Source organism: Mauremys reevesii, linkage group 2 (genome assembly GCF_016161935.1).
Source record: "Mauremys reevesii isolate NIE-2019 linkage group 2, ASM1616193v1, whole genome shotgun sequence".
In the NCBI taxonomy this organism is placed as follows: domain Eukaryota; kingdom Metazoa; phylum Chordata; order Testudines; family Geoemydidae; genus Mauremys; species Mauremys reevesii.
Genome location: NC_052624.1, coordinates 179021821 through 179165999, shown reverse-complemented (window position 1 = coordinate 179165999; position 144179 = coordinate 179021821). Strand labels below are relative to the sequence as shown.

The following is a 144179-nucleotide window of genomic DNA, read 5'->3' as shown; positions in this document are numbered from 1 at the left end:
CATCATTTACATAAGAAACTTACTGGATAATTTATAGAAACAAAAATAGTCTGCAACATTGACATAAAATACTTCAATAGATGGCAACAAGAATGAATGAAATAAATTCTGTCATCACACAGACATTCTCTAGAATTTTACGAAGCTTGTGTGTACATTCAGAGCTAATAAAAACACGAATCCCACAAGATAAAAACAAACAATAAAAACACATCCCCTAGATTTTCCATATGTTCCTGGGAGGCTGCAAGATCAAGCAATGTCTTCATCCTGTGCAATCTAACATTTCCTAATTCAGGTCTAATAAAGAGGAGCCATTCATATACCAGAGTGTGTCTGCAGGTCAAACAATACTTAAAATAGCTTGCAGGATGTGTTTTGATGAAAGTTGTATTTTACCTCTGTTTTCGGCAAACATTTTTTTGAGGAATGATTTAATGCTGCTTTTTAGCGGCTGGGGCCACCAATCTCACAATTTTCCAGATACAGCAGCAAACATTGAAAAGTACTGTATTCTTTCCATCTCCCCTGAGGAGCAATCTTCCAAACTTGATCCAGCTTGCATGTATAGAAACAGAGACGGCTCAAAGGGAGTGTCAAGGCAGGCATATGGGAGGATCTTTTTCTATTAATGAGCTGTTCATTAACTGTTCTTCAAATCACATTGCTTTTAAGTCTTAGAAATATGTGATTGCTGAGTCATTTTCAATTAAGAGTTTAAACCAAACCAATGTGACCTTTCTGAGCAGTATGGACTAGCCATAATAGAACCACAAAACAGATGTTTAACAAATCCTCTGGAATAGGTAGGTCTGAATCAGTTTAAAACCAAGCCAGGCCCCAAATTCAGATACAAATTTTGACCACCTAAAGTCTGGGGTGTTCTCATCAAGCCCATTGTAAATACAGGGATCATGTGTAAAATTCAGATAATGATCCACATTTTGATTTTGGCCTAGTTCCAATAAGGACCCTGAGCATAATAATAGAAGTATATCAGCTCTGTCTAAGGGTAGGTCCATACTTACCGCACGGGTCGACGCGGTGAGTTCAACTTCTCGGAGTTCGAACTATCGCGTCTAATCAAGGCGCGATAGTTCGAACTCCCCACGCACTCCGGTCGACTCCGGAACTCCACCATCGCGAACGGCGGTGGCGGAGTCGACCTTGGAGCCACGGAGTTCGACCCCGCCGCGTCTGGACAGGTAAGTCAGTTGAACTAAGGTAGCTGAAGTTGCGTACCTTAGTTCGACCCCCCCCCCCCCCGTAGTGTAGACCAGACCTTAAAGACAGACACTCCAGACAGATATAGTCACTAACGTGAACTGTCCTCACTCCAGAAATACTCCTTCAAAATGCCTGCCCTTGGTGGGCTTGTTCATTTCCGGGCACAGCTAAAGTCTACCCATATTCATGCTGCTGAGCACTTAAGTAAATTTTCTCATTGACGTCCATGGAACTACTCACCCGAGTAAATGTGCAGCAACATGAGTTAAGATTTACACCAGGGGCCCTGAATGAGTCACTTTCAGGGCACTGTATTAATGCTAATATTTTAACGTTACTGGCTAACAGACCAAAATTTCTCTTGGAGGAGGAGTATAGCCAGGGCCTCATGCATTCCATGATTTTCCCACCAAAACTCCAACCTTAGCAGCAGAACTGTGCTCCAGCTTTTATTAAAAAGTTACAAGCTGTTACGCTTATAAAGTAAACCTTCCAAATATGAACCGAGTGTAAACCCGTGAAATGTCTGCCTAAGTCTTCAAGCAGCCTGAAACATGAGATGTGTAACCTATTCCGTTCATATCAATGGGTTTTCAGCTTTGGAACTTGGTGACAATAAATTAAATTTAAACACTGTAAACTACTTCACTACTGATTATTTAAGCAGAAAAATCCAGCTTGCATGTCATCCAAAGTCCCAAAGCACTTCTTCTAGGTACTGGACATCTCAGCTGTGGCCTGCCCAGCTGCCAAAATCTCCAGCTTCCCCCATGGTCCTGCTACAATGAAATTATCCATTTGCAATAAAAAAAAAAATCTGCAGCACATTGAAAATTAAAAATGTTAAGGCAGCATAAAATTAATATCAAATAAACCAACAAAGAAAATCTGCATTAATTGTATTATTCACTTTCATGTTAATTCAGTAAAACCCTTCTTTTAAGAGTACAAATAGAATTTACAGACTGTTCTGCTAGAAATGTAACAGAATCCAGGGGTCTTGTTGCAGAATGCAGGCTGCCACAGAGTATGCAGAGTCTTTTAGCCTAGAGAAATCGGGGTGAATTTTGGTCATGTCAATAGGGATTTACCTCCCAAATCAGTTTTTTCTCTAAGTGAAATTTCCCCCTCCCTCCTTCCTGGGTAACGGTTCCACCCTTATATTTTCATAACCCACAAGAAGCATACTTCAAATATTTATCATCTTATTAAATCAAACTACCTTTGCTCCTGCTGGACCAAGTTTTATAGAATGCCCATGAAACCATGGAACCTGCACTGTAGCTACAATTTGCAGCAGAAGGCAATGTAAACATGATGCATAATTTTTGTAAAGGGCAATTACAGATGTATCCGCTTAATAATTAAAAAAAATGGATAGAATGACTGAGTATTTGTATGTTCAAATTTTGCAGTCTTATACTTATCACCCAAGAATGGACCATCAGGCAGGTATAGGTAAACCAAGCCACAATGGATAAGCACATTATTTAGATGTTCTTAGTACAATGATAGGCAATGAAATGGTTAACAGTGTTGGCAAAGAAATGTTCATAGTTAGGTTTAAAAGTTAAAAGCCCGTTACCACAAACAGAGGAAGTTCACACTTCTCTTGGCGCTATTTCATGTCCGCCTATGGACTCAAAGGGGAAAAAGTGCTTTCTAAAAATCAAGTTAGCTAATTCAACTTAGCTAACACAACTTGAAAAACTCCATAGTTCCCAGCACAACAGATTACAATCACGTTAACTGGTCATAACCCAATTTTAAAAAGCACCCTTTTTCCAAGTCTTGATAAAGCCAGATAGACAACACTATCTTAGGTATACATCATATAAGGTATAATCCTAGAGAGAGACTTATTTTCAGTATCAAAGTTTATATTCTGGAGAATATAGACAAATCTGCAGGAAGTCTGTGAGAAGACCTTAAAGCCCCAGGATATTGGTCATACATATATGAAACCAAAGGAATTTCAGGAGCCTAATATAATAAGAAATTAGCTCAAGTTGCAACATTTGTATCCAGATTTTTTAACACTCTGAATTGTTTGGGGAAAGGAGTGGCTGGATCCAGAGTTTGGGTTCAGCCCACTGTAAACAGAGGAACCATTTGCGAAATTTAAATGTTCTTAAAAACTCCTGATTGGTATCCCTCCTGAAATTTGGGAGGCATAAGATCCAAGGTTTTAGTTCCAACTCATCTCTAGCATGAAAATGATTTGCAAAGGGCAGAAAAACTGTGTGACACTGCACCCCATATTCTTCACAGTGATATTATTATAGGATTATGACATAATTATGATGTATTTTATGCAAGTCATATGAGGTGTCATTGGAAAAGTTATGATTTGCTGAATATGATTATCCTGTTTGTGTGCATGCATCATTTTTGTATCTGAAGTTATGAATATTGACTATGTATCTGTATTTCAAATGTAGTTACACCTGGGTAACGCCCACCAGACAAGATGCTTTCAGTCGAGATAGTGGGTGGGGAAGGGCCTATTCAGGGCAATGGGCCATTAGGCCACCTGGTGATGACCCTTCCTGAGAATGCTCCAAACAGCCTGTGAGTAATGGCTGCTATGACTCTACAAGGACATGTGATCAGACCACATAATGCCGGACTCCATCTTGGGATGTCAGTATTTTTCCACAGACTGGAACCAAAGCTTTGGAACAAATAGTTCCTGCTATATGCAAAAGCTATACAAGGGAGGGAGTGACATCATCTGTGGTTCTTCACTCCTCTCACAAGACGACTCCTGGAAATGCCTGAGGAACAAAGACTGAACTGGGAGAAGTGCTAGACCCAGGTTAAAGGGATTTCTACCCCGTGAATGAAACACCTGGGGATTCCAAGCTGTAAAGCAACTGCAGCTTGCTCCCTTAAGAATTTGCAGCCTGCTTGTATCATCTCTTAGGGTAAAAATCTGCTAATTCATATCCACTCTATTTAGTATATTAAGCTTAGTTTGTGTTTTTTGTTTATTTGCTAGGTAATCTGCTTTGATCTGTTTGCTAGATTTTAAGTGATTAAAAGTGCTACCTTTTGCAGTTAATAAACTTGTTTTTGCTTTATCTAAACCAGTGAGTTGTAGTGAAGCATATGGGAATCGTAGCTCAGGGGCAAAAACTGTTGCATATTCCACTCCCCACTGAGGGAGGGAGTGAACTTTAGGAGCTTACGCTGCACAGTTCCCTCTGCAGCACCAGCTGGTATAAGCTGGGGTTTGTACTCCGGAGTGGGTGCCTGCATTGAGAGCTGGAGCTGCCTTGGCTGTAGCCTTCCTATGCAGGGGCTGATCAGAGAGCCTGAATGTAATTGCAGCTGGTGTGACCCTACCTGTATGAAAGCTGGCGAAAGTGCAGGTTGGGGGCTCTGCAGCTTGTCACAACAGTATAGTGTGAGAGGGAGCCCAGGCTGGTGGGTCAGGGGGCTCAGTGGTACCCCAGGAGAAACCCATCACAAATTGTGTTTGTAACTTTTGGGGTGGGGTTATGATCTGTGAAGAAGGTGGAGGGAAATTGGTTTGTTTTCTACATTAAAAAAATTCAGGTCAAATGTTTCCTGATTTCACTGGAGGTGCCTTTGGATAACCGGTGAATTGGGCTGGTTGACAATTGTGTGTCAAACCTACTCTTTGATGGAAAATTAGGGTTTCTATTAAACTCCTGTTTAATAGAACTCTAAATATTTTTATTTAGTAATGCTGCCACAGTGCTTCATGAGAGTTGTAGTTCAGTTACCCTGTGTAACTGGACTACATCTACCATGATGCTGCATGTCCAGGGACTCCCATGTACCATCTCTGCTCTTCAAAAGGGGAGAGTATAGAGCATCGTGAGAGATATGGCCTGAGGAGGGAGCCAGGAATATAGAGAACAAGTACATGAGGCACCATGCCAGCATTTCTGAATCAAAATGTTTTGGCTGAATTTTTTCTAGTTTTGAATTTCCACTGGAAAAAACAAATCCAAATTTTCCCCAGGAAAAAGAAAAAAACCAATTATTTGACCAGCTCCTAGGCTTCCCTTAGTGTTCTCCTGGAGCTGCTAGCATACATGAAAGCTACAATCTGCCTTGTCCACACTAGATTTCATATTGTGTTACATAGAAAGAGTCCCAAACCTGCCATGCTATCCCACAGTTGGGGCCATCTCATCCTGTGACCTGTGCTTCTGACATGAGCTACCTCTTCCTGCTACCTGTTCTGACCTAAAGCAACAGGAGGAAGGAAGGCAGGTCACCGTGCAAGCTCCGATTGTGGTTTGAGGATTCATTTGGAGATGAGAGTAGGCAAATGGATCAAAAGCCAAGGAAAGAAGGTTGGGAGTGGAAGAGAATTAACTTCATGGGATAGAAAGGGATGTCAGATTGCGCTCCTTTGTTGTGGGAAGGACCTTAGGCTCCTGTGTTGAAAGAAAAGGGGACACCAGTGGAGTGGAAGTCTGGAGGAGCATCTCTTGGGGAAAGAGAGCAGAGAGGAGTTTGCCTACAGTTCTTGAGTGTGGAAGCCAGAGGATATGTATACCTTTTGTAATAGTTAATACAGCTATCAAAAGACAAACATCAGGCTGTAAAAACTACAGTGAACAAAACATCAGAGTACACCCCGGTGCTGGCATGAACTGCCAAGAATGGGAGGAATAAATATATTTTAAAGCATTAAATGATTAGGGCTGATGATCTACAGCTTCCCCATTTTTCACACTCTTGGTGTTTGCATAACACTCTATTCCTGAGACGCAACTAGTGTACGTCTCTTAAACATAGGGAGATTTCCTCCAGCTCCTGGGGCTGAAGGCAATGGATGTAACCAGAGCAGGAAGTGAAATTAGAGCAAACACTAGGCAGTCTACTGTTACAACTGTCTGCATTCCTATTGATCTGAAGATTTAGTCTCATTCTGGCTTTATCAGCCAGTGGTATCATAACTGCCATCTATTCTCTCTCATCCTCTTAACCTGGAAAGCACTTCTAAAGATACCGAGAGACAGTTATCAAAGATCCAGTGCCTAAAAAAAGAACAACATGCCACAGACGAAACAGCTGCCTGGCACCTTTGAAGAAAGTTTCCTGACACTTTTTTTTAATTAAATAGAAAAACACCAAAACCTCCATATATACAGGATGTTTCCCCTTACAGAGCATTTCAGAACTGCTTCTGACAGTGGTAGATTATAATGAATCTCTTATCAAGATGTTGGCAGCTCAAGACAGAGTGTGTGTGCGCATGCATGTTTGCTGGTCTTCTTAACACAAGAGACTAAAAGGGACACTCTGTGGGAGGATTTATTGCGGGGAAGTATCGACATATACAAAACAGTCTGAGCCTTTGCATATCCTTTGAATATAGAGAATTCTTTGCATGACAACTATTTCCGATTGGTTTGTAAACCATTAACCCAATGAGGTTGATGAAAGAGAGAACATTAGCAAATCTCTCTAGCTTTTGCACCTTTTAAATTAATTATTCATTTTCTATAGTCATTGCACAGCAACACCACCACAAAAGGCACCATCAAAAGTACTACAGAATTAGAAACAAGTAATCATGCCAAACAGGACAAGGAAATGCTTTCACTTTATGAACTGTTATATTTTTAATTCAACACTGACCAATCCTCATGCAGGGGAAAGGTTTTTAAAATAATTATGTTATTTAAGTGCAAGATTGTAATTCACTCCATACACCTGCTGTCAGAGGACATTGCTGCACCACAGTGCTCCCTGTTGGCCAAGCATGGCATTACCGGTGCTCCCTGCCTCAATTCCCTCCTCCAAGGTGGGTGTTCCTGGCTCTCCATGCATCATGGTCTGTGCTGGAGATGTGACTTGGTCGGAGGGCTAAGTCACAAACATAACTCCTCCCAGGATAGCTAAAGTCCCAACAACCAAAAGATACTTGTGCCCTTCAAGGCTTCTCTTCAGCCAACCCTCTGGGGCCTGTTCCTAGCCCCTGGCTCAGGACCTTCTACAGAACCCTGCCCATTCTCTGTGATTCCTCTCCACTCTGGTATAGAGCACTAGGTCCCCAAGCTGAATTCCCCTAAAGCAGTGGTTCTCAAACCTTTTTTTTTTTTTTTTTTTTTTATAAAAACAGACCACTTGAAAATTGCTGAGGGTCTCAGTGGACCACTTAATGATCTTTCCAAATGTTGTTTGTACCATTAGCTAACTATTGTAAAGCGCTTTGGATAAACACTATTTAAAAAAAAAAAACCTTAATTTACCAGCATGGTTCCACTAATTAGGTGGGTGGCCCTTCATTCTCTTGTGTGCAGCCCCCCAGGTGCACACCTTAGAGGGAACTAGCCATGGACCACCTGAATGAAGCTTGGACCACAGTTTGAGAACCTCTGCCCTAGAGTACCTGGTCTCCTCAGATGCTTGCTCAAGACCTTCCATAGCAACCTGACTGATACCTGCTGTCCCAACACCACACTGATCTCTCACTCATCCCCTTTATAAGCCCTAGCTGTCCTCTAATCTATCACCTGATTCTCCTTATTCCCACCTCCTCAGGCTGAGAAGTAGCTAATTAATTATGGCTTGGTTTCATCTCCCCTTAAAGAAGCCTGGGAAATACTCTGTGAGAATTTAAACCATGCCTGTGCATGGGAGTAAAGGGTGAAAGGTGCCCCACCCCTGCCCTGCTGACCTGGTTAACTGTATTGCAGATAGCAGCATGAGGACAACAGCCTCTACAGGGTTGCTACTACCCCCTCTTATACAAGTGGGTGGGCAAGGAGTGCTGACACAGATTACTGGGGTAAGTGGGGAACCCAATGGGACCAGATTGTGACTCAGAGGTCTGCTCCTGAGGCAATGCAGCTGCTTGCTGCTCCTTAACTGGGGCTTGTAGCACAGCTATAGTTGAGCTCTAAATCACTAAATACAATTATTTATCTGCTTTTGAATATTAACACTTAAATTCCCGTGCCAATCCTGGAAGTCAATGGGAGGTTTGCCACTGGCATTCAATGAAAGAACAGGCCTATAATTACCAGATTTTATTTTTTATATTATGCTATATATTTATTAGAAAAGGGCAAAATCCTGAATATTTTATCTGAACTTCACACAGTGACTGAACTTTGTGGGTTCAGATAAAATGGAAAAAAAAAATAGATCAATGAGACTTGACCTAAACAAACCTAAATCCCTTAGCTCAAGTCTAATATTTTTTGCCAGTCCTAATCCTGCAAACAGAGGAACATGTGCAGGCCCATACCAACTTTGTGTAGGCATCAAGGACCACACAAGTGCATCTGTTTCCAGTACCAGAGGCAGGGAAAATGAGGATGTGCCAAAATCTTTTCTGCTGTTTCTCTGAATAAACAAATAGTGAGAGGCAAGGTGGGTGAGGTAGTATCTTTTATTGGGCCAACTTCTGTTGGTGAGAGAGACAAGCTTTCGAGCATACACAGAGCCCTGAAGAAGAGCTTTGTATAAGCTCAAAAGCTTGTCTCTCTGACCAACAGAAGTTGGTCCAATAAAAGAGATTACCTCATCCATCTTGTCTCTCTAATAGCCTGGGACCAACCTGGCTACCTCAACTCTGCATAAACAAATAGCGGTCATTAGTGTTGAATAGTGGCTATGAAATCAAATATATAGTCAAGCCAATGGGACAAAAACTTATAACATTTATTTTAGCACTGTTTTCATGGTAATTTCATGTCAACATGACGGGTGAAATCCTCTAGCCACTGCGAGTAGTAGGCACTTTGCCACTGACTTAAGGGGATGAAGATTTCACCCTATAATTCATAGCACATATCTATAGCAACTCATTACCCATATGTAAATCTATTTTAAAATTGAATAAATAACCATCAAAATAGAAAAAACACAAAAACTGAATTGAAAAAAACATAAATTTGTATTAGATATATGAAGTCTTTAAAAAAATGTATTACTCTAAACAAAATTTGAATTATTGCAGGAGACATAGAAAGGACTTGGAAATGCTATGGGGGTTTTCAAGCATTTATAAATACAGGCCCAAATCACACTCAGTTGAGTGGCTCCTATAAACTTGAATGGCATGACTTACTTGACTAAGTCAAGCTTGATTTGGTCCACAGTACATGAAAAATGCCTTTATTTGTGTATGAATATAGGAATATTTCACATTCCTAACATTCATCTAAGGTTCCTCTGTTGGGCTGTATGTAGCATCTGAGCAACATAGCATTTACACAGAGCTTTATATGTTCAAAATGCGTTACAAACATTATTGGATTCATCCTCACACCACCTCTGAAGTAGAGAAGTATCATCCCCATATTTACAGTACAGGAAACAGAGAGGTTGTTTCCCAAGGCCACAGAAGGAGCCAGAGCTGGGATTAGAACTCAGGAGTTACAGGTTTGGTCTAAGATACAAATGTGTAGCAGTATAACTACCTTGCCTGGAATCCACACCCTGAGCAACATAGTTACACCGACCTACCCCTGGTGTAGACAGCGCTATGTCAACAGGTGGGCTTCTCCCATAGACATAGTTACCACCTCTTGGGGAGATGGAGTATCTATGCCGACTGGAGTAGCTCTCCCATCAGCGTAGGTAACATCTTCACTAAGTGCTATAGCAGCGCAGCTAAACTGGTGCAGCTGCAGTGCCATAAGTGCAGCCCCCTGATTCTTATTCCTATGCCCATAAGAATTGCCCATCTCTCTCTTTAACAGAAATTTGGCCCATGCTGTATGTAGGTAACAGCATAATTCAAAATACATAATTCTCAGATTTATGAGACACACAAAATCCCTAGGTGCTTTTGACAATGGTTTAAAAACCCAACTAAACATAAAAAGAAACTCAGCAGCAATCACCACTATATACAACAGCAGATGTTGATGTTATGGGTTGCAGAATCTGTTTCCAAAGTTTTACTAAAGGTAATAGCCCTCACTTTGGAAACTGACTAGTGATTTTGGGTACGTCCAACCTGAGATGCTTAAAGGGGCCTGATTTGCAGAGGACAAATGCTCACCATTTTGATATTAATTCAGACCCATTAAGTTCTCCAGATGGGAACCTCAAACTTCTGGTCACTTTTGACAAAGTTTCTCCATTATTAAATAAATTTGCAAGTGATCATTAGAACTACCTGTTAGAATTCAGAGTAAACACATAAGTAATGAATAGGAAAGTGGAGACATTTATGGTAAAAGAACACTAATAATAATTTGCACTTCCCCAGGGCCTTCCAAAGTATTGCCAGCCCTCATGCTTTTGTCTTAAATGTCATGATATCTGGGGTGTTTTAGAAGGGTCCTTATGCATTACTTATTTCTGCTCTAAAACTCATGAAGTTTTGCCCTCATCCAAAATGGCTGCCATCTCCCATCGAGGTCAATGGGACTGGAACCACAGGCTTCCCTCAGGGAGATGGTCACCATGTCCCAGTAACTATTGTAATGAAAATGAGGTTGCCCCAAGTGTTAGGTTCTACGGAGGCCGTAGGCCCTCCCAAGGTGCTCTGCAAGAACGAGGCCCACACACACTGTGAGTTATTGGCTTTAATGAAGGTAAAGTGACACACCCCCAACGGGGACTCCAAGCGTTGCTGTCACAGAGGCGGGGAACCCAGCGCCTTGGAGCTCGGCCTGGTACGGAGTCCAAAAGCCAGCACAAATCATGCTCATATTTATATAAACAGCAGCAAAGCAGCTCATGCATAATGCAATACGGACTTTCCACCCTCTGGGGCCGCCCCCTTGGCCAACAGCCTAGGGGCTTTCCACGCAGCGGTTCCAACAGGTTATGGCAGGTTGGAACTAGCATGCCGTGCCCTACAATAACCGGGCGCTGAGAAAGCGGAACTGCCTAAGCTAGGCCGTAACAAAATCTTCCGTGATTCCCTGTCCTCCTACACCAAGTAAATCTGATATATTTGTATTACAATAATGCCTAGAGGTCCCAATTATTGATAAAGGCTCCATTGCTAGGTGCTGTATACACACACAACAAGATGATGGTCCCTGTTTGCAATCAATATATATGATGAGAAAAAAACAGGTGGATATAGGACAGACAGAGAGTGGGAATAAAAGATAACAATGAGACAATATTAGTCAATGAAATAGGCACCAGTCACTGCACACCAGCTGCCTAGCCATTGTCAAACTCTTATAGGCATCATGGGAGAAGAGAGTTTTAAGGAGGGATTTGAAGGAGGGCAATGAGGTGGTTTTGCAGAAGTTTATGGGCAGCTCTTCCTATGCATGAGCGGGCAGCATGGGAGACAGCACGAAAGTGCTTGTTTGAAAGTTAAAAAAGAGGTGATGAAGGCTGACATCATAAGCAGAGCTGCAATGGGAAAATGAGGGCAAGAAGAGGGGAAATGGAGCATACATGGCAAGTAGCAGTCAAGAGACTGTGGAGGAGTATGCTGGGAGGATGAGTGGGGCAGCTTCCTGTACTGTCTAGGTAAGGATGGGGATAGAGAGGGACAGAGCGGCAGCTCCCCATACCCAGATAACTCATAGACTTTAAGGTCAGAAGGGACCATCGTGATCATCTAGTCTGACCTCCTGCACGTTGCAGGCCACAGAACCTCACCCACCCACTCCTTTAATAGACCCCTAACCTGGCTGAGTTACTGAAGTCCTCAAATCATGATTTAAAGATTTCAAGTTACAGAGAATCCACCATTTACTCTAGTGTAAACCTGCAAGTGACCTATGCCCCATGCTGCAGAGGAAAGCAAAAAAAACCCAGGGTCTCTGCCAATCTGACCTGGGTGAAAATTCATTCCTGATGCCAAATATGGTGATCAGGTAGACCCTGAGGGCAAGACCATCCAGCCAGACCTGGGAAAGAATTCTCTGTAGTAACTTCAGAGCCCTCCCCATCTAGTGTCCTGCCTCCAGCCATTGGAGATATTTGCTGCTAGTAGTCGCAGATCAGCTATGTGCCATCATAGGCAGTTCCATCATACCATTCCCTCCATAAACACATCAAGCTCAGTCTCGAAGCCACTTAGGTTTTTTGCCTCCACTGCTCCCTTTGGACGACTGTTCTGATAGTTCTTCTGATGGTTAGAAACCTTCATCTAATTTTGAGCCTAAACCTGTGGATGGCCAGTTTATAGCTATTTGTTCTTGTGTCAACACTGTGCTTAATTTAAATAACTCCTCTCCCTCACTAGTATTTATCCCTCCGATGTATTTACAGAGAGCAATCATATCTCACCTCAGCTTTCTTTTGGTTAGGCTAAACAAACCAAGCTCTTTGAGTCTCCTGGCATAAGGTAGGTTTTCCATTCCTCCGATCATCCTAGTAGCCCTTCTCTTCATCTGTTCCAGTTTTAACGCATCTTTCTCAGAACTGCACACAGTATTCCAGATGAGGTCTCACCAGTGCCTTGTATAATGATACTAACACTTCCCTGTCTCTACTGGAAATATCTCACCTAATGCATCCTAGGACTGCAATAGCCTTTTTCATGGCCACATCACATTGGCAGCTCATAGTCATCCTTTGAGCAACCAATACACCTAGTTCTTTCTCCTGCTCTGTCACATCCAACTGATATGTCCCCAGCTTACAGAAAAAATATTCTTGTTGTTAGTCCCTAAATGCATGCCCTTGCGCTTTTAAATTTCGTCCCATTTCTATTACTCCAGTTTACAAGGTCATCCACATCTTCATGTATGATATTCTGGTCCTCCTCCATATTGGCAATACATCTCAACTTTGTGTCATCTGTAAATTTTATTAGCACACTTTTACTTTTTGTACCAAAGTCAGTAATAAAAATGTTAAATAAGATTGGTCCCAAGACTGATCCCTGAGGAACTCCACTAGTAACCTCCCTCCGGCCTGACAGTTCACTTTTCAGTATGACCTGTTGTTGTCTCCTTTTTAACCAGTTCATTATCCACCTTTCAATTCTCATATTAATCCCCATCTTCTCCAATTTAACTAATAATTTCACATGTGGAAATGTATGAAATGCCTTACTGAAATCCAGGTAGAGAATATTTACTGCAGTTCCTTAGTCTAAAAAATCAGATATCTTCTCAAAAAGATCAAGTTGGTCTGGCATTATCTATCTTTTGTAAAACCATATTGTATTTTATCCAAATTACCATTCACCTCTATGTCCTTAATTATTTTCTCTTTCAAAATTTGTTCCAAGACCTTGCATAAAATTGAGGTCAAACTAACAGGCCTGTAGTTTTCCAAATCACTCTTTCCCAGGGCCAGCTCCAGGCACCAGCGGAGGAAACATCTGCCTGGGGCGGCACATGCTAATGAGCGGCATTCCATCCATTCTTGGGGCGGCACAGTCTGAGGGGCTTTTTTTTGCTTGGGGCGGCAAAAATGGTAGAGCCGGCCCTGCTCTTTCCTCTTGGAAATTGGAAATATATTAGCAATCCTCCAGTCATAAGGTATAGCCCCCGAGTTTACAAATTAATTAAAAAATCTTTGCGACTGGGCTTATTTCATGTGCCAGATCCTTTAATATTCGTGGGTGAATATTATCTGTGCCCAATTTAGTCCCATTAAATTGTTTGAGTTTGACTTCCACCTCGGATATGCTAATTTCTACCTCCATATCCTCATTGCCATTAGCCTTCCTGCCACTACCCTCCAAGCTCTTTGTTAACCTTATTAAAAACTGAGGCAAAGTATTTGTTTAGATGTTGGGCCTGGCCTAGATTATCTTTAATCTCCACCCATTCTCAGTGGTTAATGGTCCCTCTTCTTTCCTTGTTTTATTTTTGTTTATATGGCTACAGAACCTTTTATTGTTGATATTCCCTGGTATATGGTCATGGGCCACCCTAGGTCCCTTTCTGTTTTCCTAGTCTAATTGTACACCTTATCTTGAACGCTTCTTAGGACAAGGACTTTTCTCTGTGCCTGAATGCCATGCATACCTATAATGCTGTAAAAATAACAACTAGATTATTACAGGGATGCATAACTCAGTAATCCAAGATGCACAGGTTTGTAGACTTGTAACAAAAAGGTTTCCTAGGCCCCTGCTCCACCTACATCCACTTACACAAAGTAGCAGTATAACTGTGAATATACACACACTGTAGCCTTCTTACTACAGGAACAACAACAAAACAGGATACAAACTGATTCAAATCTCTCCCTCTGCTGACCTCACTGCTACTTGCGGTGAAATGAAGACAACAAACCCTTGGAAATCACCCTGTGTGTTTCAATTTTTAATTGAAACTTTTTAGCGGAGCTGAAAGAGAAAAAAACAAAACCACACTTCTCTGTGCTTCTAGTGAAAAGAAACGACAGCCATTAGATTCACTTCATTTGCCTCACCTGACCTGAAATGAACTCCCTCCCTCAGGCCTGTAAGAAAATTCAATTAAAAGGTCCATCTGTGAGGCAGCAGCTGAAGGGGAATTACTGTGGGGAGGTCCACATTTTCATTAAAAAAGGGACCTCTTCCCCTTGCGCCCCTCTATATCCCTGATTAGGCCTTTTCCTTATCTCTAAATCATGAGTCTCCCCAATTAATCAAACCTGATCAAGTAGCTTTTATGTGCTCCATTCAAATGTAGAAACACTATAGATTTGGTACATCCCTTAAACATCACCGGGGTGGGCAGGGTAAAAGAAACAGAGGGTTGGAATCAGAGCAGCCTGGCCCAATTAAGCCAGCTGATGCAATGGGATTAATGGCTGCTAATATGCAAAGGGCTCTGCTGGCAGCAAAAATAATCACCATAAGGCAACAACAGTGTGTAGGGGCTTAAAAAAAGAGAGAGAATGGTGACAGGGAGAAAAGCAAGCAGCTGTAAGTGTGCTGTTGTGAAAGCTTTCCTGATGCACATGCTAAAAGCTATGTTGTGCTTTTATGATCCATTAGCTTATAGAGCTGCCTAGAGTCACGTATCTAGTTGGTGTATAGTATTTAATGCAGTACTGATATTAAAGGTATGCGAGAGAGTCTGCATGGAAATTGGGCAGCACATGTGAATCTTGGAGTCCTTGCTAACTGCTGATGACTGGCAGGCGAGCATGAGTGCATTTTTTGATTGCACAGGCTTATATTTATCTAAGGCTGGGTTCTCCACAACCTCACACCATCTCTAGTCACTTGTACTGCTGCCAAGTGAACGTAAAATGCCACCAGATAAGAATGACAGCATTCTGTGGCCATTTCAGACATGGGTAAATGACTAAATGTAGGGCAAGGCAGAAGAGAAACAGGAACCAGTGTTTCCCCCCCCCCCTCCATGATGGCTTTTTTTGGGTGTATTATGTTGATCTGTATAACAAATATATGGCTTTTCTTAATGCACAGGAACTCATGCTTTTTATTTTGCACTAGCTGAACTTAGTTATAACTGTGCATGCCCATGCTCCCTCCCTGTGCACTTGCTTTATTGATGTTTGTACAGTGAAATCAATCACTTAAAATAGCTAGCTTCCAGTCTTTACCTCCCTGGTCTGATGTGAGTGGCACTGAATTATAAGAGAATACATTCAAACAACAACACTTTTCACTTCTTTCATCTGAGGATCTCTAAGCATATTACAAACACTTCATTAAAATTGTCAGACTGTCTTTGTAAGGTATGTATGAATTATTTACTTATAAATAGAGACAGGCTAAAATGAAAATACCAGATTTGAATATCTACAAAAATTGGAGGGTGTTTGAAATCTGAACATAGACCGGGTTCAGTCTTTCATAGAAGTACCCTAGTTCTATAATGAGCTGTATCAAATGCTCAGATCCAGCCTCCTAATGGTTTGGTATGTTTGAAATCCTAGATACGAAAAATGAAGCTTAATTTCGTCCCTATTTATAAATATCTATTTTATAGATGAATAAATCAAGGCATGGAAAGGTTAATTAAGTGGGCAAAGTCATGCAGAAGACCAATGACAGAGCCCAAATAGGACCCAGTCCCTGGCTCTAAGACTATATAGGAGATACTGACCAATGCAACCTGAATCAATACTAGGGGTGTCTTGCACCAAAAAGGTGTTTCTAATAAAAACTGGTGTAGTTTAGGGGAAAATCTATAAACAATCCACAAAGCAAAATAGATATTAGATGTTCTACTCTGGTATGTGCACAACTGTTTTTAAGACCTAAAAAAAATGTGTTTTCTGTGCAGAAATTTGGCATGTAAGAATGTCAGAGTGTGTGTGTGAAACCATGTAGCAAATACGACCTTTGCTATCTTGACTGGTTTTTTTTTTGCTTTTTCATTTAAATATGTGAAATGAATTTGATTTTACTGTAATCTCAACTGAAACTATTTTAAAAATTATAGACAGTTCAGAGAATAGAAAGGGCCCTGTAAATCAAGCAGAGATTGGTTATCTGCTCACAGGGCTGTCCTGAGGCATATGCAGCTGCGTAGGGCACCATGAAATTTGGGGCAATTTGGCACCCCACATTTCATGGTGCCCTAGGCAGCCGTGTGCCGCATACGCGGTAGCACCAGCCTCGGCTACCAGCCCTATCCCTCGTCTGGCCCCCCCTGCAAGGGACAGGGCCGTCCCTAGGGGGATGTGGGGCCTCAGACAACTCCCTCCGCCCTGCCTCTTACCCTTCCCCCTGCCCCGCCCCCATTCCACCTCTTCCCCCAGCAACCTCACACTCACCAGCAGCGGTGGGAAGCAGAGCAACCCAGCCCCAGCCCGCTCTACCCCACTAGCTCCGCTTCCCGCCGCCGGTGAGTGCAGGAAAAGGATCACCCCCGCACTCACTGGCGGCGGGAAGCAGAGAGACATGGCCCCAGCCTGCTCCACTTCCCTTGCTCTGGCCCCAGCCATGTCGCTCGGGTTGGGGAAAGGACCTCCCCTGGCTCTCACCGGTGGTGGGAAGTGGGCTGGGGCCGGGCTGCACCGCTTCCAGTGGGGGGGATCCCTTCCCCCAAACCCTCCCTTGAGCAACACAGCTGGGGCCGGAGCAAAGGAAGTGGAGCAGGCTGCTCCTGCCCCCCCGCTAATCCCCTGGGCCACTCTGGGCCTGTGGAGCCCCCCAAAGTGGCCCCCCATAGCTCCTTCCTCCCAGATCTTAGGGGGAGGAGGGAGGCCTGGGGCCCCACACAGCCCCCCCATGGGGGGGGGCTGCATAGGGCACCCAAATGGCTAAGGACGGCCCTGTCTGCTCGAGCAAGATCATTAAGAGTGCACAGAGTAAGGAGATGGCTGAGGCATCTCACTGGGAAGAGGTTGGGAAAATGAATTTCTCAGGGAATCTGAGCCCTCCCAAGTTTCATTCCTTTTAGGGACACTCCCTTAACTTTATTATTCATTTTCTAAAGCAGTTTTTAAGGTCTCTGTTGCTGGTGATGAAAGATGTTGCCATGTGTGTTTCAATGACACATTTCAAATCTTAACTTATTCAAATTGTCACAGCTTGAGGGCCCTGGAATCTCAGGTGAAACTCCATCCTAGTGGAGGTACCTTGGGGAGTATGAAATAGTGTCACTGGCTGTCCCTGCACTGTACTCTTTGCATGAGAAATGTTTAATATTTTCCTCCAAAACATGGGTATAATTAATATTGTGCATAGCATTCTCTATGCAGCTGCTCTCTGTGTTTTTTTGCAAAGCTCTCCAGCTGCTTTCAAGCTGTTCCTTTGAATCTGCCACAATACTTACGCCCTCTCTCCCACAGCGCTAAAGGACAGTCAGCGATTTGTTTCTCAGCAACTCTTTCAAGCCCAGGTATCTCTTAGAATGAATTGAGAGCCAAAACTGAAGGGGTGGGGGAAGGGTGGAGGGACAGGGAGGAGAGAGAAGACATACAGTAGCCAGATTGGCCTTCACTGACCTGGATTCAAAATAGAGATCCCTAATGCAGGAGATATTGTTCAAATATTAATATTTTTTTCCACAGAAATCCCATGTAATCTTGAGCAAGTCACTTACATTTTCTCTCCCTCAGTTTCCCCAAGTCTAATGTAGAAAATATTACATCCACCTCAGAGAGGTGTTGTGATGCTAATTTCATTAACCTTTGTGATGGGTTTTGAGATCCTTGAATAGAAGCAATGTCGCCAACTTCACACGTTCAAAAATCATGAATCAGACACCAAAAATATCCTGAGATTTTAAATTAATAATTAAATCACACTGTCTTTGGCCTACCTTGTGATTTTTTCCCCCAACCTGAAGGGGAAGCCACCCACTTATGTGTGATTATCTCAGCATCAATATTCAACACACAGAAAAATGTAGCCTCCATGTTCGTTGATGAGAGGAAACCCATTTACCCTCTACCCTGAGTAGGGAAGGAAATAGACTTCTGGGATTGAGATTTGGCACAACTGATTAAAGGAGCTTTAAACTAGGAACCTCGGGGGAAATGTTTGGGAGATACTCATATAATCTCCACAGTCCACACCTGATTTTAGCATTGAGAGGGAGGAAAATCAAGTGAGAAAGGACACAGCAATGGAGAAAGGAACAGCAGTGGGTAGGAGAAAGGACATTAAGAGGAAAGGTTTCAGAGTCATAGCCATGTTAGTCTATCAGCAAAAACGACGAGGAGACCTTGTGGCACCTTAGAGACTAACAAATGTATTTGGACATAAGCTTTCGTGGGCTATGGTGAGAGATTGTGCCACACACTCTCAAAGAAACTGTGGAACAACCTGATCACCATCCTATACAGCAAACAGGGGAAGATCAAGAATGAACTCTTAAAACTAGAAACTCTCTTTAAAAAAACAACCTTCCACACAAACTCACTTTGCTTCTCTACACAGGAAAAAGGACACTAAACTACATGCCACAAGGGGCTGCAACAGTGCTTCCCTTAACTCACCCAACAATATTGTTAATCTAGCCAGCTATACTCTTAGCCCAGCAGAAGAGTCTGTCCTATCTCAGGGCCTCTCCTTCTTCCCCACCACCCCCACAAACATGATACAGTTCTGCGGTGACCTAGAATCCTACTTTCAACATCTCTAACTCAAGGAATATTTCCAACACACCACTGAACAGCACACTAACACACAGGAAGCTTCCTACCAACACTACAAAAAGAAGGATTCTGCGTGGACTCTTCCTGAAGGTCGAAACAAGAGACCGGACTTCTACATAGAGTGCTTCCGCCGATGTGCACGGGCTGAAATTGTGGAAAAGCAGCATCACTTGCCCCATAACCTCAGCCATGCAGAACACGCCACCCACAGCCTCAGAAACAACTCTGACATTATAATAAAAAAGGCTGACAAAGGCTGAATAGGTTGGAATATGAACGAGACGCTGCTAGACAACTTTCTGACACCACATTCTACAGGCCATTACCTTCTGACCTCACTGAGGATTACCAAAAGAAACTACACCATGTGCTCAAGAAACTCCCTAAAGAAGCAGAAGAACAAATCTACACTGACACACGCCTAGAGCGCCGACCAGGGGTATTCTATCTGCTACCCAAAATCCATAAACCTGGGAATCCTGGACGCCCCATCATCTCAGGCATTGGCACCCTGACATTAGGATTATCTGGCTATGTAGACTCTCTCCTCAGGCCCTACGCTATCAGCACTCCCAGCTATCTTCAAGACTCCATTGATGTCCTGAGGAAACTACAATCCTTTGGTGATCTTCCAGAAAACATCATCATAAGAACATAAGAATGGCCATACTGGGTCAGACCAAAGGTCCATCCAGCCCAGTATCCTGTCTACCAACAGTGACCGATGCCAGGTGTCCCAGAGGGAGTGAACCTAACAGGTAACGATCAAGTAATCTCTCTCCTGCCATCCATCTCCACCCTCTGACAAACAGGGGCTAGGGACACCATTCCTTACCCATCCTGGCTAATAGCCATTAATGGACTTAACCTCCATTAATTTATCTAGTTCTCTTTTAAACCCTGTTATAGTCCTAGCCTTCATCATAGCCACTATGGATGTAGAAGCTCTCTACATGAACATTCCACACAAAGATGGCCTACAAGCCGTCAGGAATAGCATCCCCGATACTATCACAGCAAACCTGGTGGCTGAACTTTGTGACTTTGTCCTCACACACAACTATTTCACATTTGGGAACAATTTATACCTTCAAGTCAGCGGGACTGTTATGGGTGCCCACATGGCCCCACAGTGTGCCAACATTTTTATGACTGACTTAGAACAACGCTTCCTCAGCTCTCGTCCCCGTATTTTCCACCCCGTGCATCTGATGAAGTGGGTTCTAGCCCACGAAAGCTTATGCCTAAATACATTTGTTAGTCTCTAAGATGCCACAAGGACTCCTCGTTGTTTTTATTAATAGGAAAGATAGTGTCAATACCATTGAAGCTAACAGTCAGGCGATACTGGCAGTAGAATGACTGTACCCAATCAGGTGAGGAATGTGGCTGAAACCAAGCAGCACTGTACTTGTGCTACATTGTACTTGTGCTACATTGATGACATCTTCATCATCTGGACCCATGGGAAGGAGGCCCTAGAGGAATTCCACCAGGATTTCAACAATTTCCACCCCACCATCAACCTCAGCCTGGACCAGTTCACACAAGAGGTCCACTAGACACTACAGTGCTAACAAACGATGGTCACATAAACACCACCCTATACCAGAAACTTACTGACCACTATACTTACCTACATCTCTCCAGCTTTCATCCAGACCACATCACACGATCCATTCTCTACAGCCAAGCTCTAAGATACAACCACATTTTCTCCGATCCCTCATACAGAGACGAACACCTACAGGATCTCTATCACTTGTTCTTAAAACTACAAAACCCACATGGTGAAGTGAAGAAACAGACTGACAGAGCCAGAAGGGTACCCAGAATTCACCTACTACAAGACAGGCCTAACAAAGACAGTAACAGAACGCCACTAACCATCACCTACAGCCCCCAACTAAAACCTCTCCAGCGCATCATCAAGGATCTACAACCAATCCTGAAGGACGATCCCTCACTCTCACAGACCTTGGGAGACAGGTCAGTCCTTGCTTACAGTCCCCCAACCTGAAGCAAATACTCACCAGCAATTACACACCACACAACAAAAACACCAACCTAAGAACCAAACCCTGCAACAAACCCCAGTGCCAATTCTGTCCACAAGGGAAACCATCATAGGACCTAACCACGTCAGCAACACCATCAGGGGCTCGTTCACCTGCACATCTACCATCACGTGCCAGCAATGCCCCTCTGCCATGTACATTGGCCAAACTGGACATTCTCTATGCAAAAGAATAAATGGACACAAATCTGACATCAGGAATTATAACATTCAAAAACCAGTAGGAGAACACTTGTCTCCCTGGTCACTCAATAACAGACCTAAAAGTGGCAATTCTTCAACAAAAAAACTTCAAAAACAGATCCCAGTGTGAAACTGCAGAACTGGAATTTATTTCCAAACTGGACACCATCAAATTAGGCCTGAATAAAGATTGGGAGTGGTTGGGTCATTACAAAACCTAAACCTAATTTCCCCCATACTAATTTCCCCCTTCTGTTACTCACACCTTTCTGTCAACTGTTTGAAATGGGCCACACTCATTACCACTACAAAAGTTATTTTTCCTCCCTTGGTATCCTACTGTTAATTGAATTATCTCGTTGGACTGACCTCACACTTGGTAAGGCAACTCCCATCTTTTCGTGTATTTATACCTGCTCCCGTATTTTCCACCCCGTGCATCTGATGAAGTGGGTTCTAGCCCAAGAAAGCTTATGCCTAAATACATTTGTTAGTCTCTAAGGTGCCACAAGGACTCCTCGTTGTTTTTATTAACAGGAAAGATAGTGTCAATACCATTGAAGCTAACAGTCAGGCGATACTGGCAGTAGAATGACTGTACCCAATCAGGTGAGGAATGTGGCTGAAACCAAGCAGCAACAATTAAGATGTTTGTTCACCAATGCAGGGAGCCTGGGTAACAAACTGGAGGGAACCTAGAACTACTGATCTAGGAAGAGAAACCAGATATTATAGGGATTACAGAAACATGGTGGAATAGTAGTCATGACTGGAGTACAGGTGTTGAAGGGTATGTGCAGTTCAGGAAAGAGAAAAAAAGGCAAAGGTGGTGGAGTAGCATTGTATATTAATGGTGAGGTGGACTGTAAATAAATTAGAAGTTAGGGCCAAAATCACTTTGGGGAAGAAAGCTACTAGAGGTTCCCCTGGGCTAGTGCTTAGGGGTTTGCTACAGACCCCCAGGATCCAATCTGGATATGGATAAAGACACTGTAGTCACCCGCTCCTGGCCTGAAAGGGGTTAAAAGCCAGCCTTTGGAGAGAGCTGGGGCTGGGAGCCTTAAGGTGGGCTGATTGGGAGGCATCCACAGCTGTGGCCACTCCCCAAACATACTCAGCTGGCCCTATAAAAGCCAGGGAAGCTAGGAACAGACAGACTCCCTCTAGCTTCTGAGAGGGAGGGACCTGAGCAGAGTACCTGAATGGAGCAGGGCTGGGGACAGGCTGAGGAGTTGGGGAGCTCCAGCCTGGAAAGCCCCAGACTGCGGCCTAGCATAAGGCAAATAGGTACTGGGGGTTGCAGAGGGCAGCCCAGGGGTAGGCAAAGGCAGCAGGTCCAAATCCAACCTTACCGGTGATGAGTAGGCTGATACTGCAGTCTGCCTAGGGTGCGGGGGCTAGACAATGACTGGCAGTAGCCTTATACTGAAGTGAGGTGGGGATAGTGGGTGGGGGTTCCCTGGGGAGGGGAGACCCTGAGAGAAAGGGGTTACTGCCAAAGGGCAGCACCCCAGATAATGGGGCACTGGGTCTGGGAGGGACATGGGGGCCAAGTGGCAGCAGGACACCGGCCTGCAGAGGGCGCTCCGAAGGCTGGACAAGCTAATTCCCAGAGTGAACCAGCAGGAGGCGCCACAGGGGTGAGTCCCTTTAATGTTTTTAATGAAATAAATACTATCGGGAACTGTATGATTATGGGAGATTTTAACTTCCCAGATATAGACTGGAGGACAGGTGCTACTAATAATAATAGGGCCCAGATTTTCCTGGGTGTGATAGCTGACAGATTTCTTCACCAAATAGTCACCAACCCAACAAGATGTGATGCCATTTTAGATTTGGTATTGGTGAGTAATGAAGACCTCATAGAAGAACAGGCTGTAGGGGACAACCTTGGTTCGAGTGGTCATGAGCTAATTCAGTTTAAACTAAATGAAATGATAAACAAGAATAGATCTGCAACTAGGGTCCTTGATTTCAAAAGGCAATCTTTAAAAATTTAATGCAATTAGTTAGGGAAGTGGACTGGACTGAAGAACTCAAGGATCTGAACGTGGAGGAAGCTTGGAATTAGTTTCTGCAACTTTGACAAAATATCTGAAGCCTGTATCCCAAGCGAGAGGAAAAAAATTCATAGGGAAGTTTTCAAGACCAAGCTGGATGAGCAAGTATCTCGAACAGGTAATTAAGAGAAAGCAGAAAGCCTAGAAGGGATGGAAAATGGGATAGATCAGCAGGGAAAGCTACCTCTCTTGGAAGCCAGAAAGTGTAGGGATAAAGTGAGAACTGCCAGTTCCAAAGGGAATTAAAACCTTATACCCTATCTAGACTAGAAACAAAGTCCGATTTAAAATGTGTCTGTTAGGCCCAGGTCTACACTATGAAAAGTTTGCTGGTATAGTTATGCCAGTATAGCTATACTGACAAACCGTCCGAATATAGACACAGCTTATAGTGTTACAGTAATAAATACTATTGGCAAAGAAGTGCTTTTGCCAACATAACTTTTATACCAGTTCCCTGAGCTGAACTAGCAACATCACTTCTATGCATCTACACTAGGGCTTTTGCCGGCATAAAAATGTCAAAAAATATCACATCAACCAAAGTTATACTATGCCAACAAAAGTTTCTAGTGTATACCTGGCCTTAAAAACATGTTAGTTAATATATTGTGTGACACAAGCTATTTTGTTATTTTAGTTTAAACGTGGCCTTGGTTAGATGTAACACAACATGGAGGAACAAATGAGAGAGAGATGAGGGCAACAACAGTAAGAGATTGTGAGTTAATCTTTAAAGGCTTGATCCTGTTGCCCCTGAAGTCAACAAGAGCTTTGCCATTCACTTCAATGGAAGCATGACGGTGTCATGACCTGTGGGTTTTGAACCCAGATCCTTAGGGGGTCATCATACTCCAATGATACACCCAGTGGCTTAGTGGCATCAGTTACAGACTCCTTGAAGCTCAGCTCAGATAGGAGGTTCCAGGTGTGGGCCCCACTTGGTGGAACACCAGAGCTCCTGATCAGCTGCCTCCCACTGTTTAAGCCAGAAGGAGGAACGTGAAGTTTTGTACAACTGGACTCTACCCTGGTTTGAACTATTCACCCAGCGCTACCTGCTTTTGTTTCCTGATCCCAAAATTTCAAGTTTCCTGACTCAGCCTGATTCCTAGTATCTGACTCTTGGCTCCTGATCTTCTGGTTCTGAACCTCATCTGAAATGGGGACACAGCCATCGCCATGCTAACCCAAGGGGGCATTGCCAATATAATAGCAATTACATTAAGTAACCAGCCTCCTAGACAAGTATTTTCTGAGACTGTGGTGTAGAACCCTAAGTTTTTAAGTAGTATAGCTCTGGAACTATTTATCCAAAGACAATACTTGACTGCTACTGCCCTTGGACATAATCAAGATTGCATCAAAATGCTGTAAAACCGAAGGAGACATTTACATGGCATCTCAATGACAACCCATGCGCCACTTTAATTTGGAGTTATCGGCACCAAAAAAATGCTTGGTTGCTTCTGATTCATTGTGTGGAGTTTGGTGCTGGAAATCGTACCAGGAGGGTGTTGGGTTGCCCTGACTAATGAGGTTGAATTTGGAGGTATAATATTCTCTTAAACAGTGTTTGCTACTTATAATTACAGTCTGAGGAACAGTACATTAAAGAGAGAAGGAAGCAGGATAGCATGACTGATAGGGAGATAACCCTTAGCCCTGATCACTGCATGTAAGAAGACAAAGGTTATTTGGTGTCAGTGTAGCTTATTATATTTTCCCCTCACTAGAGAGTCTGCGGTTTCACTGTAACAGTCAAACATAGGGAGTACAAAAGCCAGCAATAACACTATATAATCACTTAGTGAGGTGTCCCTTAGAACCTAAAGAAAGCAGAAGCAGAGCACAAATTTATCTGTGACTAGTCACTATCTGGATAGACTATCCAAACAGATATCGCAAAGCTTAAACCCGCCATCACGTTTGCCTTCACCAATGAAGAAATAATCTACAAGTGGCATAGCCGTGTGTAAGTGAGTAATCTTCTTCCCTGAGCGGTAGTCACATGAGACCTAGACCATCAAATTCTGTGTCAAATGAAGGGTGGAATGGGGGGTAAGACACCAGCCTATGAGTCCAAAGAGTTCAACTCCTGACCCTGCCACAGACTTCCTCTGTGGCCTTGGACAAAGTCACGCTGTGGCTGGGTCCCCCATCTGTAAAAGGGGGAGAGCACTTCCTTCCTCTTCCACTGCTTTTCCTATCTAGTCTATTACTTTTGTAAGCAATCTGGGGTAGGGGCTTCCTTTTTCTTTGTGCCTAGCGCAATGGGAGCCCCCAGTGCTACTACAATAACTAATCCCATTTTTTCCACCTGTAAAATGGGAATAATAATGCTGAGTCCTTTGTAGAGGCTGTAGGTTCTAGTGATTGAAAGGAGCTGTTATTAATAAATAATCATGTGCAAGAGTTCATCAGTGTGTACAGAACACACACGTCTGAAAGCCATTGGCAGAAGCACAGCATTTTGTGATGAACGCATTACAGGAGAACTTTGTAAAAAGGTTGCCCCAGGAAATGATTGACTAGGGTAGTAAAGAGATCAAGGAAATTGTTCAGGTTGCATCACAGAACCTCTAATCCTCTGACGTTCATGGGAGTCTAAATACCCCCAGGTTTCTATACTTTCAAAATAATTTGTCATATGTTATCTAAAAGATGCAATTAGAGCAAAGTTGTTGGGTACTGATCTCCTATGGGCAGTTGTGGGAAAGTAATGAAATACTCATTCACTCTGCGTGTTGATACTTGATTAGTCAATATAAACACAGTACTGTGCAGTAACAAACACTACTGGCTGTAATTTATTATACTGCCAGCAGCCTGAGCCTATCATGTTAAAAATTGCATTACCTTTTTTGTGCTACAATTGAATGGACTCAAATGAAAAATAAGACAAAACCAAATACAATCTGTCATGCTGAAGAGATCATGCCCGCAGCATGTTTTTGCGTCAAAAGTAAGACACCGTCTCTGCTATGATAAGGTAAAGCACCAGATACAATTATTGGTATTTCTACCACCCATTTGTGTTCAGAACAGAAACAGCGAGCCTCTGTCTATAACTGGCTGAGCAGTCCAACTAGGAATAACTAGCTGGGTGGCTTGGTAGATAAAGCATTTGACTTTTATCTTGGGATTAAGATTCAAGTCTGCTATCTTATCCCAAAGGTCCAAAGTGCAATGTGCTTTCAGTTCAGTGTCCAGTGATTTACATCACAAAACCAACACAGTCCCACTCCCAGAACTGAACTGGTGTGCTGTGCAGGATCAACTACCTGCCAGAGATAGAGACGGCGTCACCTCCAGCTGACTTGATAAATCCTTTGGTGGGTGGTTACGCAGCAGCTGTACCCGACACCTGTGGATCGAAGATAAAGGTCTTCGCTTCCATAATTGCCAGGAGATTCTTAATGAGATGTTACTCCACAGCATGTTAATAAGATAAATGCTCTTTTCAGAGTAGAACCACATTGTAAAATTGACTCTCTCTATTCTTAACTCATGACTTGTGGGAAGTAAAGAAGGGGCAACAACAAGAATTTGTTTGAATGTCCCAGCTTCTTTGTTTTATTTGTCCTCAAGCCGAACTATTTTAAATAGAATTTAGTGCTCGTAAGGGTGGTGGACTTGCAACCCTGGTCAGTCTGAAGTCATCTAGACACATTACACTTATGTGTGTCTACTATGTATGGTCCTGATTCTACCATTTCATATAAGCCACCAAATAGCCCTCAGATGATCAATTCCAGTTACTACTTACAGACTGGTAGCTGGATGATGGAACTTGGGGATGGGTGAGGGGTTTAAATGAGTTTGCTCAAATAGGTAGTAAACTGGAAGTTGTTACTATCAGATGCCCGTTTAGTGACTTTTGTGATGTGAATGCAGTGGTTTCATTATGTTTCTTGCTGGGGGCTACATCACAAAGCAGGCTACCACAGTTGGTACTCTTTGTGTGCTGAGAGTCTTCTCAGAGGGGCAGCCAGGCAGAGGACTGAGTGGGCATAAAAAATGAACTATCTACTCATGCATGGAGATGGTGCTTCCAGGAAAAGATTGAGGCATTGTCGTGGCACATTGTAGGGTACTTTTGTTCTGAGACTATCGATGCTGCAGCCACCGCACAGCGCAATAGAGGACTTCAGTCACCAAGGTGTCAGCCCAGAACCCTTCACAGTAATTAAACTCACGAATTAAACAATGCGACAAATCCTGCCATCGGCACTGGGGCAAAATTCACACTGAGAAGAACTGCCTGTCCTGGGCTGGATTTAAACTGGCATCTTAGAGAAAAGCTTCACTTCCTGTAATTGATGCCCTGGGCCAGGGCCGGCTCTGGCTTTTTTGCCACCCCAAGCAAAAAAAAGGGGGGGGGGCGGAGCGGCAAAGCACGGGGGGAGGGAACAAAAAACCGGCACAGCTGGAGCAGCAAAGCTAGGGAGGGAGACACGGCACTGCTGAAGTGGCAAAGCAGGCGGCGGGGACAAAACAAAAATGGCGCGGCCGGCAAAGCGGGGAAAAAAACAAAACAAAAAACCCTACAGGGCAGCCGGAGCCAGAGGGATTCCCTGTGCTGCAGAGTGCACGCCCGGTCTAGTGGAGGGGATGGGGAGGAGGAGGGAGCGGGTGGGAGAGAGAGAAGGGGGGCGGCCAGCGCTTCAGCGGGGCACTCACCCCGCAGCCCTGACCGCCATGCCACCTGTGGGAGGGCTCCATGCTGCTCCGGTCGGTGGGGAGGGAAGGACGTGGGCTGCCCTGCCGAGTTTGCTGCAGGGCGCTCCCCTCCTCCGCGCTGCCACCCCCTCCAGGGCAGCCGGAGCAACGAACAAAAAACAAACAAACAAAAAGCGGCCGTGCCACCCTAGGTTTGGGCGGAATGCCGCCCCGTAGAATCTGCCGCCTCAAGCACGAGCTTGCTCGGCTAGTGCCTGGAGGCGGCCCTCTGTTAAAACCTCAGTGCCAGTTTAAAAAGTTTTTAAACATTTAGCTAGGGGAAAAAAGTGAGAACACAGCTATAAAACACAAGAAACCAAACCAGCCCCTTTTCAAATCCTTCCAGGATCTCGGGCAGGGATTTTGACTCAAGTTCAGTACAACAAATGCTTAGTTAAGCCTTAATTGAACCCTACAGAACCATCCCCAGCTATCATATTAATCTCTCCTTTTGGAACCGAGATATAAACTGCTCTGAGCACTTGAAGAGAAGCAGCATACACTCATCCATACAAAACAGGCCCCTTCAAAACAGCCTGATCTGAACCCAACTGTCCTGACAACTACCTGACCTTTCCTGATCTCCTTTCATCCTTGCTAATGAATCCACAAACTCCTTCCCCATAACATCCTCTTACTTCTCCCTGACTCCAACCCCTCAAACCTCTCCCACCCCACTGCCAAATCTTCTATCCTGACTCTGAGAGGTTGGATCACAGAAACCCCCTTGGGGTTGCCAATTCATGTGCCAAGACTACTTCTACCCCTGCTTTCCCTGCCAGCTTGGGACTTCAGTGCCCTGCCTGGTTTGAGCCAGACACACTTGCCTGCTACAAACCCAGATCCAGGTATGAACCACGTCCCCCAACAGCTGCAGGCTTAACTGAAAATAACTTAAGAAGTGCTCCTGTCTCCAGCACTCGGATACCCAACTCCCAATGGAGTTCAAACCCCAAATAAATCAGTTTTACACTGTATAAAGCTTATACAGAATAAACTCATACATTGTTTGCCCTCTATAACACTGATAGAGAGAGATGCACAGCTGTTTCCCCCCCCCCCCAGCATTAATACATACTCTGGGTTAATAAATAAGTAAAAAGTGATTTTATTAAATACAGAGAGTAGGATTTAAGTGGGTCCAGGTGATAACAGACAGAACAAAGTGAATTACCAAGCAAAATAAAATAAAACACACAAGTCTAAACCTAATACAGTAAGAAGCTGAATACAGATAAAATTTCACCCTCGGAGATGTTCCAATAAGCCTCTTTTACAGACTAGCCTCCTTCTAGTCTGGGTCCAGCAATCGCTCATACCCCCATGGTTACTGTCCTTTGTTCCAGTTTCTTTTAAGTATATCCTTTGGGCAGGGCCAGTGCAAGGACGTTTCGTGCCCTAGGCGAAACTTCCACCTTGTGCCCTCCCCCCCCCCACAGCCCCGCCCTGAGGCGCCCCCCCCCACAGCAGCTCCCCCACTCTGCCCTGAGACACCCCCCTTGCGGCAGCTCCCCACCCCACCCCAGCTCACCCCTGCTCCGTGCACAAGCATGAGCACCCCATCGCTGCTTCACTTCTCTCGCCTCCCAGGCTTGCGGCGCCTAAGCTGATTGGCCCCACAAGCCTGGGAGGCGGGAGAAGTGAAGCAGCCATGGCGTGCTTGTGGAGGAGGTGGGGCAGGGTGAGCTGGGGCGGGGAGTTCCCCTGCGTGCTGCCCTCCCCTCCCCCTTACTTGCTGTAGGTGGCCCTCCCCGCGCTCCCATTCCCCAGCTCTCTCTGCCTAAGTGCCGGTGGTGACCGGGGCGGCTGAAGATCCGGCCGCCGCGGTCACTGCTGAAGAATATGGTGCCCCCCAAATCCTAGTGCCCTAGGCGACCGCCTAGGTTGCCTAAATGGTTGCACCAGCCCTGCCTTTGGGAATGGAGAGGCTCTCTCTTGAGCCAGCTGAAGACAAAATGGAGGGGTCTCCCAAGGGGTTTAAATAGACTTTCTCTTGTGGGTGAACACCCCTCCCTCCCCCTGTGTAGAATCCCAGCTACAAGATGGAGTTTTGGAGTGACATGGGCAAGTCCCATGTCCATGCATGACTCAGAACTTACAAGTAGCAGCCATTGTTCACATGCTACCTTGAACGTCCTCAGGTAGAGTTCTTATGTGGATTGGAGCCTTCCAAGATCCATTGTCCGTTAAGTGTTTCTTGATTGGGCACTTAACTTGCAAATTCCTTTCTAAAGAAGCTGTCCAAATGCCTTACTAAGGCTACTTAAAATCAAACAAGTACACAGCCAATATTCATAACTTTGAATACAAAAATGATACATACATGCAAATAGGATGAATATATTCAGTAGATTATAACTTTTGCAGAGATACGTTACATGACCTAGCTAGCATAAAACATATTCCAGTTATGTCATATTTACTTTCATAAGCATATTTCCATAAAGCATTATGGGGTGCAACGTCACACCGACCATAAGAAGTCCCAAGTCCTGAACCTTCTTGCTGCTGAAAACTCCACATCAAGCACCCTGATCCAGTGTCTCTCCTGTTATTCTGTTGACGCCCACTCACACACACCCAAACTGTAATACAGTCTCCCTCCCACACACCTTCGACCCCTCTCGATTGGTACCCCTCCCCACACAGCACACTGTGGTACACTGACTGCTCCCAACCCCAGTGATGAACATCTGCTGTCCCTTTCTCCCCCAGCACTCCTAGTGTCTGTGTGTGAAATCCACCTGGAAATTAGACGGCATTTTAAGGGATAAAAAATGGATATTTCCACCCAGAAGGCCATACTGGCTCCTTTGAAGCCATTAGTCTATTGTATAAATCCTTCCCCTAGTTCACAGACCAAATTCATTGTAATGACTCTGTAGGAACCTGGCCCATGGGGTCACCTTGACTGCTCTACCTTGTGCAATATGTCCAAGTGACAAAAATCCAAGCACATTAAATGCTTCTTGAAAATATGCTGTGTGCAGGTGAAATATCCAGATTTTCAATATCAGGATCTTTAGTGTTTGATGGTTTATTTCCAGAATACCCAAAAGCACTAAAATCACATTCTGTGTTAAAAATTGATCTGAGCTGAAGATCAGTTCACAAATTAGTAGCAGAAAAAAATGTTGGCAGTTTCTGATTTGGATAAGTATTCAGTTTAATCTGTGGGGCAAAATCTCACCTAGCTGTATCAATTCCATTAAAGACATACCTTCTGGATAGATAATTTCTGTAGATGAAACTCAGTTCAGAGAAAAGCATGTACTATCTTCTTTGCATATAACTCCAAGCATAGTAGTGATGTTGGCAGGGAATATATTGCTGGACTATGAGCTGGCAGGGTTCTTGTGATCAGACATCCTCTCTGGGGTTGTCAGAATAATAATGGCATGCACCTGAGGTAAGTTTTAATAAGTAGTTCTGTTTTGTTTGCGAAATGTTTAAGCTAGACATTTAAATTACAAAATCTAAATGTATCAAGTCATTAGCCTCCCAGTAAATAAATACACAAATAAAACACTATACCTGAGTTAATCCCAGCTGCTTAGGACTTGAAATTCTCCGTGAGCTCTGACTGGCTCTGGTTCATTTGTTTTTAAGCAGAACTGCAGGGACATATGAAGCTTATGGAGGCTAATTAATTTCATCCAAAACTCAGCATGTTCCATCTTACTTGTATCGCCTGTTGTATTAATGTAAATGGAATAAATGGGCTAATGGCATTAACATAACCCAGTCACTGTCCAACCCTGAATAAAGTTAAACAAGGTTCAGGGTTTGATATACAGAGACCTCAGCCTGCTTATTACCATGGCAGACACACCAGTAAAAATCCTTTTAAACCTTTTATTATAGATACAGAAATGAAGGAAAAACACTTGAAACATTTGAAATGTAAAGTATGAAGCAAGGCTCTAATTTTAACATTTCTTTCCCTGTAGCTGGAGAGAGTTTTAGAAGGAAAAATCCCTTTGTTTGACCATCTCTTAGACAGTATTAAAGATGGTAATAATGATCCTTTCAGAGAAAAGAAAAGAAGTTAGATCATCTGGCTCCACTACTCCACTGATGATAAAGGTCTGGGGGTCCCAAGACATGGTGGGGGTCATAGGCGTCAACTCCGTGGGTTCTCCAGGGCTGGACAACCCACGGGGGAAAAAATGGTGGGTGCTCAGCAGCTCCCTCCCTGCCCCACAGTGTTTGCCACCCACAGGCAGGCCACGCTAATCAACATTCCCCACTTCCCTGCGCCTCCCACCCACGGTAATCATCTCTTTCACGGTGTTCAGGAGGCTTTGGGAGGGAGGGGGAGGAGTGAGAGGGTGGCGCGCTGGGGGGAGGGGTGAAATGGGTTAGGAAGAGGCGGGGCAGGGTGGAGCAGGGGCGGTAAGAGGTGGAGTTGGGCGGGGCTTTGGAGGAAGGGGTGGAGTAGGGGCAGGGCCTGGGGCAGAGCCAGGGGTCGAGCACCCCCCATCACATTGGAAAGTCAGCGCCTATGGTGGGAGTGGCAGCCATGATGATGAAGCTTGCTCCAATAGCCTCCATCTGTTCTTTTCTCCCCCAAAACCGGAGTGATGAGTGGAATAGCCCATCCCCTCATTATTTTGTCCACCAATTAGGCCTAGTTGCCAACAAACCAATTTTGGTTCATTAATTCCTAGTTTCACATCTTGTTTTCACCAAGCATGATTTTCACATAGTCCTTGAATTATATCAGTGTGGCCTTCTTTTGTTTGGACTAACTTAGTCTCCCTGGTTTTCTTGCATCTGTTAATAACATTCATTATTGAAAGCAACTTGATCTATTTTCCATCAGCCTTTGTTATTATGGGTTATTGTTACATCTTATGAGCTTTCAAAAAATTTTTTTAACAATTGAGCTTAAAATTAGGATAAAGTTGTAGGCTGAGTTATCACAACATGCACTGCTAGATATCTTGGTGGAGATTTTTACACCAACACGTTTCTCTACCCTTTGTAGCCTTGAGAGAAAAAGGGAGAGAAAGACCAAAATAGATTGTAGATGACACAGTTTTATTTGAAATAAAAAAGTTACATACGTGGATGTTAACTAGTGATGGTTGAAATTATTTCTCACATTAAAAAAAACGCCAAATTTTGTAAGTGGAAATTCTTTCAAAAACTTGGATTTTTCCCAAGATTTTCCATTTTTCAAGAATTTTCTATGGCAACTTTTATTCGTTTTTTTTTTTCTGTAATGGTGATCACTTTTCACAGGGTTTCATTATCAACTGTGATTGCTTAGCTTAGTCACATGTTGGGATTTTCAAAATTGAGAACTTGTTTACAAACATTTTCAATTTCATAATTGAAACAGTTCATTTTGAAAAATTTGGATTTTCAAGGGAAAGTCTGTTTTTAAAAATCCTGCAGATAATTTGGAAAAATGAAAAGTTGGTCCATTTAAAAAACCAATAGAAAGAAACCATATTCAAAATTTCTGAAAAACTCTTATTAATATTTAGACCTGCTTTAGTGGTCACCCAAATAGTGGAAGGTGGTTATGTAGTCAAAATATGAAGGTTTATCTGAAATAGCATACTGCACCCCTCGAGCACCTCTAAATTAAAACCTGGACAATTTCAGCAGAAAACAATTTTTAAGCTAAATGTGAAAAAAATATTTTAAACCATTAAACTTCACTTTTCTCTGTATTCTGTGGTTCTTCTCTCCCTTCCATCTAACACACTTGTAAAATTAACACTGATGCTGTGTCATTTTAAAAGAACCCAATGGATATTTTTTCCAGATTCTCTGAAAAAAATTATTGCTTCCCAAGCTGAGACTTTGCCAAATTCAGCTTCAAGGGACTGTTTATTGCCAAGTGAATGTCTTGCTACAATAACACCATAACATAACTTTATTCCAGCAGGGAAAAGTAATTCACTGAGCCCTTTTTGAAACCACAAAACTTCCCTTCCTCCCTCCCACATTAGACGTTTTACTCCAGGCACTCTCTCGCCCGCTCGCTCTTAGACGTTGTACAGCAGGAAACCTGACCATCAAAGGAGTGAATGTTGTCTAGAGTCTGAAACATAGGACTGAGAGCTAGGACTTCTGGGTCTGTTTAAAGATCTGTTTTACCTTGGACAGTTCATGTAACCTAGCTGTGAAACTGAGATAACAAGATTGCTGACCTTATATGGGTGTCACAAGTGTTAAATAATGTTTCTGAAGTACTTTGAGGTCCTTGGAATGAAAGTCTCAATGAAAATACAAAGTAGTGTACAAGGCTGCTCCTTGCATAAAAGAGGGACAAGAAGATACTCTCAACTACAGTGAACTCAGCCCTTCCTGCCTCACGACTATGGAGTCAAGCAAAAAACAAGAATTCAGTCCTCCCACATAGCAATAATAGCAGCTACTTTCTTTTCAGTCTGGCTATAGATGTGTCCATTTTTCTCTCCTTTAGGCAATTCCATTTTTTTAAGGGGAGCTCCATTAATTTTTTTCCCCCTCCATCTTGTTGTACAATGGTTTTCCCTACAGTATGATAGCAGCAGCTGGCATGCTATTTCCTTCTCAGGTATAGTCAAATACTGGCCATTTGGAAGGGGACCCGTTTCGTCTCCTTTCGTCATATGTTCCTTTGGATTGAGGAGTTTAATACATCCATTTTCTCAGTAATAGTTCATGTGTTTTTTTCCCCTCTTCTGTGTCTGTTACAGGAACGAATGAATTAATGTCTGAGGAAACAGGAGATGGAAGTAGGGATGATACACCAAAGCCTTCTCCAGGCAGTGTTTCATTTTTTCTTTTTCTTTCCCCAAAAGGTTTGTGCCCTTGGCTCTCTTTGTGGCCCAGAGCAGGAAGCCACGTCCTGCACTAGATGAGGAAGTGGTCATCACAGTATTCCCCCTCAATGGTCCAGCAAGGGCACCCATTCTTAGGCTTTTGGTTTCCCCAGCTGTCACTTCTCTGGGGTGGAGATGTGCATCTCACTCCCTCTTGATCAGGGTATTTCCAGGCTGCACAGTTCCCTGCCCACAGTATGAATTCCCCAGCACATCAGACTGCCTAAGCAGGCCTTGCTTTTCTCCTCAGAGGCTACGGACAGCGTCTTTGTTAGCTGTTATAAGGTACCACACAGCTTTCCTAAGCAATCATATTTATGCCTCAGGTGAAAGCATGCCAGAGAAAACAAATTAAAACCACAGTGGAACCCAGACACATGCTAATAAGGTTACCCCAACCCCAGCAATTCCTCTGGTAGGAGTCAGTCCTTCAAACCCTAGCAAGGGTTATCATCTTTTTTGTTGTTGTTACAAATTCATAACTGCCTTGGCCCCAAACAACACACACACACCCCCCCATGAATCTGAGTCATTTGTTTGGGCCTCTGATCTTATCCTCATGTACCAGGTAATCAGCAGACAAAGGTCATCTCTCCCCAGGGCAAAGTTTCCAATGGCTGAGATCTTGCATAAGTGGAGGGGGTATATTTGCATACACCTCCCACTAAGGATTTCCTGGGAAGCCCACTTAACTTTAAGAGCTCATTTTTGTCTGGCACATTGTTTCAGATAGTCCTTTGAAGCTCACATTTCCCAGGCTTTAAATTAGTCATGTCTTCTTCCTAGAGAGATTACATACAATCCATAAGAATACATAAATATTTGCACAAATATTTTTAAAACAATGAACTACTAAGATACATAAACTTAATTCAGTAAGGTTTGCCCAGGATATTGCAGGAAATTGCCATATCTGTCGCAAAAGTCTCCTAGAATGACCTGCTGCTGTTATTCAGGTCTGGTAGTTCCTACAACATGTGAGGCACTTTCCAAACACAAAAGAATGCAGCTCCCTGGTCCTAAGATCTGAGACCTGCTCTACACATGGCTTTTACGCTGCAATAACCATTTCAGTTAGGTGTGAATTGGTACCAATAGGTACACTAGTAGTGTGGCCACAATTATGCCAATATAAAGCAATTTCCTATCAGTATAGATTATTCCCCTTCAGTAGCTATACCAGTATAAGGCACCTTTATGTTGATCTAATTGTGTCCACACTAGAGGGGTTGTGCTGCTTTATAACTGTACTGGTCTATTAAAATGATTCAATTTATGGTTAGGTGACAATAGTCCACATCAATATAACTAAATGATTTATTTTGTTTGGTGCGGGGTGGGATAGTTATATAGAATAACTTCAGTTTCCACAATCTAGTTATAAGAATTCTAGCTGAAGTGAGCCTTTGGGAAGAATTTGAATGTGGAAGGGGGTAGCGCGTTCGCAGGTCAGTTCAGGAAGGATGTTCTGCACGTAGTGGATGTGATGGAAGAAGAGGTGACATTTGGGGGATCACCCAGACAGGTCATCACCCGCCCTGTAAAACTTTGGGGTGCCATGCAGCTGTGCTCCAGACTCCCGACACCAGTAGCCAGCCCACAAGGATAAGCTCTCAACATGGCTCTCACCAGCCTCATTACTCCTTGCAGGGGGACACCAGTCTCCCCAAATCCTTCCTCCCCAAGTTCTTAATTGCCAGATATCTGGACTGTTCCCCCTCTTGTTACCCCCAGAGGTGTGAAACATGTCCCCCAGTTATCAGTTCACTTTGGTGCACACACTCCATACAGTTTGCTTCCCCTTACTGTTTCATTTTGAATCTGTGTTTTTTCTATTAAATAAACCTTTTGTTGATTTTTACCCCAAACATGTCTCTGTTGTGCAAACACATACAAGTTACACAGTCAATACAGAAATAGAACCTCGGCTGTACATTTCTGTATTAGATAAAATCCCTTTCTAATACAAGTTACCTCTTGCCTTTGCACAGTTTCCCAGCATGCTCCCTAGCTATAGGAGGGGACCAGCATTTCCTGGACAGCTTCCCGCTTAGAGGCTTTCCCTCAGTTTCTGGATGGATTTCACATCAAACCTCTTCCATTTTCAAAGGGAAAAGTTTTGTAACAGTTTAGTTTTTCCTTCAGTCACTATAGATATTCCAAGTGGTGAAATCCCCAGTTGTCTCAATGTCTTTCCATTAACTCTAATGGCCCATCCAGAGCCATCCCTTGGGTATGGTGAATCGGGGTGACTGCCCCCAGGCCCCACGCTTTGGGGGGCCCTGCGGGCAAGGAGGTGAGGCGGGTGGGTGAGTGGGGTTAGCAGGCCAACAGGGAGGTGAGCATCAGGTGGGCAGGGGAAGGGGCGAGGAGGAACACCCCCTACTAGACCCTCCCCCCCCCGGTGGGCCTCACAGATCAGAGTCTCCTCCTCCCTCTCAGCGCCTGTTTCACGGCATCAGGAGGCGCTGTAGGTAGGGTGACCAGATAGCAAATGTGAAAAATCGGGATGGGGTGGGGGATAATAGTTGCCTACATAAGACAAAGCCCCAAATATTGGGACTGTCCCTATAAAATCAGGACATCTGGTCACCCTAGCTGGGAGGGAGGGGAGAGGAGCGAGGGCGCAACGTGCTCAGGGGAGGGGGTGGAACTGAGCGGGAAGAGATGGGGAGGGGGCAGGAAGAGGTAAGGGTATTGTAAAAAATCATTTAAAGGCTGGCCAGAAATGCTGAAGCTGGCTATGTAGGGTCCTGCTACATGGCTGCGGGGCCCTAGGCTCTGCAGCAGTACAAATAATTATCAATAGCAATACGGTGGGAGTTGCAGGTGCTCAGCATCAGGCTCTAAGTGCCCTTCTCTTAAGAACTACACCGCTACCTCGATATAACACCACCCGATATAACACGAATTTGGATATAACGCAGTAAAGCAGTGCTCTGGGGAGGCGGGGCTGTGCACTTCGGGGATCAAAGCAAGTTCAATATAATGCGGTTTCACCTATAACACGGTACGATTTTTTGGCTCCCAAGGACAGTGTTATATCAAGGTAGAGGTGTATTATTATTTCTTTATATCATGGAAGCACCCAGAGCCCTTGCTCCGAGTCAGGAGTTCTGTTGTACAAACACAGAGGTAGACCCAGTTCCTGTCCTGAAGAGCTTACAGTCTAAGAATGACACACATGAAAATTTTACAAATATTTGGGGCAGTCTGGGATGTATTTCTTGTGTAACTCAAAACTGACTACGCTGCTCAACTTACTCTCTACCTAGCCTGTCCTGTGTAGAGTAAACAAAAGCCCTATCAGGCCACACAAGGATACAATATGGTTATCAGTAAAACATGTATTAGCTTACGGAGTGGGGGTGGGAGGGGAAAATAATTAAGAGATTTCTTTGCAAGATTTCCCTTCCTCCCACACACCCTTTTTATTGACTGTGCTATTATTGTACAGCTATCTGCCTTGCAAAAATCTACTTTATTTAGAGCAGGCTTTCATTGTAAAATCCCACTTCCACCAGCTAACAGCGGCTCCCATCACACTCCACCAAAGTAAGGCAGGAAATGAATGTTCAGAATAGGTCATAACAATACCTAGGATGAATTTACCTTCATTGGTTGGGGTTGCCTCACCACTCTTAACTGCCAGATCCAAGGGAAGACAAGAGGATAGGGAATATGGCCACCCACACCAAATGCAAATAAATTCCATTTCCTCTGCATTGTTATTGCATATTTGCCTTATATGGCTCTTAATTTGTATTCACATGGTCCTGGCTCCCACCAGCTGCCCTTTTTAGGTCCTCAATCTTAAGGCTCTTCAGCCACATCTTTCTTTGCCTCCTTCCAGCTCCTCCAGCCCACTGCTGCCTCTTCTGAACCTGGTTCTCTCTGCATCCTGTGCCTCTGTCTCTGCCTCCTCTGGCCCTAACTCTCTTCCCTGGTCCCCAATCTCTCTCCCCCCTCGCCCCAGCAGTGGCTCTTTCTACACAGTGCCATGGAGCAAGTTTGTTTAAAAGCTGAATAATGACATATGTGCATTGAGAACAGGTTGCCATTCTCTCTGTGTGTCTATTGGCTGCCTGCCTATCTCCAGAGATCCTGTATGGCCGAAGGAGTTTTATACCGTATGTAGTTCCTTTTGCCCCAGTGCATTCACAGCAAGTGGCACCTCAATCTCTAACACAGCTGCCACAGCCAACGCGTCAGTTCCATGATTTTCACATTTTTTGACTCGTGCACGTTTTCAAATCCAAGCAAAATCCCTTATCTCCTCAGCTCCCTGCCCAAGGCCTCTAGGCTGGAACGAAGTAGCCACCAAAATGTCAAACATGATGAAAACAGTGTGGGGGGGGGGGTGGGGAGGGGAATCGCCATAGAGACAACTGACCACATTCACTGCTCTGGGTTCCATGGCAGGTTTCCTGGCTTAACACCAAACATGACAAACCCTGTGCTGCTCTTAATATTCCTCCCCACCACCGCCACCTTTTAAAAGATTTTACCAGTCAGGGACCTTCCCTAAGCCCCAAAGAGGAGATGCCAGAAAGAGAGGGATGGTTCTACTAAGTGGTACCGTCAGGGGCAGCTCCAGGCCCCAGCACACCAAGCACATACTTGGGGCGGCAAGCCACTGGGGGCGTTCTGCCGGTCGCCGCGAGGGCGGCAGGCAGGCTGCCTTCAGCAGCTTGCCTGAGGAGGGTCTGCTGGTCCCGCGGCTTCGGCGGACCTCCCGCAGGCAAGCTGCCGAAGGCAGCCTGCCTGCCGTGCTTGGGGCAGCAAAATGCCTAGAGCCACCCCTGGGTACCGTAGATGTGTTTAAGTGGTTCACTGTAAACGGGCCTACTTCTATCACTGTTTGTGGGAGGTTCCCCCATGGCTCCATCCAGGGCTTTTGCTCCTTTAATTTTACACACTGTTTCTGGGCAATCTCACCTGCTCACAGATTCAGGTAGCATGTGTATGCTATTGACTTACAAATCCAGCTGTTTACCACCAACCTGTCTCCTTCCACCCAGCCCCTCATTCTCAGCATCATTCTGATGTCCCCTCTTGGATGTCTTGTCTCCAACTTAAACTGAAGGCCAAAAGGAAAGACCTGATCTTTCCTTCCTAGTTTTCTTCACTTCCTCCATTCTGTATCACTGTCCCCACCACTGCCATCATCTTCAAAGCTCATTATAACTCTGCCCCTCCGACTTATCCTCCCTTGTCAAGTGTCATGGTCTCCTATCCTCACCGCCCCACCAGTATTGCTGTCCTTGACACCCATTTGACAACTTCTTGCACATGCGCTTCCATGCCTCCTCCTGCACAGCCCAGAATGTATGGTACAACCTCCCTGAGCTCCTCCAGAGGTCCCCTACCCTGTCCACATTTAAGTCTCTCTTAATGGCTCGCTTCTGTCCTGCTGCCCACAGCTGATCTAGTTGATTTGTATAATATATATCTATTTTCATTCCTTTCCCTTAACTTCTATTTGTGGGTCTGCCCATAGATAGCTTCTCGAGGCAAGGACTGTCCTTTCTTTAATGTCAAGAAAGTATCTAGCACATAATGGTTGCTACTACAAATAAATTAATACCTCCCTATTGGCCCACATTAGCTGGCAGATTGCCCATCAAAGGAAAACCAATAGAAAGCAAGTGCTAGCTTTTCAAATTGCTGTACATGTATGCTCAAATTAACCTATTTATTTAAGTGAATCCCTAGAGCAGTGAATATTTTCGGGGTTCATGACATAGCCGATGGAGTTCACATATATGCCTGAAGAATGCCATGGCTCAGTGCTAGCTGTCAACCTGAGAAAAACAATCATACTACTGAATACTGTCCATAGTGTCAGTGGCAAGCCTCATTCTTTCTCCTCCACTGAGCAAACTGCTAGAAGGCATAGAGGAGCTGTTGTAGTGATAACAAGAGTAAAAGTATTTGCAGTATGTCCTACACTTAATGGTGGCAACTGTTCCTGGAGACATTTCAGGGGCAGGCTGAGAATCCACAGAATCAAGCCACAAATTGCTCAATTTCTGTATGTTCAATTATTTCTCCATGTTTTCAGAGTAAAATGAAAAAGCAGAAGGATCCCACATCTCCCTACTCATGTGAGTAGTCATTAGAACTAGTTATGTAAATACGAGTTTACAGGATCAGGCTACATGGTGACTAAAATAAACACCCTCTACAGAAATGTAGTGGAGAAGAATAAGAGAATTAAGAGAAATTGAATGACTGTAACAAATTAACTGACGTATTGGAGAAAAATGGGTTGAGCTAATAACATTAATATAACTTTTAGAGCAGTAAATATACTTACTGCAAACTATGCATACTGCATCCTTTCTGTGGTCTTCCCTTATCTTTTGTATGTGACACCCTCACATCTACTGCTTACATGAGAAACTAACTTGTAGTGTCAACAATTCTGTTGATCTTTAATAAAATCGGGAGCTAAAATGCCTCATGAAATTGTCACTGAAAACACATTTCATCAACACTCTAACTCAGTCATTGATATTCTTTTTTTGCAAAACAATAAATGTCCACGTCATTGGACTAATCACTTCCAAAATGTGGCTTTAAAAACTAAAGCATTTCTTATCTAGTGGAAGGCAAAATAAATCATCATTTCTGATTTTGTGTGTGTGTGTGACTCAAAAATCAGGGGTCTTCAAATTTTATTTAAGAAAATATCTTGCTGTAAGTGGAGGTGGGATTTTTGTTTGTCAGCTTGTTTTGTTTTTTATGGCTAAGTTTCAACCTACCACAAATTTTTATAGTCAATTTCAAAGCCTTTGAAAACAAGGTTTTATTAAAGGAAGTGGTGAGGGATGTCTTATTACTGATAGTGTTCACACCACTTTTTAGGGGTGGCATTGCACCACCATTGGAGGCAGACAGTTCACTAAGAAGGACGTTTTCATATGTGAATAGCTGCTGACTACGTTCTCCTTGTCCTTTCTTCCTCCCCAGCAGCTCAGTTAAGAAATATGTTTTTCTTCTCCTGTCTCTCCTATTTGTATCTCCTCTACTCTTCTTTGCAACAGAGGGGAACATTCTCTTTCCTTAAGAGGGCAAGCAATTCTGGTGCAATAGGATTGACCCCAATTCTCCACCTGGTCAGTTTTGGTGGTAAATTCCTCTATTTACTCAACTCCATGCCTGGTTTTTTCAGGTACCTAACAGACAGCATTATCCTATTACCCACTGGCATTTTGATGGTAACCATGAGTGCATGAACAAGTTGGTTATTTCAATACCCACCCAACCTCTGATAAGGAGGGCAATTAGATTAGTTTACTGGAGGCAAAATCAATACCAAACATCTGTGGTGAAGATTAGCCATTGCTAATTAGAGCTTTTAGACATTAATCAAATAAAATGTCTGAAGCTAATCAACCAATGTGGAAAAAAAATCCATAATGTCCTAAATCTATCCTTGGTTTTCCAACCTGGTTCACCTTGAGATTGGAAATGGAATTATAAGATCCCAAAGTAGAAGCAAAATTTACTAGACTGGGGAATGTAGGTTATTCACAGATAGCTTGCCATTCCTTTATCAGCTCAAAGGCTTTTCAGTATTAGCCAGTATTATTTTTATTATGATTAGAGCTGAGCAATACTAGCTCCTAGATATGGAACCTGGTCTTGAAAGTACTTAAGAATTTACTTGAATAAGGATGACAGAATCAGGCCCATATATCAAATATATTTACAGACATGCTATTTTTAAATGGATTTTTTTCTCCCCTCTCAATCTCTGCTCCTTTTCTTTAAATCCTCTCCAAAGTAGAATCCAAACCAATAATATTTAAGTTTTAAGTCAGGCTTTTAAACCCACAATGTTTAAGTGGGTTTCAGGTTAGGCAAAATGAGCTCACCTATGACTAGTTTGAATAAGGGGACTGTATTTGATCTGACACCAGTGTAAATCAGAAGTAATACTACTGGAATACAAAGGTTTTACACAGGTGTAAGTGAGGTCAGATATATAAATCTTAGAAGTAATGCATTTCAATGACAAGGAAATACCTGTAGTAATATGATTTCTTTATAGTCCATTTTTATTTCATGTTGCCTATACTGTATGCTTTTTGGCCTTGTAAATAGTGTAATAATTGCTATAATTATAGCATATTCTTTTGCAGCATCATATTTAAGGGTGGTCTCTCACAGACACATTGCCAAGAGAGAACTACTCCTTTACAGACAAAGCTGAAGATGGATAGAGAAGAGAATGTTTGAAAACCAGACTTCAGAGAATAATAAAAATATTGCCTCATTTCAAGGCAAAACAGGTAGACTGCAGTACGGTGATTTTACCTTAGGTGTCCCTCAGGTTGCCTCATATGGGCAATCCATAAAATGATATGGGAACTAGGTGTCTGGTGGGAAATTTGTGACATTCATTCGAATAGTTCATTATTTTTGGCAGCTAGTAAGGGCTTGGGATTGCAGGGAATCTGAGAATCAGCCAGGAATCAATAGCCCTAAAAAAAACTGTTGAACAAGACAGAACCTTTAAATATGTCAACATCATTATAGTTAATACTGAAATATTAGAAAAATTGTCTTAGCTTTTGGTTTATTTGCTATTTACATTTGTGGGTAAATTTCTGGCTTCAAAACCAGAAGGATTGATAGTTCTCCCCTATTTCTAGACATACGCTGGATAGCTGGTGTACAAGTTCCCTCACACTATGCCAGGGCACCTTCTGTTTCTGATTCTCAACATCTCTAAAGCAGACACTGTGTTTACATAAACTTGAAATTCCAGGTGGAACTTGGGAGTCATGAACTGTGGTGAACTGAATCTTCTTGCTTTGGATCACTGAAACTTTGAGACCCACTGAATTTGGTTCGCACACAACATTAAAAAGCATGTCGACAGATAAACAGACTTGTCCTCTAACTACTGGCAATACAGTGAGATGTCACTAAAAAGTAACTCCATAAAAATATCACCTTCTTATTCAACAGTTCATATGTACTCAGAGACAACTTATTTGCCAGTGATAAGAAAACACATGATTACATAGTAGCTACAATTTACAAGTTTTGCCATCCTCTGAGACTGAGACTTTGAAAAAATTTCTTACTCAATTCAGGACCAAAAAAAAATATCTAAATCTTGAATATTTCTGTGAACCAAAATCTGAGAATTAATTTGGATCAGGTCAACCAAAATGCATCAATCTCATTTCAAAATGTTCCACTTTGATTTTGTCCTTTTTTTTATTTACATTTTTATTATAAATTAACATTCAAAACAAAAAGCAATTTTGAACAAAAGCAAGTTTTCATTTAAAAAATGTCAAAATAGGACATTTTGACAATTCAGAAAAAATTTGGAAAAAAATTCTAAATGGGAAATTTGTTGAAACCAACCTTTATCTGTGAACTGTTTTGTTTTGATGAATCTTCCTTTTCTGAGGCAAAAATGTTTCCTTAAACAATTCCTAGACAGTTCTACTCACTGGCTCTCTAGACAACCATTAGCCATAGAGCTGGCTGAAATGTTTCAGTTGAAATTTTTTTCAGAGAGGAAATGCAGATTAAGCAACATCAAAACATTCTGTGCACTTGTGTCAGTTTTATTTATTAGTGGTCAAACACCATCCCCATTCAAAAAAAGTTGAAATGTTTCATTCTGACATTTTCAGAATGAATTTCTTTGATTTTCACAGTTGAGTGACTTTAAAAAAATTTGAATAAAATTTCAAAACAAAGCACTTGACATCAAAATAAAACATTTAATTTTGTGTCAAACGAAGCATTTTGTTTGACCCAGAACTAGTTTTTTCAACATTTAAATTTGCCAAAAAAAATTTTAAAAATGGTTCTGGTTCAACCCAAAACAATTTATTTTTAATGTATGGAATTGCCAGCACATCAAAAATTCTGTTTTTCACACAGCTTTTGTAAGCAGTCATCTGTAGGTATTACAGTAAGAGTGGGAACACTGAACATTAAACGTAGATATTTCTGGGCCCACCTGGCCCAGTTAACTCCCTTCATTTTTCAGACAAACATCCAAGGAAAATTTTGGAAACACTAAACTCTAAGCATTCATTTAACTGGCAGTATGGAAAACTGCCATCATGGAAAGGGTTAATGCTCCGGTAAAACTGCCAGATTTCTAGGTGAAAAATATCTTTCAGTCCTTGTTTCTTTCATTCATTGATCAAGGTGGTGATGAGTCTCTACTGTAATTTAACTATTATTATTAACTAATTACAAATGGAGCAACCACAGACCACCCGACCATTGTTAAGTAAGGCTAAAATATAGTGCTTCCTGGGGTGACTTGGATCATGTAGTTCAGTCAGTTCCCATCATCCTTTTGTCCCTCATATGTCTGACATGTGGATGAAACCCTCTCCATTGTGCCTTTCCTTTCTCTGAGAACAAAGAGAAATTGACAATGAAGTGGCTGCCAGCCCATTGCCACAGTCCATATATTCGCACAGCTGTCATTACGTAATCAAAGCAGCCTTATCCACAGAAAAGAATAAATGGCCTATCTGAGAGATAAATGATTTGACTGGAAAAGTTATATATGTGCTGTATGTGTTTAAAAATCTCTATAGCTGCACTTTGTTATCAAAGAGTCCAGGTTTGAAGGGATTCCCTTATGTTTCTTTTCCAAGAACAGTATTTAACAGCTACTTAACCTCTCACCTGAAGAAAAAAAAATATGCAGCTCTTCCCCGTGTAGATTTATTGATTTATTAAATTAGAAAATACTAGTCCTGCTGAGGGCCATCAAATCGCTGCAGTGGAATTTTTGTTCGCAGAAGTGGCAGGTTGTTAGAGACATTGAACATTCCAATTTAATGTAAAGTAAAGGCAAATACTGTGATACAATGAAATCACAGAACATAATTCAGTAGCTGGAAATATGCAGTGAAGCAGTCACCCCCCTGCTGTGGTAATGCTGCACATGGCTAAGTGACAACCTGAGCTCAAGATCAACAATCTCCACTAAGGTCCCCTCTTAACCCACCCTTTCCCCCCATCAAGGCCAGTAAAGAGTGCCCAAGTTGTGGATTCATTGTTTCTGGTCTCCTGGGAGGAGACGAGAGATGGAACACACATGACAGTCATGTATGCTTTACATCAAGAAACATTAACAGTACACGGAGAAACCCCAGACTATGAGCACGACGAAATTGGTCACATGACCTTTCAGGGAGGTTATAGCAACTCAGCCAAAGATGTAGGTTGCATGTTAAATTCTATCATGGGACAGGAAGAGGTATTGTGGTATAAGCACTGGATATGGACTCTGGAGATCTGGGTTGAATTTCTGATTCTACATATACTGCTTGTGCGACCTTGGGCAAGTCACTTAATCTCTGTGTCTCACTTTCTCATCTTTAAAATGGGGATAATATTCCTTTGTCTGTCTTGTCTCTTCTAAGCTTTTTGAAGCAGGCACTGGCTCTTAGAATACGTATGTACAGTCCCTACCCTCTTGGGTTCCCAATCTCTGTTGGACCCCTACGTGCTATTGAAATACAAACAAGCAACAATGATAAAAATAAGCAACTGGGTTATTTTATGGCCATTAATGACATTGTAGCTAGGTAAGCTCAGAAAATGATAAAGGTAATAAAGCCTTTACAGCATAAAATCAATTCACACAATGCTCAGGAAGGAATTTCTCCATGCAGAGGCCTATGCAAGTGGTTAGGCAGATTATGAGCAAGGGTAGGGGAGATGTTTTCTTTTGAAGCATCTGGTATTTAGTGTTGACCACTGCCAGAAGCATGGTAACAGATTATATTGTTAGAGTGTAAGGGCAGAAAAGACCATTAGATCATGTAGTCTGACCTTCTTTTATATCACAGGCCATTAAATTTCACCTTGTTATCTCTGTATTGAGCCCCATAACTTTTGTTTTGCATTTGGGGGTTTCCTCTTAGATAGGCTAGTTATTTCATAGAATATCAGGGTTGGAAGGGACCTCAGGAGGTCATCTAGTCCAACCCCCTGCTCAAAGCAGGGCCAATCCCCAGACAGATTTTTAACCCAGTTCCCTAAATGGCCCCCTCAAGGATTGAGCTCACAGGCCAATGCTCAAACCACTGAGCTGTCTCTCCCCCTTTAGATAATGTCCCAATATGAGGGATAAAAACACACTTACAATTACAATCTGAAGCAGCCATCTGGGTTAAAATAAATTAGGCTAGAATAAGAACCACCCTTACCTTTATCCCACAACTTGAATTTGCAGCTAAGTATGAACTTTGATTAAACATTTTCTTTTGTTTTTATTTCTGTGTAGCTCTGTGCTTCCTGATTTCAGCTAGGACAGGAAAGACTAAACTACCACAAATAGGGGTTTAGATATACCCTGATACAGGTATTTCCAGCCTGATCCAAATGAAGGTGTACTGTTCCTTGCCAGATGAGGATTTGCTCAGGAAAGACTTCTAGCAAACAAACACAAACCAGCCAAACAAAAATGGGAGTAATCTCTGCATGTTAGGATGCCTATTCTAACTTCACTGAACCTCCACACCTTCTGAGGTACACCCACCACTACATTTAGGGGGATAAGGATGAGGAAGGTAGCATCCACTTTACTTAATTTAACATGACTCTTCTAAATGTAAGCATCTAGTTAAAGAGGCTGAGAGGCCAGCATTACATGCTGAGGCTCAGTTCTTTGACTGGCAAGCCACTTCCATAACTATGTGCCCATCTCTGCTCCTTCCTACCAAATCACTCACTTTCTCTCTCTCTACCAGTGGCATAACCTTTGCCCCAAGACCCCTCTGTGGTGTCTCACAAGGAACAGGTCTGGGCCCTTCCTTCTTCCTTTTTTGGCACCTTGGCAATCAATTTATACCAGCTGAGGATCTGTCCCTTTATCCCTATTTTTGCCATGATACACTAATAATTCAATAGCATATGCCTTTTGACACCATGAATGTCACTTCCCAGTCCATCCTCTTGGCCTCAAATACCCCCTCTAAGTGTCATGATCACATCAGCAACTCTGCTAGCTCTACATTTCAGGATTCAGTCAAAAACCGACACATGCAACCCACTTTTTCCCTTTTAAAAAGGAACACTCCATGGATCACTCCTCCTGCATTCCTAGGCCTCATCTCTCCCTGATCCCTTCTGCATTTCCACCACTGTCCCTGCACAAAATCTTTCCATTGCTGTTGAAGAATTTTCTCCATTGTATCTCCTACCATTCAGCCTTCCTGTATTTATACCTCAACTCCTCTCCATCCAGTTTTCAGGCTTATCTGAAAACATCTCTTTCATTTTACCTATTATGTCTCTTCATTGCTCTCTTGCTCTGTTACAGTATATTTTCTTAATCTCTTTAGTGGCCTAATTTACATTGGCTCCCAAAAGATTTTAGACTTAATCTACATGCAATATGCTATACAACAGCCAGGGCCGGCTGCAGGCACCAGCTGAGCAAGCTGGTGCTTGGGGCAGCATATTCTATGGGGCGGCATTCCGCCCAAACCCAGGGCAGCACGGACAGTTCTTTTTTTTTTTTTGGTTTGCCGCTCCGGCCGCCCTGTAGGGGGCAGCAGTGTGGAGGAGGGGAGCGCCCTGCAGCAAACTGGGCAGGGCAGACCCTGTTCTTCCCTCTCCACCGACTGGAGCGGAGCAGAGCCCTCCCGGCAGGCGGCGCAGTGGTCGGGACCGCGGGACAAGCTCCCTGCTGAAGCCCTGGCCGCCCCCCTGCTCTCTCTCTCCCCCACTCCCTCCCCGCTAGACTGGGTGCGCATTCCACTGCACGTCTGCAGCACAGGGAGTCCCTCTGCACCCTGGCTCCGGCTGCCCAGCAGGGTTTTTGTTGTTGTTTTTTCTCCCCTGCTTTGCCACTCCGGCCGCACCGGCTTTTTTTTCCCCCCTGCTTTGCCGCTCCGGCCATGCCCCAGGTTTTTTGTTTTGTTTTGTTTTCTTTCCCTGCTTTGGCGCTCCGGCCGCGCTGCAGGTCCCTCTCCACCACCACCAGCACCCGCCACGCTGCTCCGGCCGTGCCACAGGTTTTTTTGTTTTGGTTTGGTTTTTTCCCCTCCTGCTTTGCCGCTCCACCCCCTCCCCCCTCCCCGTTTTTTTTTTTTTTGCTTGGGGTGGCAAAAAAGCCAGAGCCGGCCCTGACAACAGCGTATTGTCTTGTAACAAGCAAGCTACCTCTTATACATCGGAAGGGGCCTTTTTGTTGGAAAGTCACTTGGTTCCAGATTTTCAAAGGAGGTAAATGTCACCCCCAAATGTGAAACTCAGCTTTGTTCTGAAGGGACTAGCATCCCAGATTAGGTTCAAGTCAATGTATCAGTTTAAGTCCATCTTTGGCTCTGAGCCTCTTTTTCAAACTAAGATATGCAATTGGTCTTTGATGTCCTCGTTCAAAGAACTTTGCACACAGCTCCCACCAGCACTAAGTGAGGGGAAGAGGAGGGGAGAGGTGCAAAGAAATGCCTTGTGACACCCATGTATTTCCCAAGATACTACCAAAAAGGTACAACAGCTAGCAAATCACAGTTCAAATGTGAAACTGTGAGAACAGGTGCAGCAGACCACAATCAAGTTTGAGGCAGGCTCTTCAGAGCTGGAATTTCTTGAAACTCCCCAACAATTTTCCAAGAGGAATGATAATGGGATATGTCTTTGCTACAGAGTTAACTCAGGTGATCAGCACCCAGGGTTAGCCTAGCCCAGATGTGAGCAGTCACACTGCAAAGCCCTACCCATATTTACTATATCTTCTGTGGTGCTAGACTCATCCATACATGTCACTAGGGCAACTCCTAGGGTTCTTTGTGCTGCAGCAAGTTTTATGATTCTTTCCCAGTGAATTGTGGGAGAACTTGTCTGTCCTTCTGGGCACATGGGGGAATTGTAGGAAGACAGTAGAGGACTATCAGCACTCAAGTGTCACTAAAGCCTGTGTCCTCAACTGCAAAGGGGATGGGTTACCAGGCTGAGTGAAGGTAACACCCAGGCTTAGCCACACCCTCAGCCAAACCAACAAGCCTAGATTTCAAGCACCACTAAACTCAAGTGAAAGGATTTTGTGTATGGATCGGAAGGGGTTAGAAACAATACCAAAGCAACAGCTTGGATTAACTCTGCAGTGAAGACATGTCCTTGGAGGATGAACATGAAAAATAAGTACATGATGGCATGATTCCAACGAGGTTCAGGTTGGGTAACGGTTTGAATATCATCTCTGACTTTGTGAAAAAGAGTCAGCACCACTATGAAGGGGATTACAGTGCTGCCAATGAAAACAAACAGATCCTGGGTAAATTTTTCAAAAGTGCCTACATGTCCTATTTTCAAAAGTTACTTAGAAATTTAAGCAGCCTAATCACATAGGCACTTTTGAAAATTTTACCCCATATCATACACACCAGAAACATCTGGAAAATGCAGTGCAAAATACCAAAAGATCTCTGAGTTGGAATGTATACCACTGTAGGATGGGAACATCCAAAGGTGTTCAAGCTTGTTTTTGCTCAGAGAGCTTGTCTATATCGGGAAATTTTATTATGTCTAAACACAGTTTTTAACAATCGAGCTAGCTGCCATGGTTCATAGATTTTAAGGGACCATTTTGATCACTTAGTTAGATCTCGAGTTTTGTTATTCCTGTTTTACACAGGGGGAACTGAAGCACAGAGATTAAATGACTTGATGAAGGTCACACAGAAAGCAGATCTAAGACCTGAACCCAAATCTCGAATCCTGTCCAATGCCTTTAGCAGAAAACCATCCTTCTTATATGATGGTGACCATGAATTCATGGAATCATAGACTTTAAGGTCAGAAGGGACCATTATGATCATCTAGTCTGACCTCCTGCACAATAAAGGCCACAGAATCTCACCCACTCACTCTTATATCTGAGCCATTGAAGTCCTCAAATCATGGTTTAAAGACTTCAAGATGCAGAGAATCTTCCAGCAAATGACCCATGCCCCACGCTGCAGAGGAAGGCGAAAAACCCCCAGGGCCTCTGCCAATCTGCCCTGGAGGAAAAATCCTTCCTGACCCCAAATATGGCGATCAGCTAAACCCTGAGCATGTGGGCAATACACACCAGCCAGACTAACAGGCCTGTAGTTACCCGGATCATCTTTTTTCCCTTTCTTAAAGATAGGAACTATGTTAGCAATTCTCCAGTCATACAGTACAACCCCAGAGTTTACAGATCCATTAGCAAGAATTTTTAATGACTTTGCAATTTCATGTGCGAGTTCCTTTAATATTCTTGGATGAAGATTATCTGGGCCCCCCAATTTAGTCCCATTAAGTTGTTTGAGTTTGGCTTCTACCTCAGATGTGGTAATATCTACCTCCATATCCTCATTCCCATTTGTCATCCTACCATTATCCCTAAACTCCTCATTAGCCTCATTAAAGATTGAGGCAAAGTATTTGTTTAGATATTGGGCCATGCCTAGATTATCTTTAGCCTCCACTCCATCTTCCGTGTTTAGCGGTCCCACTTCTTCTTTCTTGGTTTTCTTCTTATTTATATGGCTATAGAACCTTTTACGATTGGTTTTAATTCCCTTTGCAAGGTCCAACTCTACATGGCTTTTGGCCTGTCTCACTTTATCTCTACATGTTCTGACCTCAATAAGGTAGCTTTCCTTGGTGATCATTCCCATCTTCCATTCCTTGTAGGCTTTCTGCTTTTTCTTATTCCCCTCTCTGAGATGCTTGCTCATCCAGCTTGGTCTACAACTCCTGCCTATGAATTTTTTCCCCTTTCTTGGGATGCAGGCTGCTGATAGTTTCTGCAACTTTGACTTGAAGTAATTCCAGGCCTCCTCCGCCTTTAGATCCACAAGTTCTTCAGTCCAATCCACTTCCCTAACTAATTTCCTTAATTTTTTTAAGTTAGCCCTTTTGAAATAAAAAACCCTAGTCCCAGATCTATTTTTGTTTATCGTTCCATTTAGTTTAAACTGAATAAGCTCATGATCGCTCGAACCAAGGTTGTCCCCTACAACGATTTCTTCTATGAGGTCCTCACTACTCACCAATACCAAATCTAAAATGGTATCCTCTCTTGTTGGTTTAGCAACTACTTGGTGAAGGAATCCATCAGCTATCCTATCTAGGAAAATCTGAGCCCTATTACTATTACCAGCACTTGTCCTCCAGTCTATATCTGGGAAGTTAAAGTCTCCCATGATCACACAATTCCCATTAGTACTTACTTCATTAAAAAGGTCTCTATCCATATCCAAATCAGATCCCAGCAGTCTATAGCACACCCCAAGCACTATCTCAGGGGAGGCTCTAGTAGCTTTCTTCCTCAATGTGATTTTTGCCCAGACGACTCTGTCTTATCCATTCCATCCCTTCTTATTTCTTTACAGTCTATCTCATTATTGATATACAATGCTACTCCACCACCTTTGCCTTTATTTCTGTCTTTCCTAAACAACACATACCCTTCACTACCTGTACTCCAGTCATGACTATTATTCCACCATGTTTCTGTTATCCCTATAATATCCAGTTTCACTTCCTGCACCAGTAACTCTATTTCCTTCATTTTGTTCCCTAGGCTCCTTGCATTGGTGTACAAACATCTTAATTCTTGCTGTTTGGCTTCGCTTACATTCTTTACCCGATTAGGCCCAGACATTCTACCACCAGTATCACCTATTAGAATGGTATCTACACTACCCTTCCTCCGTATGTCCATTCTCCTACCCACGGCTGTATCCTTTCTTACTTTGTTTTCTTCCCTCTCAATGTTAAAATCCAGCATGGAGATTACCTGGACATCTCCCTCCAATTCCTAGTTTAAAGCTCTCTTAATCAGTTGTGCCAGCCTCCATCCTAGAAGTCTATTTCCATCCCTAGTCAGGTGAAGTCCATCCCAAGAGAACAGTCCTCTGTCCATGAATGCCTCCCAGTGGCCATACATCCCAAAGCCCTCCTTATAGCACCACTGCCTGAGCCATCTGTTGATCGTCGCACCTTTGTTGCCCTTCTCTAGGAACAGGCAGAATCCCACTGAAGATCACCTGAGCCTCGATTTTTTTAAGTGTCTTCCCCAGCCTGACATAGTCTCTCTTGATACGTTCCAGCAAGAATCTAGCCATATCATTTGTTCCCACATGCAGGACAGTCAGTGGATTCTTTCCCACTCTCGTTAGGATCCTCTTCAGCCTCAGGTCCACATCTCGTATCTTAGCACCCAACAGACAGCACACCCTTCTGTTCTCCAGATCAGCTGTGGTTACAGGCTTGTCTATTCTTCTCAGTAAGGAGTCCCAATCACGTAGACCTGCCTTTTCCTGGTGACGGTGTGATTCTCCAGTCTATCCCCTGTTCCCTCTGGCTGCAAGTCCTCTCGATTCCTATTCACCCTTGCTATCCTCCTGGGGATCATATCTGGTGTTATTATCTCCATTGACTCTTCCCCTCTTCTTATAGGACTAGCCGCTCTTCTCTTCTTCCTTGCCCTCTCACCTTCAGCAACCACCTGCTGTGCCCCTTCTTCATTTTCCAACTCTGTACACCTGCTCCTGAGCTCTATTTCTCCTTCACTAGCCCGTCTTTTCCTCTGCCTGGTTCTCTTAGTCACATGCTTCCACCGTCCACTTTCCTCATCCAGCAGTCTACCCTCAGAGTTCTTTGGTCCTGCTTCCATCTGCAAGTCTGAGCTTTTCTCCTCAGCCTCCTCATGTCTTTGCTCCATCATCTGCTCGAACCCCTTTCTAAACTCAGCCAGAGTTTCCACCTGCATCTCCAGTCCTCGGATCTTTTCTTCCAACAGCTCTATCAGGCGGCACTTCATGCAGATGAAATTTTTATCAGGTACCCCCTCCAGGTTCATGTATATGTCGCAGCTTCCACATCCAGTCATCTTCATTGTGTCTTCCACTGCTTGGGTCACTACAACTGCTGCCTCTGTGTCTGTCATAGGCTTCCCACCTAAATCCTGTAAATCTGGGAAACACAAATCAAACCAAAACACAACCAACCACAGCAAAACAAACTCCCAACAAGCACCAAGACACTGCTAGAACACCGCACACTCCCTTCAGTAGTCTGTCTGTTCCTCTGTCTGCCTCTTAGTCTTCTCTCAAACTCTCACTCAAACTCCCCTGTTTACAGCTCTGTTTGCTGGCTCCTGTGCCACTGCAGCTGTCTATGCCGCTGCCTGACTGGCTGGCTACCTTTATAGGACCCCAGTCAGAGAAGCCCCACCCCCAATCAGGGCTCAGCTTCTCTCCCAGCACACTGCCCCCTACCAGCCTCCACACATACAAATACAAATAGCTACAAATACCTTCTCCTTCAACAGAAGTCCCACTCAAACTCCCCTGTTTACAGCTGTTTACTGGCTCCTGTGCCACTGCAGCTGACCCAAGACCTGAACCCAAATCTCTTGAGTCCTGTCCAATGCCTTTAGCAGAAAACCATCCTTCTCATATGATGGTGACCGTGAATCCATGGTCAGGGTAGAGAAGGACAAGTCATGTTTACCATCATGCCCACTAGTCCTGGTTAAGCACCACTAGGACCTGGGTTTAAAACTGTGTTTAAATGAGGTAACATAGGTAAGCTGAAAGTCTGTCATAAGAACATAAGAATGGCCTTACTGGGTCAGACCAAAGGTCCATCCAGCCCAGTATACTGTCTGCCGACAGTGTCCAATGCAAGGTAATGATCAAGTAATCTCTCTCCTGCCATCCATCTCCACCCTCTAACAAACAGAGGCTAGGGACACCATTCCTTACCCATCCTGGTTAATAGCTATTAATGGACTTAACCGCCATGAATTTATCTAGTTCTCTTTTAAACCCTGTTTGACTGTGCGCTGTGTGAAGAAGAACTTCCTTTTATTTGTTTTAAATCTGCTGCCAATTAATTTCATTTGGTGGCCCCTAGTTCTTATATTATGGGAACAAGTAAATAACTTTTCCTTATTAACTTTCTCCACACCACTCATGATTTTATATACCTCTATCATATCCCCCCTTAGTCTCCTCTTTTCCAAGCTGAAAAGTCCTAGCCTCTTTAATCTCTCTTCATATGGGACCTGTTCCAAAACCCTAATCATTTTAGTTGCCCTTCTCTGAACCTTTTCTAATGCCAGTATATTTTTTTTGAGATGAGGAGACCACATCTATATGCAGTATTCAAGATGCGGGCATACCATGGATTTATATAAGAGCAATAAGATATTCTCCATCTTATTCTCTATCCCTTTTTTTAATTATTCCTAACATCCTGTCTGCTTTTTTGACTGCCACTGCACACTGCGTGGATGTCTTCAAAGAACTATTCACGATGACTCCAAGATCTCTTTCCTGATTAGTTGTAGCTAAATTAGCCCCCATCATATTGTATGTATAGTTGGGGTTATTTTTTCCAATGTGCATTACTTTACATTTATCCACATTACATTTCATTTGCCATTTTGTTGCCCAATCACTTAGTTTTGTGAGATCTTTTTGAAGTTCTTCACAGTCTGCTTTGGTCTTAACTATCTTGAGCAGTTTAGCATCATCTGCAAACTTTGCCACCTCACTGTTTACCCCTTTCTCCAGATCATTTATGAATAAGTTTAATAGGATTTGTCCTAGGACTGACCCTTGGGGAACACCACTAGTTACCCCTCTCCATTCTGAGAATTTACCATTTATTCCGACCCTTTGTTCCCTGCCTTTTAACCAGTTCTAAATCCATGAAAGGATCTTCCCTCTTATTCCATGACAACTTAATTTACATAAGAGCCTTTGGTGAGGGACCTCGTCAAAAGCTTTCTGGAAATCTAAGTACACTATGTCCAGTGGATCCCCCTTGTCCACATGTTTGTTGACCCCTTCAAAGAACTCTAATAGATTAGTAAGACATGATTTCCCTTTACAGAAATCATGTTGACTTTTGCCCAACAATTTATGTTCTTCTATGTGTCTGACAATTTTATTCTTTACTATTGTTTCAACTAATTTACCCGGTACTGATGTTAGACTTACCAGTCTGTAATTGCCAGGATCACCTCTAGAGCCCTTTTTAAATATTGGCATTACATTAGCTATCTTCCAGTCATTGAGTACAAAAGCTGATTTAAAGGACAGGTACAAACTATAGTTAATAGTTCCGCAATTTCAAATTTAAATTCTTTCTTATTCATATGCTCTGAGCATGTGTAGACAACAGAGGTTACAAACCATAGTTAATAGTTCCACAATTTCACATCTGAAATTCATTCTTGCTCATATGCTCTGAGCATGTGTAGACAACACATAGGTAATAATGCCAGTGGGCCAAGTGCTTCCACAATTGGTAGCAAAAGTGGAGCTGTATCAGGGATAGATCAATAATGAAGAGGTTTCTGAACACACACAGGGTGGATGCAGTCACAGAAGGAGAATTAAGGATTTTTCCAAGTCCTACACAACTGTCTGAGCAGCCAGCAGTGTCAATTAAAATGAAATTAAGACCTATATAAACATCACCATTACCACCATAGGTGCAGGAACTAGAGGTGCAGGGGGTGCTGCAGCCCCATGTGCTTGGAATAGGGTATGGGGGTCAGCTTTCAGCATCCCCACTATTAAAAATGTTCCAACACCACTGATCACTCCTGCTCAAAAGCATTGTGAAGATGTTGCCAAAACACTAACACCACTTAAATCTAAACAGCCTGCATGAATCATGGAGAAACACATTTTTCAGGGGATTGCCATAATTAAAGGGCAACCCTTTTCACTCCCTGACTCAAATTCAGTCAATCTGTTAAGGAAAAAATAAATAAATTAAAAACAAAACCTCAGGGTAAAGCTGTAAAATGTTGCACTTCCTAAACAATGTGTAAGGGCACAACAAAACCTCAATGACGCTGAAGAGGGAAACATACTATCTAGTATGTCTACAGGGAATATTAGTTGGGCCCTGCCCAAAACAGTACGTTCATGATCAGAACACCTGATTACTTTATTCTTAATGATGACAGACATGGCATAGGTTTTGCTTATTCCACACGTTTCTCCCCTATTCAAAGCACTGGAAAGGAACCCTCATTCTCTTGAAAGTCAGTCTCCCTCTTCAGTCAGTTGTGAGTCTCACATGGTCAGACATGCACTGCAGATAGTGTTAGTTTTATGATTAGAACTGTCTGCTGTGAGACACATTTTAAAATTCATGACCTTTCCTGTCAGGGTTCAATAACAGACCATCCTGAAGATGAAAGCCTAGCTTAGTCTCCTGCTGCAAGCAGCTTTCCTCTTCCTTCCTGCTCCTCATCTTTTCCCCTGAACATTTACTTCCAATTATTTTACAGTTTGTCTTGCGTTAGCAGTGGTTTTAAAATCACTAATGAATTGAGGTAAATTAAAGTTCATCGGTATCTGAACCAAGCATGTGTTTCAACTCTACAGACATGCCTGGCTATCAAAGGTATCTTCCTTTGTCAGGTAGAAGATACTCTGGCGAGGCCGCAGCTGGGCAAAAGAGATAGAGCAGAGTTTTGAAGAGAAAGACAACAAGGGAGGGAGGGGGGCACTGCTACATTTCCTGTAGAACAGACATTTGCTGAGGCAATAGCTGTAAACCAATGGGGGAGGAACACACCAGACACAGCACACTTGCTGGCACCAGCACAGCACTGCAGACCCTGCCAATGGAAATTAAAGAGGAATGTGTTTGCTTCTTACCACAATTAGAAGCAACAACAAAAAACCATCCTCTCAGTGGATTGTTGTCAGGAATTTTATTTTACCATCTTCCCATAGTCCTGCTGCTGGCTTCTTCTCAAGGAAAATCCATGAGAATAAACACATATATTCCTAATTTATACTCTACAGGTCAGGACATTTCTGCTCATTCCCCAGGCACTGGCATGAACCATGCTCCTTTGTCGAGCTGGCCAGAAAAAAACAATTCTGCTTCGTAAAACATTATGAGGTTTTGACATTTGTTTTTGTTCAGGTGTGAAACCAGAATAAGACCCTATTGACAGTTTGAGAGAGGGAGTGAGTGTGTCTCTTTCTGACTACTGCACAGTGGTTAAAGATTGTCTCAGACGTGGGAGACCCAGGTTCAAGGTCCTTCTCCAAATCAGGCAGCCCCCATTTGGTGCAATGAATACGATGGACCAGATTCAGCAGTGATGTACTTGGTGAGGTATGTTACACAACAGGTATAAACTAGTTACAATTTGAGTGTCATTGGCAAAACAGTGCAAACACCACCACCTCTTTTGGCATTCAGTGAGTGTGCAAAATGAGTGTACTCTCACCAATTTGGCATTCCATGTGTACCTAGTTCAAGGCCTATGGTAAGCAGGTACAGCTTCTCCTGAAGTCAATAGGATTGCACCCACTTGCCCCAGCAATCTGGAGATTTTTGCAGTGTAAATCAAAGTAAAGGGGGCCCAATATATATTACACCCTCCTGTAATTTGTTTTTCTGCTACTACCCCAATGAAAAAGTCCTACAGAGAATTTAATGGAGAATGACTACTATGCTATAGAAATTTGAAAACAACCTATAAAGAATTTATCCTTGCAATAGAACTCTATTCTCTATTAAATTCTGCTGGGTGTTTTAAAAATTCTACAAGAAATTATCTTATTCCCTGTTCCATAGAATTAATAGCAATTTCCATAGAACCCTGTTTAATTTCTTTACAACCTCTCACTAGCTTCATCCCTGTTACGTTCTACAAGTACCTGAAACCCAAGGCTGTTGGACAGATGTGGCATTTGGGCCGAGTAATTCACCATCTGTGCAGTCACCAATGAAATTCTTGCATTCAAATTAGCTGTAGAGTAAGAAGTAGCAAGGACAGTGCCAGGGGTGGCTGTAGGCATTTTGCCGCCCCAAACACGGCAGGCAGGCTGCCAAAGGCAGCCTGTCTGCCACCCTCGCGGCGCCAGCAGAGCGCCCCCTGTGGCATGCCGCCCCAAGCACACGCTTGGCGTGCTGGGGCCTGGAGCCGCCCCTGGACAGTGCACTCGCAGGGCAGTTTTCCTTTTTCTTGTGTGTGTTGGGTTCCAGATACCTCATGGGAAGCTGTCTAGAGTCTGATGTTCTCTAGCCACAGAGCAGATGTTGCCTGGGTAGCTAACAGCAGTACAAGCTTCCATATTTTGCCCCACCAAGATGTCTCAGTCCTGTCCTGAAGGAACCACTACTAAGGATGAAAGAATGGTCAGGCACCTCGGCCCTTTCAATCCTTGGACAGTCTACTGAGATACAAGGATGCCAAGGAGTGCCAGCTGTTGGGATATAGATACCTTAGTTCCATTCCCAGTGGATGTCAGTGCTTAGATCAAGTGGCAAGAGGCAACATTTCATGTCCTTGTGTGAGATAAGGGTCTGAAAAATCAATTGACTCTAATAGGTAAGAGGAAAAAGCTATAAAAAGGCTAAAAAATATACATTTTATGTACTGTATTCTGTGCCATATTAGATAATATACTTGAATCTGATGCAATAAATATATATGTTATGCACTTACACATGTGTGTCAGTGTTCCTGTCTGTTACATTTCTTCTTCTAATGGACCTTGAAATTTTGTTTACTTCACCTTTCTCATATCTGCACCACCAGAGACTTAATTTGGGAACCTCAGACACCACTAGCAATCTCTTTCAAGGGGAATATCTTTCCTGTTCTTTTTCCTTTGCTGGTTGGAGATTTATCCCAAATTGCACATTGATCACTTGCACAGGCTAGTTTTTGTCATTTGCTATTGTGAAACTAAGCACAGACCGTGCCTCGTAAAAAAGAAGGGGAAAAAATGAGTAGCAGAGAAGGGGCTCTTTAGCACAATATGCTTGGTTTACCATCACCCAACCTTTCCCCCTTTTCACTATACCCCTCCTTCTTAGAGCTGGCTAAATAATGCAAATACATTTAATTGTATAGCTTATTTGATAAATCAAGGCAAATTTTGGCAAATATATTATATGTGGGATAATATTAAACCAGCTCTGCTCTTTCTTCAGAAACTAACAAATGTTTCAAACTCTTTTTTTTTTTGCTTAAACTGCATCCCCCTAGTAACTTAGTAATATGACAGTAGCATTTAGAGACCCCAACTCAGGCCTGCCGACAGCAATTCCAGGCCCCAGGGCAGACCAGTCAATGGGTCCCCTAGAAAGGGATGTGCCTGCCTGGCGGCTTTCGCCGCCGCCGGTATCACCCTGCACAGGTCTAGGAGCCAGGGCCAGATTAACCTTTTGTGGGCCTGGCACCAAACATATTTGTGGGCCCCCATGGGCGCAGTGGAGCGTGGTGCAGGGAGGTCAGTACCTGGAGAAAGGGGCTGGCTAGGGGCAATGGGGCATGGCATGGAGGGGGCGGCCCCGCTCTGACAAGCCCAGCACGAGGGCACTGTTTACAAACTGGCAGCCGCCAGACACACACTGGCCTGCCCAGCCCTGTACTGCCAGCATGCCCCTTTCCTTCTGGGGGGGCCCCATGCCGTGTCACACAGCCCCCCCCCCAACTCCCTATTCCCAGCCTCCCCTGGACTCAGTATGCTGAGCGCTCCCCACCCCCGCACACAGCCCCACCACAACTGCCCTGTGCCCTGCACACCACAGTCCCTGCCCAGCACTCCCCCTGCCCACAGCCCCACCACAGCTGCTCAGCACTCCGGACAGACCATGCATTGCCCAGTTCCCCAACACACATAGATCTTCCCCACTGCCCAGCACCCCCCAATAACCTCCCCCCTTGCCTAGCACTCCAACACACAAACCTCCCCAATGCCCAGTGCCCCCCACCTCCTCACAGCCCAGGACCTCCCCCACAACCTCCCCCCCAGACCCACTCCCCCATGCCCTGCCCCCCTGGCTGCACTCATCAGCCCTGCTGAGCCAGCACAGAGCAGGGATCCCTGGTCCCAGCACAGTCCTAGGGGGCAGAACAGCTGAAGCTTGGGAGCCCAGAGCAGTCTCATCCCCTGGGGCCCCACCCAGCCCTACCTGCCTGGCGCTGCTGCCTGCAGTAGAGAGGAGGCATTTCCTTGCAGGGGCAGGGCAGCCACCGACTTCCCCAGCCCGCTGCTTCTGCAGAGCAGGCCCGGTGGCTCGTCTGGGCAATTAAAAAGGGCCCGGGGCTCCCAGATGCTGCCACTACCACAGCAGCGGTGGTGGCTGGGGGCCCCTGAGCCTTTTTAAATTGCCCATGCCCCTGGGCAATTGCCACCTTTGCCCCTGCTGTCGGCAGGCCTGCCTCAACTGAGATCAGGGCCCCATTGTGCGAGGAGCTGTACAAACACAGAGGGAGGACAGCACAATCATTGCCATAAAGAGCTCACTATCCAAGGCCTTATCTACATTTGAAAGGATCTGTCGGTATAGATATACTGGTGGAGCTATGCTAACAAACTGCCCTAACGGAGATGTAACTCATAGCAACAAGAGTACATCAGTGTAGTTTAAACCAGTTCCCTGAATGAAATAAGCTATACTGGCAAAAGTTCTTTTGCCTATATAACTGTGCCTGCATTTGGGCTTTTGCCAGCACATTATGTTGAGTTATGATTTTTTCACACTGGGAACTCACATAACTATGTAGGCAAAACTTTCAGTGTGGACCAGCCCTGAGACAGGCAAAAGGCAGCAGGGAGACTGGAGCAACGGCCCAGAGTAACAGCCAGTGCTGGGAACAGAAAACAGATCTTCTGGGTCCCAGTGCAGTGCCCTATCCACTGCCTCTACAATTACACCATACCTTTTATTATCCCTTAGGCTTTTGTCTACACTACAAGCTAGGGGTGTGATTTCCCTGCCTCTGTACACATACTCCTGCTAGCTGTCATCATGTTTGCATAAGTACTGCAGAAAGGGATCTGGGGGCTCACATTGGATCACAAGTTCACAGAATCATAGATTATTAGGGTTGGAAGGGACCTCAAGAGATCATCTAGTCCAACCTCCTGCTCAAAGCAGGACCAATCCCCAAATCCCTAAATGGCCCCCTCAAGGATTGAACTCACAACGCTGGGTTTAGCAGGCCAATGCTCAAACCACTGAACTATCCCTCCCTTCCAAGTTCAAGGAAAGGAAGACAAAGAGGCAAGCTTGCTGAAGAGGAAACTTTTGCTTGCCAGGCCACCCAAAGCTGAAGGACATTAGCTGTAGGGGCCCATGTTCCAGAGGAGAAGCCATGAACTGGAGGGGTGAGGTGCAGGAGACTGTACTTGGAACCCTGAAAGAACATTGACCCATATCCCAAAGAATGTTCAAGAGTGATGAGGAAACAGTCAGGAAATGCATAGAGGTATATATTGTTTTCCACAGATTTGTATCTCTCCTGTGCTGTCTAAATTATAGAATGATTGTTTTAGAAATCCTTCTGCAAAGTCTGTGTATCCATTTGCTTCCACTACCACATGTCTCCTGGAGGAGCTCTGGGAAGGAGCTCTGGGAAGGGTATGCTAAATGAGTCAACACTGTAACACTGTTGCAAAAAAAGCAAACATCAAATAAATACAACTATGACATAGTTGGCATAACAGAGACTTGGTAGGATAATAGGCATGACTGGAATATTGGTATAGAAGGGTACAGCTTACTCAGGAAGGACAGACAGGAAAAAAAGGGTGGAGGTGTTGCCTTATATATTAAAAATGTACACACGAACTGAGGTTGAGATGGAAATAGGAGACAGACTTGTTGAAAGTCTCTGGGTAAGGATAAAAGGGGTAAAAAAAACAAGGGTGACATCATGGTAGGGGTCTACTACAGACCACCTAACCAGGAAGAGATGGTGTGGATGAGGCTTTTTTAAAACAACTAACAAATTCATCCAAAGCACAGGACTTGGTGGTCCTGGGGGACTTCAGTTACTCAGACATCTGTTGGGAAAATAACACAGCAGGGCACAGATTATCCAACAAGTTATTGGAATGTATTGGAGACCATTTTTTATTTCAGAAAGTGGAGAAAGCTACTAGGGAGAGGCTGTTCTAGATTTGATTTTGACAAATAGGGAGGAACTGGTTGAGAATTTGAAAGTGGAAGGCAGCTTGGGTGAAAGTGATCATGAAATGGTAGAGTTCATGATTCTAAGGAATGGTAGGAGGGAGAACAGTAAAATAAAGACAATGGCTGCCCTGACCACCCCCTCACACACACCCAACCCTCTGCCCTGACCCCCCCCTACACACACACACCCAGCCCTCTGCCCTGACCCCCCCCACACACACACCCCAGCCCTCTGCCCTGACCCCCACACACCCCAGGCCCAGGCCCTGAGCCCTGCACAGACCCCAGGCCCCTGCCCTGTGCCCTCCTCATAAACACCCAGCCCTCTGCTTGACTCCTTCACACACACCCCACGACCCCAGCCCTGACTCTGGCACCCACACACATACCCAGCCCCCCCACACCCCATGCACCCACCACATCCTGACTCTTGCACCCCCCACATTCCCACCTGCACCCCTCGCACCAAATGGGAGCTGCCCAGGTAAGTGCCCCACACCTCGTGCCCCAACTCTGAGCCCCCTCCCTCATTCTAGCTCCTGGCCAGACCCTTCACCCCCAGCCCTGTGCTCAGTGCACTCCCACCCTCAGCTCAGTACAGAGAGCGAGGAAGAAAATAGGCCAGAACCAGGGAGAAGGTAGGTACACACTGTATGTGGGCAGAGCCAGGACCCCAGACCAGCAGCGGGCTGAGCGGGTCCAGCAGCCGGAGGATGGAACCCCTGAGCGGCAGTGGGCTGAGCGGCTCAGCCCACTCCTGATCTGGGGTCCCGGCCGCCGTCCCCACACAGCCCGCTGCCGGTCTGGGGTTCTGGCTGCCGGACCCTTGTCAGCTGGAGCCCCGGCCGCAGGCCCCGCTCAGCCCGCTGCCAGCCTAGGTGAACGAAACCCCAGACCAGCAGTGGGCTGAGCGGGCCAGCGGCGTAAGATCAACATTTTAATTTAATTTTAAATGAAGCTTCTTAAACATTTTGAAAACCTTGTTTATTTTACAATACAACACTAGTTTAGTTATATAATATATAGACTTATAGAGAGAGACCTTCTAAAAAACATTAAAATGTATTACCGGCACGTGAAACCTTAAATTAAAGTGAATAAATGAAGACTCGGCACAGCACTTCTGAAAGGTTGCCGACCCCTGATCTAAGCACTATACCTAGATGTACAGACACGCTTCTCAACCTGTATATTACATAATTTTAACATTAGCTTTAATAACATTTTTATATCTGGAAAATCTCAGACAAAATGTTTCAGTTATTTCAGAAAAGGAGGTTAGGGGAAAATACATTGTTTTGCCCACATTAAATTCTGGCAGCCTTTTCTTCAAGAAGCTCCCATGTGCCCCTGTGCTTTGGAGGAGAGTTTTTTAATTTGGCAAAAGGGTGGCCTTTGTGCCTTTTGCGCCTGTGAAAATCCACCCATATCTGACCTAGTTATAAGCCTTTGAAAAATCACCAATTGCACGTGCTCAGTAGATACTTGCTTTGCTAGAGCTTCACAGCTTGCCTTATATTCCTTCTGAAGATTCAGTTTGCATTGAGCATGGTCCAGCCTGGGGCTGAGAAAAAAATTCCCTGCAATTCCAGTTCTGGCCACTCTGGCCTGTACTGGCTCTACCAGAACCGAGAGCAGGGAGACAGTCTCTCCTATGCTCTCAGTGACACCCGGTTGGGCCCAAGCAGGACGGAGGATAAGACTCCTGATTCAAATGCAGAGGGGATAAGAGCCAGACTGAAGAGGATGAGGAGGTAGATTAGAACTGGAGGCTGGCAGTGGGGGTGGGAGAGAGGGAAACTGGGAGTTGGGGTAACAGGGACACTGGGAGCCAAGGGGGCTTGGGGAAGGTGGGGCGAGGGGAGACTCTTCTGATGAGGGTCTGGTAAGGAAGAACTGGGACTGGGTGTGCAAAGAGACTGAGACGAGGAATCAGGTGGAGGGCATGGACACAGATTGGATGATGAGCTTGAGGGGAGAGAGACTAGGACTGGGAGTCAGTAAAGATAGGAAATGTGAGCGGAGTGGAGACTGCATCGGTGTGAGAGGAGAGAGAGATTGGATAGGACTGCATAATGTGGACTACAGACTGCATTATGAGAATCTTTAGTTACATGATCACTTTTTTTTCATTGGACATCTGCCTTATTCAGTGCACAGAATGGACCTGCTCTGAGGGCGAATCGGGGCTGCACAGCAAAGGAGGCTGTTGCCTGTAGGACGTCCACTTCATTTGTTGCGGAAGCTGAAAGGTGTGTAGCGAATCAGGCAGAAAGAGAAAGGCGGGTCTCATGAATGCTGCCCTGGGGAATTGGATTCTATCCCTGCCTCTGCCAGTGAGTTCCTATGTAATTCTGGGCAAGTCACTTAACCAAACTTTTCACAGGTGGTCACTCATTGTGTTCCTCATTTTCTGGGTACCCAACTTCTTACCCTGGAAGTCTGATGGAAAAAGTGCTGGCAGTCTCAACTGCAGCTGAAGTCATTGGGAGCAGTGCTTTGAACATATAAACATAAAAACAGCCATACAGGATCAGACCAATGGTCCATCTAGCCCTGTATCCTGTCTTCCAACAGTGGCCAATGTCATATGCTTTAGAGGGAATTAACAGAATGAGGCAATTGTCGAGCAATCCATGCCCTGTTGTCCACTCTCAGATTCTGGCAGTCAGAGGCTTAGAGACACCCAGAGCATAGGGTTGTGTCACTGACCATCTTGGCTAATAGCCATTGATGGACCTATCCTCCATGAACTTATCCAATACAAAATACTATAGAATGCAAAGTACTCTGAAAAGCCAGGTCCTAGTTGTCTCAAACTGGGTACCCAAAAGTAGTGTACACTTTTTACCTTAGTGTGCCTGTGCCTCAGTTACCCAGCTATAAAACAGGAATAATAAAAACCCCTTCTCTCATAGAGGTGTTGGGGAAATAAATTCATTAATGTTCACGATGCTCTCAGATGAGTGCCATAGAAAGTCCCATTAGGAAATTAATAATTCTGTCTTCAGAACAGGATTTGATCCGAGTGTAGTAAATAAGGCCAGGGGACACACAGTGAACAATGAGGAGAAAACAAAATATTGACTAGCTGCTCAGTAAGTGCACACTTCATGCACTGATAGAAGCAGGACTCCTGTGGGAAAAAATAGTATGTGATCAGGAAATAAAAGACTGTGTCAAGGCATACGCACAAGGGGCTGAATTAAGGTTAAACAGAACCTTAATTCTGGCATTTGCTAACCTTTGAGCATTGAAGCTTAATAATGTTCTTTTTAACATGGAGGGGTTGTGTGTAACAGAGATAAGTGAACTTCACCAGCATTAAGACAAATAAAAACTTTCTATTCATTGATTATTACAGGATTTTAAATTAGTGCTGGGTTTGTTTTAGGAGTGGTGCAAAATGTTTATCACAGATTTTTTATGAAGTTTAATTATTTGAGTTTGAAAAACTGTCAAGAAATTTCAGCAGTTACACTCAAACCTAAAATGTAAATGAAATTTAAACCAGGAGAAGAAAGGAGGTAGATGATGGAGGTTATCTATAATACTACAGATGAAACCTGAGCCCCCATTGAAGTCAGTGGCAGGATTTCATCCTATAGGTTTACACATATTGAAAGATGTTCATTGCCCTGGCAAGCCTACGGTGGAAGTAAGACAAACACACAAGATAAGACACAGGGCAACAGTTCAGGAGGGGGAAGATGAAGAAGACAGACAGGATTGCTTGAAGAAGTGGGCTTTAAGGGGAGGTTTCAAGGAGGAAAGAGGATGCTTGGCAAGGTGAAGATGGATGGCCTAGGAGGCACGGGAGCACAGTGAGAAAAATTACATTAAGGTGGAAGGACACAAGAGCTAGGCAGGGGGATGGAAAGAAATGAGATCTGAGCTGTAGGTGGGGGCAAAACTGTGTAGGACTTTCAGGGTAGAACAATGTCAGGCAGGACTCAAAGCAGGGCAGGAAAGAGTCCATGTCAGAGCAGTGTCAGGAGGATGACTATCAGCACCACTTTGGACAGGCTGGAAAGGTAAGAGGCCGGGAGCTCAGAGACAAAAAGGTTACCTTTAATGGGAAATAGATTCCTAATAGAATTTAATAGGAATTAAACCAAAAAGTTCCTAAGGAAATTGCTTTAAAAGCCTTTAGAGTTCGAGAAGGAATAAGACTCTTTCAAGACAATATTTAAATAATTGAAAAGAACAGAAAATTACGTCCCTGCTATTAAATGTCATAGTCTGGTTTTAAAATCCTATGGAAAGGTTATTAGTAAGGACCTCTTCATAAGGTATGGTAAGCAAAGTGAGAGATAACCAGGGCACGCACAACGATTGCATTCGGCCAGATGTTTCCCTCAAATGGAGAGGTACAGCTCTGATGATGATCATGACTTTACCTACTGCGGTGTGAATGGTGCCACTCAATTATATTACAGCACTTGCAAACTTGATGGTGGGTCGGTTTGGATGGATGCATGGTTTAAATACAACAAATCCTGCATCTTGGCAGGGGGTTAGACTCGCTGACCCTTGCGATCCCTTCTGATCCTACGGTTCTTTGACCATTCACAACAGCCTCAGCTCCTCCCTGAGTTGTTCCCAAAGGCAGCAAGGTTTCTCCCAAGCCTTAACCTCTTACATGCTTGTGTAAAGCACTGTTATGTGAACCAGCTGGTGTGGGACACTGAATTAACATTAGGGGAGGAGGAAATAAAACACTAGAAATTAGCACTAGTCATAAATAAATCATCCCAATGCAAACAATCCCCCCTTCCCACCCCCCAATCTAAAACAGATAACTATTACCAGGGAAAGAGTTGCTTTTGTGTCCTATTGTTAACATGTTAAAGTTTTATATGTAGATGTCGCTTTCAATAAATGCTCATGCTTTCCAGGGTCTGCACTTTAATTGAGGTGATTGTTGCTCTTTGTGAATGGCTAGGGAATTCATTAACGTAAAGCCAACTGGCTTATAAATGGTTAGCATTGTGAGCAACCGGAGGATCATGCGGAGAGTGGTTCATGTGGACACAGCCATATTCAGTGTTATATGCCAAGGAAAGATATTTATGATCACAGTTGGTCCCTTTCCTAAAGTTTGCAAGTGCTGTAATATAATTGAGGAGCACCATTCACACCACAGTACGTGACGTCAATGCCCTATTTCTTCCTGAGTTTTACTCTAAATCCTAATTTAAGGAGAAAAATCCAAAACTTGCTGGAGCTTGGAGGATGCGATTTCAACATAGGAGCAAGTTTTCTTCCAAAAATAGAACTTAAAAAGAAAAACAAGTGTTTTTTGGGTAAGAAATCAAAGGTTTTTGACTGTTTCTTCCCAAATTGCTAGAGCTTAACTCCCACATTACAGCTAATTAAAGCAAATGGGCACTGCACGGGCCTATCAAACAAGATTATAACCTATAAATATTTTTGATTCCTTGCCTCCTCTGAAATCTAAGTTTGATTTAAACCAGGGGAAGATGGGCATTCTGCTGCATAAGTCACATGTGGTGCCTGATCTTGTGGGTGGCCTCTGAGTACCCAGAGCAGATTGGGCCCCATTTAAATCCAGCCAGAGGCGGTGGTAGTGGCAGTGGTGCCCACCTTATAAGTTAGCCCAGAGGTTAGAGGACTCACCTGGGATATTGGAGACTCAGGTTCCATTCCCCCCTCTGTCTGAGGGGGAGAGCGGATTTACACAAGGATCGCCCACCTCTCAGGCAAGTGCTCTCACCACTGAGCTTTGGGATAGTCTGATGTGGGGCTCCCTCACTCTCTCCTGTTGATGCTGGATAAATAGAGTCATTGCAGCAGAGGGACTGGAGTCTGGGTCTCCCAGTTCCGTGCCCTAACCAATAGGCTGTGCCTGCAGCTATTCTCATTCTTTCTCTCACCCAAAGACTGTTCCACTGTGGATACATATTTCAATAGTCATTGGGCCATAGCAAAAGAGACTGCACTGCTTGCATAGGCACTGACTCAGTGGGTGCTCCAGGGCTGGAGGATGCATGGAAAATTAGCAGGTGCTTAGCACCCACTGGCAGCCAGCTCCATGCCTCCCGCCCGCCCGCCAGCAGCCCTGCCGATCAACTCCTCCCCCTCCCTCCCAGCACCTACCGCCCACCATGATCAGCTGTTTTGCAGCATGAAGGAGGATCTGGGAGGAAGGCGGAGAAGTGAGGACAGAGTACGTTCAGGGGTGGTGGGGAATTGGATGGGAAAAGGTGGGGTGGGGACTTGGGAGAAGGGGTGGGATGGGGGCAGGCCTTGGGGCAGAACGGGGGGGTGAGCATCCCCTGGGCCCAGAGGAAGCTGGCACCTATGACTACCTGAGTAATAAATTGACTTCACACAGCGACTCGCTCCCTGACCCCTAGTTGCTCACCCTCAGTCCTGTCTGGCTCTGGTGCCAATGGGGAGACTGACTCACATAGCTGCATTTCTCTCCAAGTGGTAAGATGCACTTCACATCCATACCCTGGTACTGGCCATGGCAGTGAGGAGCAGCGTCAGGGCACCGCTGCACAAATGGGTGAAAATCACACATCCATCTTAGGTACTTCTATGGCCTCCATTACAATAGTATCTGAGCACCTCACAATCTTTAACAGATTTATCCCCACAACACCCGGATTAGCATTACTATCCCCATTTTCGGACGGGAACCGAGACGGAGAGAGAGTTAAGTGATTCGTACACAGTCACACAGGAAGTCCGTGGCAGAGCTAAAAATTGAACCTGCATTTCCTGAGTAACAGCAGGTTGGAGGCCTAGCCACTGGGCCATCTTTCCTCATGGGTATGCAAAGGAGGAGGGAGGAATGAAGTCACTGGTGGGCAGCGTTACCAGATAAAGACCTGCACAGGTTACTCTGAATAGGGCCCCACAAAACCACAGGGGCCAGCCCTCAAAATCAACAAACTCCCTTGGAGCAAAGGTTTCTCACATTACTCATGAGCAGAAGCCTTTGCTTCAGGCTGGTAAATGAGGGCAAAGTCCAACCACGGCTTTAAAAAAAATGAGAAGAGATACTTAGTTGGAGTATTATCAGAGATTTAAGAGTATTAGGAGCCAGATAAGCTGTGCCCTGGCTAACAGGTGTCCATAGCAGTGAAATACAGTTCATATGGAAAGGGTTACTGGGACCACAGGGACAGCCAAAAAAAACAACAACAAAAAAACAAACAAAAAAGCATATTAAAACTAGTGGTAGCCTGAAGAAATTCTGATATAAATAGGAACATTCAGGAGCTGTCTGCGCTTGCTAAATGGCTTAACAACAGAATTAAGCTTCTCACATTGTAGTGGCACTGACATTCTAGTGAAACCCTGCCTAGGAGCCAGTTAAACAAAAAGCCCCAAACCAATGTATGACATGCTGGAAATCATTTTTCTCCTTCCTTTATCTTAACTTTCTCACTGTCGGAATGTTCTGGTCGTCTCTCTCCTTCCCTTTCTTTTGATCTAGTTCTCAAGAGAAGAAGATCCAATCCTACTAATCTCAAAAGAACAACAGCAGTGGGAGGCCCATTAAGTTTCATTTTCAGCTTGTCCTGTGAAACTGAGAGGAGGAAGCAGGCAAACGAGAATAGTCAGCATGACAGTTGCCATAAATAAGAGAAAAGTGAGGGCAGATCAAAAGTGAAGAGGTTATCGAAGAAGCAGTGGTCCCAAGACAGAGATTATTAAAGGGGGAGGGGGAAGGAAGAGGAGAGAGAGCACAATTGGTTTTCTCTGTGTAGCAAATGTTTGTGATGATGGAAGTATGAATCGAATGCCAAAAGCTACACTAATGTAACATCAAGGTTCTAAATATGACTGCAAAGAGTCAGGAAATGCAAAATTAAGATCCCTATAGCAAGAGTAATTTGCCTTATTGCGCATCCTGTATATTAAAATTGAAACTGGACCAAAATGGGAATCTTGAATCCAAACCCCTTCAACTTTTCTGGTGGCTCAGAAGTTCATTTCTGAACCCAGTCCTAGAATACTTTTAGTTCTCCAAAGCTGACAGCTCAAAGCTGCCTGTTCTCTGTTTTGGATTCAGATATGGCCAGTCTCTCAGGAGGAATATTTTTTTGCAAGATTTATCCTACAATATTTTTAGATGAGCAATAAGATAGCTGCCACTTTAATTGGTGCTGAATAACAGCATACATGTAAGAAAGTACATAAATTAATCCATATATAATAAAATACAGTACGTACAAGGTCTGTAACATTATTACATGCCAAGAAATGGAAATGTCACTAAAAACTCATTGAACTCTGTTCGTAAAGCAGTGAAAGGGAGACATGCGAAAGGGTTTTGTAGATTTAAAAGACTATGTAGGTTACTTCTGGTCTTCAAGGCAAGTCTGGAGCACAACTGACCAACATATCTGTGGATGAACAATCCTAAGTGAATTGTGACTCTCTACACAACCCTGGCACAAGTCTGAAAAGAAGCATGATTCTGACCAGATCAGCACTTCCTGTTCTCTCAGAGCTTCAGAGGCAGCTGATAGAGTTTAGCAAATTCTAGTAATTAAAGAAACAGGTGGAACAACATAACACTATCACTCTGGAACTTAGCAGGTTTATTGTCCTGTGGGTCCTTCTAGACTGAGACACACACTTTCTCTTTCATTTCCCTATTATAAAATTCATTTTATGCTACAGGAACTGAGAGTTTGAGAGGGTACAAATATTACCAAAACTTACTAATTTATAAAAGAAAAAGGCCAGTTAGTAAATCTAAGAGCTTAATCATGTTCACCAGTTTAGTGGGAACATGTTAATTAAATAAAACAGGTGTAAAACAGATATACAACTGGAAGATTAAAGTAACTAATAGAAAACACAGAAATAAAACAATACTGAAATATACAAGGTTAGTAGGGAGAAGGTATACAAACCAGATATAACTTGCCTTTGTTCCAGTTAACTACATCTGAAAAATTGGTAGTTCTAAGCCTCATAATTTGGTCAGTATTTGCTTTGATCAAAGTGGCAAGAAAGAGAAACATTTTTTCCACACATTTGTCTGTGCAACTTTTTTCTCCTGCTGCTGCCTTTTAGAATTTGACCTTCAGACAAACAGCACTGAAACAGGTGCTTAAACTAACTGACTGTGTTTAATTACAGTGACTGGCTGTTACTTATATGCCTATATGAACTTCAATTCTGAAGTGACAATCTTTTCGCCCTGTCCTATCCAACAGCAGATTACCACTACCCAACCCCCATTACCCTTCCAGTTCACAGACATGATATAAAAGGATCTAGATAAACAGAGGACTTCATTCTCCAGGGTTGAAAGATAGGATGATCTTGAAGTTCTGACACTGGCCTGGGAGACTTGGATTCAATTCCTAGCTCTGTCACCAACTTCCTGTGTTACCTTGAGTAAACCATTTAGGGTCTCTGTGCCTCAATTCCCCACCTGTCAAATGAGGATAACACTTTTTCCCATGCTTTATCTGTCTTGTCTGTTGAGACTATAAGGTCTTCAAGACAGGAGCTATGTGTTTCTACACCACCTAGCCCCAATCTCTTTTGGGACTTCTAGGTGCTATTGTAGGACAAATAAAATAATAATAATATCTGGTTTATTTTGTTGTAGAGTTCCAAATTGCATTGTGTATTTCATAGATGCATACTAGTCTGTTTGTGTGAGTTTGCACTTTTAAAAGCAATGGTGCAAGTCGCTTTTCCAGGGTATGAACCTGAACACAAATGCTTGGTCTTATTCTGTGCTTCACAAGACTACAACTTCAGGTAGTGTGTCCTAGCAGCAGGGGTGAGATTAACTTCCCAGTGGAAGCGGGGAGGTTAAATCATTAAGTGAGGTGAAGTGGGCCTGGTGTCCCAACCTATTGACAGGGGGAAGATGCCCTTTCCTGCAGACAAGACATCAATACACCACCTCTGTCATTTATATTATTCTTGTCCTGTGCCAACAAGAGTTTAATAAATCAAAGCAACCAATCTCTTGGAACAGTGTATGAAGGCTGTGACCTATTCATTTCTAAACTCAAGGTCCCAAGAGTAGCGACTCCATACAGTCCACTAAGGGAGTTCGCTATTGTTGACTACATGCAGAAGATGATCTGACACAATAGTGAGCAATAGCAGTGGAAAAACTAAAAAGGGAGGGAGACAAAGAGAGAGAGAGAAAAACTGATTGTGGCAGGCCCATCAGGATGTGACACTAGGTGATCGTACGTGGCCTTGGCAAGTTTGACTCCAGCACTGGAAGTAGGAGAGACCAGAGATGGTACCAGCAGCTACTGTTGCTTCCTCTCAACCCCCTGTCAAATATTACCAGTACCTCATTGCCTTTCAGTTCTATCTTGCTAAGTTACATTTAATAAAGTTGCAGCCTCTTGGCTCCACAAACAGAAACCCTCTTTTTCCCTCTTGGAGTGTAAGGTCCCAGTTTATAGCAAAGGCAGCTGGGATGGCAATTCTGTTTTAAACCTCTATTTTTCAGATCCTGCTCATGCTCCCCAGAAACACACACAAACTCTGGTTATAGTAGTACTACCAGATGTACTTGCATTTAACAGGCCAAGCATAGCTGAAAATACATCCACAAAAGAGCAAGCACTGATTGGAAGCTCCGTCCAACAAAGAAACTAATTGGCTACCAGAGAGTGTAGCTGCTGGGGCTCTTCAGTTTGCCCTCTCTTGTTTCTACTGGCCAGTAGAGGAGCAGGACTACCTCAGTGGCCCTAACAGGACATCCTGACTGGACTGTTTTCAATACCTTTTGGATGTCACAGGTATTTATAAAAACCACACAAATTATAGCTCCTTTCAAAACCCTATGATTGGTTACTAAAACTGCCCAAGGTCAAGACCATGACCTGGCAAGGCCCAAAGAGTAATTGGCAGAGGGAAGCTTAAAATTATCTACCTAATATAGATCTTTAAGAGAGAAACCAGACATTATATGAGCATAAACCGTTGTCATAAATATTTGAGTAAGATGCAGAGTGGAACAACAGTCTCTTAGTCTGTTGGCTGTAAGATGGCTGTTAAATTTCCAAACCCTTCTCTCTCTCTCTCTCTCTACTGGTTCTTTGCTCCTTGTGGCTTTTTCCACACTGCCTTTACTTATAGTCTGTGGTAGCTGGATGGAAAGCTGCCTATGTTTTAAACTCTTCCTAATTTGCAAGAAAAACAAATGTAAATCAAGCCTCACATTTTTAGTATCTGGAAAGAAAATTTTAGGTTGAAAATTCACATATATAGAGCAGCAAACTCAAAATGTCCCGTCAAAGCTACTAGATAGCAATGTTTTAAACAAATCGTTTGCACGAGATCTATTCAATAAAAGAGGCTTGAATGAGAAACCACTTCCCCCAGACTTGCTCAAGATAGCTTTGCATCCATCAAAAAAAAAACCCCAAAAAACAAAAAAAAGGCAGCTCCATAGTGCAAAGTACATAGCATACATGAGCTGAGCAATGTGCTAAGCAGATCCATTTATTTATCAACATTTTTATACAAGATGAAACTCAATTTAGTTGGTGTCAGCTAGTTTCCAATGAAGCTCTGTTTTCATGAAAGGGATGCTGCTTTTGTGCCTTCTTAAATCAGCTTGACAAAAGGACATAAAAAAGAGAAACACCAACATTATTACAACTAACAATGAAAAACACAATAGACAAATATAGCAACTAAATGTTGAAAAGGTCTTATCTGTCCAAAGCTATAATACCTTCATGTTGCTAGAGAGAGGACAAAGTGTGAACTAGTTCAATTAAATTGGAAACTAACTCAAAAAAACTTTCAGCATTTTCCCCAAACGAGAACCAGAAACATTCAAAAAGTACCTCAGCCTAACTCTGTTTTCTAATCCCACTAATTATGTTCATATCTGGGTGCCACACATTCAGCAGTTCTGAAAGTTTCTACCAGGTGTATCTATCACACTGGGGCATCCTTGAAATCCAGAGGCCTATTTATTGCTGGCCATTAGATGGGTAAGCTAAACTGTAGCCCTTGGCTCACAACAGAGATTGCCAAATCAAAGAACCTCAAACATCAGCAAAGGTAAGTGTAAGGAACGGTGTCATCACCAGCATGGGGAGGGACTACCAATGAGAAGATGAAATGTAAATATGGGAGTGACTATGTTAATGTCTGTGTCGAGCCTCTGAGCATGTCCACTGGGAACTAGACATTTCCAGAAGCCTAAGCAAATTCATTCCCAGCTGGATTCTTGTACAGCTAACAAAGGCACTGTGCCGTCTCTCCTGACCCAAGGAGCCAGGTCCCAAATCATTTACAGCTTTCCAGGTTAACACCAACAACACCCTGATTACCATCCAGAAGTTTACTGGCAGCTAGTGCAGATCTTGGCACGTTAATGTAACGCACTCCCAGCATGAAACTCTACTAAAAGGTTGGTTACTATGTTCTACACTGGCTTCAGTTTCTGAATGGTCTCAAAGTACAGCCCCACGTAGAGCATCTCATGGTCATTTAATCTCAGGGTGACAAAGGCATGGATAATTGCAGCAAGCTCTATATTGAAGAGACAAACATAACTTTCCTCTCATTGGGTACAGAGAGGTTAAAAAAATGCTGTGGGCCATAGTCATTATCTGAGTACACTGGAACAGCTCAAGGCCTCCCACCACACTGAAACTGTCCACCTATGTTACGAACAGTGGTGATGCGCTTTCAGTTAGTTGTGCCCATATGAATTCCTCCAATATTTCCAGCTGCTTCCACTAGCATAATCTCCATCTTGTCTGGATTGAATTACAGCCAGCTAGCCTTCACCAGTCCCAGACACACTTAGACACCATGCTACTTCACTGGAGGGGAAGAAGATGACTTACAGCCCTCACTGAAGAAGTGTGTTTCAAGGCAGGACTTGAGGAAGAGAAGATGAAGGTGTGATGAAGTGGGTCAGGAAAAAAGGGTTCCAGGCATGGGGATGCTGCAGGGGGAAAGGCACTGAGGAGTGTGGGAAGATGACAGGAAGGAAATAGCCAGTCATGAAGCTTGGTGGAGTGAATTGGATGAAGGGAGAGGAGAGAGATGCGAATTTAGAGCTCAATTTTGCAGGGTTTTGAAGGTGAAGACAAGGAACTTAAATTTGATGCAGATGGCAAGAAGCATCCAGTGAAGGATGAAAGAAAGGACAGACATGATCAGAAGTCTGGGCAAAGAGGATGACTTTTGAGGCTGTATTTTGGATGAACAGAAGTTAGGTGTGAGGGGGAGGGAATGGAAATGTGAGAGAAGACTTCAGAAAGTTTGGATGACTCACCTTTTGGAGCTTCCCTAAAACATCTGAGAGGTTTTCATTTTACTGAGGCTGTTTTCCCATACTACCAGTGAGTTCAGTGAACCAGTGATGGTAGGTGCCACATGTTTAATGTTCTCAATACTAGATGCCTTACAAGCAAAAGTAAACTTTCCACATTTATTATGGGCTCTTTTGAATAGACAGCTTAGTGTCTGACCTGGGGCTGTGTGTGACTGGCTATCTGAGATGGAAATTAATTTTTCCTGTGTATTTTCTTGCATTTCAGCACTTTGGAGTTACTAACTGGTGGAGTGGGTAATTAACTACTGCTCTTAATATTTTTTAACATGTAAGCTGGGCTGGCAATAAAAACCTGAAATCCTTGTTTTGAAATACAGTCATCATTTGTTGACATTTCAATTCACTCATAGCCTAGAAAGGAAAATACATAGGTTATTCATAGTTAGAGAGTGCCCTCCTCCAGTCTCCCCAGTGTTGGACAGCTATAGCCTTGTGTCAATATTACAATAAAGTATTTCATTACATGATCACATGATTGTGAGTATCGCCACATACTAGTTGGTAAACACATTGTGATGCACTAGATAGGATATAATTAGAAGGCTATATTAGAAGGATGGGCAGCAGTTGTTATGGGGGGTGGGATTTTCTCCTGCCCACATCAGGATAATAGTGGTGTCCTCCAATCTGTAAGTGAAGGGTGGGTCTGAGTTTTTCTGGACCCATTTCAGAGTATGGATATCTCCAGCCTGTGCTAGAGTGGTGGACAGTAGTCTTGGGTGAAGAAGTGGAGAAGAATTAAGTGTTGCAATGTGAAGGGTCTCTGGCCCATATGCAGACAGTTGGCAGATGAGGTGGCAGGAATGGCATGGAGGAGCATTGTGTTCAAAACATAACTGAGACTCACCTGACATTAGTATTGAAATCCTCAGCTGCAATGTTGTAATAAAGGGTCTTTTGTAAAGAACATTAATTCTCAACCTTAACTTTGCATTAATAATTGACTGTTAACCTGCACTGTACTACGACACAATAGCTTTCAAATATTTAACTACTTTTTATTTTACTCCCTAAATAACAATCTTAGAACAAACTGAAACTTTAATGTTTTTCTTTGCAATTTTCCTCCCATTGTTGCTTCCTCATGTTGATCAACGTGACTTTATATAGGCCTTCAATATGTTGAACTAAGCCATTTGTTCTGTATATTTGTGTGAAGTTTATGAAAAAAATAAAGCTTCCAGGGAGAATTTTCTTCTTTCCCTCTTTTGTGTTTGCTTTACTACTTAACTGTGCTGGATAAGCACAGTGGTCACAACTGAAAAAATAACTTACCAACAGTTATCATACAAGGTTATATTAACTACCAAAGCTGTCTGCTATGGTAAGTTTAACTTATAGTACCAGGGTAACTCGGTAAAATTCTATAGCCTGTGTTATACAGAAGGTGAGACTGGATTATATAATGGTCCCTTCTGGCCTTAAAATCTATGAAAATAACTGGCCTCCCAGCAGGAAGGGGTGGGAAGGGGCAGAGGGTGGGAAGAAGCAGGGTGGGGGTGGAGCCTTGGGGGAAGGGGTGGCATGGGGCGGAGTCTGGGCAGAGCCGGGGGAACACCCTCCGGCAGATTAGAAACTCAGCTCCTATGACAGCCAGGGCTTCCACATGCCCAGCCGGTTGCCTTCGCCGCCGCTGGTACCATCCCGCATGTGCCTAGGAGCCCTGCGGCCCACCCGGGTGATTTAAACAGCCCAGGGCTCCTGGCCATTGCTATTGTGGCAGTGGTAACGGCCAGGGCGCCCCGAGCCCTTTTAAATCGCCCAGGCCCCTGGACAATTGCCCCCAGTGTCTGGCATTTGTTGATAATATTGACTTTTTAATGGGTACCACACTAAAGCGAAAGCTTACTGCACATCTTACTAGGGAGTTGTTTAGTTTAAAAGATTGGGGGCTGGAGCGATATAATAAAATCAAAACAGATTTTTAAAAGAACATTTTACACGACTGTGGAACTCAAAGATTATTCACTTTCATTCAAAAATCTGGCTCTGAGTGTTTGCAGAATGAACCACAGACTGGTAACTTGGTCTCTGTGATAATACTGTACGTACATAACAGATATTCATTCATGAACTTTTAATCATACATAGTTCGTGTCATGGTGCAAATTATCATTACCAATTTAGTTCAGGATGGTCAAGTTTTCTGTATCAGATACCGTTAAAAGATAAAGGAATGATCTATTGTATATGTACTGCATTAGGCTCTTCATTAACAGCAGGGCTAACCAATTTATGGAACTCATGAATCAGTAAAGTTATTGCTAGAACAATTAATAGTGAATTAACAGACAAGAGTGCACTGGCCCTCTATTCATCTCCAGTAGCTGCAATGTATGCATACCTATACACGGACTGAGGTAGATGGGGACACTGGCCTCTACCTATTCACTGAATTTCAGGTCAACTCAAATACAGTGACTAGTTCAACTGAATATATGGTATAAATTAACTTTGTAAGGAGAAACTACTGTACTGTCAACTCTAAGGGCTGGTCTACACTAAGGGGAAAAATCGATATAAGATACGCAACTTCAGCTACGTGAATAGCTGAGTGAAAAAGTTATCTATATATATCTCTAACCCCCTCGTCGGCGCATCGATGATGATGTCGGGGCTCCATGTCGCCCGCCCGCCACGCCACGCCGGTTGTGGAGTCGTCGATCGATAGAAGGGATGATCGATGATATATATATATGCTAGATGATATATATATATCGATCCGAAAAAAAAATCGATAACCGCCCGCCCACGGCGGTAGGTACAAACAGCCTAAGATTCCCCCTTCTGTGATAATACATCCCTGTAGTATGTGTACATAAAGTAATAAACCTGTTAAATGTAAAGATGAAAACAAGACAACATTTAGATATGATTTTTGAAAACAGAAAGGTGTTTTGCAGATCCAGGAGTATGGTTTGGTCCATTGCAAAGAAAATGGGTCAGTTGCCAAATTTTGATTCTGATCAGTTTAAGATTTCAAAAGCCCTCAAAGTTTGAAGGTGCGGGGAGCCAACATTTTTATTTGGACCCAAGTTCAGTTAAATCAAGACAAGCACTCAGAGCGAGTGATGAAGTGTGATGACCATTAAAGCTCTAGTGATTGACTGTGCATAACACATCAGCCTCCTGGTTCTGTGCATTAAATCCATCTGAATTATAAACAAGTCTGCATAATTTAAATTTATTTAACATTTCCTTACTGTGACCCTACAACCATAAAACTAAAGGACCTGGGCTTAAAAATTCTAAAAAAAGACTATCATTCTCTGTAATTCTCTAGGACTTTTCCACAAGGGCTCTTTACCGTCTAATGCTCTTTTCTCTACTCATTACTGTACTCCTGGCCTACAAATTGTCTGACGACAAGAGAAAGGAAGTGGAAAAATAGGTTAAAATGCATGCGTACATAAAACATTGCAATTTTGAACATAAATTAACTCTACTTCAAAGGTTAACTTCATAGGTTTTATTATAGGAAAATATCAAAACACTGTTCACTTAGTGTAGTAATCTCCTGCCTGCTGCTTTGTTTCTGGGTCATGTAAGTGTCACAAAGGATCAGCTCCACATTACTTACAAGCCCGACTTGCTTAACAAGGTAATCCACAATCTTTCAAACATTTATATAGCTGTTAAGCATTGTTACACAGAATGTCTTTGAAATTAACAAGGTATACATAGGTCAGTTATAAGCACTGAGACAAAGGATCTCAGTGTATAACTATTGAGAAAGTAATAATGGACTTTTATTACATATACAGGCAGACACTCAGCTGGTGTAAATCAGCATCCCTCCATTCAAATCAATGGAAGGATGCTGATTTACACTAACTGGGGATTTGGCTCATCCTATCGTCAGCGTCTCTTGACTGCATTAGGATTTAATCGAAATTTGTTATCAGTTGCTTTGTACATTCATTATAGACTTTATCCTCAAAATATTAAAACATCCCCACCAACACAAAGAACTACCACAGAGAGGAAGGATGGTCCAGTGGCTAGGACACTAGCCTAGGACTTGGAAACTTCCCTGCTCTGTCATCGACTTCCTGTGTGATCTTGGGAAAGTCACTTAGTCCATCTATGCCTCAGTTCCCCATCTGCTAAATGACTATAACAGCACTGCCCTACCTCACAAGGTGTTGTGAGGATAAATACGTTATAGATTCTGAGACATTCAGATACTGTGATGGCAGGAACCACAGAAGTGCCTTCCATAGCAGGGCCAAACTGGCTTGCGAGCCACATGAGGCTCTTTTACCATTAAAGTGCAGCTAGCAAGGCCCCCACATCCCCCCCATTCTTTGCCTACCAGACTGGGGATGGGGAGCTCAGGACCTCTGCCTTGTAATGGGTGGTGGGAATAGGCTTCGGTCCAGCGGGGTGAGGGGTGGTCTCAGGGCTTCAGCCCTGCGGGGCGCACCTGCCGGGACTCGGGGCTTCCACAGGAGTGGGGCTAAAGCACCAAGTTCTGGCAGGTGTGCCCTGGCTCTCAAACTTCTGAAGATTGTTGTATGCAGCTCAGAGGGCCAGTACGTTTGGCCACCCCTGTTATATAGTTTAGTAAGCAGGGAAAGCCTTACAAATCACATGACATTTTTTGAGAGTAATAGGTACTATATAGAAAACTAAGACTGATAGAATACCGTACCCTCTCCGCTTCATTACTTCTGGATCTCGATGCCTCAGCTGTGTGAGAGAGTCTTAAACCTACTACACTACCACCATTGCTCCACAGCTCCCTCTAGTGGCAGGATGCTTCATCTCTTACTCACAGATATTAACAGTAACAACCCCCCCAAAAACTTCATCATCTTAAATAGAACCTACAGAATAATCAACTGAAGTTTAGATGCAATATTTATGTTTCTGGGATGAAAGTCCCTTTGGGGAAGCCTTTTTCTTTTCTGAGCACTCCAGGCAATTACATTCCTAATGGTGAATTTATGGTCATTTCATCTTGTTCTGTATGTGGGTCACTAGACTTGAGATGACACTAAAAGAGCAACTCAGTTAAAGCAAAACTGGAGAACTGGATGGCCAAATGTTTGTCCTGTCAAACACCAACATTTCATCAGGATGAAGTCCTTCAAGCTGTATCTAACTTTCTTGTTTTGAGGCTCTCATTTCTCTGGGACCCTCTTCCCTCCTCCCCCAAACCTTCTTCTAATGTGTCTTTCATTTGCTTCCTTTCTCCTATTATGCAATGATCACTGTCTGGGCTACTTTCAAAATAATTACATTACTATTGGGACTCACTAAGAATTAGCAGGTGTATATTTGATAAAGCCCAGGGTTTGGAACAGGTACTGTTTGAAATTTCAACACACACAATAAAAGGATGAAGGGAGAGGAAAAGATGGCATGAAAAATCCCTGAAAGGGCACTTGTAATTTCTGGCATGTGCGCATGAGTACAATGGGCATTCATAGCCGTAAAGCCACAGGCCTGCAGCTCATGTATCTGTACTACAACAGCCTGTCTGATCAAACGGCCACTTGAATAAATTGGAGTTTGGCTTTACATAGTGCCTTTCCTAATCCTGGTATTGCACAGCACCTTATAGAATGATAAATGAGCACGCTGCAGTTATAATGCACTTAGCAACAGCATACAGATAATCTTGCACATCTAGAAACAGTTTTATTGAGAGGATTGTTGGGCAGGGCACCAGCATTATTCCCTGTCTCTTTGTTTTGAAGAGTGCCGTTAGATCCTTAGCGTACCTGTGGGCACCATTAGAAGACAGGCTGTGTCTTCAATGTAAAAAAAGGTGTGTTTTTACACTGAGATAACTAACTTGAGATCTCTCCTTCAGGCCATGGCTACACTACAATAGTGATGCTGTAGCTATGAAAGAATAAACCTGTAAGGTAGACACAGCCTACAGCAATGGAAAGTATTTTTTTTCACTGTTGTTGGACCACCATCTCCCTGAGCAACGGTAGCTAGGTTGACAGAAGCATTCTTCCATAGATGTATCTGTGTCTACACTGCGGGTTAGGTCAACATAGCTACAGCAGTGGTGGGTGTGGATTTTTCATGCCCCTGAGTGCAATAGCTATGTTGACCTACATTTTAAGTGTAGATGAGGCCTCCTTGTAAAATCTCAGAGGGGTTGACTAGTTACATCGAGTTAAAAACTACCTGTGCCTTGTCCCCCACAAAGATTTTAAACTGAGAACGTTATCTCGAATTAGCCATCTCAGTGTAAAAAACACACCTTTGTTACAGTGAAGATGTAGCCTCAAGGGAACTTGGTTTAACATTTTAATCAAAGGATTTCATCTCTCACTGTGAATCATCTGCAGTGTCACCACTGAGTCCAAGCCCAAATCCTGAACTGAGATTTGATCTCATAGCCCTCTGTCAGAAATGAGTGCTATCAGCTAAAAAATCTGGTGGGAAAGGAGAGCTTGGATCTGACTGCACCTAGAGATTTTGCGTGCCTCACTGGCAGCAGCATCTTTCCAGTCAATGGCCTGGGCAGGATGGAGTTATTGTGCACCACATAATAACTTGAAACAATTGTTTAATTAAGGTTAATTCACAACCCACTAATGCACTAAAGAGCCTCCAGCCATGAAAGGTAGGACCAGAGTCTTTGATCTTTATTGTGTTTCTTCAAAGCCTCATGGTTTCCTGATAGTGTGGTTTTGTTTGTTTGGTTGGTTTGTTTTTTACAGGAGTGCAGAGAGGCCCGACTAGTGCAATGTTGATGAGTTTTCATTAGAATTGATTTCTCCTGCAAGCTAAATGGAAAGACAGTATTTCATACAGCTCCACTCTCAGATGGCTTTGAAACTTTCCTCGGTGTTATAAGATGAGCCTCCCGCATAATGGCAGACTCCAGTTACTCTAGTCAGAGTGATTGTCAGCCATTTGCTTTCATACTTGAAATTGGAAATGACCACACTTTCAGTCGACATAACCATGAGTTTTAAAAAGTGCCTGTAGATGAGAGGGCAGCATGGTCCAGCAGACTGGGAATTAGGAGATCTGGTTTTTATTCTTGGCCTGTTGGGTCACCTTGGACAAGTCAATTCACCTCTCTACCTCTGTTTCCCATCCTACCTTCTCTCTGTTTTGTGTGTTTAGATAGTAAGCTTTTGGGGGAAGATACTGTTTCATATTCTGAGTATATGCCTAGCACAGTGGGGCCCTGATCTTGGTTGGGGCCACTAGACACTGCTATAAGACAAAGTAACATCTACAACAATGAACATTTATAAATCAGGGCCCCTGTGTATAAATCCATTACAAAGCCATGTTAATTTTTAAACTGCTGCATTCTTGTGCTCCTCAGTCTCAACTTTCATTAAACCAAGTTAAGTTTCCAACTCTTATGGTTACAAAGGAAACCTTTAAAATATTAATCTAGTGCAAACTGATGCAGCGGCATCTGCAGGGGGACAGGGATAGCTCAGTGGTTTGAGCATTGGCCTGCTAAACCCAGGGTTGTGAGTTCAATCCTTGAGGAGGCCACTTAAGGATCTGGGGCAAAAATTGGTCCTGCTAGTGAAGGCAGGGGGCTGGACTAGATGACCTTCCCAAGGTCCCTTCCAGTTCTAGGAGATTGGTATATCTCCAATTATTACCATATATTACCTTAGAGTCAGCAAACAGCCTATAACAATAGCTTCAAGAGGTGTGAACTCCCCCATTCATCCTAAAGGGGTGTGACAGTTTTGAAATCATTCAATATTTCACTCACTACTTTCAACAGAAACATCAAGATAATGTGTTTATTTGTCATTGCTAGATGTAGTAGCGGTTCCTGGGGCAGATGGAGTAAGGAAATGCGTTGTTGGATGGGGTGGCACTCTTTGTTTTGCCGGAAATGTAAAGTCACCTGCCCCAAAGGAAAGGAAAGAAGAAAGGCATCCTCCTCTCTTCATTATCTTCTAGAGCCTCAACACCTCCCCCACCCCTTCCTGGGTGCCAAAAGCTTCCATAGTACCTTGTCCATCTGTCAAAACCTCCAGCGTTCTGCTAACAATGGTTAAAGTGCAGTTGCTTGTTTTAAATTCAGAAATCTGTAGCACAATGAAAATTGTAATAGTCATAATACTTAGCTCTTATATAGCATTTTTCATGCCTATGCTTCAAAGCCCTTTACAAAGGTCCCTGTTTTACAGAGGGGGAAACCAAGGCACAGAGCAGTCAAGTGACTTGCACTAGTCCCCTCAGCAAAATATGGCAGATCCTGGAATAGCAAAATAAATTGCTCCAGAAACACAGTACTGACTGGACTGAATGAGAGAGGGACAATGACGAGGCACAGCCACAAAAATCCTGAGTCTCTGCCACACCAATCTGGTGTCCCTGCTGCATAATCTGAGTCCTATGTGCAGTTGAGAACATGGCACCTTTCTTTTAATAGAAGCTTTTGCGGGGAGGGGGGAATATTGAGCTTGAAAGTCAATAGGGTACCCAGTACCTGTTTTTGCGGGAGGATGAAGCATGTATCTTTGTGTCAATCCATGCAGAGGATGTAAATCAGTGTTCAAGAGTCTCTTCACTCTTCCCCACCCCCAATCACAGCTCATTGTAGAAGTATCCAACAGAACGACACAATCCGCTGCAGTCATGAAATCTCCTTTCTCTAGTACCCAATTCCTGCCTAGTGCTAATCCAGACAAAAGGAAAACAATGTTCTCAAATGAAAGCAAAATGGCATTCAAGAGGCAACTACAGTTGCATTAAGTGTTTCTAATCTTGTTAGTCTGGCTCTTTGGTCTGGAAATTGGGCTAGAAATCTCATGAGATCGGGCATTTGACCAGGCTCAAAGTATCTTATGCAGCCTCTCATGCAGTATTCTCACACCTGTTTTTAAACTATTATTTATTAGTACTAGTAACACAGTTGACAAAGTACTGTGATGAAGGCCATCCAAGGGATTTCTGAATTGGCCGATCTCAAAAAATACTAGAAATCTTGTGAGAAAGTTAATCTCATAAAATTTTCATCCCAAAGAGCTCTGCATAAGCCTCAACTTTCACAACCACAGCTTGTGTGTCTTGCCCCTGACTGGGACGAAGTACTACACAAAAAAATAAACACTCATTTTTGAAAAGTTAGCCAAAGTTCTTCAAACCTCAAAAATGTCTGATTCAATCTGAATTTGGAGTAAAGGGCCAGGTCAGTTCTTACTTTATTTAAACCATTCATACATACCTAATTGTGGAGTTATACACTTTCTACTGATGTGCTCAGAGAGCACAACAGACAAGTTGGCCCACTGACCTTTTCTGGGTTGGCTATTCCTATGCCCTTGTTGCAGAACCACAAGCTAGAGATTTATCCATATTCCCAAACACAAGCATTTGTTCTCTGAAATCTTCTCTGTCTATGCATCTATACTGTTTGATGAAAGGGTTCAGTGCCCAGCAACAAAATCTTTCAGAGTTTGTGTGTTAACTGTCAGAGAGAAATACAGTAACTCCTCACATAAAGTTGTCCCAGTTAACGTTGTTACATTGCTGATCAAGTAGAGAACATGCTCGTTTAAAGTTGCACAACGTTCCCTTATAACGTTGTTTGGCAGCCGCCTGCTTTGTTCACTGCTTGCAGAAAGAGCAGCCCGTTGGAGCTAGCTGGTGGGGGCTTGGAACCAGAGTGGACCAGCAACCTCCCTATCAGCTCCCCACTCCCCTAAGTTTCCTGTGCAGCAGCTGTCCCTCCCCACACTGCCATGTGCTGCTCCTGCCCTCTGCCTTGGAGCTGTTCCCAGGAGCCGCCTGCTTTTTGTGTGAGTGAGGCAGGGGGAAGAAGGGGGCTAATGTCAGGGTGTCCCTCTCCCTCCCGCTTCTGCTCCCCACTTATCCCATCTCCATAGAGTGCGGGGGAGGGACAGAACAGGGCTCAAGATGGAGGGAGCTTGCTGCTGGCAGCAGCTGCTGTCTCATCTTGCTGACCTACTTAAAAGGGCAGAGTACTTAGAGTGGGATCAGCGTACTTAAAGGGGCAATGCGCGTCTCTCACTCACACACGGTGTATGTCTCTGTCTCTCACTGCCATGCTGTCTCCCCTCCCTCCATTCCTGCTGCCTTGTAGAGTGTGAGGCTACATTAACAACAACGTGTTAACCCTTGAGGGCTCAGCCGAGTGCTAGTTCATCATTTAGCAGCAAGGCATTCCCTGGGAAATATCACACCCTCTTCCACCCTCTGACTCCACCACCTCAACCAAGCTTCACAATCATCATTGCTGTGTACAGTATTAAATTGTTTGTTTAAAACTTATACTGTGTGTGTGTGTGTGTGTGTGTGTGTGTGTGTGTGTGTGTGTGTGTGTATATATATATATATATATATATATGTGTGTGTGTGTGTGTGTATGTATGTCGTACATTATCTATATCAGAAATTATAATTACATTGGTATATAAATAGAGTTTAAAAAAGAATTATTGACTATATACACACACACACACACAGTCTTTTGTCTGGCAAAAAAAATTTCCCTGGAACCTAACCCTCCATTTACATTAATTCTTATGGGGAAATTGGATTCGCTTAACATCGTTTTGCTTAAAATAGAATTTTTCAGGAACATAACTACAACGTTACGCGAAGAGTTACTGTAGATCTAAATGAAAAATATATATATTTGCATTTGACAAATTGATGGAGAAGACACAAAGCCCAACAAGACTCCATAGACTGGACTTGCCAGTTTCGCTAAGACTCTAAATACATTTTTTTAAAGTCTCAAATTAAATTGCACAGCATTACTGGTAACACTATACAACTAGCCATAACATGCCTTATAGAAAAGTAGGTGTTATTAACATTTTATTGTTTTTATAGGAGGTACATGAACACACACGAGTAAATAGAATAGAAATAGAAATGCAATAGAAAGCAATTCATCTCAGTGGGGTAGCCAAAAGAACCTGTTCAAATGACTATATTGAAAGCTATTGATATTGAGTATTTACATTTAACCCTCTTGATAAACATATTCTCTGAACTGTAAACCTAATCTTCACCATCCATTTTTTTAATTACTGACTCCATAATCCAATGCTAGTGAAAGAGGCATTACATAGGTTGAGCAGCAATATCCAGCTGTTTGATAAACTAGGAGTAATGCATCACAAGCTATACATTCTTACTGCATTACAAACAGGTTCTAGTTAAGGGCATTCATTACCCCCACTCCCCTCCCACCCCAGCTTCCTCCACACTCCTTGATCTGTCAAGGTTATTAAAAACACACACAGAGTTGTATTTTTTAAATTCAAGTTTAACAATAATTAGCACTCTCCATCTCTTCTACTTTCAAAGATGTCCATTATGCATTTAAATTTACCTCCATCTCACCCAAACTAGTGCTATGTTGTACATTATCTATATCAGAAATTATAATTATATTGGTATATAAATAGAGTTAAAAAGAATTATTGACTTTTAATATAGTAAAGGCTCAATCCTGCGAGGTGCATCTCTCATTGAAATGAGTGGGAGTTTTGGTCTCTCAGCACCTCTAGTTGAGAGCTCTGAGCTTTAACTCCCCACACCTAATTGTGGTAATACCAAAAACTGTGCAATGGTTAAAAGCATCTGCTACTTCGTACTGACAGTGGACAGTAAATCTGAAGGGAGCACAGATATTTGTGAACTACTCCATACCGTGGTTAGCTTCATTAATAATACTTATACTCTAAAGAATGAGACTTATTAGGACAAACTTCATTGTGGGGGAGTATATGTAGAGAGGAAATGAATGCTTGTTCATCACTTCTCAGATAAAGTAGGTTCTAAGAGTTAGAGCAGGGAATTTGGAGTCAGAATTCTATTTCAGGATCTCTTCTCAGGGTTTTACCACTGTAGTATCTTAACACCTTCTATGCAAAATCAGTTGCAACAGTGAAGTTACTAGTGGAGTTTCTGACATACTCCAAGGTCTCAAACTGACTTCACTTGATCTCAGATCTATCCCTTAATCAACTTGTGCCAGTTTCTCCACCTGTATAACACTTCCCTACCTCAAAACAGCAGGTGTAAATCAAAATTCCTCAGGCTTTCAGGTTCTCAGATGCAAGGCACTGTATGAAACTCAAAGTAGTTGAACAAAAAGAAGGAAACCTGCCCATGTTAGGCTTTTTTCCTAAGGAAAAAACCTCCAACTGTACTGCACTAGAGCTCATGTAGACAGGACAAAAGGTGGCTACCAACATTTTAAATATTGTGCATTTGGTCCAGCTCTGAGCAGGGTTAGACACCACTGCCTATACCTCATCTGCACAGCATTTCCACACCTGTGGAACTGGAGGGTGCACCAAGTTATAAATAAATAAATAAATAATTGAAGATATACGAATCTCTTAGAACTGGAAGGGACCTTGAAAGGTCATTGAGTCCAGCCCCCTGCCTTCACTAGCAGGATCAAGAGTTCTTGGCTGTGAAGCTTCACGAGCGGTCTGAGCTGGTCCTGCAAGGCAGATCAGAAGAATTTATTCTCCAGGGACTCTACTGACACCAAAAGAATAGAGTTTTCTTAGCCAAAAGTGTCAAGCAGTGATCTTGTTGGATCCCACACAAAATCAGGCCCAGAGTGTGTTTAGGACGGGATACCTCCATGCTGAAGGACACAGCGCTGGTCATATGTCAACACTACAAAAAGAACCAAACCATGGCAATGATTCTCAGGGGCCCAGATCTACAGACTCAGGCTCACTCTACAGCACCAACAATAGCTGTGTAGATGTTCCTGCTTGGGCTGTAGCCCAGGCTCTGAAACCCAGTGAGGGGAAGTCTCAGAGCTCAAGCTCCAGTCTGAACAGGAACCTCTACACGGCTGTTTTTAGCCTCATTGCATGAGCCTGAGTCTGTGGACTGGGGCTCTGAGACTTGCTCCTGCAGGGTTTTGTTTTGTTTTATTGTTGCAGTGTAGACCAGACCTTAGTCAGTACGGAAACAGTGGCCCAGCATGGTGTTTGGGAATACTGCACTTCTGTCTTTCAGATAAGCTGTAGAAGTGTGGTCTTGACCATTTCATATATGTGCCAGTCCTAGCATTCACTTGTCCCAGTTCCTACTCGGGTAATTACATTCTGCTGACCTAAATTCCCCTTTCAGTTATATTTGAAACAGTGTTCGTCATTATGAGTGCTATGCATTGACTAAAGGCTCTGATCCCCTACCCAAGAGCTAGCTGCACTTCAGTGATAAATGAAAAACTTCTTTTTTGGAAAATCTGACATGCACTTTGGAATTTTTGGATAAAATGTGCTCTACAGATATTGGTTTTATATATTATTAATGATCAAAAATGAAAGGTGATGGTGTAAGGTGCTGGAAACAGAGGGCTAGATATTAAAATGGAAAAGGAATGGTATTTAGGAAACAGAACTTCTGTTGCAATGTACCTCTCCACCATTGCTTATGCTGACCAGCAATTCCACTTCATAGAATTCCTCCCCATCCCACATGGGACTGACATTCCCACACCTTTTTGTAGAAGTGAACCATTAATCTCATCCCTGTAATTAAGCTCTGAACCTAGGGTTTTTAGAAAAAAACCTGCCCTTCAACATTAGACGTGCTTACTGCTGTTTGATTTTTTGCAATACCTACTCTTTCTGATTTTGGCAATTTTATTCTCTCAGTCTGAAGGTGAGTAAATCATATTTCTCCCTGGACAATCTACTGAGAGAGATAAAGTGATTACAGAAATTGCTAAAACTGAAAAGGTGGTAGCCAAAGGCAATGGCATGGAGGGACAAATCCCCTGCAGATAGGATATAACTACTAGAGAAAGGGAAAATAAGCTAAAATAGACTCTGAAATGGATGCAAACAACCAAAGAGATATAGGCAGATAAGTTGATGTTTTCTTGTAAAACTGGAACCATCATTTTAGAATGTATAGCGATACGATGTGTACACACACACTTCCAAATCAATCTCAAAATTACTCTACAATGCAGGCTGGCTACCAAATATAAATAATAAGAAAAGGCTGCAGTATTGTATATTTCTCTGAATTTGCTCTTTACTGCCAATATTTCACATCAACAGCCCAGAAAAATCAAGTAAAAGGGATGAATGCTGCTCAGTCCCTTAGGTTTTTGTTTTTAGGGATGTTTTGTCACTGCTAAAAAAGAGCAAAAATGTTTTCATTCAAGCAATCAAATAGCACTCACATCCTATGTATATCAACTGCTATGATGGGCTGCCAGCATTACCCTGTGGCAACACCAAAGTATAGAAACCACACATAAGCAAAAGAACATATTGGCTTAGCATATTCTCTTATCTTCTTATTTCTCATAGGCTCATATGCACGGACAAAGGTTATACTACTCCTTCACATGCTAGCCCTACTAAGCTTGTATGGCTTCCTGTGCCCATGAAAACGCAAACTGAAGTGCACTAGCATTCAACCACTTCCTTGTTATATAGCACAAACTTGCATGGAACGGATTATTCCAGCCTCTTTTATGTTGTTTCTCTGCAGACACGCTTTACGGGGCCATGCCGAGAGTTCTCATTTTTCTTTGCACAACGGGTCATCAAAACAGCTTTTCAGTTTGTCAGCAGATGCTGTGCATGTTTCATAACCAATGGCCTGTACCTGTCAGCCAGGGGAAAACACTGAAAAGATAAGATCAGTTTTCCTAGTAAAAAATGGCCCTGTCATAGAAAACAATCACACTGATTATATTAGAGGCTTGGGCCAGCAAACCATGCAACACAGATTCCCCCTTCTTACTATTTGCATCTCCTCCTTGCTTTCTATCAAAATATCTCAGTAATCATAATAAGGTACAATGGAAGCCCCTTTAAGGATATACATTAAACATGAAGTGGCTACACATTGTTAAGGCAACCCATTTATTGACCTAATTTTTTTTTACAATCTCCCTCCCAATTTTAAGTTTTGTGTGTAATTTGTTTCCATAAGCATCAATTACGTTTTTGGCAAATCTCAATGTAGCTAAAAGAGCAATGAAGAATATTTCATTTTTTGAAAACTAATTCTTTTTGCAAAGCCATAGTGGCTTGGTTTAGAAATGTCAGATGTATTTTATTTAGGAGTCATGGACAAGGTCCAGTACACAGCACTACCTCTGATAATGCTGGATATATTTTTAGGAAACATCTGAAAGGTCCATCAGGAAGACAGTGGCCTTTAAAAAGATTGCCAAAAATCTGACTGACTTTATAACTTCTACTGGTGGCCAACCTCACTAGCAGAATTCGTAAGCACTGCCAGTCAAGCTGCTTAGATTCAATGGGCTTCAATCTAGTTGTGGCAAGTATGTGATATTTCAGTAGGGAGTGTTAGAGTGATTAGGGCTGTACAAAGACTCCAAAGAATAATGTGTCCATGCTCAAAACAATGCTCTCAATCCCCAGTCCAGTTTGTTCCTGTATAGATACGCTCTTTTCCAAAACTAGCTTTGGATATATCTCATGACACTCTGTTTTAATTAAAATGCACAGATGATTCATAAGGAAATTTCCCCAACAATAACAAATATCCAGCAGGACTTCACTTGGGCCAGCTGTCGATCTCCAATACTAAACTTTTTGCGGGGGGGGGAAGGAGACATATTGGCAGGCAGAAGCATATGTAATCTCCAAAAATCCTCTTTGAATTCACCCTTTCCTTCACTCTGCCCTGAGCCCACCAGCCCCACTGCTTTTTGTGGAACTGAGACATCTTTTTGACCCGAGCAGTTAGCCAATGTTTGGGGTCTAGCAGGTTGTTTCCATTTGGAGAACAAATTGATGGAGTTGGGTATTTGTTTGATGCAATCCTGTTTATTTACAAAGACTAGACATAAAGTCATGTGTCCCTAAACACAGTAGAAATCAAACAACAGAAGACAGTATCTTTCCTCTCTGTTCCAAGCCTCTTTCAGTCAGCACTCTACCCAAAATCTCTCTCTCACTCTCTCAGGGCCACACTCCCAGTGTTTTTACACACCCCACAGTGAAATCCTTCTGCCAAAATATTTGAATTCCTGACCAACATTTCATGTGGCCTGTGTTTTGGGTGGTGACATTCATTGTTTCAGCTATCTCATTCCATAAAGAAACTTAATTGCTTTTTACAATTTATTCTGAACAAAGAGCGGCTGTTACACCCATTCACTTCAAGGAGATTTCACCCAATCCCCACCATAACAGTATTATTATTACAGACTATGTACAGATCCTATGTCAGCACCTATATTTTAAGATAAAATGCAAGTTTTAAAAGCATTTAAAAGACGTCTCTTCGGGTATTATCATTTGGCTGCTGATCAGTGTGTTTTCCACATGTATAACTCCAATAAGATATTTCCCAATGAACAGCACTTCACAGTAAAAAAAAAAAATAATAATAACACAAGAAACTGATTTTACCAAGCCCCCTCCCCCTGCATAGGAGTGTGGTATTAAGCAGCCACAGGCAACATCAGACTTGCTGGAGGAAAAAAAATAATGGCCCATGTACTTCTGAACTTGTTGTTTCCTGCTTGAAGCCATGTAACTATCACGGATACATTTTACAGATGTGCAAGTTATGTTTGGATCGAGGCTCCAGTGTCTCACAGCTTTCAGCCAGACATAGAGCTACAATGCCAGAGCCAAAATAGCTCTTCTAGTTTCCCACAGCATTGATGTCATTCACCCTAGCACTGGTGGTCAGAGTTTCCCAATTCCCAAGTATCAAAGGGGCTCTGAAGTTGGTGTACAATATCCCCTGTGATTAGGCACCATGTGGAAGAAGTATTTTCCAAAATCCTGCAAGTTTAGGGAGTTGTCCAGCCTTTCTAAATACATCCCACAGTAGGGTTAAATTCCATAGTCTCTCCTTATAACTCATATAAGCCACTTGCATTCTAAGCGGCATTATCGTAACTTCATTTAAAATGCTAGCTTGTTCTCTGCTACCCCATTAACAAAGCATAAAGCATATATTTACCAGCATCTCCTACAATAAAGTTATGCCCAAGAAACACCCTGACTCAACAACACAAAACAAGGGGAGGCTAAACAAAAATAGATCTAGTTTTTTAAAATCCAATTTTGTTAGGCTCTATGTAGGCAATGAGCAAGTTTATCAACAGCTGGCAGATGTGGGGTTAGGAGCAATGGGATGGGAAGATTTAAAAAATCTTTCATTTCCAACGTCTCCCTCCTTTTCGGTTGCTGCTGATCTCCTTCACACGGTCAATCAAATCTCTAAAGCCCTCCAAAGCCTTGTCCTCTCCCAGTGCTGTATCCTATTAGCGCACTGACCCTTTACACAGGCACAGAGCTGGAAACCAAAAAAATGCCTTTTTGAATCAGAAAGCTGGAGCACAAAGGCAGACTTTGGGTTTGAGAAGGGCAAAGCAGAGAGTTATTCCTCCTGGGACACATTCTCCTCTCAGTGACACTGCGGTTGCACCAGAGGAAAAGAAAAGAATTTGGCCCCTTGAGTGAATGCAATTACTTATTTCCCTAAAAGAGAAGATAAGGGGGCAAATGTATTCCATATTGCAGGTTTTCTGAAGCAGCCTTCTCATATACCAGACTTCATAGACCAACTGAAGTCTGAAAGATGAGGAGGAACAGAACAAGAGTACTTCAGCACCTGTGAAAAGAAATACTCAGAAGAAACAGGCAAACAACGTATTCACAGGATCAAACAGTTCATCTGAGAAAGCACAACAATCACGAAGTCTGACACAGAGAGAGATAGGTTTGCACTCTGTTCTTGCTTTTCACCTGCTCTTTTTACCTGTTCCTACAAACAGGCACGTTAACCTGATTCAACCATCTGATGAGGCAGTGGGAGGGATAATTCCAGCCTATGATTTGCATCAGTCTAGCCAGAAGTAAGAGAAATGCCATTTTCATATCAACTGACAAATCTGCATCATGAGCCCGCGGAAGGCAAGTGCAGCACAGCTCCATACCATGGTGATGTGATGTGGCTTCAGCATACAGAAGTTTGAGGCAGTAACCCAAGCCTGGGAGCAGCCCTGAAACAAATTGTCAGCTGAGTCTGTAGAGAGGAAGGATCCAGTCTTGCTCCCACTGAGGTCAAAGGGAGTTTTGCAATTGCCTCTGTTAGAAGTAGAATTGAGTCCAAGATACACAGCAGAGTTGATAGGCTCAGTATCCAGCCCTGGGAAGGCATGCATAAAATAGAGCGCAAAGGTAAAGATCACAGAGGAAAAGTGAGGGGCCACCTTCAACAGGTTCATATTTGGGGGTCAGTTAAGCATCAGAAAGATGAGATGCTTATCCAAGCGATTCAGACTGTGAGAACCACACACGTTTGAACAACTGGACTGGAACTCTCAGGAGAAAGCCCTTTCTCATGAAACCTCTAGTGTTTCTAGTTCCAGTTTGGCAAGAAGTGATGTGAAAGCAGCTTCCCTCCTGGAATTTTGTATTTCTGGTTCCAATCCCAGCCAGCAAAACAAAGTGGAAAATGGATTTGAGTAGAGACCCTTTGCATTACCTGAATTTAATAAATATTTAATAAATATCTGAATTTATTTTCATTTTTCTGACAACATGGCTTCCAATATTTCTGACCACAGAGGCAGTAGTTTTCATCAACGTGAGTAGATTCACCTAATGTATGTTTTAAAATCTAGCAGCTAAGCATTGAGATTCTACTGCAATATGCATTTTATAAGTCATGATATAAACACATCAAATAGGCAAAAGGTTCTTTTTTTTCCCAGAGGGGTTAGCCATTCCCTGCTATAGAAAACTCTGCTATAGAAAACCCTCCTTAGTAGAGATACAACTGACTCCTTTGGGAAATCCCTCACCCTCATACTACCACCCATGTAGCTCCATTAGTAGCAGGAGGAATCCCTAGCATAGACATGGAGCAAACACCAGTATTTTAAACATCAGAGTGGGTCTAGACAACAGTGTAAAAACCATAGGTGACCAGCCTGTCTACAGTAGTCCACACACCCCCAGTGAAGCTGCAATGGTGAGAGATTTCCAAAAAACATCTAGGGTCAACACAGTCCCAGAGGAGGTTAATACATTCCACCTGACTGGCTAGGAGGAAGAGCTATTATGGGGAACAGGAAAGAGGGGGAGAGAATAAACAAAGTAAATCAGCAGTCCCTGGAATGCAAGGCAGGATTTTACCTGGAGTCTGATTCCTGAAGAGACCCACAGTGGCAAAAGGGATAATTTTACAATAGCTCATATTGTGCTCACACATTTTTTCCATGTTGCTAAAAGAAATTCGCTCTATCAGCAGTTGACTATCGCCAAATTTCCCTCCTTCATGTCTGTCTTCCTCTTGGGGAGTAGCAAATAAAGGGCATACAGCTCATAACTTTTTTTTTTTTTAACCAATGACATTCTTATTAAAAGGAAATAAAACTTATAATTTAATAGCCATGAACTGTTCCCAGCACAGCTATTATGATCAAGAGACCTAAAAAATTCCCTCCATGGCCAGAGGGCAGATTCTCCAGTATTAAATGACTATGGCATGACTCCAGGTGCAGAAAGAATCTCTTTAGGTTGGTTCTTGTTTTTAACTAATCCTCCCATGTGTCAAATCTGCTGCTCCGCCTCATGCCAGCAAGGGAACTCCAAATTTGATGCCCATCTGCCCAAACCCAGAATCAGAACCCTTCTGTGAAAAGTAGCCTTGCCCCATCCATGCACAAATGATGCAGAAGCACATAACTACCACATCACCCCCACTGTAGACATTCCAAGAAAGCAGATATTAAAAACTGTGTTTGAGTGTGTCACATCCAGTACCATATTTCTGCCATACCTCCTGGTCAAATGGCTTTCCCTTTGTGCTCCTACAGCCAACATTCAACATCTAGGTGGCGCCTAATAGACAACTACTTCAACAAGGCATTCCAGAGTACACAGGCGTTGACTTTTACTTTTCCCAGGGGGTGCGTCATCCCCGCTCTACCCGAGGCCCTGCCCCTCTCCATGACCCTGCCCTTACTTCGCCTCTTCTAACCCCCACTCCACCCCATCTCCTGAGGCCCTGCCCTCACTCCACCCCCTCCCCTCAGGCTTCCCATCCACTCACTGCTCTCTGCCCTTTCCCAGCATCTCCCACCAGCCACCGCAGCACTGTTTTTTTCTGTGGGTGCTTGAGCCCCAGAGCATCCACGGAGTCAGTGCCTATGCCAGGGTATGTATGTTCCATTTCCGCCCCAGTTCCCATTCACAAGAGGTCATCCCTTTAAGGATCTTGCCTCAAAACAATTTAAGACCCAACAGTCTCCTTAAAATCAGGATTTGTTAAGAATAAAGTGAGAAAATTGGATTAAAAAAAAACAAGTGGACTGCATATCTAATGGGCAAATGTGCCAAAGGTGAGCTAGGTAGGTACAATTTGCAATAATACTGCAGAAAACTACCTTACACTTATAAAGAATGCATCCTGTATGGTCAACAGGTCCTTGCCTCCTCAGCCCCTCCCCCTCAGCATTCTGTCAGCGAGACACACTCTCTTCTCTAGGTAGCTGCTATATTTCATATTAGAATAATTATATTTTTCCCACCTAAACCCCCTCTTGCAGATTCAATGGACTAGATACTCTTCATTTCCTCTCAAAACTGTAATGTAATGTTATTGTGCACTAGCAGCTTGCTGTATTAAGCAGCTACTGTATTCTACCACAAAGAAGTGGGTATTCACCCACGAAAGCTCATGCTGCAAAACATCTGTTAGTCTATAAGGTGCCACAGGATTCTTTGCTGCTTCATTGTTGGGTGAAGTGATTACAAACTATAGAGAATATTCAGGACAGTACTTTAGGGTCCTTTAGGATTAGAGGGGTGATGAAAATGTAAAACATTTGTTACTTTAACTAGATAGCTGCCTACTAACAGGCGGCATGAGTTTAAAACTGCCAACATAAAGACTCTGAAATAGGGTTCTACCAAATACCTGTTACAGGCTGCCTGTCTTTAGTCACACACCCGCAATGTATAAGGACACTAACTACAGCCTGAGAGAGAGAGAGAAGGGGGAGGACCTTCTGTCACAAGGCAGACATATTAAAGTGGAAAAGACAAAATGCCCTTATCAAAACCAGCATAATGGTTTCATGAATCCTAATATTTTGATTTCTCAACTTATTGTCTCATTCTGAAGCAGCCCAGATATATAAATCTGTATATAACTGGAGGCGGAGAGAGCAGTGTGTTTTTCTCACAAACAATCCAAACATTGCCAGTACCAGACAGTCATTTATTTATTTACCTATATGTCCAGGATGCCCTATCAAAAAAAAGTGCTATTTCCAGAAGTGACACTGAAACATTGTGCCAAGAGAATGAAAGTCCTGACTGGCTGATGTGCCTGAACTACCACCTGATCAAATTGTCAAGGACACCACCTGAGCCAAGTGCTGACTTTACTCATAAGCTGCAGAAATTCTCTAATAATTAACCAATAACTACTCAGAAGTGATTATTGCTATACTACATTACCTTCTAAGAACAGCATCACAAGGCAGCTCCTTGTTACATCTATGACTGTTTTATGGATAATATCCACAGGTAAAGGACAACTATTTTCTATTAGTACCAGCCACTCATAAACAAGTCGTGAATGCTGAAGAAGCCTAGGTGGAGAATTGATACACTGACCCTTCACCTTTTATTACCTATGTTCATATCTGCTGGATACCCAAATGAAAGGAGTTTGGCATGCTCCTTGTGACTATTAACTTTGGTTCAAATCACAAAATCAGTCCTCTGCAATTTGACACATTTGGGACCTACGGCCCAGAACTAGAATAGTATGAGATGTCGCAAATCAGGACTCAAGAGCTTTGGCAGAGCTATGTATCAAAAGTGTGCATAGACCCTGGCTACATTAGTCCTGGCTGCAGCTAGAGTTGTTAATCTCCTAATCCCTTGGGAAAACAAAAATTTAGACACCAAACCACCCTGGCCCTAATGCAAATTTACAGAAATGGCAAATTTGAGATTATTAATTTGAAGGAGTCACTCAGCAGCAACTGGATCAATTTAACACTTCAGAGAGAAGGCAATCAGTTAATTTAGCACATATGTTTCTCCTGTCTCTTCCTCTTTCATATATGTCTGATTTTCCTATCAGTTGTTTTCTCAGTCTTTGCTGAATGAAATACAGTAGGTTTGCGCATTATATAGTCATGTGACCTATGTCTCTCTTTTTTAAGTAAACTGTTTTATCTCCTTTGGTGATTTTTTTATTGGATAAGTGTTTTAATACTTTTAGAAACAATACAAAAAATGCACATGGACCAGGATGAAAATGGATTTTCATTTTTTAATAAAAATATTTTCCTTTTATTCACAAGGCCTTGAGCATCCACTTTCAACTGCCTTTTCTCCAATCTCACCCTCCTCTTTTAATCCAGTTCCCTACAGACATACACACACTGCCATAGTTGTATTCTCCCGCCTTTGCCCATATGCTTAGGCAGCCATTAATGTCACTTAGGGGACTAGCAAGTAAGGAAGTGCTCCAAAAATAGTGCAGGCAGAACCTCTCCATTCTCCTAAGCCAAGTGCATCATTCTGCCAACACATCTGTTTTCCCACCAAGCCAGCAGAGTGTCAAGGTCATCCTTGAACCTGCATATATACTAAATGGCAGTGTAGAATGCCAGGGGAGGGAACAGCAACAAGAACAAAGCTCACCCACCCCCGCCCCCTTTGATTAAAAAATGAGATCATGTCAAACATTCCACGCCAGGAGGCAAAATTCCCCCAAGATGGAGGCAAATTTCCTATTCTCCACGGAGACCCATGTTTTCAAAGACATGTGAGGTCTTACTGCAAATGAACTCCTGACCTGCTAAAATGCAGCACACATGTACCATACAGATTTATTACAAAGGACAGTGAAAAAGAAGAGAGCATTTTCTATTCCTAAGGCATCTTTATTACTGTACTAGGTCAACAGGACGTTTCCCTGGGGGATTTGAAAAAGGGTTAACATGAACAACAGAATGGGGGAACTCTCAAAATAAGTTCTCAAAAAATGTAAGGTACCCTCACATATGGGGTCCCATTGATTCTCTTTGGGGGTAACCTCAATAATCTAAAGTGACTTTAAGGATGAAATTGGGTTCTTTAAAGTTTATAAACCATGCCCTAAGGTCCTTAATTTGTTTTTATTCTGTCTTTACTCAGGCAAAAACCCAATGAAAAAATAAATAAGTGGCATTTTAGAAACAAAAAGGCAATAGGCATTCAGTTGTCAGATTTATGGCAATATGAACAGTGTCAGCTAAAGATGGTTAGGGTGGGCTAACAGAGTATAATTACAATTTCCTATAATGGGGCAAGTTAAATAGACAAGCTCTCCTATCCTGAGGAGACAGAGACAGAGGTCAGTACTGAGGGCTTTGAACATAAATGCCTCTTCCCATCCCACTCCTTTTCACATGTGGAACCATAACAGTAGCAGACAGATGCTACACAAAGACAGACACACCTGATTAACCATGAATACAACAGCTGTCGTTTCCCCATTGCCACCACCACTCACACCCCAGTCGTTTCCGTTTTGGTTTTCCCTTTCATTCTGCTTTCATGAGGAAAGTAAACCTACCATTAAAATCCAAGTGAGTGGAGGGGTATCAGCGTCATGGGCCTTTGTTTCTTTCCTCCCAGACATGTAATAGGTACCTTCTGATTTGTCCTTTCATCTGAGGAAGGGGAGGCCTACTGCTGAGAGCTCAGTCAACGCTGAACCTGAAGCATGAAAAAGGAGAGCAGTGGGTGAAAGCTGGAGTTCAGTCAAGTGAGAAGGAAAAATAAAGTTCACAGAGAGCAGCGTATTTCTTGGGCACAGAAGAGCACCTGGATTTCATAACACTGACTCTCCCCCCTTACAGCCAGAAAAGCCTGTTTAAAAACACTCACATTTTTCTTTTATTATTACTACTATAATTTATTTGCTGAGGGAAAGCTCAGCTCAGATGCCGCATCTGGTTTTCCGTGAGGTCCTGCTAGTAAGTTACTCTATTTTCCAGCTGGGACAAAAGAGCTCTTGAATTGTTCTGCCATGGTGGAGGTAGTTGGGGTGAGGAATGCACTCTTCCAACAGGTGTTTTTTGGCCTATGTTATTGCAAGGGGGAAAGTTTCCCATTTCCTTTCCCTTAAGCAGAGAGCTGCCTGACTAGGGTGCGAACGATGTGTGATTAACATGGCTACACTTAACCTTGGTTTGCACACACTTTGAGTGAAATTCCTCCAGTCCATCAGTTTAGATGAAGAAACATTACTACCGGTACATGTTATTAGACCCCAAAGTGGTCAGACTATGAACTGGTTACTGACAATGGCCCCAATCCTGCAACTGTACTTGACGAGGCTCCACATGAGCACAACAGTCACCCATGAAGATCTGATTGCAGAATCAGGGCTAAATATGCACAGATCACTTTATCACTGAAATGCAGCCCCCTCTGGGGTGGAAGGCAGAGCAGTCTTTAGCAAAGAGTGTACAACACTACACAACTTTTCCGGATAGGAAATGAAGACTATCAAATTCAATGAGAACTACAGGAGACTACTTCGCTTTATTTTTAAAGGGAGGCAGAACAAAATTAGTTTCCCAGCCTGGAATTCAGTAGAGATTAGCCTGAACTAAAACGTGAAATCGAGACACCCCCAACCTTAGGAAAGTTGATGACTCAGGCCGGTCTCTACCATTTAGCTAGCACACTGGGGAAAGTGAATGAGGAAGAGGGGTGGGCAAGGAGTGCAATTCTATGCTTTTGCACTGAAAACAGCATGATGCCTCATTGGAATTGTAGTTCAGGTACCTCATTCTCCTCCCTGGGTTGGGCTCTACACGGAGGCAGATTAGGGTTTGTGGGGCCCTGGGCCAGAGCAAGTGGGGGGTCCCCTCCCCACCCTTTCCACCTGCAGCTCCCCCTCCCTCTTCTCCCCTTGCCCCTGCCAGGGAAATGGGGTCAAGGGGTGGGCACTTCCCCCTGCTCCCTGGCAGAAGCACTGGGCAGAGTGGGGCAAAGGGCAATCCCCTGCACCCTGACCTCGCTCCCCAGCAGGAGTGCTGGGTCGGCGTAGCAGGTCGCGGCGCAGGGGCGCCCATTTTTCTAGGGCCCCCCAATTGGCCGGGATCCCGTTGGCTCAGTGGCTAATTCGCCACTGGCTCTACAACCAGACTCTTATTCTGATTTTGGAACTGAATTAAGATATTCAGAATAAGAGACTCCTCTTCCGGAATAAGAGTATCCACACATGAAGTTCATCAGAAATAGTTAATCTGCTTTAAATTCACACCCTACCTTATTCTGGATTAATTTTCACATGTAGACAAACCCCAAATTATTGTAAAGCTTTTGAAGGGGACTAAACTAATTCAGAATAAGGCACTCTGGCAGTTAATCAGTAATGATTATTCCAGAATAACTCCCCCTGTAGACCAGCTCTTGCCAGTTGGCCTAGCAAGTGATAACTACTACTAATTGGCTAAGAATTGTTCACCACTAATGTTCTAAAACATTAAAAGTATTCTTTCACCCCTGCCTCCTTGTTGATCTCATCCACTTGTTATGTTTTGTTTATTTGAATTATAAACTCTTTGGGACAGGGATTGTTATGCAGTATACATTTGAACAATGCTACATACAATGGGTCCCACACTGGTTGAGGGCAGGCCTCTAGGAGCTACCTCAGTGTAACTATTTAACAACAACATTTGCCACCTCCGTTTTTCACTAGCAAAAGCATATTTTTCACATTAAAAAATGACGACATTTCCATGCTGGAATGAATCCTGGATTTATTTTATTTTTTTACACATTTACACAAAACAGTTTTTCACTTGAGAAAACTTGCTATTAAAATATTTTTTGAGAAAGAGCCAAATAACTGACACTAAAAACATTCTGGCTTTCAATTAAACTAGCAACACGTAACAGGAAAGTTACAGCTGGCTGAAGTGGGAAAGGTATTGGGAAGATCTCTCATTAGGAACTAGAAGAACAGCACAACCCCCACATATGAAAAAACCCCACAGACAGACAGACAAGACTACTGAGTCTCCTCCTGCATTGTGTTCTACTGAATAACTACCACAAGCGAGGCCAGGTCATTCCATCTCAGATACTATGCCAATACACTAGACCCCATGGAAATGTAGGTTGGTTTGAGTTATTTAAAATGCCAGCTCATTTCAATGGAAGACTAAACAATCAGAAAAATGTTTCCTTTGGCTACTGTTTTCCAGTCACAAATAGTTTCCTGAAGTACAAAGATGGGGATTGGGGAGGGAGGGAGAGAGAGAGAGATACACATTTGGGTGAATAATGCTCTGTGACTAATAGCTGTGGTTTGACCTGTCTGAAATAGCTTCATGTATCCATGACCTTTTGAAGAGCCATGTGCGAGAAACTAACATAAATGTTAATGTGTAATGTGAATTCTCACACTCCATCTTCTAAAATGGGCATTAAAATGAATAAAATGGCAAAATAAATAAATAGACTTAATCTGAGGAGCAATTCTACTAATATTCAGCTGTGGGTGGGCTGTGAGTTTAAAGTACACTGACACAGATTTACAAAGGAACTGTACTGACTTCATTTTAAATGACAATTTCTCATTAATCACCCACAAATACTACATGTTGTTCCACTGCTCACACAAATGTGAACGGTACTTAAGTGATTAACAAATTGCCAGGCCCTCCTGTATATCTCATTACATGATTTCACCAAGAGGAAGTGAAAGTACTCACTAACCACTCCAAACATCATGTCCCTTGTTATCAACCTACATAACTTTACACAGAACACTTCCTGCAATGTAATTTAAACATCTTTAAATATATTCTGTTTTCCAGAAGTTACACTGTAGTTAACTGCATTTTTTTTTTAATTTTTACACCTCTTCTGTGAATAAATACAACCCCCACCTATCCTCTCAGGCTGTGATCTCATCAGATCTGACAAGCTTAGCAAAAGCAGATTAATAATCATATATAGCTCTTATGTAGTGCTGTTCCATCGTGAAAGAGGTTAGTATCATTCGCTCCACTTTACAGATGGAAAAACTGAGGCACAGAGCAGCAATGTGACTTGCCTAAGTTCACACAACAGCCAAGCTGAGAAAAGAACCCAGGTCTCTAACCACTAGGTACACTGCCTCCCAGATTTAATCAGTATTTAGGTGAGAGGACCCCAACCCAAGGGAAATACATAATAATACGGGGGAGGTAATGGTGATTTGGTACAGATGTTAATCTTGGTGTCTTGATCATTCTGCAACAAAGTCAAGTACATTTTGCTGATCTAAATTCCTCCTGCAGTTACAACCAATATGGTAATTTTCATTATCTGTTCATGTGTCCCTGAGTACTTGTTGATATTTAAATTTCGACCACAGTTTCAGCTGGATATGGTATTCTGCTTCTTCTCTTAGGGCCCACATCAGGTAATAATTGGAGATATACCAATCTCCTAGAGGGACCTCGAAAGGTCATTGAGTCCAGCCCCCTGCCTTCACTAGCAAGACCAAGTACTGATTTTTGCCCCAGATCCCTAAGTGGCCCCCTCAAGGATTGAACTCACAACCCTGGATATAGCAGGCCAATACTCAAACCACTGAGCTATCCCTCCCCACTAAGCAAGGAGGGTACTTAGCTCCTGGTACATCTGATATTAAATTGTTGGTAGTGATGACACATTCCATTAAATCCACATACCAAATTCCAAATCGGTGAGGGATACAGAGATTTTTGTGTATATAGTTTACAAAGTATTTTGGCACAAAAGGCATTACAACAATTACATTATTATTAAAACTGAGTGAATAATTCACAGGATACAGTTTATTCAATGAATTCATCCTCTTTCAACTCATTTAGATTACTGTTTCCTACATTTGATTGTTATTTGATTAAGATCTTTTCAAAAAATTTTACTCTGAATTAAAAGTGAACATTCTACACATTTGTCATCTAGTTGTAACTGGTCATAGTCTCCTGGTATATTGTTTCTGTTCCCCGACTAGAGAAGTGCACATGCATTTCTGATGCAAATATCAATATTCACTTAAGCGTTTGTTGTCCCCAATTTGTTGATTCGGCAATCTCTGATTTGTTCCATGTATAAAACAAAGCTCCCCCTAGTTAAGTTTTGGGATGTGCATCCTATATTTTAAAAGGTACATTATTACATGGCTGGCAAAATACTCCAAGTTCTCATGAACTAGATGTAAAGAACACTCATAAGGTTCAATGGAAAGTGCCCAAATCACAACCCAAGTCACTTGGAACCTCTGAAAATTGAGCCACTTTTATTTAGGTGCCTAAATATTAATTAAATAGCACTCCAGTTAAAAATTTTGGTCTAGATTAAAAAATAGTTTAGTCTGAACTAAAACTCATTATGTGATCCCCACTAAGAACTATGTAAAAGTCCGCATCTGAATCCAACATTTGTGGCTAGCCCCTGTGTCTGTAAAGGGGAACTCTGAAACCTTGCTGCAAACCACCTGAATTTAGGGGAAATTCAAATTCATATTTCAGACCATTTCTGCCTTGACCAAACTTATTTACATTTGTGATCAAAACTCACATTCATACAATAGGGCAAAACAATGAAAAGCTAGTGCATAGCATCAATAGATGGATCATATAGCAATGAACTAGAACTTGGAGTTATGGCTTGAGGTCCAGTACCAAAGATCAAGGCCATACCAACCCTGAGAAAGGTTTAATCACTTAAAACATGAATAAACATAAGATAACACTGTTATGGTACTATAAATTGGGAATCCTTCCCCTCAGTGGAGACCTGCAAACTGGAGACTAGAAACTGTGGATGAGAACAGAAAAAGTGTGATGCAAAAAAAATAAAAATAAAAGCTTAAGGAAACGCACTCACAACTCCAAAGATGAGAGGTGACATGGAAGATTTTGAGGAGAGAAGCTGAGTAAACAGAGGAGAAGTCCTGAATAAGAGAGCTGACAGCCAGAAACTGTTTGGATTTTAAATGAGCTCAGTGGACAGAGAAGGGGAAAGATCATTGAACTGTTACCCATGAATGACAAGGATGAGAATGGAGCACTGTGAGAAAGAAGACATCCAGTATATTTGGCAGCAGTAGCTTTAGGAAGGTCTTGAACAGGGACATAGTGGCAACTGATGCTTCTCAGTCCATGACATATATCAACGAAAAGAGAGAGGATAAGTGGGAAAGTGTCTGACCCAGAAAGAAAGATGAAGAAGCAACAAGCACCAGAAAAGTCATCAATGGCAGAAGAGGACCGGGAAAGCCCTTGGGCCTGTGCAGAATTGCTGATGAAGTGTTTAATGATGAGGTGGTGAAGGAATCTCGTCATGTCGTTTCAACAGACTAGAGAGGCAGGAAAAAGCACCTCAGGATTAGAAAGTTGCAGAAATAATCCCTAGAACAGTAAGAACGCATAAGGCACTTGTTTCTGTATCGTTACAGTGCTCTCAAGCAGAACACAGGAAAGCATGGGTGCAAAGTTATGGCAAACTCCATGGGATCTGCAGAACAAACCAAATTTTTTTAAAGCCTGGAAATGGTATTTCTCAGAAGAACAAGATCAGTCCCTAAGTATAAGCTTGCGCTTGTAAATAGTTCTCTTCATAGTGAACAGCAAGGAAAGCTGGGAGGATAAAAAGAATCATGAGACAACCTGGTCTATTGCTTAAAAATTCTGCTACTACATTGAGGGATTGGGGAGGGGGTTTTCAAACATGGAGCATCAGTGAATGAAAGCCCATCTATACTTAGTGAGCAGAACTCTACACAGTGTTCCAGGTGAGGTTGTGCCACAGAGCAGCACATGCTCAAGTGATACACATTGTAATCTCTTGGACAGCACATTTTAATCATTTTCACACCCTGTATTGATCTCCTCAAAGCAAAATAAAGAAAATCCCGGACACTGGGAGGACTTGCATCCTATTCAGATAGAATTTCATGGCCTGGACTAGTGGGGCAAAGAGGCTAACACAGCTACTCTCTTACTCTTGGGCAGAAACAGAGTGCAGAGCAGCGTTCCAGCTGCCCTAAAGGCTTTAGCTTTAGTTGTACTGAAAAACTTGCCAGATTTAGTTCAGCTAGAGAAACACAGCTAGCCTCCAGTACAAGCAATATTCCCTATACTTCCCTATACTTAATATAGACAATACCTTCCATTATACAGATATTATTATCTGTATGTCATAATATCTAGGAAACTGAGTCATGGACCAGGAACGCATTGTGCTAGGCCAGGGGTCGGCAACCTTTCAGAAGTGGTGTGCGAGTCTTCATTTATTCACTCTCATTTAAGATTTCGTGTGCCAGTAATACATTTTAACGTTTTTAGAAGGCCTCTTTCTATAAGTCTATAATATATAACTAAACTATTGTTGTATGTAAATTAAACAAGGTTTTTAAAATGTTTAAGAAGCTTAATTTAAAATTAAATTAAAATGCAGAGCTCCCCCGGACCAGTGGCCAGGACCTGGACAGTGTGAGTGCCACTGAAAATTAGCTTAAGTGCCGCCTTCGGCATGCGTGCCATAGGTTGCCTACCCCTGTGCTAGGCACTAGACTGGGATTAGTTTATTGCAAATCTTATTTACCTAAGACCACAGGCAAAGTTTTCAATACCACCAGTAAGTCTGGTGAGAGGGAGGAAAAATATATGTTCCCAGGGTAGAGCACCACTGTGGGGTCCTGGAAACCTACCTCTGTCAGAGGGTTTTTGACTAGTGTCTGCTCCTCATAAGCTCCTATTGAGGCTTTTAAAGGCTAGGGGTTTTCAATGCCTCACTTAAAAGCTGAAAGGTTTGGCAGGAGAAGCAAAGACCCTTGTTCAGATTGGACTGCAGCACCTTGCAACAAGAGGAGAACTACCGGTAATCTGTTTTCCCTCTAATCCATCTTCAGCTTATTAGACGTTTTTACACCCCGTGTGAGGAAGCTGAGGGAAATTCTAAAAGCCAGTCCAACAGCCAAACACGTTGTCGACTCTGTATGAGGAAACACATGAAAAAAGGAACAGGACAACCTAGATAAGCTCTCAAAAACTCCAATGTCCCACTGTTTGCTCCTGTTTAAGTAGGATGTAAGCAAATCGTTTGCCTCATAAACAGCGGAGAAAATTCTTCAAACTTCCTTGTGAATTTTGATTTGCTTTTCAGTTGGGCCATATTCACACCCCTGTTTTGTTTTGTATGTTTGCCTGAGTCCCCCATTTACTGCTAACTTCCTGATTTTAAGATGATAGCTAATAGTTTTTGAACCTACTATTCAGAACAAAAGCTACATTTTCATCAACTCTATAAGTCTTTCATTATTTTCACCAATAACCTACCTGTTAGGTCAGCTGTAAGTCTCCTTTTCCAATGGAACTAAAACCCAAGTTACTGAAGCTTTCCTTTATAATTATATTGTATAATTTTAGATTCTTAAGGGCTCCCACTCCCATCTCACAGCAGCCATCTCATGCCCCATGTCATAACCACCCACCTGTAAAGATAGACAGTTATCTATATTTAAGTAACTAAACATGCAACTGGGAGCCTAAATTTAGGCACCCAATTTGGAAAAATGTGGCCTAAACTATCATAGGAATGTCCAGGCCAACAGAATGATGTAATGTTTTTGTAATCATGACCGTGCTAATGCCTGTTTCAAATTGCTGAACATGCCCTTTGAGCTAGCAGTTTTCAGAAGCATGAGGAGATGCTGTCTGAGCAGAGTGCAGTTAATAGAAGTGCCTAACAAACCTAACTCCTTACTTTTTACTACATTATACTTTCCTTCAGACAGGAGAGTTGGACATCTCTCTTCAGAGGCAGTCCAGGAGGCGTGTTAGACAAAATGTGCTTCCTTCCCCTTCCAAGGATCTGAGCCACAACACACTCAGTGTGGGAGTGAAGACACCTTTTTCCCTTTTAATGGAGTCTCTTAGCTTTATATAGATTAAACACCCTGCATGAAAAGCACTGGTAAAATGCAAGATGGTATTGTACAGTATTGTATTAATGTCACTTAATGGTAACTGTCAATGCTAGTGATGGAATAAATATGGAAAAGGAAATTATTATAATAGATTGACAGTCTAGAAACTTCCACATACAAGAGACCTGTAAGAGGCTGTTGCTATGCAGGCTATTAATGCAAATCATATACACCATGCCTGCTCTCTGAATTATGCAATGCCATGTGAATGTCTAATCTGTTTCACCAGGCTTGTCTTTATCCAGAAAAAATATTCCACTGACATGCTGATTAGTATATTAAAAGAGTTTTAGAAGTTTGGTGCTAAAGTGGGTGCCATCACAGCATTATTAATTTAGTTCAGAAGACAAACAGCTCTGTGCTGCCATCAAAATCACTACATAAGTCTATAAGATAACTTTGTCAAGGCTGATAGGAATTTACAGGAAAGCCTTGTGATATCTGGTAGGAATTAGCAAATAGATAAGGAGGATATCGCTTTTCGAGGCAACAGTTGTTGAGGACTCAGTAACGGTATAGAATGAGAGACCCGCTAAGACCCTTGGAATCTCTGTGTGATGATGTTTTACATGGATTTACAGAAAGAATATTGTGAGAACTTGTAACAGAAATAGAAAGGAAGCTTGAGGGAGCAGTTGGAACATTTATATTGTGGTAATGCCTCAAACATGCTTGGCTTTTTTTTCTTCTATTTGGAAAAGTGACCACTAAGGGGGGGATATATTAGAGGTCTATAAAATCATGACTGGTGTGGAGAAAATAAATAAGGAAGTGTTATTTACTCCTTCTCATAACACAAGAACTAGACGTTTCCACATGAAATTAATAGGCAGCAGGTTTAAAACAAACAAAAAGAAGTATTTCTTCACACGATATACAGTCAACCTGTGGAACTCCTTGCCAGAGGATGTTATGAAGGCCAAAACTATAATAGGGTTCAAAAAAGAACTAGATAAATTCATGGAGGATAGGTCCATCAATGGCTATTATAGGCAGGGATGTTTGCCAGAAGCTGGGAATGGGTGACAGGGATGGATCACTTGATGATTACCTGTTCTGTTCATTCCCTCTGGGGCACCTGGCATTGGCCATTGTCGAAAGACAGGATACTGGGCTAGATGGACCTTTGGTCTGACCCAGCACAGCCATTCTTATGAACTGTATAAACACATAGGAAGACTGTGCCTTTTCCAAAGCGCTTACAGAGTTAATGCAATTGTCTTTCAGCTCTGAAAATTTAGGGTCAAATCCTATTTAGGTTACTGATGAAAGTGATTTTGATGGGTTAATCCTAGTCCCTGGTGGGCATTTGTCCACATCACACAATTAGCATCACAGTATCAGCTAAATGGAGGCAGAGAATTGGAATAAACGTGGGTTGTTGTGGCTCAGATTAAGCTCAAGTATGTGAAAGCAGCTGGCATAAAACCTGCTTTTGCTGTGTCTGGCTCAAACCAAGCCATTACTGACACTCCCTCATTTTCTTGAAGAGAAAAGCCACTCTCAGTTAAATAAAAAAATTAAATAAGAATAGTAAATAATAATAATAATAAACCAATAATAGGAGACAGTGGCATTTGCAGGCTTCCTGCCAGATTTCTAAAATAGCCCTTTAATATGCATGAAACCTGATATCAAATACAAAAACACCTAAAGGCTAAACACTGGTCATTTATCCAGTTTTAAATGAATGCCTAGAAACAAGGCAATCGCTTTGTCACAAGACCTTTTTGTTTGTTTGATTTTAAAGTAGTCAATGGCTGGCCATGGCAAAAAGGGACACATAGCTCAAATATATAAAGTAGCAAAAATGAAAAATGTCTTGAGTACTGCTTTGTGGTCAATAGTTGTTTGCAGTTTAGTTGCAGCTGCGTTGGTCCCAGGATATTAGAGAGAGAAGTTGGGCGAGGTAATATATCTTTTACTGGGCCAGCTTCTGTTGGTGAAAAAGACAAGCTTTCGATCTATACAGAGCCCTCCTTCAGGACCTGAAACATTACACAATTTGGGGATGGAGAGGATAGAGGGAAAGAAATGGAAAGAAAAGGAAAGGAAGGAGAGTAAAGGGAACAGGGCAAGGAAGCAGTAAGATGAACAGGTGTGGAGTGAAGCTGAGGTGAAGAGACTGAGAGGGAGAGGGAAGGCTGGAGCAAACTGCCAATCTGCTCAGGGCAGAGAAAGTCCAATCAAAACTGTAGAAAGTTCTCTGAATGTTCAAAGGTCCTAAGGTCCCTCCTTTGGCTGCTTCTTCTCCTCCTGTTTAGAGTCTCTGCAGTTTTCTTCCAAGGCCACACCACAGGGAGGCCCTACCTGGTTTCTAAGTGCCCCCAAAGTAAGGCAGGGGGCTCCCAGATGAGCCCCATTTTTACCCCCCTCCATAGTGCACTGTTCCTTACCAGGGCCAATGCCAGTTTTAAAGGTGGACCAGTGCTCAAGTAAAGCATCACACAATATAAGGCAATGGTTTACTTTTGAAAAGCATACTGTACATTCCTATATTTAATGGACTAATCTTGTCATCCCGCAAGACACCTGTACACCTGGAGTGAGCACGTTGCAGAAGTGCTATTAAATTGCTCTGTAAGACACACACACACAAATGGAGAATTCCAAAGATCCATATTTGATCAGGGTCTTGATGATTTTTTCTTTGTTTGCTTGTTATTTTTAATTATAGTGCTCATCAGGGCCCCATTGTAGTAGACACTGTGTACACATGAACTATAAACATAGCCCCTGCCCCATGGGGGAAATGGCTAAGTCAGAGTTTGCCATGTTGACATATCGATAGCTTGTGTTACAGTACAGATCATCATAACTTTAGGTGCCTTTATAATGGAGTTGTAAATGATTACCTGGAATTGGGAATATCTGCATTATATCAGCGGCCCCTAGCTAGGCTTCTGTGGCTCCTTATTATGATTAATGCAGGCTCTTGTACCAACTGTCTGACCTGGGAATTACAAATAGCTTCCATGGTCAATAAGGTGTGAGGAGGTCTTGAGTCTCTTTTACAACATTTTTTGAAGCCTGTGATTTAAAACCCTTCACAGTCATTTTAGGGAAGAGATCAACGTAGGACTGTATGCCTTAGATCCTGCAATTTCCTGTCTGTTAAACAAATTCTGAGGATACAAAGATCCCAAAGGGTTAAACAGCAGTAAGTACGCAGGTTCAGCACATTCACTTGCTCACTGGCCTGCATTCCCTCCCTCCCTCCCCAAGGTTTTTCTGGGAAGCCAAGGACTTTTGATGTTAAAAGAAGACTCGTGTTGTTAATAGAGGAATGAACCTTTAGTGGTTTGGCTTTCAAATGGTTTTGAATTCACACCACAGAAGTTTATTAAAGTTTCATGGGGGTATGGAGTTCATTTGGAGTTGATGTGAGCACAGTGCAGTTTGGTAGAAGGGCTCTGTGGGGCTCATAACAAACTGAGAAGTATTATTTGCCCTCTGAGGGATCGTTTGCAAAATTATTTGTTTGCTTGCAGCATGGGGGAGGGGAGCACTTAGAGATTTGAGAAGATTGATGTTTAGAAACACGACTGGTCTCTTCTCTAGAGTGAAATGTTTCCCATGTGCTCAGCTTCCAAGATTTACGGTATGTCTATACTGGCAAAGTTACAGCGCCACTCAGAGAGCGCTGAAGGGAAACCACTGTTGTGTGTTCACACTGTCAGCTGCCTGCACAATAGCGTGTTCACACTTGCAGCGGTATTCGGAGTGGTGCACTCTGGGCAGCTATCCCACAGAGCATCTCTTTCTCTTCTGCTGCTAAGAGTTGTGGGAAGGCGGATGGGGTCCCAGGGCCTGTCCCAATGCCCCGTGATGCATTGCTTCGCATCCCAGCAATCCCTGTGCTTCCATCCGCATTTGGCACCATCTTTCAATGGTTTGTGTACTGCACGCTCTGCCTCTTCAGTCTGCAGGAATGGATCCTGCACTGTTGACCAATATGCTGCTCGCTCTAACACATCACAAGTGGCAGTGGAGTTACTCCTTAAACTACAAAGGCAAGAGGAGTGTGACATTGATCTCGCCACGTATACTAGCTACGACACAAGAATGCTTGTGGCATTCACGGAGGTGCTGACCACAGTAGAATGCCGCTTTTGGGCTCAGGAAACAAGCACTGAGTGGTGGGATCACATCGTCATGCACGTCTGGGATGATGAACAGTGATTGCAGAACTTTTGGATGAGGAAAGCCACATTCATGGGCCTGGGTGATGAGCTCACCCCAGCCCTGCAGCACAAGGACACGAGAATGAGAGATGCTCTTCCGTTGGAGAAGTGCATGGTAATCGCACTGTGGAAGCTGGCTACTCCAGACTGCTACCGACCAGTCGCTAACCAGTTCGGAGTGGGAAAGTCAACTATTGGACGCATGTTGACAGAAGTGTGCAGGGCCATTAATCGCATCCTGCTCTGAAAGACCATGACTCTGGGCAACGTGCATGACATTGTGGATGGCTTTGCACAAATGGGCTTCCCTAACTGCAGAGGGGCAATAGATGGCGCGCATATTCCTATTCTGTCACCAGACCACCTAGCCACCAAGTACATTAATCGGACGTGGTATTTCTCTATGGTTCTGCAGGCGCTTGTGGCTCACCATTGGCATTTCACAGACATTAACACAGGCTGGTCCGGAAATGTGCATGACACACGCATCTTTCAGAACACCAGCCTGTTCAGGAAGCTGCAAGCAGGGACTTTCTTCCCGGACCAGATGATCACCATAGGGGAAGTTGAAATGCCCATTGTGATCCTGGGAGACTCTGCCTACCTCTTAATGCCATGGCTTATGAAGCCATACACGGGACACCTTGACAGCAGCAAGGAGCAGTTCAACAACAGGCTGAGCAAGAACAGAATGACTGTTGCATGTGCTTTTAGCCATTTAAAGGCCTGCTGGCGCTGCCTATATGGGAAGATGGACCTGATTCAGTGATTTAAAACACAGTCACTGTGTTTAAAATAGCTGTCACTAACTGACTCACCCCAGGCAAGATCACATGAGCCACAAGACCCCCAAAATGGTGAGTAGCCACAGGGACTCTGAGGCAGATTCCCATGAAGTGAGGGAGTCAATCAACAACCTGTTCTGCCACTCAGACTAGGCATGTGGTGGTACACACATCATACAAACACAAGCCTGCTTTCTGCAATCCTCCTGCCCCCAACAACTCACTTCAGCAATTCCCAAAATCAAAGCCACTTACCAGGGCTCACCTCTCCTGTTTGTGCTTTGCCAAGCTCCAACAGCTGTGACTGGCTAGCCTCCTCTAGGGTAGAAAAGAGCTCCTCACTGCATGCATCTCTGACCTCCGAGTCATCCTCTGCCTCTGGGTTGCCCTCCCTCTCCACATCCTCATCCAAGATTTCCTCCTCCTGGCTCAGTCCACTCTTGACTGGCACATTGGTGAGCCAATGAAGTATCCACAGTGGCCTTCTCAGTGGAGGTGGGGTCGCCACCGAACATCGTGTCCAGTTCTTTGTAGAACTGGCAGCTTGTGGGCACAGCATTGGAGCGGCAGTTTGCCTCCCGCACCTTGTGATAGGCATTCCGCAGCTCCTTCAAAACCCTACACTGCAGTGTGTGCCGGTCATGGCCCCTTTCTGTCATGCATCGTGAAATCTGTCCATAAGTATCATAATTCCTACAGCTGGAGTGCAGCTGGGACTGGACAGCCTCCTCTCCCCAAATGCTGATGAGGTCCAGCAGCTCGGCATTGCTCCAAGAGGGGGATCACCTGGTGTGTGGAGCAGGCATTGCCACCTGGAAAGATGCACTGAGACCATTTCATGCATCACTGAGCAAACGGGAAGGGGACTTTCAAAATTCCAAAGGAATTTACAGGGTGAGAATGACGGTTGGTCACCTGAGGGCAGGGCAGTAGAGTTCAAACTGATGGCCAGAAAGGCAAGAACAGGCATTGTGGGACACCTCCCAGAGGCCAATCTTAGCGCTGTAACCAACCAGGTTGTCTACACTAGCCCCGCGGTGCTGTTCCCCCCAGCGCAGAAAGCTGTATGCCTCTCATCGGGGTGGTTTTTTTACAGCACTGCAACTGCACAGTTTCTGCGCACTAAGTGGCTTGGCAGTGTGTACATCTTGGGAGTTACAACACAAAAAGCTGCTTTACTGTGCAGAAACTTGCCAGTGTAGACAAGGCCTTAGATTCTTTCCCTGTAAAACAGACTAATTCTATGCATGCTTATTTAACAGGAAGTTTACTTTATAACTGGACAAACAAGAAGCACAAAATTTGGATCCTGATTTCAAATGCTTCCAAAGTTCAGGCATATTCAGATCCAAACTGGGATTCAAACTCTTATATAGACAGTTACCAGCTGTGAACCAACACCTCTCCTCCAAAGATTAGTGGTGTTCAACATCAGTGTTTTTGCTCTACTTCTATAATCAAATTCCAGGGACACGGCTGTTATACAGTCACTGTACTTTGTATCCACGTGCAAATTTATAACACAGAGCCTTTTAAACGGAGTGCACTGTATTAATATTCCAATCAAAACAATCAGGACGAGGAGAACAACTGGTATGTCTGGTGTCAACTCTATTTAGGGGGAACAGAAGCCACAGATGAGAAATAAGAAGCATCTGTATGTGAAAGCATATTTAGCTTTGAAGCTGGTTTGGGAATATTGGCTTAGTCCTTATTTTCCCCAAGTGTTATGTCATCTCCTGTGTAATGTTGACACTTACAAGGATTACTTGTTAAATAATTCCTTTGCAAACAACAGGGAATAATTCTGGCCTTTGATATAGACAGATTATGATCTTGCAAAGCTACTATAAAGATTTTATGTTCATATGAACAGGCTAAGCACATTCAGAAACACGGAAGAAAATATACAAATGCAAATTATAGAAGATAAACCAAAAAACCCCATGACATAGCACAATTTTTCACCATGAAAACAGAAGATACTACAGAATAAGTCATGCTGCATCAGTCTCAGATTTAGTGAAATCTGAATTTAATGCCAGTCTAGACTTGAAAGGCCTGCTTTTTCTTTAACCCAGCATCCTATTTGGGGCCTGCAAAAAAGCAGAGGGTGTAAATATGGCCTGCAGATATTTGTTTACCTGACAGTGCCCACAAATCAGGTAGCGGCCCACTACACAAGCAAACTGCACACACAGTTCATTATGCGCACAGAACTGCAGGGCAGATTGAGACCTCTTTAAAAATCAAATTCCTAGCCAAACTGATCTACTAACATTTGCCCCATCCCTAAAAAAAAAAGAAATAAAAAAACCGCAAGTCTCTTGACATTCAAGTTACATCAGCTGATGGCCAACATAGCACATCTCCAACCAACATTAAAGAGAACACACTCATCTGTTTAAATCCAAGGCCTGCTCTTCATGTATATGCAGGGCAAAACATAGGCGGCGGGTATAATAGGCTGGGGAAGGCTGTGCCTTCCCAAACAGCCCTGCATGGCCCCACCCACGCTCCGCCCTGAGGCCCCCTCCTTCTTGCCCATCCCATTTGGCCCCAGCCTAGGCAGGCTGCTCCTTTTCCAGGAGCCTCCTTGGGGTGGCTCGTGGCTGGGGCTGCCCAGCGCCGAGGGGGGTCCTCAGTGCTGGGGCTGTGCCGCCTGGTGCTCCAGGATTGGGGAAGGGCTGCACGCCACCCGTGCATCGTTCTGGGGATGGAGGCACTCAAGCGGCCCAGGGCTGGTGGCGGCGGGGAGAGGGGCCCTCTGGGCTTTGGTGGGAGGGAGGGGCCTCAAGTGGAAGGGGTGGGCCAGGCCAGGGGCTAGCCTCTGTGAGCCCGGGGTTCACCCACCACCATGGGCGGCAGGTTTGTAGAAATTTTGGTGGGGCCCAGAACTTGCCCCTGCCCAAACTCTGCCCCCCAAAAACTCCACCCCCAACCTGACCAAGGCTCTGGGAAGGAGTTTGGGTGGGGGAGGAGGTCTGGGGTGGAGGAGGGATGCAGGCGCTGGGAGGGAGTTTGGGGGACGGAAGGGGTGCAGGGGTGGGACTGGGGATGAGGGGTTCATGATGCAGGAGGGGGCTCAGGGCTATGGCAGAGGGTTGGGGTGTGGGGTGTGGTGTGTGGGGTGGGACTGGGGATGAGGGGTTCATGATGCAGGAGGGGGATCAGGGTTGGGGCAGATGGTTAGGGTGCAGGGGGATGAGGGCTCTGGCTGGGGCTGGGGTTGAGGGGTTTGTGGTGTTGGAGGGGGCTCAGGGCTAAGGCAGAGGGTTGGGGTGCAGGGGTGTGTGAGGGCTCTGGCTGGGGCTGGGAATGAAGGGTTTGGGGTGTTGGAGGGGCTCAGGGCTAGGGTAGATGCTTAAGGGTGCAGTGGGGGGTGAAAGCTCTGGCTGGGGGTGTTGGCTCTGGGGTGAGGCAGGGCTGGGGATGAGTTTTGGGTGCAGGCAGGCTGCTCCGGGACAGAGGCCAAAGAGGACTCTCCCCCCCCCCCCAGCCCTTTCCCTGCCGGCAGCAGCGAGCTCTGGGGGAAGGGACCCCCTTCCCTGCCCCCCCCCAGCAGCACACTCACCCCCACCACTGTCACTGCATGTGCTCCTAGACCCCCTTTTACGTCCAAGAATCTCCCTCGCCTCCCCCGTGGCAGGTGCTGCGTGCACCTCCTCCTCTGCTGTTGCCCCTGACTGTAGCCTCACTGGGGGTGGAGGATGGGGCTGCCTCCTTGCCCAGCATGGGGCAGGAGCAGTGACTGCGGGTGGGGCGGGGGGGGCTGTGCTGCTGGAAGGTCCCGCCGGAAAAGGGAAGGGTCTGAGGGGGAAGGGCAGGCTCAGAGTCAGTCTGCCCTGGCAGTGGAGTAGGGGGGCACTAGGACAGGCGTGACAAAGCCCTGGCTGGGATGATTTAGTTGGGGCTGGTCCTGCTTTGAGCAGAGGGTGGGACTAGATCCCTCCTGAGGTCCCTTCCAACCCTGGTATTCTGTGATTCTATGACTCATGCGGCAGCAGTTGCTGTATAGAGTCAAGCTGCACGGAAGAGGCAGGGACGCTCTGCTCCCTCTGGGGCCCAGGGACGTGCACAGGGCCAGCAAGCGGGAGCCGGAGGACACTTGGGGGAGGCACGGGGGGCGGCAGGAGGGGCCGCCCGGCCCCAAACATTGGTGGACCTGGGCCGCTGATCTCTGAATATTGCTGGTGCCCGGGCACCATGTGGGTATACAACTTGCCACCCATGCCCACCACCCATGGGCCCTGCTGTTTGGAGGGCCCTATTGCTCTGAATATGTGCCTAGGATCATCTGGCCTGTAGACACCTGCATTCCAGGGATACCACTCCTGGGACTGCACAGAGAAGGATGGGCTAGCTACATCCTCATTTGGTTGGCAAACTGCAGCTGGTCCCACAACCAATGCTCAGAAAGCTAGTGTCTCCAACTGCATATTTCCTTAAGGGGGTGCCCAGGGAAGACTTAGGGCTAGTGTACACTAGAAGCGCTACATGCTGTAGCGCGTCTGGTGAAGATGCTTTGTGCCGACAGGAGAGAGGTTTCCCATCAGCATAATAAAACCACCTCCACAAGAGGCAGTAGCTATGTTGGCAGGAGAAGCTCTCCCACCAACATAGCACTTTCCACACCAGCGCTTAGGTCGGTGTAACTTACATTGCTCAGGAGGGTGGCTTATTCATTGCTCAGGTAGGTGGCTCACCCCTGAGCGACATACGTTATACTGAAGTAAGTAGCAGTGTAGACCTAGGCCTTCACCTGTGGAGAATTAAGTGTCTGGTTTCTCCAGTCCTGTTTGTACTTGTATCTTCCTTAAGGAATAGTAATACCCTGTTGATAAAAGTGACCAGCAATAACAAGCATAGAGCTGATCAGCTTTATCCTCACCCTGAAGTCATTGGGAGAAAGCATGCAGGCTACAAGCTACATTTTAGGAGCCTGCGGGCTGTCTTTGTCCCTGAGACAGGGCCGGTGCAACCACTAGGCAAACTAGGCGGCTGCATAGGGCGCCAAGAATTGAGGGTGCCAAAAAGCGGTGCCCAAAATGTCTGGGATGCTCACCCAGCATCGGCTAAACGCGTAACCCTCTTCCCGCCGCTGTGCGAGGGGGCGCTGTGGCTGTGATCAGCTCCGGCCGGCTGGGAAGTGATGTCATTCCTCCTCTGGCCGCCAGGGGCGCTGTGCTGCTCCCTGCTGCTCTGGCTCTGCCCCAGGGCCCCCGCCCCTGCTCAGCCCCCGCCCCACCCCACTGAGCGCTGCAGCAGGGCCGGGCCTGCCCTCACCGGCAGAGGGAAGTGCAGAGACCCGGCCCCCGCCGCGTCGCCGGGGAGTGCTGGGGGGTAGTTCCCCCCTGCCCTGCAAACCAGCCCCGCCTCCCCGGAGGCCCTGTTCCCCACCCCAGAGGCCTGGGGCACCTCACACCCACCCCCGCAGGGGGGCTGCATAGGACTCTAGAATATCTAGGGACGGCCCTGGTCCCAGCCACCCTGCCCGCAGCTAGCCCCTGCTGCACCCCCCTGCCCTGCCTGCAGCCAGACCCACACCCCCTGGCCAAAACCAGCCAACCCCACACCATCTGCCCACAGCCAGCCCCTGTCACACCTCCCTGCCCAAAGCCAGCCCAACACCCCCTGTCTCCAGCCAACCCCACACCCCATCTGCAACCAGCTCCGCATCTCCTGCCCTGCCCGAAGCCAGCCAGCCCCACACCCTGCCCTGCCTGCAGCCAGACCCACACCCCTGCCCAAAGCCAGCCAACCCCACACCATCTGCCCACAGCCAGCCCCTGTCACACCTCCCTGCCCAAAGCCAGCCCAACACCCCCTGTCTCCAGCCAACCCCACACCCCATCTGCTGGTGGCAGGGAAGGCGGGGGAGGGGCGCAGATACTCACACGGGGGGGGCGGGGCTGGGAGCAGCAGGACGCAGCCAGGGACTCACCAGGCAGCAGCAGGAGTCCCAGGGCCAGAGGTCCAAAGAGCAGGAGCAGCAACAGGGCCAGGAGGCAGCTCACATGGCTCTCGCAGCACAGTGCAGCGCCCCCCGGCGGCCGGGAGGAGGAATTACAGGCTTCCCAGGCAGAGCCCATCAAAGCTTCCCTCGCAGGGAAGCTAGTTAACAAGCTGTTCTAAAACCGCTTCTAAATTTAACAACGGGTTCGCGGGAACCGGTGCGAACCGGCTCCAGCTCACCCCTGCCCCTGCCCAAAGCCAGCTAGCCCCACACCCCGGCTCCATCCAACCTCTGCCGCACCCCCCTGCCCTAAGCCAGCCAGAGCCACACCCCCTGTCTCCAGCCAACCCCTGCCACACCTCCTGCCAACCCCACGCCCCGTCTCCAGCCAGCCTCTGCTGCACCCCCCTGCCCGAAGCCAGCTAGCCCCACACCCCCTGTCTCCATCCAATCCCTGCCGCACCCCCGTGCCCAAAGTCAGCCAGCCCCACACCCTGTCAGGTTATTCATTCATTTTCATTAAATATGTAGACTAAATAATTAAATTAATAAAATTTCAAGCCAAATATGTATTAATTCTAATGAACAATGCCACATTATGCAGTATTCATTTTTGAAAGTTTAAAATAAGCGATGCTTCAGGGGGAGAGGGAGGGGCGGAAGGTGGAAGTTTCGCCTAGGGTGCAAAATAGCCTTGCACTGGCCCTACCCTGAGGTCACACTTAGGATTCATTTAACATGCTGTTTCCAGTCCAATGATTATAACAATGTGCACTACAGTGCAGTAATGCAATAAAAAGAGACACGCTTGGAAGTACTTCATATAGACATGACCTTGAGCTACCGAAATCAGATCCAAACTTCCCCAAAGGGAGTGTTTGGATTCACTGTCCACTTCAGGATCTGAAGCCAGACTTACCCAGAGCTTGGTTTGTTCAGACCCAGTGAGTGTTGTGATTCCAGTCTCTCTCTGCGTTCATAGAAAGCTTTGTGGAGAGACAAGGACATTAAGCTCTTATAATATTTTGCCACACATTTGGCAATTTTTCCTTCTGCACTTCTGAATGCGCAAACATAAAAGGGACAAATGCATCCCTGGCATATATTCTCTTGACTTCAGTTAAGTTACACCAGAAATTAATTTGGCACCCGCATTTTACTTTACTGTCCCTTTCACTGAGACATGTTTCCAATCTGTCTCAATCTGAGCATCTGTTATAAATGGATTCAGGGTGAATGACTGCTTTAAAAAAATTGCACAAAAAAGGAAACAGCGTTAATTTAATTTGTTTTCAAAAACTGCAAATCCTGTATATGCTTAAAGCAAATGAGGCATTAAAGCTGTGGAAATGCATTGAGGCCCTTCTACAGTACTTCCTTAAGTAGAAGGAGAATGGAAAAGGCCCCTTTCATACTGTCACATTGTCTTTTAAAACTGTTAGGTTTCTGGCCCTGGAGTTCTAACTCTTGGCACAGTATGGGGTTACTGAGGGCACTCAGCTACAAACAATTTAAAACTTTTACATAAATCTGAAAAACAAAGAGGCTTTTTATCTGGTTGCTGAAAAGAGTAAACTGGCAGTGCCTCTCTGTTCCCCACCCCCAAGGCCTGCTGCATGGCGGTGAGTGAGGTAATCAAGCTGATTGTCTGATGGCAGCACTGGATCAGACAGACGGGGCAGGAAGAAGAAATCAGTGAGGGAGATTTCTCTTCCTATCTTGCCATATGCAAAGAGAAGCACTGCTCCCTTCATGATATCATCATGCATCTTATACACACACACTGGACTCCTCCAGATTTTCACTGCTGTAACTAAAAGCAGAATTTGGCCCATTGTTAGCCCACTCACTGAGCTCTTAACCTCACTGATATTCAGAGAGGATCAAGCGGAAAAGCAAAGGCGGAAGAAATTTTCCAAACAACAGGGTGTGTCGGGGAGAAAGACTTAAATGGCTGGAAGTCTGTAGAACATTTTATAAAACAGTTATTTTTCCCCCCCAACAATGCTACTCTGTCCCTGACATGAATCAAAAATGTCACGAGGCAGTTTGGTGTAGCTGTGTATGTGAATGCTGGGCATTGAGCTGCAGCAGCTGCAGGCAGACTTTGTGGTTAACCCTGTGAGACTTTCACTGCTACAGCTGGCTTCGACTGTGTCACTGCATCCGTGCAGCCTCGCATTCTCACTGCTCGCTGCTGCTAAATTTAATCATGGCCTTATCTATACAGTGTCTTCACTTCCTTCCACCTAAGCATTGGTGGACTGGTTAAAAGGTGAACCAGATTTCAAATAAAGAAATACAAGAAACAAATCAGTCCAAGGTCCTAACTACTAACCACTGCAGAAGCATATTTACATTTTATATATTCTAAAAAAGCTTATTGTCCAAGTGACCTGAGTTCAGGTTTCTGCCTCTCTCCAGCAAGAGTCAATTCACATCACAAACTCTTAAGTGCTGTGAGGAACATAGCTCCCTGCTCTACTTTCAGGGCTTTTCTCCACCAACAATTTGAAAGAAATTGCCATTATTGCCCTTCCACCGCAAACATTAATGTAGACCATGCAGTGGCATTTTTACCACCATGTTGTCTAGTTCTGCACTCATATCATAGCAGTAGCAGGCGATTTTCCTAAAATTGCCAGTGTAAATGAAGCCACAGATTGTGCAATACCGCAACAGAACTGGGCAAGACACAGAAGGTATGCTGAACAAAAAGTGTTATGAACAATTTTTGTCTTTTCAGATTTTTTCATTAATAATTTTGAAATTTTCCAAATTTTGATCTAACCCCCGAATATTTTCAGTTTTTAAGGGTTTTTTCATCTTCTCTCTTCCTTCCCTGCCCCCTTTTTAGTGGACAAAAAAAGAAAAAAGGGGAAAGTTAGGAAAATGGGCAGAGAAAAGTGAAAAAAGAACTTGGAAAATATCAAAACCAAATATTTTCCATGGTTTATTTTGTTTTCATTTTTGAGAAAAGCTTTTTTTTATTGAAAAGAGTTTCAAACAACACTTTTTGACCTGCTTTATCCACCAGCTCTTTCACGAGAAACATGGAACTCTGAATGGAGGCCTTATCTATAATGGAAAACGTGCACCTGTGTCACTAAATTGATTCAAAATCAATGTAGTGACATTGCTGTAAACTTCTGATATAGACACACTTAAAGCCGTTTAAACTAGGCTTGAGGAAATTTAGCTGAAAGCAGTTAGTTGTGTGCAAGGACCCAAGGGGTTTGGCACCAGTGTAACTACATCAGTTTTTACTTAGGCTATGGCTACACTTGCACTTCAAAGCGCAGCGCTTTGAAGCGCTAAGTGTAGTCAAAGCGCCAGCGCTGGGAGAGAGCTCTCCCAGCGCTGTCCATACTCCACCTCCCTGTGGGGAATAACGTACAGCGCTGGGAGCCGCGCTCCCAGCGCTGGGGCTTTGACCACACTGGCGCTTTGCAGCGCCGCAATTTGCAGCGCTGGAGAGGGTGTGTTTTCACACCCTGCTGCAGCGCTGCAAATTTGCAAGTGTAGCCATGGCCTTACTTTAGTTACACTGGCCTCTGGTACCAGCCACTGCCAGATTCTCAGGATAATGGATTAGATGGATGTTGGATCTGACCCAGTATGGCAATTCCTATGTACACTGGTACAAATTTTCTAACATAAACCACGTCTGAGTTTGTGGCAGGTAAATAAAAGCCTTTCAGTTTATTTGTATTTATCTGTATATATGTAAGGATTCATATATTTGGCCAAATTCCACTCAGCTGCATCAGTGTAAACCCAAAGTAACGCTCCAGTATAACAGAGTAGAATTTTTCAATTTTCTCTTAATGATTTAAGATAAAGACCCCTATTGTCCCTCATGTAAGCTACTTCTAAGAAATTCTACAAAGGTCCCCCTGCAGTATTTTTCACAGCCTTCCTTTGGGGACAGTGTTTGCCACCTGTGGAAGTAGATAACTCTCAACCCTCAAAACCAGTGACTCTCTGGATGTTTTTGCTGTTACAAATGTGTCTTCACAGTGTTCTCAAACTTTTTCCCCTGGGACCCCCTCTGAACATATTACAGGCTCAGATGACACACACACACACACACACACACCCTCCAAAAAAAAGTGAGGCCCTCCCCATACCATGCCACTCTTACTTTTGCGCTGCTGCTGGTGGCAGTGCTGCCTCCAGAGCTGGGCGCCCAGCCAGCAGCCATCGCTCTTGCGACCCCCCCTACAATAGTCTTGTGTCTCCCTTTTGGGTCAGGACCCCCTGTTTGAGAAACTGTGGTGTACACATTCTTCTTAGGCCCCTTTAACTTGTGCAGGAGTCATGACAACAGGGGATCCCCAAAAAGCTACAGTCCCTCTTTCTGAAGCAGTCAGCCTTATTGAAAACATCTTTCCAGCATGTGCACAATGGCTGGCTCTTATAAATATCCTCTTGAAGATTCACAGCAACATAAAACAAAGGGCGCCTTGGATGGGTCTCTCAGTCAGTGAGGTACTTGGGATATGTGCTAGCAGCAACCACCCCTTTTTGTTCTTAAAGTGGACTATTTTTAAAAGACAGAGGCATAAAGAATATACAGTCCAGACACATGCACTTAAACTGCTTGCAAGAGAACTCAGTGTGGGTTGGCATGACAGGCAGGAATGCAATAAAGGGTAGGATGTGATTCTCCTCCCCCATCATCACCCCCCAACCCACTGCTCCAACTGACAATGTTTTAGCCTGGAGCATACCTAAGGGCTACAGCACAAGCTCCCCAAGAGGGGAAAAGCAACATGAAAGGCATTATTGCATCATTAGGCCACAATTTGTGCTAATCTCCCCAAACTCTGTGGGAGAATATGTGTGTCTAGAAAAGAGGCTGCCTTTGGAGAGGAAAAATCAAGGTTGGAGTTAGACCACCTGTCATCATCTTTCTCCCCCGACTATCCCTTCCCTCCCCACGCTGGCAAAAATAAAGCTCCTTCCGTGATTCTAATGCCAGCCTCCGAATGACAGCAGCAGGCATGTTTTAATGAGCCCCAGCAAAGAGTGCCAATTTTTGTTCACACAAAAGACAAAAAATAAAAAATAAAATAAAAAGAGAGGGAAAGAATGAAAGAAAAGGGAACTCTGGCTTGCATGTGAATGGGCTGAATGGGAAGGTGGAACGTGGTACTATTGTAAAGTGCAGGGATCTGTCCTGAACAGTCAAAACAAACACCAAGTGCCGCCACGTGGGACTTCAGGGAGCTGGCCAGGAATCTGTAAACATCACTAGGCACCAAGGGAGAGAGGGACGTCCCTTTGTGGGCAGAATGATGGGAAGAGGGGGGCCAAAAAGGAGAACAGTGTGCTTTGCCAGAGGGATTTGAAGTCTGAACGAAAGCTTGCCAACCTGTGTAAGGGAAGGGCTGGAGAGCCTCACACTTTCAGTCGCACACTTCTCCCCCTACCCACCACAATAAAAAAGGAAGCCAACACATCTAGCAGCATTCCAGGCCAAACCCAGATCTGCCAAGTGAGTGTTTGGAGCAGAATGCAGAGAGAACACCAGGCAATGACACAGAAACCAACTTTTTTTTTTCCCTCCCTGTTCCTAATGATGGCCTGGCAAAGGCCACTTCACAGTTTATAAACAATTCAAGGGACATACTTTTGTGCTGTAGGGAGGTGTCAGCCTTCAGATAAGGGGCAAAACTGAGGTTCTGGCTACTTGTGGTCTTAAAATATCCCACAGCATTCTCAAAAAGAGCACGGGTGTTACTCTGTTACCAGGGCCAAATTCCAATTTGGGTAATTGCGTTCTGCCACCTAAATTCCCCCTGCCATTTCAATTGAATACATTATTCTACTTTGCTTTCTTTCCAACTCGGTTGTATAGTGATTCTGTACACTATAAAGCAGCTGCTACATCCCACTGCAGAGACGTAAAGTAGGGAGGCAGGAAGTAAAAGAGGGATATTCTTCTGCAGAATTCCACACCTCAGTCAGTGTGCAAAAGCAAACACACTTATACTCACAAGGATACTTATAGATACTTATGAATATATTATTAATCATTAAGCACAGCAGGAATATTATGTTATCAGCAGAGCAATGGAAGAGCTTCCTGCTGAGAGAGAAAAAATGAACACGTGACAATTAAGTGATCCTGTTTGGTCCAATTGTTAACAGCTACTCTGCCTCTCAGCACAAGACTTTCTTGTCAGTTACCAAAGAAATTATTTTAAAGTAATATATGTTTAGAAATGTTGTTCTATTTTGTCAACGAGACAAGCTCTTTGGAAAGGAGAAAGATGCTTGCAGACATGAAAAGATCATCTGTTTTGATCAGCAAATTTATTATTACCACTGTTCTTTATGCCTATTCTACACTACACAAGGTTTGCCAGTATAGCTGTACTAGCAAATCCCCTAACACTCTTTTGCCAGTATAATTTATACTGGATTGGCAAGCAAACTAAGCTATACTGTGAAAGGACTTTTATGCAGTGTAACAGGTCCTCTGTCCACCCCTCTTCCTAGGGTCCACTGGCTGCCCCAATAAAGCACAGAGAGGCTTCTCCTTCTGCAGCACCCATGGCTTTATTTACACATGTTCTCCCACTACCAGTCATACACTATATACAGAGCAGGCCTTACAGTCACCTCTTCCACCCAGAATCTGCCCTCAGCCTGGAGGCTGACCTTCCCCTGCTTCTGGCTGCCAGCCAGCCTGTATAGCCCTTGAACCCTCAGGCCCGCAGGTGCAGCCAGCTACCAGACTTCTCTCCAGCCCCAATCTATTTCCCCTGATTGGGGCTGGCTGAGCAGGGGCTAATTAGGTGCCTTTGCACCAGCACCCTGCTACATGCAGGTATAACTGCATCTACACTAGGGCTTTTGCTGGTATAGAAACGTTCTAAAAAAAAAAAATCACCTCCCTAATTAATATTACTATACCAGCAAAAGTTTCTAGTACAGACCTGGCCTTACTTCCCCTCCTGAGACTCCAGTTCTGCCAACATTTACCACGATTTAGCTTATTTACACTGAAATCAATGGGACTACTCAACATAGTAAAGTTAAGCATGTACTTACATTTTTGTAGGATTGGGGCCTTCAGTTGCACAGCATTATGGACAACAGCAAAAACTCCTGCAGAAACGTGGTAAAAACAAGCAGTATTCCACCCCAAATGTCGCTCTGTTTCAGTGATGGATGATCTCAACAGATCCACACAAATTCTATAAAGTATCTTGGGGTCTTGTTCTTCTAGATGAAAATGCTATTTATAAATATTATTCGTATTATATGGATGCTATATTATATCCATATTATGTAAATATTATGCACCTTTAACTTTAAAGTTAATCATGGTATCTACCAGGCTCAAAAGGTATCCTTTGGTTTTAAAAACTTTTTCTAGTGCGAGGTGATATTTAAAACAAAAAAAACCCAAACACAACCCTTACTTTAGACATCTCATACACAAACTAACATGTGCTAGTGCACATTATCCATTATCATAGCTTTGTTTCTCAAATAGTGGTGTTGGGTGGGGGTTAGTAAGTAAAAGAGCTGTGCAAAATATTTGAAAACTTCAACATTTCCAGTTTTTATTTTTCACATCATATTTTTACAAATTTGGATGAATCAAAAGTTATTCAATTTTCATTCAAACATATTAAACCCTATTTGAAATTTCATTTCAGCAAAGTCCATTTTTTACATTACACCATATAACATTTTTAAATCTCCTGTGTTTTGACACAAAAACTTCCATTTCATGAAGACAAATTCTGGTTGTCATTTTTCATTGTATTGCCATGGAAAAAATATGGGCACTTTTCACCCAGCCCTGGTTAATAACTCTCGGATTGATCCTGGTAGGTAATGAGATCAGGCAAAACCCAATGAAACAAAGGGAAGCCATAGGTGTTTAGACCCAAACTATCAAAGATAGTGTTGGCACCATACTCCCGTTGAAATTAATAGAAGTTAGGCACCTAACTACCTTTGAGAGTCTGGGCTTTAGTTCTACAGAGATCAGTTTAGAAACTACCTGTTGTGCTGATAGTGACCCTGATCCAGCAATCCAGCTCCACAACACAGGAGTATGGTTATTATCATCTGGTTTTGTAGAACAAACAACAAAAACTCAGGTCTTAGCAGATAAAATGCTTTTCACAGTTTGCCTTTAAGAGTAAGTATGTAACCAAGAAACTGCTTGTGAGAGTGGACATAATCGTAAGCTCTGTTCAAGCTAGGGCTATCTTTCTGGTCCTGGTCCATGACAGAGGGTTCCTAAATGCTGCCACAATGCAAATAATAATAAGTAATAGTATTGTAGCCTCACTGAAGTCAATGACAAAACTCCTATTGATTTCAAGGGGGTCAGGATTTCACTCAAAGTGTTTGTCAAAATCCCAATAAATTATTTCTTTTTTATTTAAGAAGCCTGCTGAATTCTAGGGATAATACAAAAGGCAACATTTCTTTACATTGAAGGTGATCACCAAAGCATTTTTAAATGGTTGAGTTGGTGCCCTTTTTGTTATGTATAAATAAGGTCCAAAAGATGTTTTTCAAAGGAAAAAAATAAGGTTCTACTCAATTTTTACCTTAGGCATGTCAAGTTTAGGCTTCCCTAGATTTTCTGGTGAACTGAAGGAATCTCACAGATGTGCATTATAGAGTTTCATACCTTAACAGAAGGACTGAATCTTCTGTTTCTCTGTCAGAAACTACACTTACTTGGAAGGATGAGAGTCAAAATGGAGGATAAGGTTTTTATAGAGTAACATCCTCTCTCAGGTAGGATTACACTAATTAAGGCCCCCCACTCCTGCAAACAGTTAAACTAGGGTGTAATTTTAAACACAAGTAGTGTTGTGATAATTGGCCTACAAATTCATCCTAACTGTGAGCTCACCTTTGAAAAATGAGTGTGTCCCCCAATAACCTCTAACAATAAGTGTTGATGGGACAAGGTGCAAAAGGAAGTCAGAAAGGCAACCAAAAAGGCCTACTGATATAATTCAAAGAACCTCACTCCTGTTCCTGTTATCTCCTTAGGTATCCCCCACAATTATTTGGAATCCCAGACCTGTGGATCCTCCCCTTAGGCTGTGGGGAGGTCCTTTAACAGTGGGTGAGTGGAAGCCTGCCCATTCCTGGATCCCAACAGGACATAATTCAAAGACTATCTTGCCTGGTGAACAAGGGAAGGCAGGGACTGGAAATCAATGAACCAAAACTGGTGTTGGAAATTAGACCTAATCGGTGGACAAAATAATGAGGGGATGGGATATTCCACTTGTGACTCCTTTTTTATGTTCTTAAAAAGAAGAGACTTTTAGGGCAAAATTAATAGAGACAAAGCAAAAGGGAGACAATTTGGGGCTAGAAAAGGGGGAAGGAATAAGTTTCACTATCATGACTATCACCTCCACAGTCTCCTAACTATAACATTGTTGGGCCTTTTGTTGTTGTGATTCTGAGAGATGTCCTGACCAAGCCAGCGAGAGAGAGAGAGAGAGAGACTCAGATGACATTGCCCCCTCTGCTGGTTCTGGCTGAATCCTAAATCCCAGCAGGGATGTGAGACTGTCTCTCACACACACCTCTCTGTGTCCTTTTCCTTTCCCACCTTATTTCTTTTCTCTTCTATCCCTCTCTTTTTTTTCTCCTATCTAATAAGAGTCTGCCATAGCCAGCCAAGACTATACTTTGCAACATTGCTGGAAATCTCTGACCAGAGAGCCAACTAAAAGTAATGTCCTATATAGCACAATGCTGGTATGAGTTGACCAGGTCTAGGAGTAGCTAATAAGATCAAGTACCACACCCATAGACTCCGACTCCCCACTTTCCCCTGGGTGCTCGACCCCCTCCCCTCTGCCCCCAGCCCCGCCCCCACTCCACCCCTTCCATGCAGCCCTGCTCCTGCCTGCCTCTGCCCTGCCCCCATTCCAACCACTTCCCCAAAGTCCACGCCCCAACTCCATCCCCTCTATGCCCCATTCCAACCCCATCTCCAAATCCCCGCCCCAGCCCTGCCCCTTCCCCACCTCCTCCCCTAAGTGCGCCACATTCCCACTCCTCCTCCTCTGTCCCAGCATGCTGCCAGCTGTTTGGCGGTGGCCAGGGTGGAAGCGCTGGGAGGTTGGTCCTGGAGCATCCATGGTGTCAGCACCTATGACCACACCTGTGTTTTTCCAGTACTGAGGCTGCAAGTGAGAGTCACCATCAGAAACAGAGGCTGCATTTTCTAGCCGTGCTGTTCCTTTCCTTTCCCTTCTTGTGTGTTTCTCTTGATTTGTTTTCTCAGCAACAGGACTGGCCTTTAACAAAAATAACAGCTCCAGCCCAGTGTCAAATACAGAGCTAGCATTGGGATCTTCCACCACCGTCTACCATTCTATCATTGCTAGCACAGGACAAGACGGGGGGGTGACTAGAATAGCAATAAAGGGGATGTAGCAAAGAGGCCCTTGTGCTGCATCAGTTCTCCTCTGCACTTTCAGCCCTGTAGGGTTATTCCAGCCTACTATAAGTTAGAGCAGTCCTGAGGCTGCACTAACTTAATACATCTCAAAGAGTTGGCCTGCACAGAGTAGGCCAACTCTTTATGCCACCTTTTTACTTATACACACACCCCTAAGCTCTGTGAATTTCAGCCAAATGCCAGGCGCTAGCACTATATTTTCAAAGCATCTTACAAACATTGAACAAATTTAAACCTCGCAACACATCAGTGAGCTAGGGCACCATTATTATCACCATTTTATAAATGGTGGGGTGAGGCTGAGACACACAGAATTACAATGATTTACCCCCAGGTGGTCAGGGGTAGAGCTGGAAACAGAATGCAGATCTCCTACTATCTCAGGTTATATTTTAACCACAGTACCATCCTTCCTTTCCCATGCTGTATGATAGCCCCCAGGGGCCCCAATCAGAATCAGGGCTCCATTGTGCTAGGCACTGTACAAGTGCCTGCTAAGACATTGCCTCTGCCACAAATAGTTTACATAGTTGTGTGTTTGCAGTTAAAAAAAACCCAAAACCCTGGATGTAGGATCTTTACTTCCAACCCTCCAGTGCTGGCTGTACTGTAGAGCCTGATACCTGGCAAGACCTGAACAACAGAAGCTGTGTTGATATCACCAGTGTCCAGGACAACAGAAATAAATACCTTAATCCCAGTGACATTGATGCTCTTGATCATGTCAGGGAAGTCACAGAACTCTGGACTCCAGTAAGTAAAGGAGGAATTGACTAGCAAGCGTTTTGATTTCATTGTACATATTTGTAAACATGGGGTTTATATAGGCAATATTGCTTCTTGGGTTGCTGTGTACATCCATTCCCATGGGAGATGAGGGCGCTCAGCACTTGGCAGGACTGAGACCCTACTGACATGGAGTCTGTATTATTAATTACTTACACAGTGGTAGCATCCAAAGGTCTCAGTCAGAATTCAGGCCCCATTTTACCAGGTCTCGCACAAACAGAAATGAAGACAAGCTTTGAAAAGCTTACAGACAAAGACGAACTTGGGATGGAATTAAGGGGGGAAACAGGTAAGCAAGGTGAGGTGTGGTATATTATTATTGTTAGTTCCAACATTTTGTGTGTTTCAGCTCTAATAGAGGGAAAGGATCTTCGCATCTGGGTGGGGATGGAAGAGTCTCAGTTTCTGCCAGTGGATGAGGATAAGGTTAGGGGCTCTGGCCACTGTTACCTTCCCCCTCTAATCCAGACAGCGCTCACCGCTTCTCCCTTTTTATTTTTAAAGACTGTGGGTTCACATTAAGAAGCATATTTTCTGCATCACTCCCATTTCCCTACCCTACAGCTCTGTGTTCTCTCCCCATCACCCATCCCGTGTTGCTCTGCCCTGATTTAGATAGCAGGGTGAATGATGACTGCCATTAGGTTTCATCATGTTTCTTCCACATGCTACATTCCCCAGAACCTTTTCTGTTTCATTCACCACACGCTGCAGTATTTATTGCAGGGTCTCAGCAGCAGCGGAAGCGCATCCCTCTGAACCACCATGACCAGCCGAGTCGCCACACGTTTTACCACTCATTGTCCCGCTGTCATTGTCCTGGCTTTATTTCTGCTGAATGATCAGAACAGCACTTTTCATCCTTTAAATGCGCCACACAAATGGGAGCACAAGTCAAACAAAAGCTGCAACTGCTCTGTTTACTAGAAAGAAAGATCAATGGGCTTAAATGAAAGGACAGGAAGCTGATGTTTTCACTGTAATTTGTTAGTAAGATAGTGAATAGTCCACTCGAAGCTGACAAAAGCTTTTTTTTTTTTAAATGAATCTGATGTAGAGGGAAAAAGTAAAATTATCAACAGGCCATGAAATGGGGGACCTCAGCAAGTTTTATTCACTTCCTTTGTTTTTTGACGGAGAGTTAAGCTGAAACCTAGCTAATGTGCAAAACCTCATTCCTGGAAACAGCTAACCCACCAGGACAAACAGGTGGGAGTGCAAGTCCAATAGATTTCCAGTGACATTTATTCAGCATCCTTATTGCTACTAATTTCTGGTTAGAGTTTATGGGGGAGGAATAGCTCAGTGGTTTGCACATTGGCCTGCTAAACCCAGGGTTGTGAGTTCACTTCTTGAGGGGGGCCATTTAGGGAACTGGGGTAAAAACCTGTCTGGGGATTGGTCCTGCTTTGAGCAGGGGGTTGGACTAGATGACCTCCAGAGGTCCCTTCCAACCTGATATTCTATGATATGGGACATCTCAATGGACTAGTGGATTGAAAAGAGTGAGCTGCGCAGCTAACTTTCACCTCTTGCTCTGAGGAAGCAGCAGTGTGTAGCAGACCAGAGAGCTGACTGTAACTCATAGTTCCTCTCCCTGCTCCCCACTTGCACTGTGGGGAATAGTAAGGAAGTTGTTTCACCTCTTTTTCAGTATGTCAGCACTGCAGCTGGGAAGTGTGGATCCCAGCAAAGGTAGACAGACTTGTGCTAGCTCAGTTCAAGCTAGTGCTCTAGAAACAGCAGTGCGGACCTTGCTGCATGGGCAGCCTAAGCTTGGACCCAGCAGGTCAGGCAGGTTTGGATTCAGGTGGCTAGCCTGAGCTGCTGCCTATCCAGCAACATCCACACCACTATTTTTAGTGTGCTAGCTCAAGCTGAGCTAACATGAGTCTGCCTACCCACACTGGGAATCACTCCACCCAGCTGCATACCATACCCTTCTAGAAACACTGAGGCCTACACCTACAAATTGGATCCACCCAGCTACATCCCTCAGGGCTGTACAAGATTTCATGCCTCTGCTGTAGCTAGGGCAATGGAAGAATTCTTCCATTGAGCTAGTTATCTCCTTTCAAGGGGATGGATTTACTATAGCGCAGGACTAAGCCCTTCCATTGCTGTAACAAATGTCTACATTCCGTAGTGCTTGTAGTGTAGACATAGACTTACTCTGGGCCTGGCGAATGAGACGGGGGAATAGAGTTGAGACTCCTGCCTCCCTTCTCTCCCGGGCCCACTGGTTTAGCAGCAGGAGTACCAGGGGAGCAGCCCCTGCTCTTCTTGACACAGATGCAGCTGCAATCTGAGCAGCCTTTAGTTGGCTTCGCAGGGAAATAAGTGGGGCATTACACCTCCTTACATCCCTGCATGGCTGAGTGAGAGCTGTGACAATCTAGCTCTTAGGGCCCTATTAGAAACATTACACCTGCTGGTAAGAGTTTGCATGATCAGGCCCTTATTCATAGACGCTTGGAGCACTTTGTGATACTGTGTCCATAAAGATGCTATGTACATATAATATTTTATTCCTGAATATTTACACAGCATCATAAAATGTGCACTGGGCTTTGCAGAACATAGAATAAGATACAGTCGATGCTCAAAAGATCTAGTGCTTTAGCTAGGAATGTACTCACTTGCTCTCTCTCTCTCTCTCTCTCTCTCTCTCACACACACACACACACACACACACAGGTTTTGGGGGAAGTAAGTAGCAGCAATATTTCTTGAACAATTTATCATTTTAAAGTACTATTAATACCACATCAATGGGAGTTTTGCTACTGACTTCAATAGACCATGTATTATGTAATATTCCTCAACTGCTTTGAGTTACACGAACACAAAGTATGCGCTATATCGGTGTATTTGGCTTGAGCATTACATATAGTATACCTCCATATATAAATATATTACATACTGTATGTACATTATATAGCTCTTCTGTGCTGGTAAAAATTAAAATGCTCTCCTACAAACAAAGCCTAGGGATTTGCAAGAAGCTAAAATCATTTGGTCTCCTTTACAACATCCTATGCATAAAATTTCATATTTCACATCTAACGTGAAGCTTAACACAGGGGAAATTGTGATTTTTCCAAGAAGGCTCAAAGGAAAATTCAGGATTATGTTATAGACATGAGGTGAGTTATTAGTAAAGCTGTTCTTCAAAGGACCATAGGAACTGGGAGGACTGATGTCATGGGAAAGCCTAGTAATTGGTAAAAATGTTTTTAAGAGTTAACCCTTTCTTTTTCTGCTGTTCAAGAGGAATAAGTGTTGTAATAAAGGCCTCCTTCCTGTCTGCTTTGGGACTTAAGCATGCTTCCAAATGCTTAGCATTTGCAGTGATTCTGATTTTGCTCCTTAATGGTGTTTTTTCTGCCCCCATTCCAATGCTGATATAAAGTTATTGAAAACAACAGCATGCTCAGCTTCCTGAAGCCAATGCAAGACTTAATGGAATGAGCTGCTGCGCCACATAACTGAACATGGAATATTATATACAGACTGCAATCTTTAGATCTCTTGCTAACCTCTGTTATAAACTTAAGATAACTTTCCTAATTTCCACATCAGAGGACTTGTTTGTTTAGATTTTTTCCACGTGAGAATAGTTGCTAAAGTTTCTGGTATTAGTTTAAATTCTATGGGCAAAATGTGGATACTGTGCCATTTGGCCATAATCTGAGCAGCCTTTAATGCTGGAAAGGCAATTTCGCTATATGCTAGAATTCTGTGCCGCCTCATGCACAGCATCCGTGCATGAATTATTCCTGCTAGCAGTAGTGTACAGTTAGGGGCTGTAAACATACAACTGAGGTCCTTGTGCCCACACTCAGCATGTCCTTCTCTGGTTCCTGTGTTAGAGGCCTTCTGGAATGCCTTTGTAAAGATGTTAGACAAGCCAGAAGTGAGGTACAGAAATCCTGCCCCACACTCCCCCACAGGCTTTGTGGCATCTGCCCATCCCCATGGTCAGTTAGGATTTGGTCCTATGCCTAGTCATCCTTTTAATGAGAATTGACAGGCTGCTGCCTCATTCTAACAGAGTGATTTGTACCCATAATAGAGAATTTGTAAATAACAATTCACACCAAATAAGACACACGGGACCCTTTTATGATACATGTAATAAAAAGTGTTGCTTCTGCAAGTCATTAATTGCAAATTCCATAGTTACTGGATGTGGTCCTGGTAATACAACACTTTGACTTATTTTATGGGGTATATACTTTAGACTAATTTTTTACTAGGGCTTGTCTACACATGGAGTGAGTCAGGAACAGCTGTTCCTGAACAACTCCATGTATAGACAGACACATTTATTTAAATTCACACCCTACCTTAATCCAAATTAACTTTCAAGTGTAGACAAGACCTCGGTCCTCAATAAGAACCTGATCCTCGTGTGAGTAAAGGTGAAGAACTTCATAAGTGACATTCACCCTGGTGCACCTGGGCTTTAGAAGGTTTGTGTACCACTTAAGTCACTCACTTAAGTCTCACCAAGCTTTATTTTGAAGGCATAAGTGGTGAACAGTCCTTCTACACAGGGACACATTTCATCCTTGGGCCCTGATTTAGGAGAGCATCCATGTTCAGGACAGCACTTAAGCCTCACTGAAGTCAACAGAACTGAAGTACATGCTTACAATTACCCATGTGCTTAAATGCAGCTCTGAATTTGGACCGATGTGAATATATGTGAAGTCAGTGGGTCTATTCACATAAGTAAGAATTACTCATGTGAGTGAGAGTTACAGAATCTGGCTCTAATAGATTGTTGAATTGGTAACAAATGTGTCATTCCTGTGAGTAATCATTTTTTCTTAAACCAACCCATGGCTAGGTTGTTTAATTTAGAGTGTGTACCTAGATTAATTTGGAGCACAGACTTAGAATGTCAATATCAGTCCAAGAACAACTGCAAATTTGCAACAGTATAGGAAAACCATAACTGACTTTAAGATAATGTGTATACAACCAAATATGGTCAGTATCTAATGAATGTTAGCCAATTTTAGGGCTAGTGTGTGAATTTATAATCCTTGAATAAGGAGCAGAGCAGATCAGGGAAATAACTGTGTCTCAAAAGAAACTAAAGAGCATATGTAAGAGTCTCTGATCTCATCCCACATTATTTTTATGGCAGCCCTTTACAAGATATGACTCAGAAATGTCAACAGAGCTTAAAGGAGTTAGGTACCCAACTACCACTGAAATTCAGGCTCCTCTGAAAATCCAAGCCTACATGCTGACTGACATGCCCACAGGAGAATGTTAGAAACTTCTTTGAATGGCCTTAGAATAACTTCTTGTGAGAGTAAAGTTCGGTACTGACCATATAAAATCAAATGTCATATGGAGCTAAGGGCATAATGAGTGGGGTCCCACAGGGATCAGTTCTGGGTCCGGTTCTGTTCAATATCTTCATCAATGGCATAGAGAATACACGTATAAAGTTTGTGGACGATACCAAGCTGGGAGGGGTTGCTTTGGAGGATAGGATTAAAATTCAAAATGATCTGGACAAACTGGAGAAATGGTTTAAGGTAAACAGGATGAAATTCAATAAGGACAAATGCAAAGTACTCCACTTAGGAAGGAACAACCAGTTGCACAGTACAAAATGAGAAATGACTATCTAGGAAGGAGTAATGCAGAAAGGGATCTGGGGATCATAGTGGACCATAAGGTAAATGTAAGTCAACAGTGTAACACTGTTGCAAAAAAAGTAAACATCATTCTGGGATGTATTAGCAGGAGTGTTGTAAGCAAGACATGAGAAGTCATTCTTCCGCTCTACTCCGCGCTGATTAGAACTCAGCTGGAGTATTGTGTCCAGTTCTGGGCACCACATTTCAGGAAAGATGTGGACAAATTGGAGAAAGTCTAGAGAATAGCAACAAAAATTATTAAAGGTCTAGAAAACATGACCTATGAGGGAAGATTGAAAAATGAGGTTTGTTTAATCTGGAAAAGAGAAGACTCAGAGGGGACATGATAACAGTTTTAAAATATTGTACATAAAAGGTTGTTACAAGGAGGAGGGAGAAAAATTGTTCTTCTTAACCTCTGAGGATAGGACAAGAAGCAATGGGTTTAAATTGCAGCAAGGCAGGTTTAGTTTGGACATTAGGAAAAACTTCCTAACTGTCACAGTAGTTAAGCACTGGAATAAATTGCCTAGAGAGGATGTGGAATCTCCATCATTGGAGATTTTTAAAAGCAGGTTAGACAAACACCTGTCAGGGATGGTCTAGATCAGTGCTTCTAAAAGGTGGTCTGCTGCTTGTTCAGGGAAAGCCCCTGGCAGTCCAGGCCCATTTGTTTACATGCCGCGCCCGCAGGCTCGCAGCTCCCACTGGCCGCAGTTCGCCGTCCCAGGCCAATGGGGGCTGCGGAAAGCAGTGTGGGATGAGGGATGTGCTGACCGCCCTTCCCGCAGCCCCCATTTCCCTGAACAAGCGGCAGACCAGCTTTGAGAAGCACTGGTCTAGATAATACTTAGTCCTGCCATGAGTGCAGGAGACTGGACTAGATAACCTCTCGAGGTCCCTTCCAGTCCTATGATTCTATGATTTGCAGGATAGTTTACTGGAAGCATATCTTAGTATTCCTTCTTCACAGGCAACATTAATTCATGTGGGGGATTTTGGGGTCAATTTCGTGTATTATTTGTATGAAAATATCTGGTGCTTCAGCATTTGATGCAGAGGTCTGCGCGCTGGATTGTTACACCAGACACTAGCAATCTGAATCATTTCCATGTTTAGCTTCATCGCTGAAAAAAATCATTAACAAGTTAATGATTTAAAAAAAGCTTCAGACCAAAAAAATGTTTGTCAGTGTTAATTGTGTTTTATTAACAAATAATTAAAACTATTAATTTATGGAAAGCAATCCTCAAGTCTAATTCCTGAAGAGGGTTAAGCACTTCTCAGTTCCTTGCAGTACAAGAGTGGCTTAGACACCTAAGGGTAATGCCTACACTGCAATTAAAATGCCATGGGTGGCCCATGCCAGCTGTCTCAGGCCATGGGGCTGTTTAATTGCAATGTAGACTTCCGGGCTTGGGTTGGAACCCGAGCTCTAAGACCCTGCAAGGTGGGAGGCCCCAGAGCTCAGGCTGCAGCCCGAGCCTGGAAGTCTACACAGCAATGAAACAGCCCTGCAAGCCCAAGTCAGCTGGCATGGGCCAGCCCTAGGTGTCTAATTGCGGTGCAGACCTACCCCAAATCCCACTTAAAGCTAGTGGGGACCTAAGTCAATGTTGAAAATGGGACTTCAGGTGACCCAGTCAGTGACAGTGCTCACCGATCATGCCCCGCACCATATTTCTTTGGGCTTTTTGCTCAGTGGTTGAACTTACTCAGTAGGAAGTGATGCTTTACCCCTCCCATCCTCTCCTCATGAGGCTGTGACGCAGACCATTAGTGCCAACTGGCAAAGGGTTCCTTGCATATCCTTCCTAGCATATGAGGTCTCCACTGAAAGCCTGTAACTTATCCATATTCATAATCCATGCAAGATGTGTGTACAGGTAATATTTAAGGAATACTGTAACTACATTGAAAATTATGCTCTTATGAGTTTGGAGTGAAAATGCGCCACCAGGGAATACCTCAGTGATGGCCCATTCAAGCAGGGCTGGGGGTGGGGGAAGAGGGAAGAGGGGAGAGAGAGCGTTGTCATGCTCTCCCAGCTAGCTGATCATGTAATGTATTGCCCAATTGTCCCCTGTTGCAACTGCACAGAAAAGTCAATAGAAAACTATCAAAAATAAACTATAAACATTGAAACCACTTGGAAGTGAAAAGGAACAACATGACGGCAAGGGGATCACCCCATCTCTGAACAAAGACTGATTCAGTATATCAGAGGGTAGAGAAAGACACTCTGTGGCCATTCACTGCAGAGGCACCTTCAGGATGAGCAAAGGTGTTTCAGGAGAGACTTGGTCCTGGCTCCTTGGCAAGTGCCGCAAAGACTGAACTTTCAGCTGAGAATCTACTTTATTAGATAGTAAAGGTAGCTATCAATAAAGCGTAGGCTCTAGTTCACATTTTTTTATGTGTACCCATTTGTTTCCATCACTCTCTCACCTGTTTCTATTTGAAGTTCTATTGTTTCTTAAAGAAACAGTGCTGTGCAGGGGTGTGGATATCAACGAGATGCTACAGAGGGACTCAGAGGCTGCAGCTGTTGTCAGCCAGCAGGGCCGGCCTAGCCCAGAGTTGAGTGCTTGAGTGGCTGACAGGCTGGTTTTGCTAAAGAGCTAATGCACAGCTGGCACAGGCAAGACTTCCTCAAGCTGGAGGCAGGTGGACTCCCAGCCGTGGGTGCCCCAAGAAGCATAACAGAGGAGATGGCTAGAGTGGCCATGTTAGGAATCATCTGCGACTCCTGCACACTGGAGAGGGGAGGGGCTCCTTGTTAGGCTCCATGTGGGGCCTACTGTGGTGGACCCGAAGGAAAAGCAACTCCATCTGTGATTATGATGATCCACTGGCTTAAAACCCTCCCATACTGGGGACACAGACTGGAACAGTGTCTGCAACCTGCCCAGGGGCTACGACAATTGAATTCACTGCCCAGCAAAGTTATGTGACTCAGGCTTTAGGTGGCTAAGGGTGAATATAAATATAGTGCAGATCTATCTTATAAGGGATGACTCAAAATGGGGCCTTTTTAATTAATTTTCTCTTGGTGTATAATCCTTCCAGTATATCTCAACATTCCCCCGACCCCTTTTTCACTGCCCCCAGTACAACCCTGAAGTATTTGTTCCAAAGGACTTTAATAAAAGGTGTATTTTCCTTTTCTAGTATGATTTTATTTTTAGGACTACTATAAAACAGGGTTAATATAAATAAAGTGGCATTGTGTACATTTTCCCCACCTATTCCAGTCCTGAACCTCAAATGAGCACAGACGATGGTCAACTTGGGTGTTGATTCTGTGAGGCTGACAGGCATGCACCATGCAGCAGAGTGAGACATTCATTTCTCTTTTGCCCTGAAAAGAATTTGAACCCCCAAAAGTTCTCTCCTCTAATCTCCTGTTAACTGATACATTAACTTCTTGGTACAACTGACCCCTCAATATCACCCCTTGCACAATCTCAGCATAAAAAGGGATTTTTAAAAAAACTCATGTGGAGTAACCAAGTCTAAATGTGCACAGAAATTACTCCCTCTCATTTACAAAATATGACACCTCAGTCCTTATGCACATAAACCACTGGCTTCCTGGTCCCGGTCCCAAGCTCAGATAAAATGGGAGGGCTGGGTGATAGCCTGGCAATATATATATATATTTGGTGCAAGATGAGACCTTCTGTTTTTTTAAACAAGTCTGTAGCATAAAGGTTAAACTATTTTAAGACAAAATAAAATAGAGTGTATTATTTAAACAATTAAAAAAAAAAGTCATCCCTGTAAAACATCACTAACTTCAACAGACAGAAGAAAAGGCCATAACATTTTCTGCAATTTCATCTGATTTGGCAGTTTCATCTGCTACTCACAATGGAACCAAGTTTCAGGATTCATCTAAATCTTCTACTACATTCAGAGGAGTCAGACTGCATGATAATGGTTCTTCCATAAACTAGAGATAGGGCAAAGTGCTTGATACAAGGACAGCATGTCCACTTCTGTACTGATGTTAGTGTCTGAGGGTGAGATCATGGAATGTTCAGTCATTAAAAGCTCTTGGAAAAAACGACTCCTCTGGCTAAAGAATTGGAAAGACGAAATGTTGGCATACACAGCACACGGGAGACATGGTGGAATTTGAACACCAAGAGTACAGCTCTGATTCATAGTGGTCAGATCTTTTACTGTTGCATGTCTGTGATACATCTAATGGAAACACTGATGTTGTTCTGGTTTGTGCCTGAGATTCTGCACAACTGACTTGGTAGGTTTATTCTCCATGCCTGATAGCTGCCATTTTCAATTTGAAGGTAGGACACGTGATAGTTATTAGTGCATATACGCCACATGATGAAAGACCCAATGCTGAAAGAGATGCCTTTTATGCCTAATTTTTAGAGGATCTTGAGTATCTGGATGATACTGTCTTACTTGGAGAGACTACTCACCAACTACAGCTAATTCTGGGAGAGCTGTAAAACACTGCAGAATCTATGCAATTTAAGATCAATGGTAACAAAATCAAAGTTACTCATGCCGCCTATAAAACAGAAATAAATGACCTGCTGATACTGCATGTAAATGGCAATGATATTGAATGGATGAATGGTTTTATCTATCTAGGTAGGCGTTATCAGCAAGAGGTTCTATGACCAAAGAAGTCACACCTGGGATTAGTCTTACGTCTATGGCATTTCAGTATCTTCAGAGGATATCTGTGAAAACTAAGACATGAACGTTCAACACAGTAGGGTTGACAACTCTGTTATATGGAACAGAAACATGGCCATTAAAGACAGCGAAGGAGAGGAAACTAGTTTTCAGTGTCAAAAGTTATGGCGTATTTTTAATGTACATTGATTTGATTTCGTCACAAACAAGGTGATACTTAGATGATCCCAACAAGTTACAGTCTTGCACAAATTGAGAACAAGATGACTTCAGTGGTGGGGTCATGTCCAATGGGCAGAAGGAGATACGCTTTTACAGAAGGTTTATAGAGCTGAGGTTGAAGGAAGTAAAGCACGAGGCCGACTACAAAAGAGGTTGGAAGATGGAATGTTGAGGAATTTAAGAAGCCTAAATCCTCCCATGTGGACTTGTGCTGAGGGAAGAAGACTTGCAAGGGAGCATTCAAGATGGAAGTCCATTCTATGCGCTACCACAGCTACATCATAGACATGTGAATCTGCTGCTGCACACAGAGCTGCATGCTGCATATACAAAGGTTTTACCTGGACAACCTACTCTGGAGTCTGCTGATATCCTGAAAGTTGCTAATTAATTCACCACAGCAGTTCTCTCCTCTCAGTAACCTGTCTAGCAAATGTGTGGGTTGTAGGGATGGGGATCTCAGTGCAACGAAGCATAAAGCATGATATATTATTTCCTCAAATTTTCCTCTACTGAACGCAACATATAACTCTCAGAGGAGTCAATGCATAAAAATTCTTCTTTCATATGTGCCCACAAGTGCCTACGTACATGTCACAATATGTTTATGAGAAAGGATGGAGTCAGCACCATAGAGTGATTCACATGATTAGGAATACACAGGGATTTTCTGCCATGACATAGGACAGAAAGGTATCCCACACCGGGGATTCTCTTTATTGTCCTGGGGGAGTGCTATGGGACAATCACATGTTTTAGGTTTCTTCTCTGCAGCAGTGTCAGCCCCAGGACCAGGTACTGGAGCAGTAGTGGTTTTCTCTGCTAATATTTTTGCATAGTAAGTTCACTATTTAGGGCCACAGTCCTGCTAGGAGTCCTTTGTTGGAGGACTCAGGAGCTAGTGCAGAATCTCACTGACTTTAATAGAACTTTGCACAGGTGCGGGTATCTGCCTGCATGGAGCACCTTGCAGGACTGGGACCTAGGATTATACAGTGTAATATCTGCCTTAGGGCTGGATCTGTTGCCTTTTAAAGGACATGGTGCCTTTCAGAGGATGTCCACACATAGATGGGAAAGCTGGGATGCAGAAGATTGAATGGCTTGCCCAAGGTCAAACAGTGAGTCTGTGGCACAGTCACTGTGCTGCTCAGGTATCATGGTGATGAGCACAGTATAAATATCACAGAATAGAGCCAAGTCTCCCAAATCCCAGACCCCTATGGCAATTATTAGACAACAGTGTTTTCCTTATGGCCATAAAGGACCCTCCCTCCCTCAAATCACTACCTCTCACCTTCCTTGTAAGCAAGGACTCCAATTTCCAAAACCTCAGTATCATCATTAAGCAGGGCTCTGTTCCTTTATCTCCTGGAACACAGCAAAATCTGAGCTGAAATGAAAAACTCTGCTCACTCCGCTGTAACACAAGCTGTTGCAATTAATTCTGTCTGTCACTCCGCATGAATGGCAAACAACAGAGGAATTGCAATAAGCACAAGGAGAAACAAAGCAGGAATGGAGCAACTCTGTATAAGGCTGCTCTTGCAAGCCAAACTTTTTTCTTTTGCATGTGCTCGAGGTGTGATGTTCAAAATCTGCTCAAATGTGGTTTGGAAGCAGCAAAAAGAGCATGTACATCAAAGGGGAATTTGGACAGACAGGCCAGTTTATTGCAACGATTTTTTAAAAAATAAATGGACTTAATGACATCAGATAAAGTATTTTTCATGGATGGCCCACCTTCCGGACAACCAACCCAAAGCATATTGCCTGCCCTTGGACTAATGTGTTCTAACACGTGAGCACGCATGCAGATGGAGCATATGGCTCCCATACCTGCCATGGTTCAATAGAATAAAACATTACAGATTCTGAGCTCCTCTCTGATACTCGTGCACGGACAAAGCAATGCTACGTTCTTTTTGGCCAGAAGACAGAATGGCTCCTTGCTATTTTACATTTACATACCTCTTAAATATAGCACACAGGAGGAGCCTTTAATGCAGACAATACCGGTTGGTGGTTCTGGAGAATACAGCTGTAGCTGATTCAGGGCTCATGGTGTGCTATGAATCTGAATTCCAGGGCAGGATGCTGTTTGGTGCTGAATTCTTTCAGGCTACTGAATGATGTGCACTGTGCTGATTCACTGGCAAGAGCCCAAGAAAACCATGCTGACATTACCGATTAGAACCTTCCATAGCCTTATGTAACTGCCAGCGTCATCTGGCTGTGTGCTGAGCTCCAGTGCCTCGAAGGGATGGAACAGAGACAAGATACAAACTTCACTGATTTATCAGAGCGGAATTCATTAACTCTGGTTAAATTGCATCTCTGGGATTCAGCAGAGTGCAAACCGCACTCTCGGAATCCACACCGGAGGAGGTCGCTGCCACGGCTCAACACGTGATAGGATTTTCTCTTTGTGACATGCTCAAGAGCAAAGGGTTTAGGGCACAGGGTAAATCCTTACATAACTGCACCATGCGACCTAGAGATCAACAGCTGGCTCGGATCACTTTACAGTCCATGGAGGGAGGAGGGATGGAGAATATCGTAACCAACACAAGTTAGCCGTTGGAAAGGTTGTGCAGATTTACATCTGAAGAGTTTATTGTGGATTAGAAGCGTGGGCAGAACTCTGCCCTGACTTACACCCTGGCCAATATAAACCAGGACAGAATTGGTTCCCCTGCTTTTACGACAGCCGATCATAGTCACAATAACTAACTCTAAATTATAAAACCTGGGCCTGGCCTTTGCAGAATTCACAAGGAGACTCCAATGCTTCCATTGCCCCCATGCAGGGCACAGGGACAAGTGCAGGCTTTGTGCTCTCCTAAGCAAGGGACTGCTCCCTAGTAGTAGGTCTGGAGTGCAATAGGAAAGGGCAAAGGCAGGAGTATGGTCCCACTGTACCTCAGTAGGATGGTTGCAGAGAATGCGGCTCTTTTTACAGACAGAGGCCGTGATCATACTCTCCCTGCTGGCCATGAGAGATTCACCCAAGTGGAGGAGGAGCCAAGAGACAGGTCACTGGCTCCCACACTACCCTCCTCCTTGCTGCTGCTGTGGATGCACAGCCAGCATGAAAGATTGTGGGGTCATGGCCAGGGC

General features: G+C 43.7%; 1 long non-coding RNA gene across 4 annotated transcripts; it reads right to left on the bottom strand.

The window, feature by feature from the left end:
- Nucleotides 1-32826: 32826 nt before the first annotated feature.
- On the bottom strand, nt 32827-127972 carry LOC120396817. Of its 4 annotated transcripts, none has more exons than XR_005593407.1 (4): nt 127826-127972; nt 126303-126489; nt 99904-100046; nt 32827-35824 (listed from the first exon to the last, which is right to left on the bottom strand). It is a non-coding gene; the product is annotated as an uncharacterized LOC120396817 (long non-coding RNA). The 4 variants fall into 4 exon arrangements; XR_005593410.1 differs by having other exon boundaries at nt 126303-126476; nt 127826-127971; XR_005593408.1 differs by having other exon boundaries at nt 127909-127971.
- Between the last annotated feature and the right edge of the window lie 16207 nt (nt 127973-144179).